We start from the raw sequence: 138,324 nt of genomic DNA on the forward strand, positions 1-138,324 counted from the left end.
CTCCTCAGTTTAAACCTGCAGAATACAAACAAAACAAAAGAAAAGACCATAAAAGGGAGCCGGCACCAGAGGCTCAAGTTTATAATCCTAGCTACTCAGGAGGTAGAGATTAGAATGATCCCGGTATGAAGCCAGTCCAGGTGAATAGTTTGTGAGACCCTATCTCAAAAATATCCAACACAAAAAAGGGCTGATGGAGTGGCTCCAGGTTCAAACCCCAGTACCACAACACACACACACACACACACACACACACACACACACACACGAGGATTTAGATGGAGGGTGATTACTGACTAAGTTTACACTTCCAGTGAGGTCTATAAGACAAAATTTTTAGAGAAGCATACAGAATAGAACTGAAATGGACAACTTCCCCAAAATAGAGTAAAATAGAGAAGGAAAACATACAAAAGTTAGAAAAAGGAAAGGAAAAGAGAAATCAAAACTGCAGAAGTACTAAATTTGCAAGTTAAAAGGCAGAATTGATCAGATTAGATCTTTTTAAAGGCATCCAGGTGGGTTTTTTTGTTTTGTTGTGTGGTGGTTTTTTTTGGGTTTTTTTGGTGGGACTGGTGTTTAAAAACAGGACTTCACGCTTGCAAAATAGGCTCTCTGCTGCTTGAGCCACTCCTCCAGTCTGGTTATTTTGGAGATGGGACCTTGTGAACTATTTGTTCAGGCTGCTCTCTAACTACGATCCTTTTGACCTCAGTCTCCCAAATAGCTAGGATTATAGGTGTGAGCCACAGTGCCTGGCATCTCTCATAAACAGCATAAAGGCACAAAAAGGAAGAGAAAAAAAAGTGTACACTCATGAATGTACCAAACACCAAACTTAGATGCTAAACAGATTTGTTCACTGGATCTATGTGTGCTTACTTCATCAAGCACACATGAAATGTCTACCAAAATTGACCATGAGCTAGACCAGAAGCAAACCTCAACAAAACCCCAAACTCTACCCCCATACTTGTCCTCTCGCCAAAGTGCAATTAAATTACATGACTAGAGTTAACAAGAAAGTCACATGTGAGCATCTAAGAATTAATGAAAGCTAGATATGATGACTTGCTCCCATAATCCCTCTTTCAGAGGTGGAAATCGGAGAGACTGTAGTTCGAGGCCAGCCCAGGCAAAAAGTTAGAGAGACCCCATCTCAACAAACAAGCTGGGTATGGTGGTTCACATCTGTACAGAATCTCAGCTATGGGGAAGGTGTAAGTAGGAGGACCACGCCAGCAAACATGAGGCCCTAGGTTCAATCCCCAGTACCACGGGGATATTAGTCAAGAAAAAAGAAAGAGAAAAAGGAACACACACACCCACACTCACACACACACCAAATTCTAGAAATGAAAAGTAGACGTAATTGAAATAAAGCAGAAATTAAAACTATGAACTACTATAGATATTTAGATGAAATGTAAAATATACTTGAAAACTCAAGTTAAATTCAGTGTCTATTAAAAATAACTCACACACAGAAGAAATACAGACCTTGAGAAGATGTCAAAGTATTGAATAAATGCACATTTTAAATATATCTACAAAAGGCAAATAAATAAAACCAGGAGTTTTGCTCAAGTATCAGAGCACCTGCCTAGCAAGTGTAAGGTCCTGAGTTCAAGCCCCAGTACCACCAAAAGTGAATAAATAAGTAAGACTATCCACCAAGTCCAGGAAAAAAACCATCCAACAGAAAAGACTCTTTTCCTTAGAGAAACAATAAAGAAGGAAAGTCCAGGGGGGAGATAAAGGATTGAGAGAAAAATCTCACCAGGAAGGGCTGATGGAGTGGCTCAAGTGGCAGAGCGCCTGCCTAGCAAGCATGAGGTCCTGGGTTCAAACCCCAGTACCACCAAAAATTAATTAATTAAGAAAATTAGTTAAAAAGAATCTCACCAGGAAGCTCTAGAGTGAATAACTTGTGAAGCCCAAAAAGCCATTATAGACTTTGCCTCTGAGTCTGGGAGGGGACCATGGAGCCCTCGGAATGTCCTGCCTGACACAAGTGTCTTTATTGTCTTGGGGGTCTTGGGTCACGGTGTGCCTCTAATAACGTGGTTTAGGATGGGGCTCTCTAGAGACCGAGAGCAACCACACAGGCAATCGATCAATCTATCCGTCAACTGAGTCCACCGGTAGAAAGTCAGGACCCTGTAACTCAGGTGAGCTCATGTGGCTGGTGATCCTCAGTGACTGCTCTCACACGTGGACCTGAGGGTCTAGGACCACAGAGGCTGCACACTGGTGTTTCCCAGGACTCCATCCTGGCATCTCTCCCAGACGTGATGATAAGAGCTGATGGAGTGGACAAGCCAAGGGCAGTTTGGGGAACCTACCTGGGCTCATCTCCGAAAGGTCCCATCACAAATCCCACACACCAGGCAGCAGCTTCAACAGCAATTTATTCTCTCTCAGTTTTGGAGGTGGAAGTCCAAAGTCAAGGTGTAAACAGGCTGCCTGCATCTCTACCCCATCTACACAGGGCACTCTCCTGGCATGCAAGCCTCTGTCTAATTTCCTTTGTCATAAAGACACTAGTCACATTGGATTGGAGGCCACACTGATGACCTCATTTTAATTGATTCCATCTGCAAAAAACCTGCTTCCAAACAAGGTCACTGTCGAAGGTACTGGAAGTTAACTTTAGCATAAGAATTTTGGAAAGGAGGCGCTCTAGTTTAGATGTTGAATGTCCCTTCAAGGCCCATATGTTACAGGCTTTAGTACAATAGCTACCCCCCATGGGGCTATTGGGAGCTGGTGGATCCTTTAAGAGGCGGGGCTTAGTGAGAGGTCTTTAGACCATTGGGGGTGTGCCCTCCAACACCTTTTCCTCTTTTCTGCTTCCTGGTTCAGATATAAGATGCTTGCTGTACCAAGTGCTCCTACCACGGTGTGCTGTCCTTCCCAAAGTCCTGACACTGCTGGATCTTTGTGAGCCAGACACAGAAGGCCACACTCTGCAGGATGCCACTCATAGGAGGTCCCTAGAGTCGCAGAGCCACAGAGCCAGGAAGCAGGATGGTTGTGCTGGACACTGGGAAGAGAGGGAGTTAGTGTTGATGGGGACAGAGCTTCATCTTGGGGAGATGAAAGGTTCTGGAGATGGACAGTGGGGATGGCAGTGCAGCCATGAGGGTGTGTTCAATGCTACTGAACCATGCACTTAAAAATGACCAAGATAGCTGGGTGCTGATGGCTCACGCCTATAATCCTAGCTACTCAGGAGACTATGATCAGGAGGATTGAGGTTCAAAGCCAGCCCAGGCAAACAGTTTGCAAGACACTATCTCTGGAAAACCCTTCACAAAAAGTGCTGGTGGAGTGGCTCAAGGTGTAGGCCCTGAGTTCAAACCCCAGTCCCACAAAAAAAAAAAAGTGGCTAAGATAAATTTTATGTTCTGTGTATATTACTACAATGAAAAAGAATTAGGACATACAGAGAGAGGGACTGACATGTGCCAGAGACTGAAATGTGAGGAGAGAGAGCTGGCAGGAGGTCACTCTGAAGCCGAAAAGCCACACAGCCGACAGCTAGCTGTGGGGACACTCTTGGATTGCTTCCATCCAGAAATATCTAGAACATGGGACGCCAGCAGCAGGTATCTATAACCAAGCAAGGAGGGTCGGTAGAAGCCAGCTGAGGTGCCTGCTGTCCACCCCAGGCGACCCTGCTCCTCCTGGCCAGACACACGCCAGTGCCTTGCTGCCCCCACATGACCCAGCCTGGCCCCAAGGAGGGCAGGGAAATCCCATCCTGGCTGGCAGGCCTGGCTGATAGGAGACACAAATCAGGTTGAAAATCTTCCTTTGAACCAAGCAAAGCTCAGAGAGAGCCAAGTTCATCTGCTAGCCTCCCTCCTGGGTCCTTCCCTGGAAGTGGCTTTGTGCTGGCCCCCAAGGATGTCCATTCCAAATTCCCCAGAACCTGTGAATATGTCACTTCACATGGCAAGAACTCTGCAGATGAGATCAAGCGAAGGACCCTGAGCTGGGATCATCCTGGAGCATCCCAGGCCCAGGGAGGCAGGTCAGAGGCAGAGGCTGGGAGACGCTGTGCTGCTCTGAGGAGGGAGGAAGGGGCTACGAGCCGAGGGATGGGGGGCCTCTAAGAGCCGGGACAGAGGGCCACGGATCCTCCTTGGATTGGCTGATAGTCCAGCGGGGCCCACCGTCTTACAGCAGCGACAAGGAGCTGATGCGTTCTTTGTGGGCATCGCTACTCCACGTCCAGCTAGGAGGCAGAGTGGAGCGGTAGATCCCGGCACTTGCAAATGCCCAGCAAATGGCATCTGCCCTTTCCCTACCGAAATATCTGGGCAAGTGGAAGGGCTGTAGACGGTCACATCCTCATGCAAAGTGCCGAGCAAGGAATTTAACCTCTCCAGGCCTGTTTTTCCAGATTGGTGATCAGCTTGGTCCCTCTAGTTTTAATTTTTTATGGGATGTGGAGTGATAAAGTCAGTTTTTGTCTGTCTGGCATCCCTTTCTTTTGAGGAAGGTCCTCGCCACTCCCAGCTATATTGATGGGATGGCCAATCATCTGCCACACCCACCTGGCCACCAGGCCTATCAATCACAGGCTTCACCTCCCTTCCCATCAGTGATTGGCTCACACTAGAAACCGGCCTGCCAATCACAGTAACTTCCCTCTTTCCCCATCAATGATTGGTTCACACTAAATACAGATCTGCCAATCACAATAATCATTCCTCCCTCCCCATCAGTGATTGGTTCACACTAGACACAGACCTGTCAATCACAATACCCTTCTTCCCTCTCCTTAAGAGATCAATCCACGCTGCATACAGGCCTGCCAATCACAGTAGCCGCTCCTCTCTCCCCATCAGGGATTGGCCCACCAGAGAACAAATACTGTGACTCCCCCGATAGAAACGGCCACAACCGGCAAATCCAGAGAGACAGGAAGCGGGTTGTGGGTGTAGGGCTGGGGAGAGGCTGTGGCGACTGCTCATGGGGACAAGGCTTCGCTTTGGGAAGATGAGAAAGTTCTGGAGAGGGACGAGGGGGACACCTGTACAATGATGTGCATGTGCTCCATGTCCCTTAGAAATGGCTAAAGTGCTATAAAAAAAAATAAGCGAAATCAGCAAGGAATGGATAGGGAAGAATTTGTGCCGCTCCTCGTCACCATGAACAAGGATTCTGTCACCAATGCGGTAACTTGAGTAGAAGACAGAAAGGCCACGGAGACAACAGAGTGGTCTGGTTTGGGAAACAAACCAGTAATGCATAGATGTGTCCCGCTTAGAGATCTTCTAGACTCAAGAACAGACTGGGAAGCAAAAACCCTTGCTCCTTCCTATTATTGCTTATCTCTCTCTACAACAAAATTAGAGATAAGGGCAAAATAGTTTCTGCCGGGTATTGAGGGGGTGGGGGGAGAGGGGGAGAAATGACCCAAACCCTGTATGCACATATGAATAAAAAATTAATAATAATAATAAAAGAACAGACTGGGAGCCTTCTTCACCAAGCACTTTGCAAACGGTTGAGTGAAAACCTAACAATTTTTCCAAAGAATAAATATTCAGTGTGCTTGTCAAAAAGAGTCAAAGTGAAAAAAGAAAAAAACAAGTAGCAACCTGCCTGGTGATATTTGGTGGAACAAAAATTAAAAGGCAAAGGCTATGTCCGGCCTGGGTTAGTTCCTAGTTGTGATGCAAACTCAGTGCAAAACCTGACTGTGCCAAGACAGCCATAGTTCTAAACTGAAATAAAACTTCTGACCTAAATGTAGGGTTAAAAAAAAAAAGTCAGCTAACCTGAGTGATGGTTCCCTTCACTCAGATTGGATGGAGACAGCCTGTCTTGGGCAAGCTGGCCTTTTGCTTAAGAGAGGCACACAGAGAAAATGCTAGAAGATCCTTTGTGCTGATAATCTCAGACTACAAAATATCTTCTAGAGTTTGTTTTATTCTTATTGTTTCCCCCACATTGGGGGTGGGAGAGACTGAAACACAGAAGCTGAGTAGGTGGAGGGGAGATAGGTGATTAAGAGGAATGAGAGGACACAGAAAATGATTGCTGTTCACAGGGTGACCTTCAGCTGTCCTTGATCAAAGGAGGCATGGTTTATGGGTTTTTGCTTTGAAAGGCACATAGCAGGATAGGTTATCACCTCCGTTGGGAGACCCATGAGAATACCCCACACAAATGTGAGAGGTGAAGGAGCCGCTGGAAAACAAGAGAACTGAGTAGGAGGGAGAAATGAGCTGTTCCACATTACGGGAGTGATCATTAAAAGCTTCCAGAAGGATCAAAGAGCCCGACTGTGCACAGAGATGCAGGGAAGAAGAGCAGAACATAGAGCTTAATCTCAAATGATCAGTACTGACGTCCCAACCCTAAGCCACACCCTGCACTGTCCCAGCACCCTCCGCACAGGGTGGGGGAGGCAGAAGGCTGGATTTTGCTGCCCACCAGCAGCAATGGGATGACACAGAGGAAATCAATCTTTCTGGGGGTGACCAAGCATTCCAGTTAAGGCACAAGTATGTCAGCTTCTACCTGGCAACTGGGACATCTGGTCAACCTCCTCCTCATGCGTTTTTAAGTGTCATAAATGGTCAGGAGTGATTTGGGAGTTTCCAAGCAGGTGCTAAGCTAGAGGACTTTGTGCACAGAGCCATGACTGAGAATGAGGCAGGAACGATGTCCGTTTCGAGTCTCCTGGTCATGCCAGGAGAGTCTCAGTTTCTGGCCAACGTGTCCTTATGGCACCCTGACACTTGGCAGGTCAGCTCTCAAAACAGACAGAGAGAGCCTCAGGCATGGGACCTCACAGAGGACAGCAAAACCAAGGATAGAGGGAGGCACCAGCCTGGAGTCAAAATCAAAGGGAAAGTCTGTTATTAAGACACATGATACTGCTGGGCACGGTGGTAGTGCATGCCTGTAATCTCAGCACTCTGGAGGGTAAGGCTGGAGAATGGTGAGTTCCAGGCTAGTCTGGGTGCATAGAGAAACCGTCTGTCTCAAACAAACAAAATAAAAAAAAAAAATAAGCATTTTCTCTGTGACATGCGCCACACAAAACAATATTCACATTTGTTACCTCTCATGACCACAACTGGCCTGGGAGACCCTGTATTTTCACCGAGGGGAAATGGCCTGGAGGAGCTAGGTATCTTCCCCAGGCATTCTGGTGTTTGTTTTTTGCGGTACTGGAGTTTGAACTCAGGGGCTACACCTTGAGCCACTCCACCAGCCCTTTCTTATGATGGGTTTTTTCGAGATAGGGCCTTTTGAACTATTTTGCCTGGGGCTGGTTTCAAACCTCAGTTCTCCTGATCTCTGCCTCCTGAGTAGCTGGGATTATAGGCGTGAGCCACCAGCACTGGTTTTTAAATATGCCCACAAATTCTTTGCTTCTTTAGGTCGCTTCAACTGGTGACTCACTTCTAGTGCACAGAATGTACCAGAAACAATAGAGCAAGACTTCCGAGGTTGGGTCATAAAAGCACTGGGCTTCCTCCCTGGGACCTCTGGCCCTGGACCTGCCGGCAGCTCTTGTGTGAGGCAGCTCAGGTAGTACGTGGAGCTCCCGGGTGGGAAGAACTGTGACCTCAGCCCATAGCCATGGGGGACACAACTCTGATGTCTTCATAGAAACTTCAGGAGCCAGACCTCACCCCCATGGCCTCAACCCACAGATACTGGGAGATTGGGATGTTGCTTGCTTCACCCTGTTAAATGTGGGGTAATTAGCAAATTAGGATTTGGAACCTCAAAACTTTCTATCTGGTTTCTACTTTCCCTCCCAGAAGCACACATGTTCTGTTCTTTTGTTTGTTTTGTTTTGGAGACGGGGTCTCTCTATGTGGCCCAGGCTGCCTGGCTCCCAAATAGCGGGATTATAGGAATGGGTCACCATGGCCGGCTTTCTGTTGTTGGTGGTTCACTTTGTCATATCGCTTTGTCCTCTCACCCTCTCTCCAGCCTGCCGAGTATCCCTTTTCCATCTTTAATGGCTGATGTTCCAGAGTTGGTTAAAACCGTGCTTTGAGCTGGGTGCCGGTGGCTCACACCTGTAATCTTAGTTACTCAGGAGACAGAGATCAGGAGGATCGCAGTTCAAAGCCAGCCCAGGGAAATAGTTTGTGAGACCCTATCTTGAAAAATCCATCACAAAAAAGGGCTAGTGGAGTGCCTCAAGGTGAAGGCCCCGAGTTCAAGCCCCAGTACCAGAAAAAAACAAAAACAAAAAAACATGGTTTGAACCAGGCACAGTGGCCTGTGCCTGTCATCCCAGCTAGAGAAAGTGTAAATAGAAGGATCTTGGTCCAGGTGTGCTGGACATTAAAGTGAGACCCTACTTGAAAAATAACTAAAGTAAAAAGTGCTTACCTAGCATATGTGAGACCCTGAGTTCAAGCCTCAGTACCACCAAATTAAAAAAAAAAAAAAGTTCAATTTTGCAAAGTAGAAATGCAACCTTTGGGTTCACTTTTCCCCAAGTAAGGTCAACCTCTACTTTTAGAAAAACCAAGGTTTACTTGAGCCTCTAAATTATTGCTTCTCCTTCTTGCTCTACTCTTCTTCTTCTTTTTTTTTTTTTTAACGCATCTTGGGGTTTGAACTCAGGGCTTCAGGCTTGTAAAGCAGGCACTCCACAGCTTGAGCCTCTCCTCCAGTCCATTTTGCTCTGGTTATTTCAGGCTGGCTTTGAACAGCAACCATCCTATCTCAGCCGCCCGAGCAGCTTGGATGACAGGCATAAGTCACTGGTACCAGGCTCTGGCTGTGTTCTTTAACCACTTTGCCACCCATTTGTGTTGGGTTTTTCTTTTACCCAATTCAAAATGATTACAGTTTCCAGAAACTTCCATCCTGTTTGTTCCCCCTTCTTGGGTCCCACGACGGCCAAAGCATAGCCATGAAATGGGCATCTCTTGTCTGCAGTATGACTGTTCTTGTTTCTTCCTGTCCCCTGTCCCCAGCCCAAATCCAGCCAGGAGTCTCTCCCCCTCTCCATTTGCTCCATGTTAGTGAAATAAATCACTCAACAAGGCTAAAGGAAATCTAATAAGCTTGCTTTTTTTCCCCTGATCTTTTTGTCTGTGGACGTTTTGTTAGGTTTGCATGGGAAGAGATGTTTGTGAGAAAAGTATCTGCAGCAATGGTATCTTGTGTCCTTTCAGGATTATGTGTCCAGAGGAAAAAGAAGTTATGATTTTCTGGAGGGAAGGGAAAAAAAACAGCCCTGACCAACACCAGTGATAATGAGGGAAACAATAAAAACTCATAGATCAAAGAAACAACTTTCCAATTACCCACCACTTGTAGAATTTAAAATTCACACAGGTCCTAAATGCAGCGTGGGATTCTGGATTTGGAACACAGGACAGAAATGTAAAGTGGCAGAAGCCCTGGGGACATTTGAGCAAAGATTGTTGATTCCTTACCTCCAGCGTTTGTCCTACACTTACGTAAGATGTTAACACATAGAAGGCATCCAGGGACCCTCTCAGACTGTCTTTGCATCTAAAATTATTCTATAATCGGAAAAAGTATTTTGTCGGTACTGGAGTTTGAATTCAGGGTCTTAAACTTGGTAGGCAGATGCCTGCCCCCCCCCCACCCCCGCCACCCAGTTCCTTTAAGCTTTTGTTATTTTCCTAATAGAGTTTCACTTTATGCTCAGGTCCACCTAGATCTTGATTTTGCTATTTATTCTGCCCATGTAGCTGGGATGACAGGCATGTACCACTATGCCCAGCTTATTGGTTGAGATGGGGGTCTCTAAACTTTTTGTATGGACTGGCCTCCCAATGCCATTCTCCAGAGTTCTGCCGCCTGAGTAGCTGAGGTTACAGGCTTGAAGCACCATGTCCAGCTTGTAATCATTTTGTGTTTTAATTAATAAGTAAAGGCAAAAAATAAAAATCAGCAAAGGGAATCATATGCAGACACCAGCTGGTCACCCAGAATTTACTGTCTTCTGTGGTCACGTTCAGGCCACATAAGACAAGATGTATCAGAACAGCATGCAGGGCAGAGGTGCCTGCTGGCAGGGACACTGTGTGTGGATGCCAGGGGGATGCAGGAATTAACAGACACAGGTGGTTCCTGTGTGCAGGACTCACAGACATAAGGTGGTTCCTTATGTCCTCCCCCGCAGTCTGCCCCACAGCCCATGGGATGGGAGGTCTGGCACAATTATCCATTTTACAGACGAGGCTATTGAGGCCCAGTCTTTGTCCTGGCTCCCTCTCCATTCTGTCTCTGTCTGTCCCTCTCTCCCTCCCTCCCTTCCTGGCGATTTCTTTCTTTTGTCTTCATGAACAGAAGCCCAGAGCTAGAAATTCTTCAGTTTCTCTTCAATTTTCCTTGGCCAGAATTAGCTGACTCACTTAGTCACAGCAGAAAGAGATCCGGTACCCCTTGCTCTGCACCAGCCCTGCACCCAGTTCCTTTCACCCCACCTTGCCTCAGTACCCTCGACCCACAGCCATGTGACAAGTAGAGTCCTGAGAGCCCAGCCACCCATGGGACCAGCATGGCCTCGAAGTGCTCTGTGTCTCACACTGTTGGTGTTCAGAACCTGCAACGTGGACTGACTCTACACAAGTGCTTCTTCAGAGCCCTGAGTTCAAGCCCCAGTCCCACCAAAAAAAAGTGAAAAAGACAAATGCTTCCTTGGCCCCGCAGAGCCCCCTCCCAGGTGGGCTGCCCGGCCACTGACTGAATTCCCACGGTGAGGTCAGAGGGACACAGAGGTGTTCCTGTCTGGGTAGGGGTTCCATGCTGAGCTCAACTCATGGTCAGATCAGCCTGAGCAGTGGGGACACTGGTCCTGCTCCTCATTGTCCAGAAGGGAGGACTAGGAAGAGGAGCATTCAAACATCCAGCCATACTCTCAGCTTAACACAGCCATCCCCAAAATCACCCCCACTCTCATGGTACAACCACACAACACAGTGTCACATCACAGCTGCACGAATCTCACGTACAGTCTTACACATGGGGTCACACACTCTTAGACACACACCACAACCACATTCGACCATCCACAGTCACAGACATAATCACACACATTGCCACACACAGCTACACACAGTCACACACAAACATGACCACACATAACCAGACACAATTACACAACCACAATCACATGTGTGTCCACACACGCAGTCTTCCACACAACCACACACACAGTGAAACTCACAACCACACATCCACAGCAGGTCAGGGCTTCTGGCTGGCAGAGTTGGGGTCAGGTCTGTAACCCCAGGGCCTGCCTGGCCCCCGCAGATCTGCCAGGTGCTTGTCATTATCACACATGACATCTGTGCCCCAGTCTCATGGCCTCCTGTGCTAGGAGTCTCAGAAAAGTGATTCTGACAGAGGCTGGGACATGATGCTTGCTTTCCATGTGACAAGTCCCCAAACCTTGAGCAAACCCTGGAGCCCTCACCCTCCTCTGTGAGGTCTGGGAACCTCGGTTTGTCCCTGTACAATGGCCCAGGCCTGCAGCGCCCTGCCCAGGTTGATCCTCAGCTAACTCCTCAGCAACGTGAATAATTCTGATGAGACCTGGGCCTGGAACTGCCATCCTCCTGCCTCAGGTTCCTCTGGGATCTCAGGCGTGGTCACCATGTCCACCTCCTGCCTCCAACTGTCGCCCCCAAATCCTGTCATATATGGACTGTCCAGGCCTGGGGCTTAGCTGGGTGCTGGGAGGTGAATGAGCACCTGCTCACAAAGCCTCCCTGTCTCCACAATGCCTCCACCCCCAGGAAGGCTCCAGACCACTCAGGTCTTGGTTTTCGCCCAGTTCATGGGTAGAAAGATCAGAAAACGGCTGGTGGGATGAGAAGACCTTTAGGGGTCCTTTGTCCTCCTTCCAGCCACATCTTCACAACCTTGACTGGGACCAGACAACCCAGCCCCTGCATCCACACCTGGCTGCCTCTACGCAACCCTGATGGTGTCTACACACTTGGTAGCGTCTACACAAGCAAGCTACGTCTACATATTGTACATTCACAGCCTTTCACTGTCCACACAACCTGACCCCAGCTACATAACCTGACCACATCTACCTGCCAGGCTCTTGTCTACACAACCCTGACCATGTCTACACATCCTTGGCCCCATCTACACAAGCCTGACAGCCTCTGCACGCCCGGCCACGTCCACACGGACCTCTTCTGGAGAGGAAGCCGAGCCCCGCGGCGACCCCGACTCACCGCGCTCCCGCCGCTGACTACGCTGTACCGCGGCGGCCGGGATGCCGAGCGGGAGCCGGAGCAGCTGTGGAGAGAGGGGCGGGACGGGGGCGGGGCCTTGGTGGGGGCGTGGTCTTGGGTGGGCGTGGTCTGGGCGGGCGCCGCCCTCCCACTTCACCGCGCTGGGGCAGGTAGGTGCGGCCGGCCCTGGAACCTGGCAGGAGCCCTGGCAGCATCCAGCTCTGAAGGGGCGGATCCAGGACTGAGGGTCCGCCACAACCAAGGGGTCGGTCCTGATCTGTCCAGCTGCGTAGGATCCAGGAGAGGGCGGTGCTGCGGGCAGGTGACATGGGACAGAAGGCAGGAAAGGACTCCTGACTTTCTCTAGGAAGCAGGGAACAGTGCTGGGCAAGAAGTGTGAGTGAATAACTGTCATTTATTATTAATTATAAGTTTTGGGGCAGTACTGGGGTTTGAACTCAGGGCTTCACACTTGCTAGGCAGGCACTCACTCTAACCTTTTGAGCCACTCCACCAGCCCTATTTAATGAGCGTTTTATTTAAAGGCAGCTGAAGACTGACATGGAAGTTGTTGGAAACAGCAAACAATTCCCTGTACACACCTGAGTGTTTACATTTGCAGTTGCTATAATTGCCATGCAAATGTGCATACCTTATTACCAACTAACCTCCATCCTTCATTCTGACTCCCTCAGTTTCCCCTAATGTCTACCTTAGTCTCAGGACCCCATCAGGCTTCCTCATGACACCAGTCATCCCATCCCTCTGGCTCCTCTGGGCTGGGATTGTTTCTGAGACATTATTTCTTGCTTCTGTGCCCTGGACAGTTTGAAGGACAGCGTTTGGGATTTGCCCTGGCATTTTCCTCATGGCTAGACTGGAGCTCCCGGGTTTTGATGCTCCGTCTGCAGCCACCGGCCACCCCCAGCCTAGCGTCCTGCCTTGGGTGTGGGGTTGCTTGCTTCTTTGTTATCTAGGGGAGTGTGAGCACATCATCAAGACTACCAGCCTATCCCAGATACTTGGGTCTTCTTTTTTTTTTTTTGGCGCTGCCTTCAGAAACCTACCCCCCCTTTTTTAAATCAAAACTGGGGGCAATACATTTGTGCATTAAACAGTGGCTTATTTTTTGGGAAGCACTTGCAAGCTGTAAAGAACCCAGTATTGGGGGAGGAGGAGCAATCCAGCAGGATCACCTGGTAGGACAACTGCCTTTCTTTTCTCCTCATCTGACCCCCAGATGAACCTATTCCTAAGCACTGTACCCTGGCTCTGGCCCCACTCCTGGGTCCAGGTCCTTCCAGCTGCCTGCAGCATAGTCCAGCTGATGGAATACGTGCTGTGTGCTTAGCACTGAGCAGGGTCTCCACCTGTTTATGTAGCTGTCACTGCTTTGCAGAAGAGGCAGCTCCATCCCAGGAACCAGAGGTCCCAGGGACCCAGCTGAGGTCTCCCCAGTGCTGCCTCCAATCCACCCTTCTATCAGGAGGTAGCTGGTTTCCAGGAAGGCATGCTGAGTGGGGGCAACAGTGTGCAGAGAGCCTGCCGCCCCTGGGGCCACTCTCTTTGCTTCAGATTTCCAGCCCCTCATCTTCTGATGGCACCCACTGCACCCTTCCCTCCAGGCCTCAAGACTCTGAGTCCTGATGCCCCTGGAGGCTGGGGATGCCCACACCTCTCTGGTTGGCACCAGCCATTCTCCCCTCCGCACTCAGGTCACAGAATGAGTCCTCATGTGTCCCTGAAGTTCACCAGGTGGTTACCTCCTCCAGGAAGCCATCCCTGATACCTGTTCCCCACACCCAAGTTGGGGGACTCACCTGTATGGATCCAAAGTGCCCTGCACTGACATGTATCCTGTCACTCCTCACCAGATGGAACCATCTGGAGCAGTCAGATCTGGGACTCACACGGGATGCGTTCCATCCCTCGCAGAGCCTGGCACACAGCAGGTGTTCAGTGAAGACATGTTGTGAGTGCACTGGTGGATGGATGGAAGGGTTGGTGGGAGGACTGGTGGATGCGTGGGTGGGTAGATGAGTGGGTGGACTGGTGGATGATGGGTGGATGGGTAGGTTGGTACATGGAAGATGGTGGAAGGCTGAGAACTATGCCAGCTCTGGTTGGTTTAGTGAAAGGCCCCTACAGTTGCCTTGTTGTTCCACTTTGTAAGGTAAACCACAAGACACAGAGAACTGCAGCATGCTGACCTCCCTTCCTGTGCTCCTATCGAGCCCTGCCACCCTTAGCAAAGGCAAAGTCCACCACCTGCTGTGGCGTAGGGTCGCCAAGTGAGCAAAGTTGAGCACAGATCTTGGGCCCCAAGTGCTTGCCTCACTGGCAGAGACACCTTTCCCCATGAACCCTGAGCATCAACTCAACAGGGACTGCCATTTCTTGGCAATGCAACAGGAGGCACCTGATCTCTGGCGCCTGAGCTGCTTTGCCCTGTGGTAGGCCTGATGTTGATCCCACCTTACAGAAGACACAGGGACAGATTGACAGACCTGCCTGAGGCTGCTGGGGCCAGGGGATCTGAGTTTTTCTTCCGCAGCAGGGCCCGTGACCCCTAGAGGCAACATGCAGGAGGGACACTTGGAGCTGAAAGCCATGCTGTTTCTGGGCAGTAAGTCCCAAAAATAAAGGCCCCCGACGGCACCCTTCTTGAGCAGATGGATGGATTGAAATCAACTTCAAATAACCGTTTTAGCATGTCTCTCACAGCTTCAACCTCAGGCTGCATCCCTGTGTGTTATGGATGGGGCTTTCATCCTGGAAGTAGGTGTGGACTGAGGCACAAGGAGCCAAGTCTGGCCCCTTACATGGCTCACCTCCCTCAACAGCAAGCAAGGATTTGTGGGAACTGAGCTTCTGCAGATGGTCCCTGCACCCCGAAGCCACCTGAGGGACCAGTGCTGCACAGGTAGTCAGCACACTGCTTCTGGATTTGCCTGCCTCCTGCCCACACCACACATGGGCAGCCCACCCAGGACAATGCAGGCACTGAGTATCAAAAGCTATGTTTAATCATCTGAGTTGACAGGAGCAAGGTAAAACATACAAATGGAGACTGCAGAAAGTCACCCCCACCTGCAACTCCTGGACATTGGTCAGATTCCCAATATGGAGACAGATGTGCCCACCCAACACCCATGTACAAAACAGCTTAAGTTAAGGCGCAGTCCGAGTGGCGGAAGCAAGGTTGCCAGCCCTCTGGCCCATTGTCAGCGAGCACAGGGAGAGGTCCAGTTGTTCTTGTCTGCACTGACCCTGCTTTTTTACGTTTTTTTGGGAAGACAGTGTTTTCCCCTGCAGCTGGGGCCCCCAACACAGGCTGTCTGCAGTGGGGTTGGTGCACTGAGGCGGGAGCACGGCTCCTCCTGCGTCCTGCCTGGTGAGAGCCAAATGGCTGCCCTGAGCTCCTAACGGGACAGCGCAGTGGAAGGGCTCTGCCTCCTTTCTGGACTCAAGCTGAAGGCTGTGAAACTGGGGGGCAGCAGGGCAGATGCCTGTGTGGAGTGCCAGACTCTTGCTTCCCAGTGACAACATGCAGCACACGTATGGGAACCCCCACCCCTGGTTTGCTTGGCTGCAGGCATATCCAGTGTGGGGCCAAGGACCCCATCAGTGAGGTATAGGGCAGACAGCCAGTTCCAGAATATACTCCTTGTTCCAAAAGTTGCCTCCCCTGGCTGAACGGCCACACCCGTACTATGCTGCTGGCACTTCTACACCAAGGCTGCCCTCAACCAGTCCTGCCTGCCCTCACTGCCTCACGGGGCAGTTGAGACCTGCAGGCCACAGGTGATCCTGTGACACAGGATGTCAGGGCGCAGTGAGCCTTTGTTAACAAGTGGGAAGAGTACAGGGCTCTCTGCCCATCTGCTTGCTGTCACCTGCATGGTGGCCCCATCTCCAGGAGCCCTGCCCCATACTGCCTCCACCCTGTCCTCAGGTCCCAGCCTGGACCTAACTCAGCTGATGTCACACTGAGAACCGGCACCACCAGCCACTTCTGCATTTTCTTCCTGCCTAGTGCAGGCTCTTCTAGGGAAGAGCCCAAGGGAAGCAACGGGGGAAAGCACCAAATGTGGGGGACTCACTGCGCTGGCCTTGCTGGGCAGGGACAGTACAGTGAGCCTCGCGGGGCCAGGAGGACTGCAGAGCTGGGGGGTCATGGCAGCCAAGTGCAGAGCAGAGCTGGGGGACAGGGTACAGCTGTGGCAAGGAGAGGAGCAGGTATGGGGCCCTCTGAGGACTGAGCACCATGTTGGGGACCACACCACACAGGTCTCCTGCCTGGGTGGTGGCCACCATCTCCTCCGGCAGGCACCGGGCATCCCACATCATTTTGGCATGGTATGGATGACTGCTGGGGACCCAGGCAGGACCTGGTCCTGGCCCTTGGGCTCGGTGGTACAGCCCGATGGACTCCCAGCCTCCTGGGCAGAGGCTGTAGCCCTGGCCTCCTCAGATGTGGAACTGGCTGGTTCTGGGGGCTGTGCAGCAGGCAGGGGGGCCTTGACCAGCTCTTCACCTGGAGGCTGCTGTGAGCGGGGGGTGTCTGAGTCCTTTGGAGGCTGTGGCCCCTTGGCTGGAGACCATGGGAGCTGGGGCTGGTCCTTCTGCAGGAAGAGAGGCCTTCAGTGAGAGGGAGCAAGAGCCCAGAGCAGGACACCTGATACATGGGTCAGAGGGAAGAGCAGGAGAGTGCCTGTCCCCTAAAGTGTGGGAGCCAGGCTCAGGAGCAGGAGGTCCCAAGGGCAGGGGCCAGCAGCACAGGTGCCACAGGTCACAGCATACCCAGCAGGTCAGCATACCCACCAAGGGCAGGAGCAAGTGCCCCACAACCCTTTGTGGGAAATGGTAGAGAGCCCCTCCTTTGCCTGCTCGCCCCTCCTCCCTCTGCGAGCCTGCCTCTCCTGCGCTCCCCCAGCAAACCCATTCACTCTTGTGGCCAAGTCAACTCCCCTGGGGATACAGCCCTTCTCCTGGGCTCCAAGAGGGGTGGGGAGCACCAAGGGTGAGCATTCAGTCCATGAGCCCCAGCTTTACCTCAGCACCCTAACGGCATGGGCGGCCAGCTTCTATCTTATCTTCCAGGAGAGCAGAGCTCATGACACCCCTTGGAAGTGGTATCCTCAATAAGCAAGGCATTTCCCAGCTGGCAGGACAGGGGACACAGAGGCCACACATGGGCTGACCTTGCCCCCACCCTGCCCCTAAGTACTGTGTGCTCTGGTGGGAGCAGCAGGCATCTTGGTGACCACTCCAAGGGGACATCACTGCGTTTTTGAGAGGACCAACTTTGGTAAAGAAGTGTCCACATCCAGGCCAGAGTGTGATAGTCTCAGATCCTGCCCAAGGGATCCCCCAAGGGACCACGCAGATACAACACCCAAAGAACCACCTTCTGTAAGCAGGACCCGAGCCGGGGCGGGCGACCAGGGGCATAGTGGGAACACGAGGAGGTCTTATTCAACTTGAACCCTAGTTAGGCCTCACTGGGCTATTACTCTGCAGACAGTCAGAGCAAACTGGTATTCACCACAAAGCCGCTGCCCGTCCAGAACATGCCCAGCTCCCGGCGCCACAGCACCACCGCGCAGCTCGTCACCAACATGCAGGGCACCAGGTAGAGGAGGGCGGGCTGGCCACGCTGCATGAGCACCAGTGCCAGGAACGTCACCAGGAGGCCAATGCCGTAGGCTGGAGGGACAGAGGAGGAGGGTCATTTGGGCTGGGCTAAGCCCTCACCTACTTCTCTGAGGGGACCCTGGGCAGAGGCAGAACCATGGGATGGCGGGGCATCACGGATGTAATGCGTGGGGCCCAGGGAGCAGGGTGCCCAGGCTAGGGCGTGCGCTTTTGCAGAAAGGCAGCTGGCTGTGCACACATGGGGACCCATCAAGCTGCCTTGGAAATTCCTTTTTTTTTGGTGGTGCTGAGGACAGAACCCAGGGACTGTGTGTGCCGGACAAGTGCTCTATCCCTGAGCAGCACCCTGGCCCTGGCTCAGAAATGTTTTAAAACAATCTGGGCTCAAATTAAAATGGCACTTTGTGAGATAGAGGCTAGCCTGGGCTACACAGTGAGAACATGCCTCAAAAAAAGCAAAATAGAGTATGCACATTGTATAGATGGCTCTGGTAACAAAACATATGGAAGGTGAAGCAAACAGAAGAAAAGGGAAGAAAGCAGAACGGACAGCAGCAGAAACTGGGGAGAGACTAGAAGGGTCTACCCCCAACTCCCTTTACAACCATGGTTCCCATGAGGGCCATCGGGGAGCCACCACCTTGGAGCATGCAGCACCTACCGATGGTGCAGGCCACAAAGTAGACCCTGGAAGACTGCACCTGGATGTCAAATCTGTGGCAGTAGGCCACCAGCAGCCCTGGGGAGAGAGACGGGGCAGCACTTACAGGCCTGTCTGGCCGAGTCCCAGGAGTGCCAACTCCCAGGAAGGGGCCTGCACCTCACCCAAGGTGAGGCAAGGACTGATCCAACCAGGAGGCTTTCCAGACCCCAGGTCCCTTCCAGTCCCCAACCTGGGCACCACACTCTGCAATGCACCCCACTCCCAAAGATGAACCTCTACCGGGGGTTTGGCTTGACAGTTCCTAATCTCTTGCCCCACCAGCATCATACCTGGCACCAAGATGTCTCCAAAACCCAGGAGTGAAAAGGGCCGGTCACACAGTGCTAGTGGTGAGGCATTCAGCCTGGGCACCTTCAGCACCATGGGAAGCTATAGAGAGACCAAGGTCTGCCTCAGGCAAGACCCCCTCTCCCACTTGGGATTCCCACATCCCCCACTCTCTGGTAAGGCCCGCACCGTCAGGTGCTGTACCTTCTCATGGGTAGCAGAATCTGAGGGTCCAGTGGCCACTTCTACCATGATGCTGTTTCCACTCTGCAGACAACAAAGGCATGCCAGAGTGGGGCAGGGGAGCAAAGAGGGGGGAGGTGCAGAGGGCTGCAGACCCTACCTACCTTGGTCAGGAAGGGCGTGATAAAGACGAAGAAGACGTCATAGATGAAGAGCACCAGCAGCAGCAGTGTGCAGGCCTACAGAGCAACAGCACAGGGCCTTAAGGGAACGCACCAGGACAGGGACTGTCCAAGATTACAAAGTCCCACTGGGAATGCAGACCTCTCCCCAGGACGTGGTCAAAACTGGGCATGGGCAGTCCCTAGACACAGCCCCACTGGGCACAAGGGACCACCCATGACACAGCCAACATCCTCCCCATTTCCTGTTCCCTTCCTGAAGAGCTCAGTTTCCCTGTTTGGACACAGACTTTATTGGGACACCCAAGCCAAACCAACTCAGTCTGCTGGGGAGCAAAGGATAGGGAGAGGGCCGTGCAAGTTTCAGGTCAGGCCAGGCCTCAAGGAGAGGGGCAAGGTCAGGATTAAGGTGAAGTTTCTGGCAGGTGGAAGAGAGGATGTGCTCCTGGGAGGCCAGTACTGCTTTCCACCTGTACCTACAAGCCTGAGACCCGCTGCTTATACGTAAGGGCTCTGACCCAGGCCTTGGAGTGGCTCTGTAGCAGAACCTTTGGCCAGGCCCTGCAAGCTCCCCAGCGAGACCTGTGCAATGTGGTCCTGCAACCACGTGCCTGCTGGCCCCTCACCTTGAAGGTCGGGAGGCGGATGGTCTTTAGCATGTAGAGACAGAAGGCGATGCCCAGAGCATCCTGCAGAATCCAGGCCCACCTGGAAGACAAGGCACCCTGTGACTTGGGACCTGTGTCCTAGAAGCCACTACCTGCCAGCCACCAAGCTTCTGAGCTGCCCAGAGGGTGTCACATGTAGGACCCCCAAACCTCAGAAGTAGCCCCTCCCACAGCTGGGCTAGGCTGCACTCAGGGTCACCAAGCAGCCCTGCAGGCCAGAGCCAGACAGGACACGCACAAGGGCCTCTCACACACTTTCAGCTGAGCACTGCTGAGGACCCAGCTCTTTACACAACAGGGCAGGAACTGCATTTGGGCAGGGCTGTGCTGCAGGGATGAAGTCTATGGCATCTGGCTATTCGTTCCAAACACACGCTACTTAGGAAAAAGTGAAACTTGTGCCCAGCCAGGTTCCACACAGAATCTCTGAGTCCCCAGGAGACTGGAGACAGTCTTTGAGGAACAGGCTTTGGGGATGGGCCATGCAGCCAGGGGCTGAGGGCAAAACAAGGAGGGGCCTCTGTCTCAGGACCTTGACTCTTCTGTCCTTGACTGTTGTTCTCCTGTGGCTCACAGCTCAACCAAGGGCTGTGCTGGTCACCTGCTGCACAAGTCGCCATAGACACTGTGTCCAGCTCTGGACAGGCACATGATGTGTTTGGACATGGGATGGAGTGTCACTTTAGCCCATGCACAGGAAAGCTGCCCGCCCACAGCCTGCAGATGCTGCTGGGAGATCAAGGACAGCGTGGCATAGCACTGGGCATTTTCCTGATTCAGATGTCGCGGTCAGAGTCCCTGTTCTACTTGCATACAATCAGTATTTTCAGAGTTTCCTCCTCCCACTGAACTCTTGGAGCTTCAAGCCCCAACGACCATGGAAGCCAAGAGCACTCAGCTGCCTGCAGAGGTTTGGGATGCACCAGATGGTATCAGCAATGACCAGGAGAGGGTGGGGATAGGCTGGCTGTCCTCAGCCATGGTGCAGGGTGCTCTGCCTTGCAGGGGAGACTGGGCTGTTGTATGGCGTCCACATGTCAGAACCTCATGAGAAGCAAGCATGTGGAGAAGCAGCCCCTCTACCTCCATCACCACAGGGGCCAGGAACAGGTGGGACCCAGAGCATCAGGTGAGCCCAGACCCCGGGGTACAGAGCCTGTGGTGTGTAGCGCCACACGGTGGTCCTGCCTGGGAGTCCCGCGGAGGCCATGCTGGAGGGCATAGTACCCAGGGCCAGGAGGGTTTGTGGCATCCCTATCCAGATTCCAATCAGTGCTCACGAGGCAACAGGCCAGGCCAAGTGAAACTGGATGCAGGGTGGCAGGGAGCCAGTACATGGCCTGGCAAGGTGGGGAAACGGGCGTCTCGGCAGGGGCACCTGAGGACCTGGGGGTAGGGAGAACTTACTGGTCCTCGTTGCGGAAAACACCCCACACCACACTCACAGCCACACAGAGGGTCGCCAGGAGCAGCATGCGGGCCTGTGGGCGCTTATGGAAGTAGGGTAGACTGTTGTCCGGGACCCTGGGGGAGGGGTGCCCATTAGCACCAAGAACCCACCACCATGCACCCCTCAGCCACCTGTCATGGTCACTGCCCAGACCCCACCTGACCCTCACATAGGGCTCCTGCAAACTGTTCCTGTCCAGGGCCCCAGGGCCCTACTGAGGTGCTCCACAGCCCTGAGAGCAGAGTGGCTGCACCTGCGGAAACCCTGGAAGCCACCTGTGCACGGTCTACTCTCCAGGCCCCCCATCCCTGCCCACAGTGTTAGCTCCCCTTGCACCCCAGCACCAGACCAGCGCTGGTCTGGGGAAATTTCCAAGTACTCCACTAGGTGCCTGGGTGAGGCCCCTACTGCCCCAGCAGGGGTGCTCTACTGAGAGCTTCGTGGGACAGGATATGGGGGAGAAGCAGGACAGTTGGGCACATGGGGACAGTAGGGGACCCGAGATCCAGAGCCCACCTCCCAACCTTACCCTGTTCATGGGCTATGAATCCCTGGCCAGCATTGAATGAGCACCTGCTGTTTGCACTGAACCGTGCCAAGCAGGCTAGGGGCTGTGGGAGAGGAAGGGGGATACTGGCTATCATCAGGCAAAGCTTGGAGCTCCAGGGCCTGGACACAGGAAACAGCCAGCCACAGGACAGAGCCCCACCCGTGCTGCTGGCAAGTTTGGCAGACTCACCTGCACTTGCAGAAAGGCAGCCTGCGCACACAGGGCGCCAGGCAGCTGTAGAGTCCCGTGGAGGAGGCCAGACAGAAGATGGCGATGATCACGTACACTGCGGGGGACAGCGGGTGAAACCCAGCCAGGACCTGCATGGCCACCAGCCCACCCCGGCACAGCTCTGTGGGCAGTGTAATGTGCTAATGGGGGAGGGGCGCACCGAGTTGGTCGTAGAAATAGTACAGCAGCACGAGCATCAGGCAGCACGTGAGCACAAACACACAGATCATGACCGGCGTCACGTCCACTGCCTCGTCCTCCTGTTTCTCAGGCCCGTCGTCACGCTTGTGTTTCATGTACCTTCTTGGAAGACACCACGGGGACAAAAGGTACATGACCCTTCCCTGGCAGACACGTGGCCAGCAGCTCAGTGTTTCCTGGGGCCTGGGCTGAAGCTTGGGAGGCACTGACACCCACCACTGTCCAGGGGAGCATGAGGGTGCAATGACAGACCTATCCTGGACCACTGGGGCTGGCTGGAGCACTGATGTGGCCAAGTGCATCTGATTTCTGCATAAAACTCTCTGGCCACAAGAGCAGCTTGTGGGAAAATGCAGGAGGCAGGGCCAGCCTTCTGTCACTAGCACTGCCCAATCCCTCCAGACCTTGGCCCTAGAGCCCATCATGGGTGGGTGGCCAGACTGCCCCAGGGACAGCTTGAGGATGAACCAGCTGAGGAGCTGAAGCCCTTAGATGAGGGAAGGACTCTCATCTAAGCCACCTAGCAGGCCAGCTTCAGCCACTGCCCTGATAAAGGGCAGTGGACACCCTCCACCCACTAGCCTTTGTGCAGCGTCCATCACACCTTTCCTGCATCTTCAGCATGACCCTCGAGACAGCTCTTCTGGGAACTCTGGCCAGGCCTCCTGGGGCGGGGGGTGGAGGGGATGAAGGTCACATTCCACAAGGTTCTGTGGGGGAGTGGACGCCTCTCCTTGAGGCAGCCCTGTCACTATGGACCTTCTGCTTCCTGGGGTCCTAAGCCATCCTCCCCTTGACCCACGCTCATGCACGCGGACCACAGCACTCACTTCTTCACGTCCCCACTCCCAGCCCAGTAGCCACCGATGGCGACTGTGCCCACAGCCATGACGAAGATGATGACCATGTTGTAGTCCAGCACCGGCTCGTTGGGTGCGTACAGTGCCACCTGCACCGCACGACCGAAGCGCTGCCTCGGAGAACATGCCAGAGGTGAGCGTGAGCCGGCACCTCCTGCCCGCCCTCCCGCAGAGCCAGGCGGGGGTCCATGTGCAGCTGGGCCCCTGACACCCTCACTACCACTCCTGATCCCACAGGCTCCTGCCCACTGCCCTCTCTGGACACACCGGGCTAGCACAGTGTGGCGGGAGCCTACCCTGAAGATGGCCAGCATGTCCTTGTGACTGAGCAGGGCCACGGGGATGCCAATCTCCTCATACTGCGTCTTGTTGCCTCCTGGGGGTACCTGGGAGGAGAGGAGGGAGTGCAGAAGTCACCTCTCAGGCCTCAGGCAGCATCTTCTGAGCTGAGCCAGACCATAGCAATGGAGGGTAGGCAGGACTGCGTGAAACTCCTGGGTGCTCCTGAATGGGACAGCAGACCAGGCCCTGCCAGGTTCATGATCCCTCCGGCACCACTGGCCTCTAACTCTCAACCACAGACTCAGTTTGCAAAAGCAAGGTTGGGCATCAGTCCCCATCAGGGGACTGGGGCTGGGTGTGGGGTGTGGTCGTACCAGTTTCTCCGTGCTGACGATGAGTAGCCCTCGCGCCCCACTGCCCTGCGCCAGTCGCGCTTTCTCGTAGAAGGTGCACTTCCCACGGGCCACCAGTGGGATCTGGTCACTGAAACCACTGGCAGGGAGGTCACCAGGGGAGCAGAGCAGTGAGGACGTCCAGTCGCTCAGCTGCAGAAGAGACTGAGGGAAAGCAGTGTTACAGGAGGTTCCTCAACTACCAAGTCACCAGGGGAGATCGCCTGTGGACATGCTGACCATTTCAGTACCCAAACCACAACAAGGAGCTTTGTCCTGGGACCACGTGCCTACCATGAGGTCTCAGTCCTGCCTGTGATGAAAGGGCCAAGCAGAGGCCCTGTCAGTGCACACATGGCCCAAAGCCCTGGCAGCTCTAACATCAGGCTGTGTCCACAGCAAGAGTTCTCCTGGTCTGCTGAAGGCTTCTGCAGCAGGGAGTGGGGCACAAGCAGTCAGGCAGAGCCCAGGCCCCACTGGGCACTACAACCTGCCGTGCCCCAAATCTGCCTCAAAGGCCAGTTGTTGCCAAGTGCACACTGGCTGTAATAGGGCCTCTCCTCCCCTGCCATCAGGAGACTAAGCCAGGGCTCAGAGGGGGCAAGGGCTGTGAATGGGTCCCCCACAGGCTTTCTTGTGTCACACAACACCCACAGATGGAGCTAGGCACTGGGAGCTCACACCTGTAGTCCTAGCTACTTGGGAGGCTGAGATTAGAAAGATCACTGTTCGAGGCCAGCCTGGATGAACAGTTCGAGAGACCTGTTCCAAAATAACCAGAGCCAAATGGACTGAGGGTGTGTGGCCAGCACCTGCTTTGCAAGCATGAAGCTCTGAATTCAAACCCTGATCCTCCAGAAAAAACAAAACAAAACAAAAAAAACAACCCGCAGATGGCAGCACATGTGGTGGCCCAGGTTCTACGAAGCCCTGGCTGGCACTCAGTGCTGTCCTCCATAGAGCTGCTCCAACAGCCTCCCAGTTCCATCACAACTGAGCATCTGCCACCACAGGCTGAGCTTTACCTCAGGCTAAGGAGGGCCCTGAGCAGAGGAAGTGAGGCCTGACTCGATGAGACCTCCCAGCATCTGTGCAGACACAAACACCTGCTCGTACGTGCACATGTGCGCTCACGCAAGCTTCAACACCAACACACACATGCCTAACACGTCCTCACACTGGTGCATGCACTCACTTGCACACGTGGGTGCACATGACACACATGCCAGCTCACATGTGTGTTGAAAAGCAAACAGAAGTGGCCCACTTGGAGCATGGGCCCCAGTATTCCTGGGTCTGCTGTAAACATGGGTGGGAGGGACAGGAGGACATGGGCAGAGAAGGACGCATGAGTCTCAGAGGTGCGAGATGGACAGTCAGCCGTGGGCCTAGAGTGGAGGCCACATGGGGAGGGAGGACAGTACAGGAAAAGGCTGAGCAGGGCCTCACCGCTATCACTCCCCAAGACCCCTCTCTGTCCTGACCCTCCACAGACGCTGGAGTGGAGCAGTAGCAATGGTACTCCACCAACTGCAGTGCAGCCACATCTCCCGCAGGGCAGTCTGTCAACACCCCCTTGGCAGCTGTCATTTATGACCACAGAGCCTGAGGTATGAGGGGCGTGGAGCTCATCCAAGGATGCCCTAGGCAAGTGGCAGGTGGCTGCCCAGCCAGGACCATTTCTTGCCTCTGTGTGGCTCCCTACCATCCTGACTCAAGTCTTTTCCTGCAGGCTGCTCCTGCACAGGCCAGATGGGAACAGCAGACGGCACAGCAGGTGAGATGGCTGGTCAGAGCGGTGCAGAGGGCACAGTCAGAGCGGCAGGTACTCACCGCCTTGCTGAGGTCCTGTGGCAGGTGTGCCCACTGTGGGTTGTACAGGATGCAGTAATCCTTGCCTTTGGGGCCTCCGCTCTGGGAGACCACGTGCACCATGCCATACTCACAGGTGACCTGCAGCAGTGATAAGGAGGCAATCAGAGACCCCATGAGATACAGGGTCCAAAGAACCCCAGCATATCTCAGGAAGGGGCACCTGCACTCCCATGGTGGCCGGGGATATCATCCTGCAGGACAAATAGGGAGACCCAGGCTGTGACCACAATCGTGTCTGGTCACCTCTGTTAGTACCAGGTCTCTGCATTAAAAGAAACAGATAGCACCCCTTTGTGGGGCCTCCCAGATCAGTGGGGACAGCACCCTGGGAGAAGCTCCTGGAGTGGCGGAGAGCAGGGCTGGGGCTAGGTGAAGTTCTGAGCAAGCTTCTGACACCCCAGTAGGTGGGGTCAGCTCTTAATCCACAGGCCCAGGTCACAGCCTGTCACATAATCAGTTGAGAGCATAGGCCAGAGGGACCACCGTCCAATATCCCATCAGGAAGTAGATGGACCAAAAGAGCCAAAGGACACTGGGTCACAGTGGGCAGCTGAGAATGGCAGAACCAGGGCCACCCTGTGCGCTCAGGTCTCACAGCATCTGGGAAGGAGGGTAACCAGCACATAAAAGGCAGCTGTTCTCCCTTTGCTCCTTTCCAGACTTCTAGTGAACAGGCCCACCCCTAGGGCAGCATGGGGCTACCAGCACATGCTACCAGGGGCAAGAGACATTAGCCAGGGCCTCATGTCTTGTGTCGTCCCCCCTGCCACACACACCCCGTCCCAGCTCTGTGGGCAGCAGCAGCAGATGGAAGGATCCCAAGGAGCCCAAACATCCAGCAAGAACATGGAAGTCACTAGGTGTGTTGGCCATGCCTGTAACCCTATGCCTGGGAGGCTGAGGCAGGGAGATCATGATTTCCAGGCCAGCCTGGGCTACACAGTGAGACCCTATCTCAAAAATGAGAAGGAAAAACAAAACAAAACAGGAGACAGAATGAGACTGAGCAGATCAAGTGTGCCACAAGGTGCCAGGCGACTGTCCCGCTTCTTTGGGGGGCAGAGAGGGGCTGTTAAAAGTCCTCAATACAGCTGCAGGCCCTGTGAGTCTGAGTTCAAACTGAGGCAGAGGGCAGGACCTCAAAGGCAGGAGACCCCAGGAGGTGGGACAGCAGGGCAACACCCCCTCTCCTGTTCAGTGCCAGAGCAGCTAGAGCCCTGTGACAAGCAGCATGCTCCGGGCAAAAGCGTCCTTCTTCCTCCCCAGCCTGCCAGCTCTGTCGGCCTTGGGCAGAGCTGTGGCTGGAGGCCTGTTGCTGAGCACCTACTGACCCTTCCAGCTTCCCGCAGCCCCTCTGCCGCATCCAGCACCACAAGAACAACCTTCACCTTTCTTATGGTGGCAGGTCAGCAGAGGGCCTCAGAGTTGGAGCCAGGGGTTGGGTGCTCCATGGTGCAGGACTCTGGTGGCAGAGGGAATAGAGGTCCCAGGAGAGAAAGGGGTGGTAGGACCCCTCAGCCTGCTCAGACTACCTTGGCTGCTCACAGCCCTGGGCCCCTGGTCATATCCTAGGATTGGAAAGGGCATGTGCACACTCTGGGTTCCTCAGGAGCCCTTCTCAGCTCACTTCTTCTGCAGGGCTCTAAACTCCGCAGCAGAGACCCTCAGGTGCCCCCTGAGGACCTGCCATGGAAACAAGCAGGCAGCAGTGCTGGCCTGATGGCACATGGATGGACGCCAACCTGCAGCCAGTTGGCAAGACTGGCACCACAGGGCCCACACCATGCTCTGGTCCCATAAGCAAATGCTGGGAAAGGGGCCTCTGACTGGGCCTGCAAGCTTCTCACCCGAGCCCCTGGCCACTCTGAGGTAAGCAGCATGGTGAAAACCCACAGTGTTCCAGTTCCCACAGCAGGGAGCTGACACAGGAGGCCTGAGCTGCATGTCCAGGCTGTCGCTGAGAGCAAGGCCCAGCCTGCTGCTGCTCTGGCTGCTCTGCACTGTGCTGATTCTGTCGTCTCCAAGAAAGGCTGGGCCCTGGCGCCATGGTCAACAAGATAATGGTGCGTCTGCCTCCTGGGGCTGCTGGGTGTGGCCCAGGAAGTCAACAGGCTGGGCTGGGTGAATGGGCCCTGTCCCAGTCACTTGGGAGGGAAGGACAGGAGGGCAGCTGAGGCCTCGAGGGTCTCAGAGCACTTGGCTAAAGTGGCTTCCTTCCCCTACCATCACCCCACGTCCCTCCCTCCCATTCTCCCTCCACCTGGAGCAGAATTAGAAGTCCCTCCCTCAGGTTCTCCCCAGCAAACTGATGGCGCCTCAGTGTAGCCCTTTCCAACAGGTACACCTGACATCCAGAGTCTGTGACACGGCTCCAAGAAGGAATTTATTGGCACAGAGGGTCAGAACTACACCCACCCTGTAAAGACAGCTTTACTGGAACACAGCCAAGTCCATCCTGTAGGTTGTGTCTCCAGTTCTCCCACCACACAAGCAGAGGTGAGTAGCTGCAATACAGACCTGCGCCCATGTGACTCAGAGCCCAAGTCACTCACACGGCCAACCCCATTCTACAGGGTCACAGCTTTCAGTGAGAAGTGTCTTTTGTGTCAAACAGAAGTGGATAGAACCGCTTCTCCTCAGAACAGCCATTTAAGAGCACAAAAGCACATTCATGAGTTTCCTTGCCTGTGCCCCCAAGCTGCTTTTCCATTCAAAATAAGCCTGGAGGCCTGCACTTTCCCAGCCATGAGAGAAAGCCTGCACTCTGAGTGGTTCCCTGCCTACTGGATTAAAGGAACTGGGACAGGGGACCAAAGGTACCCACCTTCCTAGTCAGGTCACAGAAACCAGGAGGCCCGTCGAGGTAGGACCGAGGACAGGCTTGAAGTCGCAGCTACCTAAGTACTTCACAAAGCACACTGAGATGCTAGAGGGGCACGTGCTTTAGAATCACGAAATGTCAATCTCGGTGGGGTTGGGGGTCTTAGAACTAAGGCAGTAGGAGCAGCCTCCCTGCTAGGTGTGCCCAGACCCTAGGAGAGGCCCCAGGTGCCCGAGGAGGAAGGTGGAGATATTCAGGCATGCACACTGGCGCCATGCAGAGTGGTACCACCTCTGGTGGTTAACAGGGTGTGCATGATAGATAACTAGGGAAGTCAGAGCTCCCACTCAGGGTCACAAGTGTTTCCGAGTTTAGGGCTGTTGAATGCAGCCTCTGGCCCAGAGGCACAATGGTCTCATATTCCCACCACCACCAGAACACCAGCCCCTGCCTGGGTTCAGGAGCAGCTTCTAGAAGAGCTAGGGGACCTGCTCTCCTGCTCTAGGGATAAAGTTCAGAGCCCTCGGCCTGCCCAGGATAAAGTCCAAAGGCCCTGGCACACAAACCTGCTATCACCTGCTTTCATCTGGCCAGCCTGGAGACCGAATACTCTGACACCATCCTTGCCCTCTGCCTGGAGCCACTTCTAGGGTGCCTCTCCTCTGGGCCCCTGCCCTGCCCTCCCCTCAAGACCCACTGGAAGAATGTCCTTTGTGGGGACATCTTTCTCAGGGACAAGCTCTCCCTGCAAGTGTTAAATCTCCCTATGTGCCAGCTCCTCACTGTCTCCAAGTAAAGCCACCAGCTCTCACCAGCTGCCCCCCCTTCCTGGTTCCCCTGGCACTCTCTCCTACCCCTCCCTGTCCCCAGAGAACTACTCATCCTTCAGACACCCTTTAGTGGCCCTTCTCTGAAAAGCCTTCCCAGGCAAACCGTACAGCCATCTCTTCTTTTGTTCAAACTATCTGGAGAATGCAAAGTCTCTCCCTCTGATGAAGCTGACCAGTGGTCTGGAGGCACAGGCCACCCATGGGGGAAGTCCAGGCAGCTGGACAAGCAGCTGGGGAAGTGGGGGTGGGGGTCCTAAGGGGCCTCTCAGGGAAGGCAGGGCAGCCAAGACTGGGAGGGTGACCAGGAACATTCTGGGTCATTTCTTTGCTCTCAGAAAAGACCAGAGAGCAAAGAGCCTTACTGAACCTCATTTGTCCAAGAGGGCAGCTTCTCAAGTGGCCAGGTCACAGAAGCATGTCACTGGACAGCTTGCAAGATGCGACAAGATCTGGCATGCATTGAAACAGATCGCTCCTGCCTGGTAGAGAATGGGCTAGGGATGTGGGGGACAAAAGCAGCCATAGGAAGAATGGCGGGCCACCGGGAGCTGCACAGTGGGGACTGAGAAGCAGCCAGATGGGAAAGACATCTTAAGAGTTAGATGCTAAGAGTGGGTCACGGTTAATGGCTGCGTTTGTAGGGCGGCCAGGGGCCCCATTCCCTGAGCTGCAAAACCAAGGAGGGACAGGGTTGCCTTAGCTGACTTGGGCACTGTTCCCGTTAGAACCTGGCAGACTTCTTGTTAAATGACCCGTTCCACGCACTGATCACAACACCTGTGCATGCTACCCACATACCAGATACTTGTCTCCCTCTTGTAGAGGGGCAACTGCGGCTCAGAACCAGAACGCCCCTGGCCAAGGTCACGGAGCAAAATATGGGGCGGGCGGTCCTATGTGCCAGTCTGTGGGGAACACGCTAGACGCGCCCCCCCGCCCCGGGCCTTTCCCGCATCCCGGGAAGGAGGGCTACCTAGGACATGCCCGTTTGGCATAAGGGGAGACTGAGGTTAAGGGGCAGGCAGCAGCTACCTGCCACGGCCATCGGCTGGGGGAACCCAGGGAGGCGGGGCTGGGGGACGCAAACTTCAGCCGCGTGAGTAGTGCGCCCGTGCAGCGAGAGAAGGGTCCTATCGCGGGAGGAGCAGGGAGAGGAGCCGCGAACCAGCGGCAGGTCACGGCCGGGCTCCAGGCGCGCGGATGCCAGACGCTGCCGCTGCCCCTCCCAGGTCTGATCGGGCGGGGGTCCAGCATGAACTCCGGGCCGAGGGCTCAGCAGCCGAGGCCGAAAATGCGGGGCTGTGGGGTCGGCGCAGCCCTCACCTGGGCGGCGAGGAGCAGAAAGGCCGTCACCAGCCGCACTAGCGCCGCCGCCATGTCTGCTGTTCCCTCCGCAGCAGCTGCCAGTTGTTTCCCAGCAACGCCCGGGGCGCCTCGCCGCGCATGCGCTGCGCCTCTGCGCGGGGTCAGCGTCAAAGGGCGCGGGGCGGGGCCTGTGCCGAGCAGCGCGGGGCGGCGAGATGGCGGTGAGCGCTCCTGGAGAGTTGGGTGGGGGACATGAGGGCTGGAGGGACAGGAGAAGTAGAAGGTAGGGCCTGGGGAACTCAGGCCCGAAGACAGAGGGATGGAGGAGCAGGGGAACATGGGACGGGGACCCGAAGGCCGGGGAGACATGGGAAAGGGGAGCTGTGGACCCGGACACATGGGGCAGGGACTTGGCGGACTCAGGAGACAAGGAGACGGGGACCGATGGACAGGAGGGACATGGGGACAGGAACTTGCAGACCAAGGAGATATGGAGACAGGACCTGCGGATGGGGGGGGGGCATAAGAATGGAGGAGAGGTTGCAGCCCTGGGGGACCTGACAACAGGGGGCTACTGCTCCCGATGGAGGGCTGCGGCCCTCGGGGATATGGAGACCGGGATCTGCCGGGGGAGGAGGGGTCATGGGGACGGGAGTTGCTGAGAAGAGCAGCAGCAGGTGCTTGTGGGGACACAGTGTCTTCGGAACAGGGGAGCCCGCATAAGGCTACTCTCCTCACCTCAGGCGCTATGCTTTCCCCCAGGACAAAGAGAAGAAGAAGAAAGAGAGCATTTTGGACTTGTCCAAGTACATTGACAAGACAATCAGGGTGAAGTTCCAGGGAGGCCGGGAAGGTGAGGCCTCTCCCTTAACTAATGAAAAGGAGATAGTTAAGGGCAGCACTGAGGAAGGGATTAACCTGGGGGTTAGCGCCTTGTTTGTTTGGTTGTTTTTTTTTTTGGTGGATCTGGGGTTTGGACTCAGGGCTTCACACATGCAAAGAAGGTGTTGTACCGCTTGAGCCACACCTCCAGTCCATTTTGCTCTGTGTATTTTGGAGTTGGCGGGGTTTCATAAACTCAAATTGCAAGCCTCCTAATCTCAGCCCCCCAAGTAGCTAGGATTACAGGTATGAGCCACCAGCACCTGCTGGGGCACCTTGTTTGAAGTGCTGAACGAGGACCACCTCTGCTGTCCTACTGAGGCTGAGAAACTTGAACTGGTGGCCCCATATTGCTGGTGGGGAAACTGAGCCAAGGAGAGGAGGACCAACAACCCAAAGTAACGCAGCTGGATTCAGATTCACAACTTTGCCTCCCATGCAGTCCTGTCTCTATAGCTCCCACCCAGGGTCTCCCCTCAGCACTGTGGATACTGGGACAAGATCTTACTATGAGGTAGCCATCCTAGGTACTGCAGGGTATTGAGCAACATACACACTCCATGCCAGGAACACCCCCCCAACACGTGACAACCATGACGTCCCCAGACATCACCCCGTGTCTCCTGAGGCAGGATCACCTCTGGCTGGGAAAAACAACTCTTGCCAGTATCTACTTGGTGTCCCAAGAAACCAGTTAGGAATGGAATGTCCTCACTCCCTGCTTAACCATCTGTGGCTCCCCATTGTTCCAGAGTAAAGTCCAGACCTGAACAATGGTCTCTGAGTGAGGCCTCTGGACTGCTGTGTGCATCCAGGCACATGACCCCACTGCCTAAATGTTCTTACCAGGTGAACTCTCAGAGTCACTTTCCCACCCTACCCAGTCTCCAGGGTCTTGCTGTGAGAAGCCTTTGTGATCTTCCTTCCCAGGTCACAAGCTTCCAGTAGCACCTGTCACCCTTTGCATGCTCATGCTTAACTCTGCGTCTACTCTGCATGGAACCTATGGAGAAGGGTCTCTCAGGGCAGGGACCACCAGGTGCTGGGCTAAGCAGTCTGGCAGGGAGAGCATAGTCCACAGTGGGCCCTGGGTTCTGGTTCCACATAGCTTGAGTTAGGACACAGCGTTTCCACATGCTGGCTGTGGGACTTGGGCATATAGCTGCTCTGTCTGAGCCTCAGTTTTCTTAATTTGTCATATGGGCCTAATTCCACCTACATCACCAGGTGGCAACAACAATGAAAGATCTAAAAGCTTGTCCAGTCATTGAGGCAGCTCTTGGCACAGAGTAAGCGTTGCATCAACATTTGCTGGCCGGGGGCACCCTCACCCCACCCTGCTGCTTCCAGGCTCTCTGCATTTGACAGCTGGTTCCTGCCATAATTTCCTTGAGCAAACATTTGTCCTGCAAAACAAGCCAGAGAGGCCCTGTCTGTCCTTGAGGGTCTTAACCTGATTCAGCCAGGCCCACCCACGATCATCTCTCTATGGATTGACCCAAACCCTGAATCATAGCTGCAGAGTTCCTTTGGCATCCTAATGTTGGGACACATGACCTGATGTTGGCAGTGACAACCACACCAGAGTCACAGGTTCCAACCCACAACTGAGCCAGGCTCACACAGGTGTGTCGCTCAGACAGTGGATGTGACTATTTTGGAGACCTGCCTGCTGCCTGCTTAGGCTGGACAGAGGCCAACTAGCACATGCAGGCTGATGGGGGCAGGGTAGAGACAGGTGCCCAGCGCACATCCAATGCTGTCTGTGACACCATTGGGCTAGTGCTATGAAAATCTTCATTGTGTGGGAGGGGGGCCACAGGGCCTGGGGTGAAGGGCCAAGCAGCAGGTTATATGGCTGTGCAGCCCAGGTGGGCTCTGACTCAGTAGCTCTGCCTTTGCAGCCACAGATCACAGGTGTGCCAATAAAATTTTTAACAGGTGATGGACCTGGTCTAGTTTGAGAGCTGTCAGGGGCATACCCCTGCCCTGTAGCACTGCAGGGTGGTGCTGGGTAGAGTCCAGCCTTGCCCTAGTGTAGGCTGCACAGCTGAGACCTTGCGCCAAGCCCCTGTCTTCCAACAGACACAGGAAAGGCAGGATACCCATGCATGTAAGGAAGAAGGTAGCTTAGCTGGAGGGTGGCCCCCAGAGGGGTGCATACCTTCACCTTATGCCACCACCACCACCCTCCATCTCTGGAACTTTCCATCATCAAGAATTGAAGCTCTGGCCCATGAAACACTAACTTCCATTTCCTCCCCAGCCCCTGGCCCACGTGAGTCCACTTCTTGACTCTAGCTTCCCCTGTTCTGGACATTTCCTATGGATACAGTCACATGCCATGGGGCCTTTTGTGTCTGTTTCTCTGAGTGCATGGTGTCCACAAAGTCCCTCCACATTGTGTGTGTAGGTTTTAGTTCTTTTTTTTTTTTTCATTTTTCTTTTATTATTCATATGTGCATACAAGGCTTGGTTCATTTCTCCCCCCTGCCCCCACCCCCTCCCTTACCACCCACTCCACCCCCTCCCGCTCCCCCCCTCAATACCCAGCAGAAACTATTTTGCCCTTATCTCTAATTTTGTTGTAGAGAGAGTATAAGCAATAATAGGAAGGAACAAGGGGTTTTGCTGGTTGAGATAAGGATAGCTATACAGGGCATTGACTCACATTGATTTCCTGTGCGTGGGTGTTACCTTCTAGGTTAATTCTTTTTGATCTAACCTTTTCTCTAGTTCCTGGTCCCCTTTTCCTATTGGCCTCAGTTGCTTTAAGGTATCTGCTTTAGTTTCTCTGCGTTAAGGGCAACAAATGCTAGCTAGTTTTTTAGGTGTCTTACCTATCCTCACCCCTCCCTTGTGTGCTCTCGCTTTTATCATGTGCTCATAGTCCAATCCCCTTGTTGTGTTTGCCCTTGATCTAATGTCCACATATGAGGGAGAACATACGATTTTTGGTCTTTTGAGCCAGGCTAACCTCACTCAGAATGATGTTCTCCAATTCCATCCATTTACCAGCGAATGATAACATTTCGTTCTTCTTCATGGCTGCATAAAATTCCATTGTGTATAGATACCACATTTTCTTAATCCATTCGTCAGTGCTGGGACATCTTGGCTGTTTCCATAACTTGGCTATTGTGAATGTTTAGAATGTTTTTGTTTAGAATTCTGTTTAGAATGTTTTTGTTTATTTCTATTGTTTTTTGCAATATAGGGTCTCATGAACTATTTGCCTGGGTCTGGCTTTGACCCCTGATCTCTGCTTCCTGAGTAGATAGGATTATAGGTGTGAGCCTCTGGTGCCTAGCTAGAATGTATTTTTTAATTGATGCATAATAATTGTGCATATTGATGGATCGATGTGATGCTTTGATGACGTGCACAGTGCATGGTGAGCGCGCCAGGGTAATTAGCATATACTCATGCTTTGTCTGTGATAAGAACATTCACAATCTTTCTGCTGTCTCTGCATACCATAGGTTATTACCAACTACGGTTGTCCTGCTGTGCTGTAGAACTTGAGCTGGTAGCTAACTTTGTACTGACTGTCCCTCTCCATCCTCTGTCCCCTTTTGTCCTGGTTGTTCACTGTGTGGATACACTGCTGCCTGCTTTCACAGGACTCACAAGCTAAGAATCATTGACATGTGTGGCTCAGATGATGGAGCACTTGGGCCCTGAGTTCAAATCCCAGTTCTGTCCCCCCACCCTCCCTCCCAAAATAAATTATACATCATTGGAAAAAGACCCAGAAGATATTTGGTGATGTGGAAATTGTGGGGAATTCACATTTCAGTATCCACAAATAGTTTTATGGTCACACAGCTCACCGTGAATTGATGTGCCCTTTGTGGCTACTTCCACACCAGGAATGTGGAGCTAAGTAGTGGCCTGCACAGTGGGGAGTGTTTGTCCGGTGACTTTAACAGTTGGGAGGTGGCTGGGTTCCCCACACTCATGTTGCTACCAGAGCCCTGACCTGTCCCCAGGACCAGTGCTGACCACACGCCTTTCTTTTTCCTCCTCTCCTGGTGGTTTCTCCAAGCCAGTGGAATCCTGAAGGGGTTCGACCCACTGCTCAACCTTGTGCTGGACGGGACCATTGAGTACATGCGAGGTGAGCCAGCATGGGGCTGTTCTGTTTCTCGGGCCACTCCACTGCCGACTGAGGGACAGACACATGGCACTCTGTGGTTAGACACAGCAGGCTGTGTTGGGTCACCCAGGCCTGGACAGGGAAGGCATATTTGTTGCATCCCTTAGAGGCTGTGAAGTGCTGGCACTGTCAGAAACAGGGCAGCCTGCCGTGATAGGATGCTCCTCAGCAAGGCCCCAGCCCCAGCCCCTGCCTGGCCTGCCACCTCCACCCATCTGCACCATGTCCTGAGGTCAGGGATGCCCAAAGCCAGCAAGGAGAGTTTGCCCCCTGGGCCCAGAGCCCATCCATACAGTGAGACAAGACTCTGGAAACATCACAGCCCAACTTAACCAGAAGTGGCTAGAGCTACACAGATGGCCCTAGGCAGGGACCAGGCCAGCTCAGTACGGACCCATTGGTCTGCCGGCTGACACTTGCTTTGCCTCTGCCCAACTGGTGGGCATCAGGCTGTGGCGGGGGGGGGGTGCTGCCCCCTGGGTAGCTAACCTTCCTGTCTGTGAAGGGCCATTAGGACAGTGCAAGAAGCCTTCATGGTCCTTGGGAGTGGTAGACACTGCCCCTCCTTGTCCTGCAGAGCCTGCACACATCATTTGGCCAGGCGCTTGCGCTCCTTGTTATCCCCAAAACAACCCGGTCTAGAGCCCTCTGCCCAGAGCATGCATTGTCCCCAAAGGCCTCAACATGGCGGAGCTGGATCCTGAAGTGGGCTGCAGTTCTCAATCGTTGGCCACCTGGTTCTCCCTCCTCCAGACTCCCCATAATGAGGAACTGTACTTGCCTGGGACCTCACGGGCAGCCTGAGTTTGCGGTCTTCCCTGGGCTCCTCCCCCACAGTCCCCAGGACTTGAGGATCTCACAGAATTCTGGGTCCCCATAGCTTTCATTTCAACTACTGGTCTGATGGCGCTGCCCTGGGCCACTGCTGGCTTGCTCAAGTGCCTGGGCCTCCCCATTCTCGTTTGCAGAACGAGGGCAGCTGTGCCATTGTTTCCAGAGCCAGTGGCCCTGTTGTCTGGAGACATCTCCAGAGAAGGCTGCTTGTCCAGATTCTGGGCAGGACGAGTTCCTCTGAGGTCCTGATCACTCACAGTATTGGAGGGGAGGCCACTGCCAGGCCTTTGGCATGAAACTTTGCCTTCTCTGGGCTTTGGAAGCCACCATCCTCAGCCCCTCTGTCCCTCCCCAGATCCTGATGACCAGTACAAGCTCACAGAGGACACGCGCCAGCTGGGTCTTGTGGTGTGCCGCGGCACGTCGGTGGTGCTCATCTGCCCGCAGGACGGCATGGAGGCCATTCCCAACCCCTTCATCCAGCAGCAGGACGCCTAGCCACCTCAGGGACCCCATGGGACTGGGCAGGGCCAAGCAGCCAGTTCCCTTGGACTCAGAGTCACTCCTCCCTTGTGAGGAGCTGCCACTAGCATGGAGGGGACTTCTTTTTGTGTAGGTTGGATTTTTGTTTGTTTTCTTAATAAAATTGCAAACCTCAAGTGTCCAGGCCCCAGAATCTTGCCTTTTTTAGCCTTGGTCTTGGGAAAAGTGGGATCCTGCCTAACCCTAGCTTTTTTTTGTTTTGTTTTGTTTTGTTTTTGCGGTACTGGGGTTTGAACTCGGGGCCTACACCTTAAGCCACTCCACCAGCCCTTTTTTTTGTTATGGGTTTTTTTCAAGATTCAGTCTCACGGAGCTCTGGGCTAGCACAGTGCTCCTCATACTGTTTCCTTCAGACCCCTGACCTGCCTTGCCCAGGTCAACCTCAGAGGCCAAGGCCAGGGACAATCCAGGGGTCCCCATGTCTGGTGGGAGACAGCAGTGAGCCCTAAGGGCAGCCAGACCTTGTCAGAGCTCCAGAGGGAGCAGGGAGACAACAGCAGAAGGAAGTCTGGCTGCCGACCCCTAGCTCCTGCTGCTATGTGAATGAGATTTGTCCCTGGCACCCCTCAGGACAGCACCCCCCGACACTCCACCCAAATCCCAGCACTGGATGGGGACAAATGGTGACCTGTGCAGCCACTGACTCCTGGCCTCAGCTTTCTTCACACCACTGGCTGTGTAGCTCAGGGTAAGTATCTCTCTCCTGAGATCCACTCTGTGACAGGGCAATAGGGAGGCCGCTAAGAGCACAGAGCTTTGCAGTCAAGCCCACAGACAAAACGAGAGCCATGAGGCCCAGAAGACAACACTGACTTGCTGGGGACTCAGACTGCTCAGAAAAGGGCATAAAACGAGCTTGTTCCACTTAGCCACTGGCCTTTGTGCATCGCTCTGACCTAGTTTGTGAAATACTGGAAGTAACCTAGCTGCCTGTTGTCAGGAATCCACTACATAAAGCAGGCACCTCCAGTCAATTTCAGAGCTCCTTTTTGCTACATAGATGTTGGGTAGTGGTAGATGAAATATGGCCACAGATTCTTTTCTGTTCTTCCCAGCAAGGAGGGGAGTCCAACCCTCCCCTCACCACCCCCCCCAACCCTGCAATACACATGTCCTGGGCAGGCCTTTTTACTTGCTTTGACCACAAGAACATGGTGGAAGCTGGTGCTGGTGGCTCACGCCTGTAATCTTAGCTACTCATAAGGCAGAGATCAGGAGGATAGCAGTTTGAACCCAGCCTGACAAATACTTTGTAAGATCCTATCTCGAAAAACCCATCACAAAAAGGCTGGTGGAGTGGCTCAAGTGCTAGCAAGTGCAAGGCCCTGAGTTCAAGCCCCAGTTCGACCAAAATGAAACAAAACAAAACAAAAAAACATTATGGAACAATGTTGTGAGAATTAAGAGGCTAATTGCAAAAGGAGCTCAGTGATATCTACCTTGTCCTGATGGAAGAACCTGAAGCTTCCAGGATACCAAAAAGCAGAGATGCCTGTACAGGAGACCCAAGGCCTCCCTCAGCCGGCACCTGTTGCCCATAGGCATCCCAGGTCCTCCAGCCTTGACCGTGCAGGTGTCTGAGGCCTCAAGAGGTAGCGTGTTGGCTACAACCTGTGATCCCAGCCCTCAGGAGGCTAAGACAGGAGGATTCTGGAGTCCTAAGCCAGCATGGACTGCATAGCAAGGCTTGTCACAAATACCTTTAAAGAACAGAGGTAGCCTACATGAGAATAGTAAAGGGACTTCTCAGCTGACTCACAGAATCATGAACATTAAATTGTCTTCTGACACTACATTTGGGGATGTTTGTTACTTGGCAACGGCTCGCAGAAACCTGCTGACAGAGGCCTGCAACAAATGGCAGAGTGAAAACATTTCTAGCACAATTATGTATACAGAATACTGCCATTTGTTTAAGAATTTTTAAAAGGCTGCACATTTATGTGCATTTAAGTATGTTAGAGATCTAGAAGGATCCGTGCCCACATGAAAGAAAGAGGTAGCCAAGGTGGAATGTTTCAATATTTTAAAAAAGAGAAATTTAATATTTAATGTTTTCTTTAATATTACATTGAACATTTAATATTTTATAAGGAGTCAGAGTGAAAGAGAAACAGAAAAGGAGATGCAGAAAGATCTAGAGAGAGACGAGAAAAGCAGAAACAGGAGGAAGCTTAGAAAAGGGACGGGGGCAGAAATGAGGACACCTCGGCTGGCTGTGACACTGGATCCCCAGGCCTCCCTCCCTCCTGGCCCCACTGTAAATCCCCAGCCCCAGGAAGCTCACCAGCCGCCATGCCAGAAGGAGGTGGGCCATTGACCCCGGCCCAGATCCCACCGTTCTGGCTCCCCGCCAGGACCCAGAGCTCGGTCCAGGGACTGCAGCCACCTGAGCAAGGCTCAGGCTTGCTGCACATGCCCTGGGTCACCACGGCCCACAGCTTCCAGGTACTAACAGAAGCCTCAGGTTTTGTCTGAGGAGGCCCCGTTGTGGAAGACATCACCAGGGGTCCCCACAGATGGGGAAAGACGGGCAGACCCCAGCTCAACTTCAGACCAGCTGCACACCCCTAGGACACCGCTGCACAGCAGGTTCCAGAAGCTTCCAAAGGTGGACAAGATCTTAACCGTGCTGATGGTCAGCCTTGCCCCTCCCCATCCCAACTGCCTTGTCTCAGAATAGCTTGTGTTCACTTAACCACCCCCCCAAACTTCCAGTCCTTTTCATTGTTTTGATTTTTTGGAGGGGACAGGGTCTCTCTATGTAGCCTTGAACTCAAGATCCTCCTGCCTCAGCCTCCCAAGTGCTAGGATTACAAGCCTGCACCACCAGGCCTGGCTGGTGGGTCCTTTCGTTACTCCCCATTCACAAATGACACAGCTGAGGCCCAGAGAGGATAAGTAACTTGCACAAGGTCACACAGCCTGGTTTAATAACAGGGGGTTGGCTGCTAGTTCACCCTTTCCTCACTACACCCTCCCTCTGCTCCAGAGCCACCCCAAGACTCCTCGCTGCCCCACCTCATGGGTACAGAAAGTGAGGCCCAAAATGGGCCTCCCTGGGAGGGAGGTTCTCAGAGGACATTCACAAAGCCAAAGGGACTGAAATAGATTGCCTGGTGCTGGGAGCTGGGAGGGACACAACCTGCTGCCTTACACAACAGGTCCCTTCCTGCCTGAGACAGCGAAAGGGAGACCTTGGCCCAGCCCTGGAGCATCCTCGGGAGAACCCGGACAAAGCTGTGTAGTCTGCACAAGGGAGCCCAGCACCTGCCTCCCCTGTTGGTCTAGGAGCTTCCCGAGCGAAGGGTGGGGGCCTGGGTCTGTCACTCAATAAATGTTTGCTGGTGAGTAAGTGACTCAGGCCCTTCCAACTCTGTTCTCATACTTTCTACTTTCATTCAGGACCCGCTCTCTACCCCCACTGCCACCTTGTCCCTGATGGGGCTGACCCAAGCCAGCAGGGCTCAGGACTCCCCAGGAGTAAAGGCTCTATGGCCACCAGGTTTCCCATTCCAGGCAGAAGACAAGGCAACTGTGAGCCCAGGAGGTAAAGGTACGAAGACAGAGCCATTCAAGACAGTCTAAGGATGAAACTTGAAGCAGCCATGACCTTGGGTTCCACCCTTTTTGCTGAAAATGCTTCTGAGGTCAATTTCTTTCCCGGTCTCTCCCCAGCACCAGATTCACACACATTTGGGTACGTCAGAGGCACCCCCAAATTAACAGACTCCAAACCCACACTTCCCCTCCCACCTGGTACCACCCCTGTTCTCCTATTGGAGGAAACAGCCCTATGACCCAGGCCCATAACCTTGGGGTCACCTTGAGCCCTCTCATCTGGCCACATTCCATCCTTCGGCAGACACTGAATCTCCACCTTCAGAATCCATCCCATGCCTGGGCGCGGCTCAGTGAGGAGCACTTGCCTGCAATGTGGGAGTCCCTGGGTGTATCCCCACACCTCACACCACAGAAATAAATGAAATCTAAATGCTCCAGTGAAGAAAACACCTTCCTTCCTCCCTTCCTCCTCCTTCCTTTCTTCCTCCTCCTTCCTTCCTTCCTTCTTTCCTTCCTTTCTTCCTCCTTCCTTCCTTCTTTCCTTCCTTCCTTTCTTCCTTCTTTCCTTCCTTCTTTCCTTCCTTCCTTTCTTCCTCCTCCTTCCTTCCTTCTTTCTTCCTTCCTTTCTTCCTCTTCCTTCCTTCCTTCCTTCTTTCCTTCCTTTCTTCCTCCTCCTTCCTTCTTCCTCCTCCTTCCTTCCTTCTTTCCTTCCTTCCTTCCTTCCTTCCTTTCTTCCTCCTCCTTCCTTCCTTCCTTTCTTCCTCTTCCTTCCTTCCTTCCTTCTTTCCTTCCTTTCTTCCTCCTCCTTCCTTCTTCCTCCTTCCTTCCTTCCTTCTTTCCTTTCTTCCTCCTCCTTCCTTCCTTCTTCCTTCCTTCCTTTCTTCCTCCTCCTTCCTTCCTTCCTTCTTTCCTTCCTTCCTTCCTCCTCCTTCCTTCTTTCCTTCCTTTCTTCCTCCTCCTTCCTTCCTTCCTTTCTTCCTCCTTCCTTCCTTCCTTCTTTCCTTCCTTCCTTCCTTTCTTCCTCCTCCTTCCTTCTTTCCTTCCTTTCTTCCTCCTCCTTCCTTCCTTCCTTCCTTCCTTCCTTCCATCCTTCCTTCCTTCCTTCCTCCTTCCCTCCCTCCCTCCCTTCCTCTCGTTTTTTTAGACAGGGGCTCACTATGGCCCAGTCTGTCCTTGAACTTGAGATCCTTCTGCTTCTGCCTCTCACTTGGGGTTGCAGGTGTATAGCACTATTTGGCCCCAAATTGTTCTCTTTTCTTTTTTGTGGTACTGGGGTTTCAACTCATGGCTTTGCCCTTGAGATGCACTTGCGCCATGCCCCCAGCCCTTTTTGGTTTGCTTATTTCTGAGATAGGGTCTTGCTTTTTTCCCAGGTCAGTCTAGACCTCAACCGTCCTGTTTTCGTATCTTACACTTCCCACCATCGCTGGAGTAATAGGCATGTCCATCGTGCTCAGGTTTTTCTGTTGAGATGGGATCTCGTGAACTTTTTTTGCCTGGCTAAGCTGGGAAACGTGATCCTCCCGATCTCAGCCCCCTGTGTAGCTGTGGGTGGCAGGCACTCGCCACTGTGCCCAGCTACCAGCTTGTTTTCTGAGGCCAGTGTACCCCACTTGACCCGGAGTGGAGGAGAAAGAAGCTGTGTCTTTCTGAACATGGCAATGATAGCCAAATAGTAATAATCGGATCTGGCCACGCATATAGAGGGTGATACACACGAGTGCCTGTGGTCCCTGCTATTGCCAGAGGCTGAGGCAGAAGGATGCTGCAGCCCAAGAGTTCGAGGCCAGCCTGAGTGACAAAGCCTGACCCTGTCTGGAAAACAAACAAACAGCTGAGCACAACAGTCCACACCTGTAATCCCAGCATTGGGGAGTTGGAAACAGGAGGACTGTGAATTTAAGGTCAGCCTGGGCTACACAGCAAGACCCTGTCTCAAAACAAACAAAAAACCTGAGAGGCTAGAGGCCTGTTATGAACCTGCTGCGCTATTACTTTTTGTGTGTGTCAGAGGAGAGAGATTTTGTGTGTGCAGTACTGGGGTTTGAACTCAGGTCTTCACACTTGCTAGACAGGTGCTCTACCACTTGAGCCACGCCTCCAGCCCTTTTTATACTTCTGTTATTTTTTAGGTAGCGTCTCTTGCTGTGTGCCTGGGCCACCTCAGATCCTGATTCTCCTATCTATGCCTCCCACATAACTGGGATTACAGGCATATGCCTTTACTTGTTGAGATGGGGGTCTTGCTAACATTTTGCCGAGGCTGGCCTCAAACTTTGATCCCCTCCTGATCTCTGCTTCCTGAGTAGCTAGGATTACAGGCTTGAGTCACTGGTACCTGGTTCAGCTTCCCTTTACATAAAGTCTGAGTAACTCCTCCAATATCACCTTTCCTTGCTGTACATAACTCTCCAAATACCCAGTTGTTATCATATGCCATTTAACTCCTCTCCCCAAAGCATAAGAAGTCGTTTTACAGCTGAGGATATTGGGCTCAGAGAAGTTAGTCACTAGCCTAAGGTTACACAGCTTGTAGCTAGCTAAGCTGGGGCTTGGCCTGAGTCATCTGGAACCCAGAGTTCAAATAACTCTATGTGTTTCTTTCTTTTTGATGGCACTGGGGTTTGAAGTCAGGGCCTCACTCTTGCAAGGCAGGTGCTCTTACTACTTGAGGCTCTCTGCCAACCACAGCACTTCCCGACTACAGAGGGGGAGACACTTGTCAGAGGCCACACCACTGCTCCCACGTCACCTGCCCTACAGCCTCCCTCTGCTCACTGTACATCACACTGGAGAGAGAGGGTGGGGGGTTTTAATTCTAGATATAATCACTCCCACATCAAAGCCCTGCTGGAGGACTCGGAACCGGGAGCCCCTAACCACACACCCTCCTCCACTCCCCACATAGGAGCAGTCAGTGACCTTGCTCCCCACGGCTTGACTTGCTGATCTGCAGAGGGCCCCTTCTTCCCAGGTGGTCCATCTCCTGGCAACAGCCCCTGACTGGTGATTGTTACCTTGGCAACCAGCTACTCCCACCCCATTGCCTGGGAGGCTGTAACCCTGTTCCAGTTCTTCCCACGCTGCACTCCACCAAGACAACTCTGAGAAGCCTGAGAGACCCACTGGGTATACGGGTCCCAGAGAGGGTGAGGGACTCCCCAAGGTCACCCAGTGATCCAGCTGGGCCACTGGACTTCACACCCACCTCCCTGGTTCTGCTGGCAGTCACAGAATTCCCACCATCTATTCACCCGAGCATCTACTAAGGTCCAGGTGTATCTCTGTCCCCAGCCACTGCCACTGGAGACAGGAAGTGACAGACTAGCCAAGGGAAGAAGGGAAAGGAGGCCATGGTCTCAGGGAACCAGAAACTCCTGAGTGAGGGAAACCAGGCTTGTGGGGGCCACTTCCCTAATCAGACCCCCTACTCCCAGAGCAAACTGCCTCCCTCAACACCACAGCATCATTTATTCATTCATTGAACAGGCATTTATTGAATGCCAACTGTGTGCTGGGTGCTGGAGACACAGCAATAAAGAAGGGGGGTGGGCAGAGTACAAACAGGATAAAGGGGTAAATTACAGAGTATCTTAGGAAATTGTTGGGAGGCTGGGAATAAGGACAGAAGGAGGCCCTGGTGGAGCTGTGACTCAAAGGGAAGCAAGGGGTGGGTGGGAAGTGGGGACAGGCATTCTCAGCAGATGAAGCAGCCCATGCAAAGGCCCTGTGGTAGGAGACTGGAGCCCAACCTCAAGGTCTTCTCTTCCCTCCAGTCACATTTCTGGAGCAATAACCACAAGCTGGACTGAGCCACGAAGCACCCTGTTGTCCTCTCTGTCATTGAAGGGACAGCCTGGTACCTGGGGGCTCTTCTAATCACCCTTTCACGGACATGGATGAGGAGGCTGGAGGGGATGGAGCACTCCAGGATCACAGAGCCAGGGTGGGGCAGGAACTAGATGTGAAACCAGGTGACCAGCTAATGTCCCTGGTTCTCCTTGGGGATGTCCCTCTTCCTCCCAGCTTCAGTGTCTGTTGTCTTGTGCCTACATCATGGGTCTGCCCCCACAGCCTACTGCAAGCCTCTGTCCCTTGCAGTATTTCCTGTCTCCATTGCTGAGCCTGGTACACAGCAGACAATGAATACCTTCCCCCAAGGGCCCTGAGCAGCATGTATGAGTCCCAGAGACTCAGAGAGGGGAGGTGACCTGCCTGAGGTCACACAGCACAGCGGTAGCAGTCAACCCTTTCTCGTGTTGGCCAGGGTTGGGCATGAGGGACCCTGGAGAAAGGGTCCTTATGTCCTTTTTCTAGACCTTTCTGCAGCCAGGAAGGGAATCGCCCATCTCCTGCCTGGTTCCATGGGGGAGCCTGGCCTGGGGCCCTCCAGGATGCAGTTTCTGAGCCTCAGGGACAACAGAACAGCCTGAGACTGAGCCTGTCTGAGTCACAGGTGGCAGAGCTAATGCCAAGCCACCATCGAAGCTCCTGCTGGAGGCTGCAGAGGGCGGGGAGGATGGGGGGACAGTGCAAGATAACCTGTGCAAGCTCCTGGCCACCAGAGCTGGGTCCCACCAATCCCTCAGGACAAACTGAGCCTGCACATCTGTTTGCTCATCTGTGAAATGGGAGAGAAGTGCCCATCTCCTGACAGTCAGATGTAGCAAGGAGCAAAGTCCAGTTTAGAACTGAGTCCCTGCAGTGACTCTGGGCCTATGTTACTGTGTGATCTGGGGGAGCCCTACCATCTACTCTGCTCCCACCTCCCATGCTGGGCTCTGGGCTGTTGCTGGGCAGGCTCTATCCTGGGGAGTCTGTACACCCCACTTGTGGTCCCACTTTTTTTGTGTGTGTGGTACTGGGGTTTGAACTCAGAACCTTCACCTTAAGCCACTCCACCAGCCTTTTTGTGAAGGGTTTTTTTTTGCAATAGGGTCCTCAAGCTGGGATCCTCCTGATCTCTGCCTCCCTAGGATCACAGGCCCTGATCCCACTTCTGCCCTGGCTTAGCCCACAAGGGAACCTGTTTCCCAGCCCAGGGATGAAGATGGGGGGCGGGAGGGACAGTCTGTATGAGGAAGAGCAAAGGGAGGTAGCCCTGGGATGGAAACTGAGGGGCAGGGGGAAAGTGGGGGGCAGACAGATCTCACAGGATGTCTCACAGGGTAACAGGAAGCCCCAGGAGGTTCCAAGCACCAGTGGTTCAGCTGGGCCACCAGGGGACTGGACCTGGAGGGTTGGATTGGGCATTTGTCCAGGAGCAGATGATGGCCTGGGCACCTGAGGGGTAGGCACAGGAGGTGACAGTTTCCATAAGGTTCTATATGGGGCAATTTGCAGCACTTGGGGAGCAGTCACAACAGCGTTCCCAAGACAAAGGGGATGGAGGGTCCTAGGAAGATGTTCACAGGGTGTCAGGACCTGGGCCCACTCATCCTGACACAGCTGCCATGCACGCGCCCCACGCAGCCAGAGAGCACCTGCTGTGTGCACGGGAAGGCCAGTGGCAGGAGTGCACACTGCAGGGTGGCTGCTCCTGTTCAGGTGAGTGACCGTGAGCAGCCCTGGGGATCCCTGCCCTGCCCCTCACTCCTGCCAGGCCCCAATGCCCCCTGGAAACTTTGGGGCAACTCCCCACACTGGAATCCCCTGGCCCTGGAGTACAGAGGAACAGGAGCTGGATGGGCCTCTCTGGGACAATGGGGCTGCCTGGGAGAATGCGCCCCCTCCATAGGGGATTTAAAGGGGCGCTGACCAGGTCTTGGGGTCTGAGGGATGCTGAAGGTTGCACTACAGCCCTGCACCTTCCTATCTCCACTCTGGGGTTGCCAACCAGGAAGGCAAAAAGGATGTCGCAAGTCATCCTGGAGCTGGGGACAGCCCAGCCTACCCGGGAGGAAATGGGGTACGGGGCTGAGCCCCTGCTCTGCAGTCTGTGTGTGAACAGAACCCCAGGGTGACGGGGACTTCTGTCCATCCAGAGACCAGGCAGGAGGACAATCTGGGGCTTGAAGCCTGGACACTTTTGGGACAACAGAGCTATGAGGCCCACAGCAACCCAGGAGGGCTCCCTGGAAAGTGATCAGGCTGGGAAGGGTGTTGCTTGTGAGCTACAGAAAACAGGTTCCAGAAGTGGGAGGGTCTGGAGCAAGGTTGGGCTGTGGGTGAAGTTGCCCTACCCTGGTCCCTTTCTGAGCCAAAGCCAGTCATGTGGCTGCTCCCGAGTCTCTGAGGAGCTGCCTCCCATGGGACTGAGATAACAGATGTCTCACCCCAGCTTGGTCTAGCTATAAAAGAGGTATTCGTGAGACCTGTTTCTCCACGGGATTCTGGAAAAGGAAGGTTGTGGACAGCTGTGAGGGGTCAGGGCTGCAGGATTGACTCCCCAAAGCCTCCAGGGCCTTGGAGATCTGTAATGAAGACGCACTGAAGAATATGAAATCTGAGGCCTGGTTATGCTGCAGGTAAGAGCTTGAAGTCAGCTGGGCATGGTGGTACACTCCTGTAATCCCAGCACTCGGGAGGCTGAGGCAGGAGAATGGCGGTGCCAGACCAGCCTGGGCTACACAGCAAGACCATGTCTTAAAAAAAAAAAAAAAAGGAAAAACAACCTTGGGATCCACCTTCCAGCTTCCTTTAATCAAGGCTTTTTACCATTCTGAATATCAATTGTCTTGTCTGTGGTCTTTGATTCCACAGCCTCAACTACCATCACCCCAATTTTGTGGCCTCTGCACCCGTGTTTTTTGTTTCTGTGGCCTCGGGCTCTGGGGACACTGCTGCTACAGTCCTGGCTTCTCTGGTGTCAACTTCTCCATCCTTCTCATCTCAACTCCGTTAACTTTGGTTTCCAGAGCCACGCTGTCGTTCAGCTCTGCACTGCACGGTCCGTTTTGGGTGGTCTTGGCGCCCTCGGGCAGACCACTCCCCTCCATCTGCACCTCGTCCTTCTCCAACTCCTCCAGGATCTGGGGGAGGGAGGCAGGCAGAGGGGGATGAAGTGGCTTTGGGGGCACAGGGCACTCACGCCACCTTCCCTGCCCATCCTGACCCTGAGAACAAGCCCCCAGGTCCTCATATCTGTCTGGGGCCTCGGTTTACCCACCTGGACTTTCTCCATCAGCTCCTGAGCTGATGATGGACAGAACCACAGTATGAGGAGGATGACAGGAAGATTAGGGTCACAGGTGTGAGGCCGCACTAGCTGGCAAGTGTACCCGGACGGTAACATTCTTTGCGAACAGGTCCTTCCAGGCAACCATGGGGCAGAACTTGGGGACAGGGGAAGCGAGTGTGCACATGGGGAGCGCAACTCCATCACTCCTTAGGATCCATACCTGGGATGAGGCCTCGCCAGAGTCGTCCTCTAGGAGGGAGGGGAAAGGAAAGCAGTGTCAGGCACTAGAGTCGAAGGACTCCATTCCCAGCTCCTAGAGGGGCACTAGTGAGCCCAGGGGACTTGCAGCGGGGCTCCCGATGCCCCCAAGAATCAGGGACTCTTTTGATTGTTTTTTGGAGACAGAGTCTCACTATGTAATCCAGTCTGACCTGGAATTCGAGATCTTCCTGCCTCAGCCTCCTGGGGACTGGGATTACAGCTGTATACTACCATGCCCGGCCCTAGCAGCAGGGCTTTTAAGATAGGAACCCACCACTGGAAGAATGCTGATAGGAAGGGCCTTGACCCTCAGAGAGAAAAAGAGAGAGAGACAGAGGGCGCTTCCAAGGTGGGGTGGACTGGGGGCTGCCACTTTCCAGGAAAGGCAAAGCCCTAAGACAAAGGATACCTAGGAAATCAGAATGGACCCCCAGGCTAGTCTACATGCTCTGGGGCTCCCTGAAACTGCCCTGCTCAGGGGAGCCATGAAACCTCCCACAAAACAGCAGACAGAGGTACCCTGAGACTACCCGCAATGGAGAAAAAGAGGGGTGACCAGAGACTGCCCAGAAAGAGACGGGGGAGAGGGGCTCGCATACCGCTGGGAGGTGAGGGGCGCTGGGCTGCCTCCTGCAGGAGGTGCAAGATGAGTTTGTCCCCCGCTAGGGCTCCGTAGTGAGCTGCGTCCTGGCCCAGTGCGTCCGTGATGCCTGGCTGGGCCCCGCCCTGCAGCAGCACCTCCACGGTTTCGGGGCTGGCCCCCTCACAGGCCAGCATCAGGGCTGTCCTGCGGGGAAGGGGGGTGCTGAAGAGGTGAGGACGTCCCCAAGCCCCCACGCTCGGGCTGGGAGGAGGAGGCGACTAGGTTCCCCACTCAGAGAGGTTAAGAAGTTGCCCAGGGTCACACAGGACGTGATGGACGGGTTGAGACGGAGGTGCTCACCTGCCCTGCAGGTCCTGGTCATTTGCAGCAGCCCCCTGTTGTAGGAGGAGGCGGCACAGATCTGTGTGACACATCTGAGCTGCTATGATGAGGGGCGTGGCGCCCGACTGGTAGGGAGGAGGAAGTGGGGGGTGAGGTGGCATGAGAAGATGACCCCGGGAGGTAGGGAAGCCTAGATGACCACCCTTGATCTTCACCCCAGACCTCATCTTTGTAATGGATGCCTGGGAGGCCGCCGTTTGGTGGCAGCGCACCTCAAAGGTGGCATCTTTCCCCAAAGATCCCAGAAGCTCACCCGATCCCGGGGGTTCAGATGGGCTTTGAAGGAACAGAGCATCTCCGAGCAGGACAGGCAGCCGCCTCCCGGCTGGTGGGGCAGCAGCTCTCGTAGGGCCCGTCGGGGGAGCAGCCGCCCGGCACCCGCGGCCGTCCGGGCTGCTCCTGGATGAGGTTCTCCACGATGCTGGTGTGGCCCGTGACGCTGGCGGCCAGCAGCGGGGTCATGCCGTAGCCGTCGCGCTCCATGCGCGCGTTGCAGCCCAGCAACAGCTGCAGCTTGCCGTCGTGAGCGGCACTGTCCACGGCGGTGTGGCGGTCCATGGTCCGCACCTCCGTCAGGCCATGGGCTGGTCACGTGGGGGAAAGAGAGACGGAGATCAGAGTTCCGACAGGCCACCGGCAATCTTCACCATCTCCTCCGCCGCCATCTTAAGGACTCTCCGGGAGGGACAAAATGGCTGTCGTGACAGATGGAAGCGAGCCTGCTGGGATATGGAGTCCTGGCTCAGTACCTCTCCATGGCGCACGGAGGGAACGGCGTGGGTGGCAGACTACATTCCCCATAAGGTAGAGGGGCAGCCGCTGCGAACTGCATGATGGGAATCGGAGTTCCAATCTCAGCAAAAAGAGACAGGAAGTACTACAACTCCCACCATGCCACGCTAACGCTATACCTTGTGCGACCTGGAGAAGTTTGGTGACGTACTTTCTGTTGCTGTCACTATGCTGGAGCCGACAGGAAGCTCTCGCGATGGCCCCAAAGGATTACATTTCTCAGAGGGCACTCGACCAATCAGGAGCTAAGTCGACCGAGCGAGCCTGATACCGGCTTGAGGTGGCGGAGTCGCCAGCCGGCAGGGGGCGCGCGAGAAGCGCAAAAGTCGGTGGGGCGAGGACCTGGGAGGTCTGGAAGGACAGGTGGCGATGAGTCAGTGTTCCATCCGTCCCGTTTATGTCCTAACATAAGGAGAGACAGATCAGAGGGACCCAGTTCTCCCTGAGGCATTTGTCTAGGGGTTAAGCACGCTGAAGTACTGTTGAGAATGAAACTTTCCTGTTAGGTCTTTACCGTGAGCTCCTTTTGACGTTTTTAGCGAAGCTGGCCGCAGGGCGCTTGATTGACAGCTGGCCGCAGGGCGCTTGATTGACAGCTGGCCGCAGGGCGCTTGATTGACAGCTGGCCGCAGGGCGCTTGATTGACAGCTGGCGGACCCTCCTCTTGTGCCGGGCACCTGGAGCAGGGCGCGGTCAACCCGGCAGCCCCTTCTTTGACTGACATCATCATGGCAGGCACCCTGCGCCAGCTGCGCTCCAGCTGTGAGGATCATGTGGCAGCCATGGCTCCTGCTCAGGGTCCTCCGGTCACAGGGACCCAGAGTGTCGGGACGAGCCGGTGACCCCTGGGTGACCCCGCTGCTCCCAGGTACCACTCAGGACCGGAGAGGGAGCGCCTCTAGTGACTCAGCAAAAAGCGTGATTGGCGTGTATGCGCCACCTGTTTGTGATTGGTGCACATACGAGGCCTGTGATTGGTGGACCTTGAAGGCATGCACAAGCGAGGCTGTGATTGGTGCACATACGAGGCCTGTGATTGGTGAGCCTTGAAGGCATGCACAAGCAAGGCTGTGATTGGTGCACATATGAGGCCTGTGATTGGTGGACCTTGAAGGCATGCACAAGCGAGGCTGTGATTGGTGCACATACGAGGCCTGTGATTGGTGGACCTTGAAGGCATGCACAAGCAAGGCTGTGACTGGTGGATATAGAGGGCACGCCATGCCACGCCCCTCCCTGGCTATATAAGCAGGCTGGTTTTCATCCTTGCAGGGTCAGTGTCTCCCTCCTCTCACTTGGTGCACTGCGGTGGGCTATTCTCTACAGGGCGTCCTGGGCCCTGAGCGGCATCCCTGGCCTACAGCCACTCCATGCCAGGAGCTCCTCAGTTGTCCCAGATGTCCCCAGACCTCACCGAGTGCCCCAGGGAGACTGAGTCGTCCATTTGAGACCCGTGGCCTGGGCCCCGAGAGCCCGCGGGCGGAGCACACTCTGGGCCCTTCCCGCGCCCCGGGTGACCTGGGCCACCAAGGCTCGTCAGGGACGAGGAACTTCGGGTAAAAGCAGAATTACCTTTTAATTTACGCGGTGATCTGGACCCCATTGCTGCCTCTTCTGCAGCTGGCAGCCAGCTGTGTCCATGGGGCTCGGGCGATGATGACGGGACCTTGGCCCGATGCTGGCCAGGGACCAGGGCAGGTGGCTGGTGATGACCAGCTGTAGCGTGCTCGGGTCCTGCAGGTCGCAGCAGGACAGCAGGACAGCAGGACAGCAGGTCCGTGGTGGTGAGGCTCTTGTGTAAGGTTTAAGGAGATCTGTTGTGATTTGCATAAGAATAAAAGGCCATGAGCTTAGCTTGTTGCTGGCCTGAGGAAAATTCTAACTTACATCTGCGGTTTAGGTTTTTTGAGAGTCCACTCTAATTTTTTTTTTTTTTTTCATTTTCATCATCATTCTTTTTTTTTTTTTCATTTTTCTTTTATTATTCATATGTGCATACAAGGCTTGGTTTATTTTTTTTTTTTTTAATGTGTCATTTTGTTTGTCTGTTGGTCTTGTGTTTGTGATTGGTTTAATGGAGGCTAAAATTCCAAAGGCTGCCACAAAAGTCTTGTTAAGAGATTCACTTTTGCTTCAGTCACCAAGGTAACCACTAACAAAATAAATTCCAAAACAGCACTGGGCAAAATTTACATTGCTCCTGGAATTCCAGCTCATCCTATGCATGCTTAAAGTGACATTTTTTTGGGGGCATGCTTAATTTATTTAAAAAAGTGTGTGTGTGTGTGTATAAACTTCAAAAATGTTCTTAAACTTCTGTTATAAGGTTAATGTGATATTCAAGGTTAACAAAAAAACAGATATTCAAGAGGTAACTTTTAAGGTTAGGTTTAAAGTAAACTTGTCTTTTAAATGAAGCTATTTAAACTGCTTAAATGTATGTGGACAAATGACCTTAATGTGTTTCATTTTATGGGAATTTAATTCAGATCCTACTCTTAAAATATTTGGGTTACCTAGCAAATGTGTTTTCATAAATTGTCATTAAAAAAATAAAATTGTTTGTCTTCATAAAATAAGATTAAAAATACTTTATTCTATTGGAAAACAAACAATTTTATTTAAATTCTTAAACATTTCATCAGCCAGACACTGATGGCTCACGCCTGTAATCCTAGCTACTCAAGAGGCAGAGATCAGGAGGATCTTGGTTCAGAGCCAGCCTGGGCAAATAGTTTGCAAGACCCTGTGACAAAAAAACAAAAACAAAACACAAAAAAAGGGCTGGCAGAATGGCTCAAGGTGAAGGCCCTGAATTCAAGCCTCAGTGCAACACACACACATACACAAAATTAATAAACATTAAAAGATTTCAGCAAGTAAAAAAAATATAAAGTGGTATTGGGTGTTCTTGGGGAAAAAAAAGAGGTTAATGGTAAAAGTGTATGACTTTTAGATATAGGGTAAGATTTGTCTTAAAGGCTTGTTCCAAAATAAAAAGAGACAAACCTCAATGTTCAACAGGTAACAAAATTGGTGAGTAGTCTTAAGTATATAAAAGATGAAGCTCATAAAAAGTTCATGTATGTAACTAACATGTCTATAATTTAAAAGGTTATCTAAATGATTTCCTAAAGTCAAAGTTTAATAAAGTAATATAAAGCCAGCACCTCATTTTATCTGAAAATATTCTGCTCTTAATAATATTGGCTAAACTGGCTTATAGGAGAGATTTTGTTTTATCAAGATAATTGCTTGTGAAATCAATCAGGATTTTGACTTTAGGAAACCGAGTCGTAACTAAATCAGTTTATTTAAGTATGTGTCTTTTCAATGATATTAATATATTTAACACCCTTAAAATGTGTGGGCTATATGTCTAAACTTGATTTAAATGCTGTACAAAAGTCTACAGGGTTGAAGTTATGTAAGGTTAATGCAAAGTGACCAGCACTCGGTCAATAGCAAACAAGGCTATTTGGGGCACTGGCACTGTCTTTCCTAAGCTTGTAAGAGGTCTAAAAGCTTTGATATTTTTGTTAGTGCTACACAGTATCATACTTAGCCAATGAGTTTAAATTCTACTCAAAAAGTAAAATCTAAATTTATATATGACATTGGTGCAGCTGTGATGCTAATTGTTGCCATCTCTAAATGTTAAATGGCACTGTTTTCTAAAATCAAAAACAGTGCCATTTAACTAAGAATTGGACATAAAGTATTAGAGATGCACTCACAAAGTACATGTGTAATAAAAAGCATGTTATACCTTATTTGAAATTCATTTATTCTGAAGGTAAATTTTAAAGGGGACTTACTCTATTAATAAGATGTATATTATGTCATTTTAACACTAAAATATGAGCTTTAAATATATACTTGAGAGATAAGGAGAACTTAATGGTACTAATTAATGCTGTCTGTCAGAATTATTATCTTAAAATGCTTTATGCAATAAAAATTGGTTTGTCAGTTGCTAAACATTTAAAAACATTCTAAGAATAACTGGCCTAAATACTTTGTCATCTACAGCTTAGATTCTTCTCTAAGGCATTTACAATCAAACTCCCCAAAAACGTCTATCTACGACCACATCCTGATGGGCAATTTCGCTGGCTGCAGGTCCATGCTCCTGCACCTCCCACTGTCACTGGCTGCCCATGCAGAGCAAGGGCCAGAGACTCCTGACTTATAACTCTGTTCCATGTAAACAGGAAGCAGCTAGTGGTGAAATACTGCTCCCCCTTTCCCTAAAAGATTTCAGAGTCTCTAGTCCTTGAGTGGGGAATGATAGGTAGCAGTTAGATATAAATGGTGGGCACAAAAGAAAAACAAGTTATACAAAATGGGAGCAACTAAAATAGGAGATAAAAACTGGGTGCTCCCTGATGGAAGAAGGAGATAAGCAAGCCCATAATGGGAGCTGATGTCCACACTGCACAGGGGGAGTCTTTGGGGTCCCCAATCTATGTGTGATGCAATACTCAGGAATTATGGGTGTGTGGGTGTTTATGCCAATGCTAAACAGGTGGGTGGGGAAGTGTGTGACTCACCAAAGAATAAACAAAAAAGGTGGTAAGGAGACAGATGAAAGGGGGAAGACCACCGGGTTAAGACCATTTCAGAGCATTCACATAGACTTCACAGAGAAACCTAGGGTGGGATGACAAAGATGCCTACTGGTAATATGGACCATTTTACTGGCCAGTTGGAGGCCTTCCTCCTCTGGACTGCCACAGCAGGGAGCGTCATCAAAATAGTCTTAGACCAGATTGTACCTAGGTTTAGTCTGGTGGAAAATAATTGACTCAGACAGCTGGGGTCACTTTCCCTCAAAGGTGTTGAGGGGAATCATGGAGAGTTTGGACTGTCACACTCCCTGGCATATCCCTCTTCCTTAGGAAAGTTGGAGAGAATGAATCAGACCCTTAAAAACAACAAACTGATCCTTGAAACCAAACTGCCCTGGACAAATGACTCCCAACAACTTTCCTTAGGATTAGGACAGCCCCAAGGAAAGATGTGGGACTGTCCCCTTATGAAATGTTCTATGGGCTCCCATACCTAGGCAGGACTGCTGATCTTCCTATCATGGAGAACAAAGATCAGTTTTTAAGGAAGTATATATTGGCATATTTTATACCCTGTCATTCCTCAGGCTAAAAGGATTCCTTGCGCAGACCCCGCCTCTTGAATTCACAGTTCATCACTTCCAGCCTGGTGACCTGCTGCTGATCAAGACTTGGAAGGAGGACATGCTCCAGCTCAGCTAGAAGGCCCCTATCAAATGCTCCTGACCACTGAGATAGCTGTATGAACTGCTGTAAAACGGTGGACTCATTATACTTGAGCTAAAAGACTGGTAAAAGAGGCCCAGGAAAAAGGGACTACAGACAAGTGGGGAGTATATGGGTCATTATAGGAGCCCCTAAAGGTTATTTATTGTAAAGAAAAAGACAGACCCACCCCTTAACTCCAACTGTTACGGGAGGTTGCTAGCTGAGATATGGGACTCTTGAGGCAATTAGCAGGAAGCAACGTTTATTGTGCCAGCACAGACTCAGTGGACTCATGTCCAAAGGCTGAGCCCCGAGAACAAAGTTTTCTCACCTTATATACCCTTGCAAGCAGGTCACAGAAGCAAAAAGCAAGGTCTAATCCATGTATGGTTATATTTAATTTTATTGGCTACTTTACCCTAGTGCTACATGACTTTCTGCTACCTGGTCCTGTGTGACCTTCCTCATGTTCAGATTCTCAGATTTTATCTCTCTGCTATGCCATCTCTACCTCCCTGCTACTTTCTCAGGACTCAGGCCTAGTCTGTTTTCTTCTGATCCTCCTCCCTGCTACATTATTCGTCCTTTTGATGCTTGGACCCACTTAGGGGCAAAGAGCATCATCTTGATTTAGGGGTGTGTATTTTTATAGCATTATTACACGTGTGGCCTTTTTTTTTTTTCTTATAATGGCCTTTATAATAGTTTTGATAAACCACAGCACCAGGGGAACCAGGCAGGGCAGTATTAAGCATGCTCCTAGGATCAGGCCCATTGCCCCTATCAGGGTTTTGAATCCACCTACAGCAGAAAACCATCTTTTAAACAGGTCATTGGGATCCCATCCTCTCCAGTCTGGACAGGGACATGGGCAAGTTTTTAAAATTTTGTCCATGATCCCTTTTATAACCTTTTTTAAAAATCATTAATTTGTAAGTAGCAGTTGTTTACATTAAATTTTTTATAAACTTTTTTTGTCTTAGAAACAAGCAAATAGTCTAAAGCCAAGCGGTTTTGAAAGCTGCCATTGCACATCTTAGTGCTTTCTTTTGTCAGCAAATTGAGAGGTCTTGCAGTTTTATTAGTTATAATTTCAACAACAGCCTGCAGCCTGATGATGTGGTTGAGCATATATTTTGGGGTGTGATAGCTCTAGGACTGTCTTTTGCCCAGGTGGCAGGACCATAGTACTGGATGGTCCAGTACTATGAGTACTGAGTAATGGACTCAGGAGGTCACTTGTCTTCTTTTTAATTGCCAATTTGTAAGGCACCCCATTTTTGTCTATTTAATCTTTTTTTTTTAATATATGGGGACTCGCATGTTGGTCCCCCCACAAATGTGACATGAAGTGACATTTAGTGTCTGGGTTATAGACTTAGCCAGTGAGAGGAACAAGTTTTTAGCTTTGGCAGAGATGGAAAATTCACTCTTCATCTCCTTATAAAAGGAGTGAAAAACTTGGTATGAGGCCCTCTCAAGGATAACAGTTACTAATTTGAAGTGTATTAATCTCAGGGTTAAGAACCTTTTAATCTATTTTTATAGTAATTATTTTTCCCCGTGTCCAATTAGATGGCTTAAGTATGTGAAATTTACAGGGTTACAGGTGCCACAGGTGCAGTCAGGGGCAGCTTTCCCCTTGTGAAGGAGCGCTGCGTATTTAGCCCTCTGTTAAACCAGGTCAGTAGTAATAAATAGTAATTATGCATCCTGCCCAAAAGAGATAGAAGAGAGCTAATGAAAACCTCTCTCCATAAGACCAATCAGCAGGGGCAGTTTCTGCCAAGCCCATGGCGAAGACTAGGGTGAGAACTACAGCAGCAGATACAGACAAGGGGTGACAATGTATTACAGTGAGATAACTGGTATGGAAAAACAGCCCTTTTGTCCCATTGGAGAGTTGACTCCTCAAGCTTCTGCTGTGCGTAGACTAGTCAGCTTTCTGAAGGTGACTAGAGCAGGGTTGTCATCCCTTCATTCGTGGTCTCTTGTTGTTTCCTGGGAAGTGGAGTCCTGCTGAGGGAGGGCACTTAGGTTCTGGAGGGTGATCCTGCATGGTGAAGCCTACCACAGATGCACTCCCACTTCAGAGAAGCTGGCTTGGCTGGACTGTGGTGGATCCAAGGAGCAATCACTGCTACTTTAACTGCAGTGGGAGTAGTTGACAAGATAACAACAAAAGAGCCCCCAAAATGGGGTTTTAATGGTTGGATATTTTATTTTTTTTAACCCAGACAATGTCTTTTTTTTTTAAGAGTAGAATTACCATGGCAACAATGTATTATCAGTATATATGTCTAAGAAAATGCATTGTTTAAAAAAGTTAAAACCATCATCTTTAAGTACCAAAGGACATGTTTAGAATCAGTAAAAATAGTTATTTTGTCTCTATTTAAGTAGAAGACCCTGTCTAAAAGTATGAGTTTGTGTCTGGAAGGACTTTAATGCCAGATAGCCATACATGCATAAGAACCATTTCTTCAGTCCTCTTGGCTTTGGTTATTTTTGAGAGATCTGGAATGAGTGACTCCATTTGAACTTTGATAGCATTCCCCCTTGTCCAAACTGTCTCTGAGGAGTCTCTTCTGAAGATCTGTCTCCCATCCAAGTACTAACCAGGCCCGTCCTTACTTAGCTTCCAAGATCATAGGAGATCAGGCACGTTCAGGGTAGTATGGCTATAGACTGAAGATATTTCTTGATTGGTCATCGTCAGGATTTGCTCTTTCCTGGATTTTGTTTGTTTGGTTGGTTTTGGTTCCACATCGGGAGGGAATAACAAGCAGATCAGGTGGGAGTCAGTGCCAGCTAGACCCTTTTGGCCAAATATAAGCAACAAAGAGGCTTAGAAGGAATGGCTCTTAGGCAGCAGGCTTCTAGAACAAGGACAATACAAAACAAAATCTAACAAAAGCAGATGTCTAAAAAGCTAACCTGGTTGACACATAAGTAGTTATTCGAGTCATTTTTTATGGACTTGATTGTAAATGTCCCAGAAGGATCAGAACTGTAATGACAAAAACTTAAGAGTCATGGTTAAAATTCTGATGGACAATTTAGCAACTAACAAAACAGTATATCAGTACCATTAACTTTTTGTTACCATGTTTATGTAAATTTTGTATTTTAGAAGGCTTGATATACTTGAAAAACATAAATGTATTTAATATGCAGGAACCAGCAATAGTATCACAGCTCTATAGAGGTTATATATACATATTAGTTTAGTTGTTCTTGAAGTAAAACCTTAGATTTTTATCAGCTGTAGGAGGAAAGAACAGTTTTAGTAAACCTAAATAGCCCAGTCACAGACACATACAGGGTACCAACTGTATTAGAATCACCCAAGACAACAGTTGTTTAACCATGAGCTCATCTGGAAAGTTTTATATAAACTGTTAGAAAATAAGAGGCATGGAAGAGGCAGAGAGATGGCTCAAACACCAGTAATAGGCTTTATTCTTTAGGCAGGAGCTCTGTGGAGGGAGACCCCAGCAAGAGAGCTAGAGCCCATTGCCATACACAGGCTTGGACTAGATATAGGGGGCTAGTGGAAAATTACCAGGAAGGTCATTAAAGAATACTGTTGCTAGGCAATCAAGAAAGATAAGTTGTAGTTAGGTCACTGCCTGCCCAACTGTCCTTGGCATCTATCTAGGGAGATAAAGGTAAGCCATCTGCAAGGGGAAGGGGGTCTAGTCCTAACATGGCTGTCCTTATTGTTAATCCCAACATAAACCAACTCTTAAATGAACATGACTCAGTCACCTTAGTCGTTAAAACCTCGACAAAAATCACCAGAGAACACAGGTAAATATGGGGACTAAGTGTGGAGTTAGGAAACCTAGTGGCCAAGAATCATGGCTCAGATGTTGATAAGGGACCACACCCCAGATTGGTGATATTAACACATGGCTCATGACATACAGCAAGATCCCACCAACCTGTACTCAGTGGAGCCTCCCCTCCCAAAAAAATAAATAAATAATAGGCCCAATCTGGACATCCCAGGCCAAAAATTCCCTCCATCCAACATGTGGAAAGAATAGGACTAACACCTCCACTCTGTTGAGTCCAATAAGAACTGGAGGTCTTGACTTTTAGTGTAGTGTTCCTTTTTGAGTTTTTAAAAAAATTTATTTATCTATTTTTTTTATCCTATCTGGAGGGTGCACTTTGGCTTTGTTTTACATAAGTAAATTTGCCTTAACCCTTATGTCAGTGCAGCAGTACTCCCTGTGCTCAGCTGCCTCTTGTTTCTCTGTGTTTTAATAAACTCCTATTGTCTTGACAAATTTGTGGATTAAGCTGTTGCACCAAAATTCCCTGGCAGTTATCTTGATAAAACAAAAACCATTTTAAGGCGAATTTTTGGTAAATATTATTAAGAACAATACAATATTTTAAAGATAGCCTTGTTGTTACGAGCTTAGAGAATTAAGTTTTAGTTTAACATCAGTACATTAAGTTTTGATCTTACAAAACCTTTAATGTAACTCTTAGCTTTTAGTTAATCACTTACATAAGCATCTATAAGCTCCATCTTTTATGACAATTTACTCTGTACCTTTATGACAACCTATTTTGTATCCCCTGGGGGAGCTTGTTTTTATCTTTTTTTTAATCCAAAAGTTTTTTTTTACCTTTTATTTTTTTAAAAATCATATCCTTAATACCTCTTATATATTTTTGTTACTTGTTGAAACTAACTCATAAAATCTTTTAACTTAGAGCCTCACATTTGTATGAAAAAACAAGAAAGAAAGCAACCTTGTAATTATTTTTGTAAAAATGCAATTTATAGAAAGCCCATTTGTTAATAGACCCACATATTATAAGAGAGAATTTAATTCCAGATTCTATTTATGACAGAATGAAACACACGAAGGTCATTTCTTTACCCAAATTCCAAGATTCCTGCTGCAGGCTGTGGCTCCCCTTTTCTTCTTCTTTTTTTCCCCCTCTGGTCTGAGCTGGAGTGTTAACCCCTGAATGCCTGCATCCTAGTGAGACCTGATTGAAATGAGTTTGAAAACCTGTTTTTCTTAAAAGTAGCAATAGAACAGAGTAATACGTTTCACATTGACTCTATAATAAGAACTGTTCTCAAAATGTTTACATGTTTATGTGTAAAAAGCCTAAGCAGTTTATAACAGAGATGTTTAAAACAAATATCCTGGGTGTTTTTTTGTTTGTTTGTTTCCTTGAGTGTCATATTAACCTTATAGCAGCATTGTAAGAACCATTTTGAAGATGTTTATACACACACACACACACACACACACACTGTGAGTACACCATTAGATGGATGCTTAATCTGACCAGCCATTAGCAGGGGAAACATAAGCATCTCATGGCTGTCTCAATATCAGACCAAGCTTACTGCACCAACCTTTTGGAACAGTTTTTGGTTTTTTTTACCAGCAACAGTCAAAGTTGCTTTTTCTCACTCTTTTAGGTAGGTTCTCCCTGTTTATGCTCTATAGAAGTAAAGGTGCCAGTGAGTTTAGTATTATGGCGTATTTTAACAATCTTAAATTGTTTTTTATTTACTTTTAATTTTAAGACATAAAAAATTCAACTGAATGAGTGTATTAAACCTTTTATCCTTTTCTGTCTCCAAACATTTTATGACATTTTACTTTTTCTCTCTCTTCCCTCTCTTGCTCTCCCCTCTCTCTTACTCTCTCCTCTTTCTCCTCATTTCATCCATGAAGACCTCATCCAAATTTTGTTTTCATTCCTCCACTTCCCTCTCTCTACATTCACAACCCTTCTGCAACATTCCTTTTCTTTCAAGTCAGACCAGCTCTTAAGTCCATCCTTCATGTGTTAATTTTTGTAAGAGCTCAGTTAGTGCTGAGCCTTAATCCTCCTTCAGGATGCCCATTTTGGGTGAAGATGTACAAAATGGGGCACATCTTTCAAGACTGAAAGACTGATTTTTCCTTAGTTTGGCCAATAAATTGCTACCTGAATTTAAATAAACAACAGAGTCTGGTTTCTGAAGACCAATTTTAGCCTCTTGGCTTTTCCCATTCTCTTGGATGTTAGGGTTTTTTGGTTTTGTTTTGTATTTTTTACAATTACTTTGTAAACTTCATTAACCACAGTTTTATCTACATTCTACACCATTCTATACCAAAAGCAGGCCAATCTATTTTACAAAGTACCTTAAGCTTGTTAGGAGTTAACTTAACTCCATAGTCTCCATTAAATTCCTTTTTAAAGTTATTCATACACTCCAAGAGAGTGTTTTTACTCTGATTCCCACCATCGCCTCCTGTTAACAGACTGCCAGACAGACATAGAGTGTGAGGGAACTCCTCACTCACTTTGCAGCTGGACTGTGTCTCAGCTCACATTTTCATATGCTCTCACATAGCACAGTACTTCCACCCCGCTCCCTGAACCTGAGAGACACGGTTCACGTCAAAAAAGGCGGTTACTAGGGTGTCTCGTTGGGAGGTGATCAGTCTCCCTTCTGCCTCCTGGGGCAGGCCTGAATTTGAACCTGGGTTCTTACCAGTGTAATGAGCAGTGCTCCCCTCCCCTTGATGGTTCCTGCACCTCACTGGGTTCCATTGTGCATCCGAGGTCCTCACCCCGACTTGCTGGGAGGATGAATTCCCCTCCGGATCAAGCTGTCAATTGGCGCCAGGTGGGATCTCCTGGCAGTCCAGGGGGATGCACCCTGGTGACAAGGGAGGTGATAACTCACCATCTCCACAATCCCAGGTGAGCCCCCAAGAAATGTTGAGGAGTTTGCTAGCTGAAATATGAGACTCTGAGGCAAATAGCAGGAAGTAACGTTTTATTGTGCCAGCACAGATTCGGCGGACTCATGTCCAAAGGCTGAGCCCCAAGAACAAAGGGGTCTCACCTTATATACCCTTGCAAGCAGGTTACAGAAGCAAAAAGTAAGGTCTAATCCATATATGGTTATATTTAATTTAATTGGCCACTTTACCCTAGTGCTATGTGTCTTTTCCCATCCTCAGTGCTATGTGACCTTCCTCATGTTTAGATTTCTCAGGTTTTATCTCTCTGTTATGCCATCCCTACCTCTCTGCTACTTTCTTAGGACTCAGGCCTAGTCTGTTTTTTTCTGATCCTCCTCCCTGCTACACAACCATGGGCGCTCTCTCTCTCTCTCTCTCTCTCTCTCTCAAGTTGCTCTGGCTTAGATGGGTTATTATAGAAAATGTAAGCTCTGAACACCCAATTAAGCTAGTAACTAATGTAACCAAGACCCCCCATTCCCCAAACTATCAAGTTTGATTCTTGGCAAGTCTTACCTTGTGGAAATTTAAAAAACCAAAGGCAACTCTCAGGGGATAATAAATACCTCTGTTCAGAACCTATGTAGGGAAGGAGTTGGGGGCATAGACAGCCTCCCCTGCACCAGTTGGAGTGAGATCTGGAGACAACCCAGTGTCAGGGTTGGACTGCCTCTGCCCAAAGAGTTAATTCCAAACTGGCCCCCTTACAAGCTAAACTGCACTTATCTAAAAGCAGTCCACTAAATAATTGCCAGGATTTACTATGTAATCCCATACATTTGGCCATAGACAACCCAGCCATCCTAGACCAGGAACCTAAAGTAGCACCACAGGTATATGGATTAGGAGCATATGTCTCAGTAAGGGACCCTCTAGGATGACTAACCCTCCAGCTGGTCATAAATACAACCTCACACTCATTTGAAGGTAGTCCAACCCTTAGAGCCTGACAAGGATTTTGGTGTGCCAAATAGTGACTCCAAGAGAGTAGAGACAGTTGACATAAAACGGACTAGAGACTGGATACGTGATAAGAATGTCTGGGTCAAATGGGTTAAATTTTCTGTACAGGCTCTTAACAAGAGCAATGATTGTTATGCAAATGCTGCTGGAAGTGCAGGTGGTTCCATTTCTTCTTAGATGAGATACTGATCCTTGAGGAAAAGGTTGCATGCTGGCCCTAAACCAAGACAAGGATGCATGGGGAAACAGACCTGTAGATTTCTGTCTTTGCTATTTCTCACTTTGCGAAGATCAGACTTCAGGGCTATCCCCTCTTTCTCTAGGGAGCAGGAACGATTCCTCTTGCCTCTCCAGGCAGGGGGCAAAATTCACTAGACCTGTGGGAGAGCTGACAACTTGTACCAATGTCTTAAATGTCACCTGGTCAAGTGATGGCAATTACTCAGCTCTCCACATACCCTGGGCTGACATTTGGTGGTATTGTGAGAAAAGGGACCTCTGTGACATATTACTGTCCAACTCCACTGGGACTTGTGCCCTCGTTCAATTGGCAATTCTATTCTCCCTGGCATTCCACCAGCTCCTGATGGCACAATCACAAAGGCACTCCAAGAACTGATGAACTGTGGCTAATGAACTGGTCAAAAATGCCTGCATTGAGATACCTTCACTGGATGCTTAGAAGGTTGGTTTGGAAAATGGAGAGTCTTGGTAACCTTGATTCTAACATCTTTCATCATTGTAGCTGGGGTCTTGACAGTGACAGGGTGTTGTATTATGCCCTGTGTAAGAGGATTAGTGCAGAGACTAATTGAGGCAGCAGTTAACAAACAGATGGTCATGACCTGTCAGCAGGAAAATTTGCTATTATTAGAAACCCAATTAGATTCACTCTCCTATGATGAGAAAGTTAACAAATTCTAGAGCAAATTAAAAAACAGAAAACACAAATGTGAAAATAAGAGCAGTATAATAAAAAGAAGAGAGGAGGGAATTTGTTAGAAATAAAGTCAGTGTTGGTCCATTTTCAAGGCAAGGCATTGAACCCTGGCCATGTGCTTATATGTCAGCTTGCAGATGTTGGGAGAGGGCCAAATGATAAGGGAACTTAACCTGGGAGGGGTAAATCATGGTAGAGTGCAGAAACAGGTAAAAACTGTGTCAGAAAGCATGTATCACAGGGAGACCTTCCCACCACAAAGAGAGGCAGAGACCACTTCAAGCCTGCTTCTAAAATTTGATCCCAAGAGAGGCATATTTTAAAATAATCCAATAGGAAATAATGTATACCTCATAGTACTCAGCAAATGAGGAACCAGGGGAGGGACTCGTATACTAGATAATATAATGCTCTGGGGGGGGTCTCTGCTCTCCAGACACCTGGTCTTGCAAGATCACCACAAAAGTCTCTCTTTCACTGTACTCCATGTGTCTCTGAGTCTGTTCTTTGAGTTTGGATAGGTGAGCGTATTCCTCACAGGAGTAGCTGGAGAAATACTTGGTTGTGATCCCAAGAAGATAAGCCCTGGACCCACACCTTCTTTTCTGGCCGTGCCAGAACCTTGTAGACAGGGCGGGCCTTCAGCATTTTATTTCAAGGGTCATACGTGGCACAGTGCCTGCTTTGCAAGTGTGAAGCCCTGAGTTCAAATCCTAGTCCTGTGAAAGTCAAGGCCCATGGGGACTGATGGACATTTGGAGTCCCATGTCAGGTGGCCCGGCTCATACTGAGAGGCTTCCACTTGCTCTGGGAATAGGATGGCGACCTGAAATGTAGGACAGCCAGTTAAACTTGAACTTCAGACAAACAAATGGTTCCCAGAGCCAGGCATGGTGCTGCATACCTGTGATCCAAGCACCCAGGAGGCAAAGGCAGGAGGATCATAAGTTCAAGGCCAGTCTGGCCTCCGAGAGAAACCCTGTCTCAATTTTTTTTATTAAAAAAAAACAATAACCAACAAATCGTTCTTCAAAGCATAAGTATATGCCAGATGTGGCACAAGATATACTTATAAAAATTTATTGTTGCTCTGAATTTCAGATTTCATGGGACATCCTGCACATTTGTGCAGGACAAGAACTTCAGGGACAGGGCGAGGACAGAGAGCTTGGTCGGAGGGGACTGTGTTGGTGGAGGTCAGTGAGGGTGGGGATGGAGGGGTAGGAGGACGACTCTGGGTAGGTTTTGGAGGAAGCACCCTGGGCTCCTCACTGTGGATACAGTGTAGATGGGTGAGCATCTCCCCAGGAGGACTCCCAGTATGACTTAATGTGAGTGATCCTGATTGTTCGTTGCTGCCCCCTTCTTCAGCTGGTAGCTGGCAGCCAGCTGCATCCATGGGGGCTCCAGCGATGATGATGGGGACCTTGGCCCGGATGCTGGCCAGGGACCAGGGGAGGTGGACGGTGATGACCAGCTCATAGCGTGTTTGCATGATCTTGGAGTCCTGTGGGTTGCTGCTCACGGACAGCAGGAGTGGCAGCATCAAGGTGCTGACCACCTTGGTGGTGTCGAAGGCAGCCATGCGCGTGTTGACCTCTTGGTGTAACAGCTCGCTGCTGTCCAAGTGCTGGCGGAGCTGGCCGAAGGGCGTGAAGCCCTCGTACTCCACGTGTGTGTAGAGGGAGAAGATGACCTTCTTGAGACACTTGCTAGTCTCATTGTGTATTTCACAGGTGAAGGTGACCTTCTCTCCAGGCACGAATGTGTTCTTCTCCATGTGTACCTGTACGCAGACTATGCCCTGGCTGCAGCAGGTGTAGGAGACCTGTTTCTCCACTTCCACGAACACAGGACTCTGGAAAAGGAAGATTTGTGGACAGCTGTGAGGAGTCGTGGCTGCAGGATCAACTCCCCAAAGCCTCCAGGGCCTTGGAGATCTGTAACGCAGATGCCCTGACACGGATCCGAATCTGAGGCCTGGATATGTTGCAGGTAAAAGCTTGGAGTCAGCCAGGCATGGTGGCATATCCAGTCAATGAAACATCCAGCACTGTATCTAAGCCAGAGCCTGTGTTCTGCCCCAATGCCTCTATTGTGTCCCCCTTAGTTCTCATGGGGGCTCAGAGGGGACATGGCCTGCCAAGGTCACCCGGGGAGCAGTGGCCAGACTGTGAACCCAGATCAGCTGATCTCAGGGCTGGTCCATCCCTTCAAACATCTGCCCCTCCTGGTGCTGTCTGTGTGGTTGGCCAGGCTTTGAAGCCGCACACTTACAGAAGGCCAGTCATTGTCCCTCTCCTGCCTCCTCCCTTTCTCTCTGCGGTGCTGGGGTGGAACCCAGAGCCTCCTCCCAGGCAAGCGCTCTACTGCTGAGCTGTACTCCAGCCCCAGTCTGGCTCCTGGGACCTCCTCCCCAGCAGCTCTGTCCAAATGAGGAAACAGGCAGGCTGGAGAGGCTTCCCTTGAGAAGGCCATGCCACAGGCAGGTGGGGTAGCTGGGATTTGAACCTGTATACCAAGAACCAAAATGGTAGCCAGGCCTCTGTCTTTGTCATTCTAATGCCCTGGTGACAAGTGACACCCCCCCCAAGGTAAGCAACCTTGGCCAATGTCATCCACCCTGCCCCCCACTTCTACCTCTGCAGCTGGCCTCAGGAAGGGGCACTGAATAGCTCCTCAGGTGACCAGAGCCACTCCGGGAACTGCAGGGACTGAGGCCACCCCTCTTCCCCTCCCCAGTCTCCAGTCTCCACAGTCTGAGGGTTCAAAGTCCCCAGGGAGCCACTGAGTGTCCAGGCCTTTGGCCATCCAGAGTGTTATCCTGTGGCCTTGACTTACTGAGGGGTGTCCTGTGTCACACACCCTCTGACTGTTCTCTGTGGGGACATCCTAGTCCTGCAGGGTGGTAGGCAGCCTCCCTGGCCTCCACTCACTCCACGCCAGGAGCTTCCCAGTCACAACAGCCATATTTGTCCCCAGACGCCACTCAGAGTCCTCTAGCAGACCAACCGCTTTTCCTTAAAAAAGCCTTTTCTTTTCCTTAAAAGGCCCCTATTGACTTTTGGGGTTGTGGGGGGGCATCCAGGGCCATCCCTGGCCTCTCTTGACTGGATTGACATCCAGGGGCTAGTAACATCCCCTCTGATGACAAGGTATCTCCAGACATTGTCAGGTGTCCCCTGGGGGTAAAACTGCCTGTAAAGAACCACTGACTTGGGTCCTGTCCTGGTGTCTGTGAGCCCGGGGCGCTTCCAAGCCCTCTTTGTCCCTATCCCCTGACCACCTCCCCTTGCTCCTGGGCCTCCAAGAATTCTCCCTCCTCTGTCCCGCCCCTGGCCTCGACTGCCCTCACCTGGGCTGCATTTTCTCGGTGGACATAAGAAGTCCCTTGAATCAATACATCCACCCTCTTCTTGGCTAAGATGCGCTCCCAGGTCGCACAGGAGGCTTGCAGGAAGTAGAAGATGTGGCAAATTTTGCTGGTGAAGGTGGAGGGGAGCTCAGGAGGCAAGTCGAAATGGAAGTCAAAGGTGTGGCTACCGGCCCTTAACCAATTGTCTGTAAGCGAAACACTTGGAGGTCAGCAGAAGTTTCTAGAATCGCTGTCTTTTTCCCCCTTTATTTTTCTCCCTTTATTCATTATCCAGACAGAGACCCAGAGATGGTTCCTGAGTTTGGCTTGTGTCTCCCTGAGCTGAACTGAGCTGGGTTGGCCACCCCAGAATGCTGATGTGGGCTTCAATGTACCAGGTGCTCTGGCCTAAGAAAGTGGAGGTTGGGCGTCAGGATTCAACACACACACGTTGGGCACCGTTAGAAGTATCTTTAAGATATTGGGGTGTCACGAGAGACAACACAACTCAAGGCAAAATTTACTTCTGCGGAAGGATGTGCACCTGACAAATAGTCTGGGAAGCAAGCATATGGGGCAGGAGGTCTGCTCGAGGTTTATCTCTAATGCAGTGCTGCCCCTCTGCTGGATTGTGCAGGTTTCGGGTCACAGTCTACACGGTTGGCTAATTGGAAAGGGACACTAGGAGGGAAGCGATAAGTGTTTTAGGTTATCAGCTCCAGAACCAGGACATTTTAACAATCCTTTGTTCTTTTTTTTTTTAAACCCTTTGTTCTTAATAGAAACTTTTATCAGATTAAACAGGGTCCCTGAAGCAAGAGTGTGGGAAACAAGTCAGTGACAAGTTAGTAACATTTGTAGCAGTGGTGATTACTAATTAAATCTTTTGACAGAAAAGACCCAACCTAAACTGATTATTTCAGGCACCTCTGTATGCCAGACATAGTTTTAGTCTGTGTGTCGAGCAGCAAGCAAGGCACACAATGCTCCCAGATTCAAGGAGCTTGACCATTAGTGAGTGGCATACAGTAGGTGCTTAATATTGTTTATTTCTTTGTTTTGTTTTTGGTGCTGGGATTGAACTCAGGCCTGACAGATGCTAAGCATGTGCTCTAACCACTAGGCTACTCACCCAGCTCCAGTGTTTGTTGATTGACCAAGTGCAGGGCTGGAGGTCAAGAGTGCTCCCTGTCCCACCACCCCCATTTCCATGACCTTCTTGTTTTTCTTTCTTGTGTTTCTCCAAAACCCTTTTCTTATTGTCTAACTTCCCCAGCAAAGGCAATCCTGAAGACATCAGAAACCGTTTTATTCACTGCTGTGAACCCAGCTCCTAGCATGTGTGTGGACACAGTAGGTGCTCAATAAATGTCTGAGTGAGTGAATGAGCCCATCAGAGGCTTCCGGCTGGTTCTTTCTGGGGCGGGAGCCCTCTGCTGTTGGGAGACTTGGGAAGACTATACCTCATGCTGGGAGTTGTCAGGATGGGATTGTTTTTGTCGAGCTGAAGGAGCTGACACTTACAGAGCACTTACTGTGTGCACAGCACCCTTCTGCGCCCTCGTATGCCACAGAGAGGGAATGCAATCGTTTGTCACCTGCACACCTGTGTGCCTGGGTCCCTCATGTCACCCAGACCTGTGTGTAAACTAAGACCTTTCTCGATCATTCTATCTAAAATTCAAGGTCTAAAATTAAACTTTGTTCAGCCACATGTCTTGTTTGGCTGTGAAAACCCGGGAAACATTTCTAGCGACACAGTTTGGGGACGACATGGTCCTTCCTGGCAGCCCAGCTCAGCATCCTGACATTGGTTGGGACATCGGACCTGAGCCAGCAGAACTGGGAATTCGTCAGCCGTTCCCTGCAAGGTCTCCCTCACTCTTGTTCGTTTGTTTTGGTGGGATTGGGGTTTGACCTCAGGGCTTCGTGCTTGCAAAGCAGGCGCTCACCCTCCTGAGCCACCTCTCCAGTCCGTTTTGCTCTGGTTATTTGGAGATGGAGTCTCAAGAACTGTTTGCCCAGGCTGGCCTCCAACCTCGATCCTCCCGATCTCAGCCTCTCAAGTAGCTAGGATGGATTACAGGCGTGAGCCACCGACACCTGGCTTCTCTTTTGCCTCCCCTCTTTCCCTGTGACCAGGACTTCTATTTTGTCTCCTTGGCTTTCAGATTTCTCTTTAAAAGAAGAAGATTTCTTTGGACCTCTCAAAGGCAGTTGGTGGAGCTCTGATGGGCTCCTGTATCTTGTTATTGTCTTGTTGCGTGCATCTGCTAGTCACCACGATATACGGCTTCCTTCCTGGGGAGGAACCAGGCCTCTGCCTGTTTCCGACATCCCTGGCAGTAGTTGATTGACTATCAGATGTGTCTCCTTTCCAGATCCAGGTTGCTATGGTGGCTACTGTCCGCTGCCCGCCTGCCCTTACCGTCCACGCGGAATGTCTTCATCTGATGCACGTAGACAGCCTTGTTGCTGCAAGTCACATCTCTGCTGTAATCACGGGATGGGTCGATTTCCTCGCTCCACTCCACGTAACCCCTCCCCATGAGCTCCACATTCACCGTGGGGTTCACCAGCGTGCTGTTCAGTGTTAAGATCACTTGCCCGATGATGGTGGAGCCGGCCAGGTGCACTGCGTCCTTGGGCAGCACTAACTCGATGGACTTTACCACAGACATGGCAGCTTGGGGTGGTGGAAAAACATCCTCCCCCCTCTCCGGAGGCACTGAGATTCCGGGTTCCTTGGCCACAGTGTCATCTCTCTGTGACGTCATCTGCCCACAGTGCCCGGAAGGGAGACCCCAATGCTTGGGAGGGAAGGCGAGGCTGTTGTCTGGGGCAGGGAGAGTCGCGGGCTGCTTGAGCGTCATATGAACCTCACTCGTTCTTTTCAAAAAACTTTTTGGTGGGACTGGGGTTTGAACTCAGGGCCTCATGCTTGCTAGGTAGGTGCTCTTCTGCTTGAGCCACTCCACCAGCTCTTTTTGCTCTTGTTGGAGACAGTGTCTCGCTTTTTGCTCAGAAAAACTACACTAATTCAAAAGATAATGAAACTATTAAAAAAGAAAAACAGCTGGGCCAGACGGTCTCCATGGCAACTCAACTCTCCAGTAGTGTGGAAGCAGCCATAGACGATATGCAAATAAGTGAATATGGTTGTGTACTGATAAAACTTTATTTATAAATTGTTTTTATTATATTCCTTGATCATTTTTATTACTATAAAAATAAGGGTGATACCACTGTTTTTTGAACAGAATTAATAGGGTATATGTGTGTGTGTATATGTATGTATGTATGTAAGTGAAGGCATTCAGTTTTAAGGAATTGGCTCAGGCAACGTGGGAACATGGGAAGTCCAAAATCTTTAGGACAGACCAGCAAGCTAGAAGTTAGAATGGGATTTCTGTGTTCCAATCTTGAGGCAGAATTCCTTCTTCTCTGGAAAACCTGTTTTTTCCCTAAGGCCTTCAAATGATCAGCTGGGACCCACCTCTGTTATGAAGGGTTAGTTACTTTATTTACAGACAACTACAGATGAAATGCACATCTACAAAATACCTTCACAGCAACACTCAGGCCAGTGTCTGGCCAAAGAACTGGCCACCATGGCCTCACCAAATGAGTACATGAGCCCAGCTTCGCTGGCTGATTCCCAGGCCGTAGCTTCACAACTCAGATGGATTTGTCCTCTGGGACCTCTGAAATAAAATGCAGGGCAAGGACCCCTTCTCTAAAATGCTTGTAGCCAGAAGTATTTCAGATTTGGGGGGTTTTTGGATTTGGGGATCATTGCATACATTTCACTAAAAACTTAAAATCCAAAACATTTTTTTTGGTGATACTGGACTTAGGGCCTTGTGCTTGCCAGGCAGGTGTACTGTACCACTTGAGCCACTCCACCAGCCCTTTTTGTTATAGGTTTTTTCAAGATAGGGTCTCCCAAACTACTTGCCTTAGGCTGGCTTCGAACCAGGATCCTCCGGATCTCTACCTCCTGAGTAGCAGATTATAGGTGTGAGCCACCAGCACCTGTCTGCTTCAGTTATTTTTCAGGTAGGGTCTTAGTTTTTTCCTGGGGCCAGCATGGACCTCGATCTAACTGTACCTCCTCTGGACTTAACTCTGTGTCTGCTGGGATGGCAGGCATGCACTACCTCAACTGGCTTATTTGCTGGTGCTGGCCTTCAACCTAGATCCTCCTAATCTGTGCCTCCTGAGTAGCTGAGATTACAGCTGTGTACCAGTGTGCCTGGGCTAAAATCCAAAGCTTTTTGAGTGTGATGTTGGACTTTGGAATATTTTGGATTTGAGGTTTGGGGGTTAGGAAAGTTTGATCATCCCTATCCCCTTTAATGGTGGCAGCTACTCTACTGGGCATGTGTGACATAAGCTATTGTCCCTCTGGCCGTCGTTTAGATGGCATTTATGTTTCAGCCTGAACCCTTTCATAATGATGACTTAAAGGTGCCACACTCTGCTTTTTCAGTTTTTGTTGGAGACAGACCCAGACCCGCCTCAGACCTTGATCTTCCTACCTCGGCCTCCCGAGTAGCTGGGATTAGAGGTGTAAACAAACACATCCAGCTTGTCTTTGCAACTTTTATGAAAACCACCTCTGGCTGGTTTCCAATAGCGATGCCTGTGTTTTTTTCTTGTTTATTTATTTTTGTGGGGCTGGGGATGGAACCCAGGGCCTTGTGCATGCTAGGTAAGTGCTCGCCATTGAGCCACACCCCCGGCCCTACTGCTTCTAGGGACCACAGAGCAGAGTCACCCCTGGCAGGGAGCAGAAGAGCCTCGGGGAGAGGGGAGGGTCAGACAAGCCACAGGGGTCAGGGCAGCCATCCTTACCGGGAGCTGCCGGGGCAGCTGCTCCGCGATCCTCTGCAGCAGGGCATGCGTGGGCTTCTGGGAGCAGAGCAGGGCCAGCTGCACGCGCCAGTCTCCCTGAAGGACCAGGCCTTTCGCCAGGATGCCCACCCACATGACAACTTTCAGGACCTGAGGGGAGGGTGCTGCAGCCCTGGCAAGACAGAGCCAAGAATATTCCATCATGGAAGGGGTGCAGGGACCCCAGCTGCTCCACTCAGGACCTCTGGGGACCCTGGCAACGTGCCTCAGTTTCCTGCCCTGGCAGGTTGAGATGAAACGTTACGACGCCAGTGTCTTCTAGAGCCTGGGCAGGTTCAGTGCAAACACATCACTGTGTAGAAGAACCCTGATACTTGCGGGATGGCTGCCAGGCCCCATGGACATCAAAACACGTTCCTTCTATAACCCAGCACAGCGTTTGCATAGAACCTGTGCATGTCCTCCCCGGGACTTAAATCATCTGCAGATGACTCAGTACCCAGTACAAGGTCAAGCCTGGGTTCACCACGTCACACTGCACAGTTTGGGGGATGATGAGAAGAAAAGCCTGTACCTGCTCAGTACAGACGCAGCTTTTTACAAAGTAGTTTCAACCCTCGGTTGGTTGAATCCACAGATACGGGATTCGTGGATATTGACTAAGAGGCATGGTAGGGACAGGGCCACAAAGCCTGGCCTCTCAGATCGGAGTGGAAAGGCCACCTCGGGATGATGCCCTCAGAGGTAAGGGGCTGTGGCACAACATACCTCTCCTATTCAAAGACTGTCCTCGTGAGCCCTTGTGTTCGATTTTAGCTTCTCAGTGGCTCCCGGGCAGGACAAAAAGAAAGATTCTCACTGTTCTTGGCCTGCTTGGGTGAAAGATACTTGGTGGCTTGGGAGACATGTGGACAAGGAGAGGCTGGTGACTGAGCAGAGGCCCAATGCACGAGCACACATTGTAACTCACGCACGCCAGCTCAATGAGATCAGCTGTCCCACAAGGCCACATGGTGTGGGGCTACCCTGGTGCAAGATGCCCAGAACAGGCAAATTCCTGTTGGGAAGTGGACTCCTGGTCCAGAAACACCTGGGGAGCTGGTGTTAGTGGGGACAGAGATCATGCGGGAGACAAGAAAGTTCTGGAGGTGGATGAAGGGACAGCTGCACAGCCATAGGGATGTGCTAAGTGCTACCAAACAGTACACCTAAAAACAGTTAAAATGGTAACTTTCATGTTGTATATATTTTACCATGATAGAAAAACACTGAATAAAGAAAATGAAAAAGACACTACCCAGAGAGGAAGAACGTGGAAAAGCCCACTCTCCATGAGAGGATGAAATTGTGTGGCAGTTACGACACAGAGGGACCTTGCCACATCCGCAGTGGCTCCTATGGACGCTGGCAGATACGTCCTCTGACCACGGAATGGCTCTGTGAGGTGGAGCCGGGGCTCAGTCACACGTGACTTCCTTCTGTGCGTGAGGGCGCAGGTTCGCGGACACGCGAGGCTTCTGTGAACTGCATTTAATTGAGGTTTTGAGATGGGGTCTCCCTGTCCTGCTGGGTGGTCTCCAACTCCTGGGCTCACGTAACGCTCCTGCCTCAGCCTTCTGAGCTGTGGGGACCAGTCTGTGCCACCATGCCCAGCTCTGTGAACCACAGGCTGAGCTGCGCCTTCCATAACAAAGGGCTCGTGACATTGGGCCGACAGTGCTTGTCCTCTGAGATTGGGGGACTTTGCACTCGGGGGCTGGGAAGCCTGATGGCCACACACACCTCCAGCCTCTCAGCCCTGGGTGAACGCCCCTCGAGCAGTGATGGTGGGTGACCTGTAAGGGCCAGGGTTAGAAGCCAGGTGGAGAGGGGGTCACGGGGAACCCGAGTTCCGTGTGCCAGCGCTGCCGCGTGTCCTCCAGCTGCCTCTGCGCCAGCTGCCTCTGCCTGCGCAGCCTCTCCACCAACTCCCTTTGCACCCTGCTGCTGGACCCCATGGCCAGGGGGAGACGGGGGTCCACTTTCCTCTGCAAGGCAAGCGACATGGGGTCAGGCTTCACAGTGCATGTGGGTACCCTGGGGACGCTGGACACCCCATGTGCTTCCCGCTGCAGCTCAGGATGCTGGGTTCACATTCTCTGCAGGCTTGAAACCCTGCATCCCAAAGGCAATGTGGGGAACGGGGTGCTGAGGGGAGCAGCGTTACGGTGTTCCTGATGAGGGGAGTCAGGAAGAAGGGGCTGGGGCAGGACGGTCAGGCAGTGCAGGAGGACACAGGCACATTCTGGACAGTTCAGGTTTTGAAGACATCAGAGTGTGTGCACAGCCTAAGATGGCCACCCCGTCCCTTAGTGATGTGACCTTACGGGACCTCATGTATTCTGCACTATTCAGCCTGCTGACTGGAAGTCACTGAGTTGCGTGTGACTGTGTTGGTGAATACGCTGTGGTTAAGGTATGTGGTGGGAAATTCAACCAAGAGCACTCACTGACGGACTAAAAACACTCACTCCCTCCAGACAACGGGAACAAGACCACAGACACAATTCTGGGCTTTTCTATGGTCTGTCCCCACCTTCCTCCCCCCACCCCAAAACTGCCTTGTTTTACAAATGGATCAAGTGTCCAGAGGGAACAGAACTAAAGACGTTTTCCAAAATAATACATAGATATCATTGATTTGTATCAATCTATGCACCCATCTACCCACCCACCCATCAATCTATCCATTCACCCTTCACCTACCCATCTATCCACCCACCTGCCCAGCCGCCCATCCACTCACCCACCCACCCCTCCTCCTTCCATCTGCCACCCATCCCCTAGTTCCTGATTCCTCTGGGCAGGCAGTGGGTGAGAGGCTGTTCCAGAACATGGACTATGGGTTGAGGTGGGAGACCCACCCTTGCTTCTGAGGAGGTGCAGGGGCACCTGAGAGGGGGTACCCAGGGCTATGGGAGCTGAGGAGTGACGGAGCCACCCCTGAGCTATGGCTCAGCCTGCTGGTCAGGCAGCACCTTGGCAAAGGGCAGGCATGCCTGGGGTGGCATCAGCTGCATGTGCCTGGGGCCTGTGGATCCTCAGCAGAGGAGGCCCCAGGGTGGCACCGACCTCACAGTGTCCAAGGACCCAGGGGACCTGGAGGATTACCCAGGGCTCAGTTTCACAGAGGAAAAGGTGTGCTTTGAGATGCGGATCAAGAGGTAGAAAACAGAAGCCACTACTCCCCCACCCCAGCCCTAAGCTAACCAGAGGCTAGGCAGAAGGGACTTAACCACAGAGGCCCTCAGACAGCATCGGGCCCCCCCACCCCCATGGACGCACCCTGTACTGCAGCCGGTGCCGCCGCCCTGTCACATGCATGTCCTTGGCATTGAGGTCATTGAAGTTGCATTCGCACAGCTTGCAGTGGAACCGAATCACCTCCCCTTTATCGTCGCACACCTGGGACACAAAGTTATGGTTGTGCATGTGCCAGGCTTGAGGCCCAGGAGGAGTACAAGGGATGCCACCGATGTCCTGGGCACTAAGCCGTCCCTTGTGGCCAGGCAGAGTCGTGCCTGCTGAGGAGGGAGCCGTATAAACACCAGCCTCAGCGTGGGCTCGATGGTGGGGATGGGCTTTCCCAGTCTGGTGTGCAACTTCAGGACCTGGAATGGAGCCCATGCCCTGTCAGATCAGTCCTCAGGCACCAGGCGAAGGATCCCTGGGCTGTGGGTGCGCTGTGGAAGGGGGTGCAGTGGACCTGCCCCTGGGGACCCCACCTTTCTCTGGCTGCCCTGAAATGCCTCCTGCTTTCTGGAGCACCACTCTCTGCAGAACAGCCTTCACAAGCCAGGGCCCTCTCTCCTGCTTCTAGGCCCATTGCTTGGGCAACTGTGGCATCTCTAGTTCTCCACATCGCACTGGCTCCCGATGACACTCTCCCTCCAGTTCTACTATGTCAGCAGCCATCTGTCTCTGTCTCCCAAGTCCCAACCCAGTGCTCCAGCCCAGAGAGGGACTGTGTGTGTGTGTGTGTGTGTGTGTGTGTGTGTGTGTGTGTGTGAGGTGGATATGTGGTTGGGGTCACCAGCTAAAATGGATATGTGCACAGGCTCCTGGGCACACAGCCATGTTCTGTGTAAGACATGCATGTAGCTAGGCATCATGGTACCTACCTGTAATCTCGGCACGTGGGAGGCAGAGGCAGGAAGATCAAGAGGTAGAGGTCAGTCTGAGCTGCATAGGGAGTTCCAGGCCACTGTGTGTGCACACTGTGTGTCCACTATGAGATACAGAGTGACACCCTGTCTCAAAAAGAATTTAAAAAAAGTGTAGGCCTTTCTCTGTTGACACCGACTTCACTGCCAGCCCCTCTCTGGCCGTGGCATTTATGTTCTTGGCCTTTGGTTCCATGCTGTAACTGCTGCTTACCACTGTGTTCGTCTTCTTAGCCACCCGGCCATCATAGCATTTGATGGGCTGAAGATTGATTACAGGAACCCTTTAGAGCCAGGCACCAGTGGATCACGCCTGTAATCCTAGCTACTCAGGAGGCAGAGATCAGGAGGATCACAGTTCAAAGCCAGCCTGGGCAAGTAGTTCTTGAGATCCTATCTTGAAAAACCCATCACAAAAAAAGGGTTAGTGGAGTGGCTCAAGTGGTAGAGTGCCTGCCTAGCAAGCATGAGGCCCTGAGTTTAAGCCCCAGTACTCCAAAAGTAAAAAATAGAAAAATATTTTTAAAAAAAGAATTTGTAAGAGCCAGGCGTTGGTGGCTCATGCCTGTAATCCTAGCTACTAAGGAGGCAGAGATCAGGAGGATTGAGGTTCAAAGCCAGTCCAGACAAATAGTTTGCGAGACCCTATCTCAAAAAAACCCATCACAAAAATATGCTGGTGGAGTGGCTCAAGGTGTAGACCCAGTACTACAAAAAAAAAAAAAAAAAAAAAAAAGCTAGTAGCAGACTCAGAACCTGGGCTGAAAGCTTTAAATCAGGTTTCCTTCTCTAAAAGTAAACAGTTTCTTAAGAAAGCATCCTGCAAGCATCAGGCATTTAGCTGCCGTGAAAGAAAGCTTGCTTTTCCATTTCAGACCTCAGATCCCAGCTGCCTGAATGACCTCACTGCTAGGACATGGAGGAGCTCCACGTGAGAGTTGCCATCCAGGGTTGCTGTGCTCATAGTATCTGATGCTCTGACCTGGCGCAAAATCCGGGAGTCTGTCCTTGCAACCCTAAAAGTGAGGCAAACCTCAGCTCCCCGCATCTCCTGTGCCCCCTAACCCAACGTGCTTTGATAATGCCAATGGAGGGAGAGTAAGCCCCAAACACCCAAGAAACTTGCGCCATCTGTTGGTTCTGGGGAGAAAAAAAGAGGCAGAGATTGGGGCAGGGCAGGGAATGAGGCAGAAGACAGACAGCTAGCTCACTGTGTAATCTTGGAACTTTGGAAGCATTTTATTTTATTTTTTTCAGACAGAGTCTCATTATGCAGCCCAGGCTGGACTATAACTGGAGATCCTCCTGCCTCCACCTCCCTTGTGCTGGGATCACACGCGTGCATTGCCACGCCCAGGTGGCTTTTTTTTTTTTTAACAGAATAAAAAGCCTGTCCCACCTGATTACTGTTATTCAGGAGGTCTGTCAGCCCCGGACTGAAGTCTCAGTGAGGACAGCGGCGTTAGCTGAGCCCGTGGGGAGGCACCAGCCAGGGCTTTGTCTGAATTGCCTCGCTCACCCTGACCCAGAGAGAAGGAGCAGGTGCTGACTGCCCCACTGTCCACACCAGGAGCCTTCCCAGGAGGACCAGGGACTCACGTCCCTTGGAAGAGCTGACTCAGACCCAGATCTGACCCCAGCATCCCTTGCTCTGCTGTCAGCCACCCTGAAGACAGTCCTGGGATTGAAAAGCCACTTGCTAGGGAAAAGTATGAGAAAGATTACAGCCCAGTGCCCAAGGGAGGCGGTCATGTGAGACAGTGGACCCCATGCCCCATGGGGGGGTGTGATTTGGGGGCCAACAGACTGGAATGGTCCATGTGACGATACCAGAATCCGATGCTCAGGTCCCTCACAGACAGCAGATGTGGTTTGACGTCAGTGCCGCACGCACAGCTGTCACACCGCATCATTTGGGGATGATAATGAGAAAAATGCCCGTCCATACACGCTCAGTACAGAGGTAATTCTTTAAATACAGTTTCTGCCCACAGTTGATTGAATCCACTGATGGGCCCTGTGCTGTGCAGGCTGACTGTATACAGTGGTGGTGGCCTGGATGGGTGTGCACACTCATCCTCTGGCATTTCACACTTGTCCTGAGCACACACTGGACACCTGGGGACTTTAGTGACCACAAGGCTGTTCCTGTCACCCTCAACCCCTGTGGAAGACTCACTGCCTAGTCAGAAAACAGTGGAAAAACCCAGGGCCACATGGTGTATCCCAGGCAGTGCTGAGGGACGCACAGAGCAGGGGGAGCATGGAAGTTTCCATGCAGGAGCCGGGGAGCAGACCGCCCGAGGGAAAATGGACTCTCCTCCCTCCTTTCCATACTTCTGTCCTCCTGGCAGCAGGGGCTCCTCTTGAAGCCTGATCAACCGTGTCACCCTGCTGCTCAAAGCTCTCCCAGAGCTCCACACCGAGGACCTGCTTCCCCTCCAGAGTCTGCTCGGTCCATTCCTCACCCCAGCAGGTGGCTGCTCACATGTCACCTGCTGCACCAAGCCTTCCTGGTGCTCCCACAGTCCCCCTGGCACAAATCCCAGGGTTCCTGAGTCTCAGAACTGAGGTGCACAAGGCCCGCCATGCTGCAACCTCACTAAGACTGCAGTAGCATCTGACAGGTGGCGGATGCTGGGTGAGTATTCATGGATCACGGGGCACAGGGTATGGGCACAGAGGGAATGACGTCACATCAGCCTCACAGCCTCCTCCCCAGTCCCAGTACTGCAGGTGCTGTGATGACCCCATGAGGATTCTAACCCTGCACACGGAGCAGAGTGGCTACCCAGGGGAACAACAGGTACAGGAGGCCACCCGCCCTCTGCGTATAGCCCTGGGGAGGTTTGTGTCTCTCCAGGGAAAACAGGTGTGCCCTGCCTGCTACCAAGGGGCAAGTTCTCAGGGATTGATGCTTTGCTTCTTAAGGAGAGTTTATTAGTCAAAAAGTGGATTAAGGCATGTACGCTGGTGGCTCACACCTGTAATTCTAGCTACTTGGGAGGCTGAGATCAGGAGGATTACAGTTTGAGGTCAGACTGAGTAAATAGTTCAAGAGACTCCATCTCAAAAGGAATAAAAAAACAGAGCAAAATGGACTGGAGGTGTGAGATGTGGCTCAAGTGGTAGAGTGCCTGCTTTGTCAGTGAAAAACCCTTGAGTTCAAACCCCAGTCCTACCAAAAACAACAAAAAAAAAAGTAGATGAAGAATGTGATGGCTGGGTGATGTGGTGCTTGCTTGTAATCCCAGTATTAGGAGGTGGAGGCAGGAGGATCTCAAGTTTGAGGTCATCCTGAGCAAAGTTAATGAGACTCTGATTCAAAAACAAAATACAGGGGAGGGGTGGGGGTGGGGGGAGGTAGCCCAAACAATGTATACACATCAGTGAGTAAAACTGATAAAATAAAAAAAAAAAACCCAAAATACAAACAAAAGGACTGGGGCCTGGTTCACGTGATAGTGTTTGCCTTACATGTTCCAGCCCTGGGTTTAAACCCCAGTCCAAAAAAAAAAAGATGCAAGAAAGGGTATACTCAAAAAAAAAAAAAAAGATGCAAGAGAAGGGGAGGAGGGCAGGGCGTGAGGTGGGGAACAGATGCTGGGGGCTCAGGCAGGAGTTCAGGCAGGACAGGTGCAGCTCGTGGCCGCCAGGTGGTGCTCGGAGCTGCTGAGGTTATGATGTGACTGATCCTGAAGGAGACAGAAAGCATGGTGGAGTGTGTCAGCCTTGGTGACACAGGCTTGGACGAGGACTTGCTCAAGGCCTCTGATTGGCTACGGAGTTGTGATGTGGGCAAGGAGCTGACTGGACTTGTACCAAGGGAACTGGGGGGCACAGCCTGCAGACATCCATGCCCTGATCCCTGGAACCCACGAAGATGTCACCTTATTGGGAAGGAGCTTTGTGGATATGACGGTGTTTGGGATCTTGAGGTGGGGTGACCCTGGGTTATCTGGGAGGCGGGAGGCCACAGGTTGGTGGTAATGGAGTGAAGGGGCCACAGGTAAGGCAAGCCCTGTGCTGGAAGGACAAGAGGAACAAGGATGCATCCCAGAACCACAGGGGGAACCAGCCCTGCTCGCGCCTGGAGCTTCCTACAGGGACACTCATTCTGGATTTCTGACATCAGAACTCAGAGATGGTAAACTGGTGTGGTTTCGAGCCATGAAGTGTGTGGTCAGCTGTCACAGTGACAGGAGACACACACAGATGCAGGAAGCCTGAGGGACACAGGAGGCTCCTGAGGGTGGAGGACTGGGCTGGAGGGAGGGATCACAGGTACAAAGCAGGGCTGGACGGCTGTTCTGTAAGGACCAGAGAGAAAATGCAGAGTCTGGAACTTTCTAGACGATTCGGACCTGTACAAAGCCAGGCTTCAGAGTGCAGGTCGGAGGCCAGTGGAGGGAGCGAGTGGCTGACATTCAGGATGCTTGAAGCCCAGGTTCTGGAGGGCACAGCTGTGCACACCTGGGAAGAACTGAGGATGGCAACAGGCACATGGCTGGGGAGTCCCTCTCCTTGTCCCTCCTAGCAGTCTCCAAGGACTCAGTGGGGAAGATGGGGATGCGGCAGAGTCAGATACCCTGGGAGACAAACTGGGGCTGAGGGGGTTGTGGCAGAAGGAAGGATGGGGAGACACCCCCCCCCATTCCCTGCTGTGTGGCAGGAGAGTGGAGAGTAAGGCCAGGAGGCTGGAATTGTGGGGAGTTGGGGTTTCCCATACCAACTTCAGTTTTTCCTGTATTTGACAGTGGCTGCTTGGCTGGTGGGGGAAATCTCCACAGGCCAGGGGAGCACAGCTTTCTCTGCAAACCAGGCACTTGACACCCCCCAGCCAAACCCCCTGCTCAGACATCCCAGTGCCGGTGTCCCCATCTGTTCCCATCTGGTCTGCATAACTCTTACAGAACACTAATTACTGCACAGAGCACTAATGATGAGGAACAGATATTTGTTTCTCCCGGTTTGGTTCAGAGGCGGAAGTGCAAGGTAAAGGCACTGGACCTGGGTGTCTGGGGAGGGTCTTCTCACCGTGTCCTCATGTTGGGGGAGAGCAGCGTGGCAGTGAGCTGGGAGCCAGTGCTGCAGAAGCCTCTTCACTAAGTCCCATTCCTGGGGTCCTCCTGGCCTGGTCCCTCATCCAATTTCAGCACAACACTTGACTTCTGAGGAGCGCAGCCAAACCACAGTAGCTGGGCCCATCAGCCAGGGCCACCCTGCAGGACAAAGGCTCCAGGATTATGCAGGCGGGACCCTGGGGTGGCTCACTCTGGCTTTCCTGGGGAAACCAACCCCATACAGGCCATGACTGTTTCCCCCTCATGCCCTCTGCTGCTTCCTGAGCTCCCAATGTCCCCCTATGGCCCCGAGGGGTGAGGCAACTCCTCCTCTCTGGAAGTGTCAGGAACAGGGTGCTGCCTCGTCCTTGGTACATCACTTGGTCACCCCATAAACCACAATCCTGTAGGTACAAAGGACACCTCAGAGCAGGCAGGGGTGAAAAGAGGCTGAGGATGTGAGTGACACTGGTGGGGACAGAGTTTCAGGGTTAGGAGCTGGCACAGGGCTGGTGTGGGATATGGGCCAGGACCGCTTGGCTTCCAGGCCCAGCTCTGCCCACTCCCAGGTGGCAGGTTTTTCTCAGCCTCAGTTTACACACTTGTACAAGAGGGACAGCTGGTAAGGTGTTGGGATGGCATGACCACTGGGTGAGAGCTCATGACATGAGGCCTGTAGGAATTGGGACTCCTTTTAAATGCTCCCCATTTTTTAATGTCAGTAATGAATTCAATGAAAGCAAATGTGTGGCTCAGTAGGCTGGGTGGGAATAAGAAGTCCCAGTTTGCTCTCAGTGAAGCCTGCCCTTAACCAATGGGTGGTCCTTCTCTGCAGCTGTGGTTGGTGGTCACCTGTTGCTAAGGGCAGGGCACCGCCACACTGTAGCTACTGTCTCCATAACAGCAAGCACCAGGCTGGCGACCAGCTTGGAAGGGAAGCTGGTCTGGCTTGGGTCACTCCTGGTCCAGGACAAACAGTACTTCAGCAGGTGCCAACGTCCGTCCACACATCTTATCTACCGTTCTCATCTTCGGGCTCCAGGCTCTGAGTGGCTTGGATGGCTTTTTGCTCTGTTTGTCTGGGAGGAAGCCCAGCTTTTCTGGGCACATCTTTCTTCTAGATTAGATCCTAGAGTGCAACCATGGAGACCATGTTTGTCACACAGTTGTTAGCAGAAGGTCAGGACAGCTACAGTTATCTCAATTCTTGCATTTGATGAAAGATTTCAGGCAAGACAAGAGGCAGAGGAGTAAAAGTGTAATTTATTAAAATAGAAAGGCACTTTCAGAGGCGAAAGTGGGTTCTCTCAGAAAGAGAGGTAGAAGACAACAATTGCTTCTACTCCAGCACAGGTCTGGTTGGAGTTTAAGGGGCTTGGACATCAAGGGCCTCCATGGGACAGCCTGTAGCATTACTGGGAGGATGGTGGCTTGAAAGAGCCAGGCAAAAAGGTAGCAAGGCCCCATTTCAACAAATAAGCTAAGTGTGGTGGCACACGCCTGTGATCCCAGCTATGTGGGAGATATAAATAGGAGGATAAGTGCCCAGACTTCTCACGGCCAGCGTGAGTAGTTCCGTTGACCTGACTGGCGGCAACTGGGGATTAAGAAAAAGACACGAAGACAGACAGAGAGAAAACTGGGATCGGGTGGGTCTGACACTTCTGATGAGAGATGCCGGCAACCCCCTCCACCTCCAAGTGCATTTATTTATACAGCATGTATGAGAAAACGGAGTGAAGTGCAGGTCGAGTTCTCATGGGTCCAATTGTGTAGGTGGCAGGAACAGAGCAGCTGTGGTATGTTGTTATTTGGTACAGACTATCCTGACTATGTCAGCATGTCCTGTTTTCCCTGCAAGGCAGCCTCGCTAAACCTTGCCTCCCCTTGGCTGAGTCCATGCCTATCAGCTAAGAGGCCCTTGACAGGGCTGTGCTCATATCAAGGCTGCCTTCCACTGCCTCAGTCTCCCACATCTCCTCCCTTTTTATTTCTTAAATGTTCTCAGTGCAGACTGCTGTTCAGTCCAAGGAACTGATTCTGGATTGCTCAGCATCCGACTAAAAAGGTACAAAAGCAGATTAGTGGCAAGACTCCTATTCCTATAAGGTACCAGAAGGAATGTTTAAGGATGTTGAATGGATCAAAACCTTGCAGCTCACATAATACAGTTTTTGCCATGTCGGCAGGAGGAATGACCTGGTCATATGCATTGCCAATATCTGTAGTCTGAGGTGTTGCAAATTTAAGGTATCACTGCTGTGTTCCCAGGCTCCCATTACGTGAGATTTGATGCTATGCCAAGGATACTCCAACTCATTGTAGAGAGCAGCAATGATACAGATAGCTGGAAGCCTGCATGACATGGGAGGTCCTGTCTGAATTTTATAGTTTGTAGCTCATCCCCCAAAGCGAGGTGAGCCACCTCCAAGGTATTTAAATGGACATCAGTACTTTTGTCTATAGACACTTGTTGTTGGAGGGCGTAGGTGACATTCTGGGTGAGTGTGTTAACATAATGGGCATTTTGTATATGTTTAGACAAAGCCACAGATGCTGTGGTCATAGTGGTGACAGCAGTTATGGCGGCCACTATGCCTGCCATAAGACCTGTAACTCTCTTCTCTCTCACTAATAGGCTTTTTACTTCTTTTGTAACCTGTAGGCCTTTGTCATGGTACCAAGGACCTATAAAATTAGTGGGTACCAGAAAATATGGTATATTCCTTACTACTAAGACTGCCTTTGTTGCAGGTGCTGGTGCAGGCTATTAGATTGCAAGTTAGGCAATTTATCTCATATATGGAGCCATTTTTTATAATGTTTAGATCCCCCACGACTAGAGCAAAAGGATGTTGTACACAGGCTTGGAGGTCTTTCTCGTCTGCTCCACCAACTCTAAGGTCATCCAAAGACCAACTAGTAAAGTTGAGTAACTCCATAGCAGCAGTCAGTTTCCATGTATCTGTTTGGATGTTCCCGCCATCAGGGCCCAAAGGGGTGGTCCAGTATCTAGTCACACTGGTTTCTTAGCTAGCATTTCTGGACCAATAGACAACAGTGGCTACACTGAGATTAAAGAATGTACTACGAGGGAACAGGTGTTGCTCCCATGCAGCCCCTTTGCCAGGATGATACTGGGTCTGTTTGGAGTGACACTTGGGAAAGTGCAGTCAATGTGTGGCATTGAACTGCTCAGTGGCATTGAAGCCCAGGAATTCTAATTTTTAATCTACATAATGGGTGCCATTCCACAAAAGGGCGCTCCTCCAGGTGGGCGCTGTAGGAAAACACCATTGTAGTGAGCCTAAGCATAACGGCACCAAAGTGAATTGTCCTGTGAAACTGTAGGAACTGAGTGTGGGAGTCATGCGCCCATTAGACTGGCCTCCCACCAACTCTGAATCATTGCTGTAAACCGGTACATTTGGTCCTTTCCATGTTGTTGTTTGAAGCAGCAGTGGGTGAGGTGTAAATGTCCATGTTGCTGGGTTTGGGCCACTGAGCCACTTACCTGTAGGGTGATTGCTAGCATGGCCAAGAAAAAGGCCACGGGGCTGCCTGCCAGCCCTGCACCTCTGATCACATCACCTGCCATCCTTGTCAGGCACTTGATTTGTCCCCAACTGGGTGGGCCCACTGTCAGTGTTTGTCTCACCAGCAGCAAGACATTTGACTCCTGGGCTCAGCTGCAGGGGCGGGGTGAGCAGGATAGTGCTCCTGCAGTGGCGGGGGGCAGGAATGGGGCCGGGCCTGGCTAGGTCTGAGCTCTTTCAGGAGGTGGTGGGTCCAACACTGCAGCTCTGCCAATACCCACCTTGACTTGGTCACTCTTAGCCTGTTGGTTCCCAGCAGTGGAGCCACGCTCCACAAATCCCATTCCTCCCCTCCGACACTGAGGGCTTATCTCGGGGAGTCAAGTTGGATACCAAAGAGGAGAATCTTTGTTTATGTGATGTAGTAGGAACCAAACAATCTCTAATCATAGACCACAAACCAAAAGTAAAAATGGGCATGCATTCCAGCCCCTCAGCCATATATCGTGCCGTCAGCCTGTCTCCTAACTTGTTCAATGTTTCTAAATTTACAGTGCCCTCCTCAGGAAACACAGGCAGGTATCCTGTGCAAAATCTAATAACTGCATAAGCTGAAGCAACCTAACTTTATTTCCTCTAGTCTTAAGCATTGCCTTCAGCATTTGTACATAGATATCTCTTTCCTTTAAGCTGTTTCATCCCATTGTTTTACACCTGACTCTATCTTTTTGTGCTCTCCCCCTTACCTTAGTCTACGATGTGTGTCACTCAGAGAACGTCCCCTCATCTCAACTGTGAGTTCCCCAGTAGTCAGGTTCCTGTTCAGGCGCCACCTCTCACAGCCAGCATGAGTAGGTCCGTTGACCTGACTGGAGGCAACTGGGGATTAAGAAAAAGACTCAAAAACAGATATAGAGAAAGCCAGGATTGGGTGGGTCTGACACTTCTGATGAGAGATGCCAGTGACCCCCCTCTACCTCCAAGCACATTTATTTATAAAGCATGTATGAGAAAGCAGGGTGTGCAGGTCCAGTTCTCATGGGTCCAGTTGCGTAGATGGCAGGAACAGAAAAGCTGTGGTGTGTTGTTATTTGGTACAGACTATCCTGACCAGGTCAGCGTGTCCTGTTTTTCCTGCAAGGCAGTCTCGCTGAACCTTGCCTCCCCTTGGCTGGGTCCATGCCTATCACCAAGAGGCCCTTGACAGGGCCGTGCTCCACCTGACAAGGCTTTCTTCCACTGCCTCAGTCTCCCACATAGATTGGCCTGGGCAAAAACAGAAGACCCTATTTGAAAAATAACTAAAGTGGCCAGGCGCCAGTGGCTCACCCTGTAATCCTAACTACTCAGGAGGCAAAGATCAGGAGGTTCGAGGTTCAAAGCCAGCCTGGGCAAATAGTTCACAAGACCCTATCTTGAAAAAAACCCATCACAAAAAAAAGGCTGGTGGAGTTGTAAAGGTGAAGGCCCTGAGTTCAAACCCCAGTACTGGAAAGAGAGAGAGAGAGACGGAGAGAGAGAGAGAGAGGGAGAGAAAATAACTAAAGTGGGACTGGAGATATGGCTCTAGTGGTAGAGCACATGCCTAGCAAGTGCAAGGCCCTGAGTTCAAAGCCTAGTATTGCTAAAAAAAAAAATAAAGTCCAACAGCCTACAAATGTTGGGATTCTCTGATGCTCAGAAAGTACTTTCCAAGGGGCTGACTGATTGCTCATGCCTGTAATCCCAGCTACTCTGGAGGTTCACTGTTTGAAGCCAGCCCAGGCAAAAAACAAGATCCTATCTCAAAAAAAACCCAACACACATAAGGGCTGGCAGAGTAGCTCAAGTGGTAGAGTGCTTGTCTAGCAAGCATGAGGCCCTGAGTTCAAACCTCAGTGCAGCCAAAAAAAAAGAATGTAGCCCTAAGCCACAATGTGACTGGGTCCTAAATCACCAGGGCAGGAGCAGGTGGCAGTAAGAATGGCCATCACCTGGGCTCCAGTGGCAGATGTGACCTCAGGCTGATGAGGTCAAGGCTGGGTCAGCCATCTCAACCCTCCCGAGGCTCCGGCACAACCTACGGCAGGCAGAACACTCAGTCCTTCCACCCGCTACCACAGGGACCCACACCAGTTATTGCCCGAGCCTCGCTGTCCTCATCAGCAGATGGGCGTCACCTGTCCTTGGGCCTGTCTGGGAGTGTGACTTCGGGACTGGACAGACACCAGGGCCAGTGTTACCTGGGGAGAATGATCCCTGCTGGGGTTACTGGTGCCAGTCAAACTCAGAGGGCCTCCAGCCACCTGCCCTTCTCTGGAGAAGGGACACTGCTCATGAATGTTGAGTGCTGAGGAAACAGCTCAAGGACCCTGTCACCCAGCCCGCCTGGATGGTACCAGGGGAATTTAACTTTTTTTTTTTTTTTTTTTTTTTTGCATTGCTGGGGTTTGAACTCAGGGCCTTCATCTTGAGCCACTCCACCAGCCCTTTTTTGTGACGGGTATTTCGAGACAGGGTCTCATGAACCATTTGCCAGGGCTGGCTTCGAACCGCGATCTTCCTGCCTCCTGAGTAGCTGGGATTACAGGTATGCACTCGCGCCCACCTCAGCCTAGAGTTCGGATTTACAGAAAAACAAGCGAATGCGGACAGACACTGCCCCCGGGCCGCTACTCACCGCGCGGCTTTCCTGGTCGGGCCGGTGCGCGAGGCGAGAGAGGGGCCGCCGTTACCTGGACAGCGGGCCGGGGCCCTGCGTGAGGCGAGAAGAGCTGCTGGCCGCCATATCCGCGTCCTCTCTGAGCCGGCGGACAGTGACGTCACCGGCCCCGCCCCCGAGCGTGCGTCCCGCCCGGCGCTCAGGCCCCGCCCCTACTCGGAGCCCCGCCTTTCCTTTAACCACCCAGATGCGAAGGTCTCTTGCTCAAGCCCCGCCCCTCCATAAACCCCGCCTCTTACTAGAGTCCTATCATTCTTCTCACACCTGAGATAGGCAGGTCTGTGCTCAAGCCCCGCCCCACAGTACAAGCTCCGCCCCTTACCCAGAGCCCCCTCCTTTCCTTTCACCACTCAGATATGGGAATCTCTAATCGAGCCCCTCCCCCGACTCAAGCAAAACCCTTACTAGAGTCCTACTTTTTCTTTACTCAGATGTGAGCTCTCTACTCATGGTCCCCACTCCATACTAAAAGCCTGGTTGTCCCTTATTGGAGTCCCCCCCTTAACTTTAGCTACTCTGATGTGAGGATCTCTGTTCAAGCCCCTCCTCTTGTCATAACCCCGCCCCTTGCTCGTAGCCCCATCCAGATGTCAAACATTTGCTTTTTTAATTATGGAATATTACAGAATATTACAGTACCTTCGCCAACCATGGCCGGGTGGTGTCCCTCTGTCCCCTTACATTAAGCAGGCACAAGGCTACTTAATTCTTGGACAGACACCGTAGGATCCCCTGTGCCAAGGGGAGCCCCACCGGTGACTTAGTGGATGGCATGCTTCCATCCGTGCCTTCTGACCATGTGTGGCCACTGGGAATGGTCCGGCCGGTCTGGCGAACGCAGCTCCCCGCCATGCCCTGGCTGAAGTCCAGCGTGGTAATCACAGTGGCCTCCCCCAAGGCCTTGCAGTCTAATTAGTAGCGAAAGCAGCTCTGTAGAAGGCAGGTCTGCTTCAGTGCTTTCTCTGGACTACACAGTATCTTTTCTCCTATTATTTATTGCAAGCAGTGCTAAATGATTTCTATGTCCCATCTTAGCTAGTCCTCACAACAGCCCTCAGAAGTCGATTCTCATTGTTTTGTTGTATAAAGTTGCCACGAACATTGAATTAGTGAAAACTGACCATCGCTCCTGGGGGAAACACAGGGCTAGGTTCCTGCCAGCCTAGGGTCACAACATTTTCATCAACTAACCAATCAATACATAACCCTGTTTTATGTGTATTTCTATTTAAAGACACCTATTTAACATACACGATCAATTTGTTCACATTGATTTCACAGCTAACAGCATTATAGCTCATGCCTGAATGAAAATTTTCTAACACACGTGATTTTCTGTGTGAGGCACATCACAGCCTTCTTGCATTTAACAACACTAGACAGCACTTCACCACCATAGTTGGGTCTATTTGAAAACAGTCAGATCACTATCCAGCACTGGTGGCTCACGCCTGTAATCCTAGCTATTCAGGAGGCAGAGATCAGGAGGATTGTGGTTCAAAGCCAGACTGGGCAAATAGTTTGCAAGACCCTATCTCTCAAAAACCCATCACAAAAATAGGGGCTGGTGGAGTGGCTTAAGGCTTAGGCTCTGAGTTCAAACCCCAGTACCACAAAAAAGCAAAAACAAACAAACAAAACAAAAAAACAGATCACTAACAAAATGCAGAAAAAATAGCAGTACTCAAAAGATCCCCAAGACCCTTGTTTACAGTATGAGAACTGAAACAAGAAAGCAGAGCCCCACCCCATTCAACCTCAGCTGGGAACATGCAGGCGGCTACTAAAAATTTTTCTGCTCTAATAAGCAAAACAACTTCTGGCATAAACATATAATGGAATATCACTCAGCCTTAAAAGGAAGGAAATCCTGACACCTGCTACAACATGAAGGGACCTTGAGGACATGACGCTCAGTGAAATGAGCAGACACTGAAGGACAAATGCTTCAGGACTCCACTTACAGGAGACCCCCAGAGTCGTCAAATCCACAGAGACAGGAGGTAGGATGGTGGTACCAGGGGCTGGGGGAGGGTTTGATGTTTAGTGCAGTAGGGACAGAGCTTCAGTTTGGCTAGATGGAAAGTTCTGGAGGTATGGATGTGCTCAATGCCGGTGAGCTGTGTTAAATGTACATTTTATATTATGTATATGTTGCCACAATGAAAAGCAAAACAAAAAGGAAAGTGACAGGGAGCCCAGCTTGAGTAGCACGCGGGGCTCGCGGGCGGTGCTTCAGCACCCGGGACAGCTCCCAGGGCGCTCCGCAAATGCAGGACCTTCCCGCAGGACCGAATGACTTTCTCCTTCCCCACCTGACTCCTACTCATTCCTCAGAGCCCAGCTCACATCGTCACCACCCGTCCCACCCTAGGAAAGATCCCAAGGGCCCCGCACACTGCACGGCTTGAAGACGTCTGAGATTAAGTGCGGAGCCATATGGCTCCTGGACGCAGTGTCTTCCTAGGGCTCCACTCTCTGGCCGGGCGGAGGGCGTCCAGACCCTCTGCCTGAGCTCTGGTGTCTTTCCTCCTCCATCTGGGCTTCCTGCCTGTTCTGGGGGGCAGGTCGCCTTGCTGCTCTGGTTCAGAAGGGCGCAGAGCCCGAGGCAGTGGCGGAGGCAGCCAGCTGAGTAGCGCCTTGTCTAACGTCCAGGAAGAGAGCCTGCTCCAGCGATCTACTGTGGTTTGAAGATGACTGTGACCCCAAGGGCCATCGTGATTAAAGCTTGGTCCCCAGAGTCGTGCTGTTGGGAGGCGCTGGGACCTTTGGCAGGTGGAGCCTATTTGGAGGTCCTCAGATAATGGAGGCGTGTCTTAGGTCATGGGCGCTACCCCTGGCAGGTAGTTCTCATAGGTGTCCTTGGGGTTCTCTCCAGAGGGATGTTTTAAAGCCTGAGCTTGGGCCGGAGTGCAGCTTAGCGGTGGAGCTCTTGATAAACATGCTCAGTGGAAGAAACCAGACACAAAAGGCCACAGCTGAGGAACTCAGTTTTTAGGAAATGTCCAGAACAGGAGTTGCCAGGGGTTTGGGAAATGGAAAGTCACTGTTAATGGGACAAGGTTTCCACTGAGAGTGATGAGAAAGTTCTGGAATAAGATCGTGGTGATGGTTACACCATGTAAAATTTACATTACATGTATTTTTACCATGATTTTGAAAAAGTCTATTATACTAAAAAATCATGGTGAGGAATGGGATAGAGGGGTGAGTGAGTGGCAGGGTGGGTAATCAGCTATCTGAGGAGAAAACTTCTGAACTGGCACATGAATAATCCAAAAGTCAGGAGAAGAGCATATCTAACAGGAAATACAGCCTGTGCAAAGGCCCTGTGGTGGGAGTGAGTTTGATGTGTTCATGGAGCAGGTGGGAAACCACCACAATAACTTGGGGGGAGAAGAGACAACAGAACTCAGTTCCCACTTGGGGTCATGTACTTGATTATTGAAAAAGTACCCCAGACTGGAAGAATTAAAACAAGCATGTATTCTTCTTGGTCTTGGAGACCAAAAGTCTGAAATCAAGGTGTCACTAGGGTTGGTTCTTGAGGTCGGAAGGAGAATCTCTTCCCTGCCTCTCTCCTCTACCTTCTGGAGGCTGATGCTGGGAACCCTTGGTTTCCTTGGCTTGTAGGCCCGTCACCCCATCTCTGCCTACATCTCCTACACGGCTCTCCTGTCTCCTGTGCCTCTCCCTTCTTCTAAGGATGGCTGCCATCAGATTTCGTGCCCACCCTAAACCAGCATCCTTAACCTGACTCCATGCACAAAGACCCATTTTCCAAACAAGGTCACATGCTGGAACATGACTGTGTCTTTGGGGGCTCCATTCAGCCCTCTATAGGATCTCAAAATTAAAAATAAAAACAGCAGCGGCAAGAAACATTTACACAGCCTTTCCCATGCTCCAGCTTTCTTGGCACCATCTCATTAAATTCCAAAAAGCCGGTGCCAGAATTTCCGCACTTCACACAGGGGGAAACTGAGGCCTGGCGGCAAGGTGACTGCTCCCTCGGGTTCCCCATGTGGAGGGTGGCTCTGGACCAGGGTCCAAACTCTCTTTGTGTCCCTCTGAGCGTCTGAGTTCTTGGCCCTGTCTGGGTCCACCAGCCTCTGCAGTTCCTCCAGGCGACTGCAGGGGCGCTGTTTCCCGGCGGCCCCAAGACACCGCATCTGGGGAGCGGCTGCGTCCCCAGCGCCCCGCGTCGTTCAGGGCACCGAGCCCCAGCGTGGCGAGGGCCTGCCGCACCCACGAATCCGAGGACGGTCTTTCCCTGCCCGCAAAGACGGCGTGGGCCCCCGCCAATAACACCTTCCCCGGCCGCAGCCGGCTCGGTATGGATCCCGGCCGCGCCGCACTTCTTTATTTGCCCCGCTTTTGGTTTTGCACCTGCGATGCGCCATCGGAAATCTGCACCTCCCCGCGCGCCTGTGGGCGGGGCTTTCCCTGCAGCCAATGGAGAGCGCGGATGCCGATGGGGCGTGGCTTCCGCAGCAGGCCTGGCCCCGCCCCGCCCCGCCCCGCCCCCCGCACACAAAAGCAAGGCTTTAAGCAGCAGGGCGGCTGACAGCTGTGAGCGGGAGGAAGCGGGGACCTCGCAGGCGGCCCGCAGGCGGCAATGACAGTGGACAGGGCGACTGCGGGGACCCGGGGAGCCCCCCGCTGACCAGCGCCGCCCTCCCCGCCCCCGCCCTCGCGGCCCCGGTGACCTTCGGGTGCGGAGCCCGCCCCGCAGCGCCCGGCGATGCTCTGAGGCCTGGGGACCGCGCGGGACGCCCGCTGCGCGGCGGGGCTCGGCTTTGTCTGCCGCGGAGGTGAGTGGAGCCGCGCGGGGCGGGGGAGCGGGGAACCGCGGTCTCGTGACTCGGCGCTGCTCCCACGCGGGAGCCGAGGCCCCGCAAGCCCGCGCCCGCCCGGTCCCGCCGCCCACCCGCAGGCCGAGGGTCGCCCCATTTTCAGCGCCGTGCCTCGGCCGGCTCGCGAGCTCCCGCCGCCTCCGCTCGGCTCCTATTTATGTCACCGAGGGAAGAAGGCCAGCCGCACGGGAAAAGTCTCAGGACCGCGACGACCAGGGTTTGCGGGCGGGGAGGAGAGGGGCGGCTGGAGACCAGAGTCCCCTTCTGTTTCCGAGTTTGTGTGCGATTGCTCCCAATTCAGCACCATGGCTAAATGAACGTCTCAGCCTTTCCTCGTCCCTCCCTGTCATTTGCCGTCCCCAAGTGGGAAGCCGGGATCTGACATCGGGAGGGTCCAGGGCCGCAGGCGACCCGGCACACCCCACAGTTAGAGGATGTGGTTTCAGCCTCAGCCTGAGGGTCCCCCTGGAGCTGAGGTCGCGCCCAGCTCAGGATGAGGAAAACAGACGCAAGACCCCCCCCCCGTAGGAAATGGCTTCCACCTGAACTTTCCCTCGCAGGAGCGGCTGGCGATTGCTACTGCCTGTGGCATCCAGAAGGAATTTTTTTCCTCCCATTCTACGTCTTACTGTCCCTCCTCCATGAGTGAATGACGACATTCAGGACCGCAGAGAGAACTGAGTGAGAAGCCCCCCACCTGCAGCCAGAGCGGGTCTGATCTCAGCCATTGCCCCTTCCCGCAGGTGCTCACCTGGCTCAGGTGCCCTCTGGGTTCTCCCTGACCCCAGCCACAATCTCAAATTCAGACTCGCTAATTAAGCACTTTCAGTGACACACCCAAACTGCCGCTGCCATCCTAGCTCTGCAGGGGGCAGTGGGGTGTCACTGAAGTGGTGCAGGTTAAAAAGGGAACCTTCAATGCTGGGCAGTGCACAACCAGAGAATAGGAGGAATAATGGGATAACAGCGTGTATGCTGTTCCGTGATGGCTTCTGAACTTGGCCCTGAAATCGCAAATATGCAAATGTGGAGAGAAAGTGCTATTTCCTTTAAAATAGGAACACTTGGGACCAGGTTGTTCTTGGTCATGGAATGTTGTCCTAGGTATTTAGAGTATTAAGCAGCATCCCTGGCCTCCACCCAGGAGCACTTCCTCCTGTCACTCATGACATCCCAAAATGCCTCCAAATGCCAAAGGAGAATTGCTGGATGTTCCTGGTGTGTGTATGGTGGTAGTGGGTGTGTGTGTGTGTGTGTAAGAATCATCCCCAGCTGTAAACCACTGGGTAAAAGTATGAAAAAGTGGTGTTCATTGGGTCAGAAGATATCACAGAGGTCATCCCTAATTCATCTCATTTACAGACAGGGAAACTGAGGCCCAGAGAAGTGAAGGTCTGGATGTTTCCATCTGCCTGGGCATTTCTGAGCCTGACTCCAGCAGCCTAGCTCTTATGCCACCACCCAGAGCCTCAGAACAAAAGCAAAACTGATAATGATTACAATGTGACTTACATCTCGGCTTCCTTTCATGCTACCCTCTCAGCTCTCAGGTCAGCAGGTGGCCAAAACTTGCTTCTTCCTTGGAGGACAGAGGGGCAGGGCAGGTGGTCTGAAGCAGCTAGAGGTGGGTAGGAGTGGACCAGATCCTCTTTGAAAGTGTCAGTCTGTCCAGGGAAAGTTAAGTATGTCAGTCATTCACACTTCAGTATGAATGTAAAAATTCACTGCTTCCCAGTTGAGGTCCAGTGAAAGAGAGGGGTCATGGCCAGCTCTGGGGAAGGTGTACTCCGGAGCTCCCAAGAAAGGGGATCTTGCAGTTGGAGGCTTAGTCTCTCACTTGGGTTCAAACTCTCCACTGACCCAGGTGTCCTTGGCTCTCGACGCCTGTTTTCTCATCTCAACTGATCCCAGGACTGGGTGATGATTCAGTAAGACAACGGGCCCCAGAGCTCTTTGCAGATCCGTTGCTAACATGCCGGAGGGTTATCTTGCTGATTAGTCTATAAAGCTCATTCCTCCACCTTCTGTCCTCCTCCAGGCTCATCCCACTTCAAGCCAGCCCCTGTTTTTGGCTCCCATGGGGACCACCGAAGCCACACTCCGGATGGAAAATGTGGATGTGAAGGAAGAGTGGCAGGATGAAGATCTTCCCAGGTAGGACCTCAGGTTCTGGGTCACTATGGTCCTGGCATCTCTCCCAAGTGGGGTGCAGTGCACGCAGTCCATTGCCATCAATGTTGGAGTTGGGCGCCAGGGGCTCATGCCTGTAATCCTAGCTGCTTGGGAAATCAGGAGAATTGTGGTTCAAGGCCAGCCCAGGAAAAACGTTCATGAGAACCCCATCTCCAAAGTAACCAGAGCAAAAAGGACTGGAGGCATGGCTCAAGTGTTAGAGTGCCTGCTTTGCAAGTGCAAAGCCCTGAGTTCAAATCCCAGTCTCCCCCTCCCCCCCTCCCCCAAAAAGGCTGTTGGAACCACTTCCAGTCAGTGCTTCTAAGTGGGGACTTTTGGGGGCTGACCCAGTTCTGATCCACTCAGTCTCTTCTCCCATGCTCTCCTTGAGGTCTGAGACATCTCTGCGTCCTCTCTGTAGCCTCACAGCAACCAGTAAGGACGAGGAGCACAATGAATATTTGCTAAATTATCTAAGAAGCATATCCTGTCCCTGAAAGCTCCCAGAAAAGCCCCCATGTGCACATTTAAAAGATTCGAGTGCCTTATTGAACCATCTCACAAACATTCCACTGTTGCAGTATTCTCACCTGAATTTTACCTGCAGAGGCCAAAAGGCCTGTGTTCCACCTCCACCTAAACACCCTCGGGTAAACATCCATCCCCATTGCTCTGGCCTCTCTATATCCTAGTGACAGCAGCTTCCTTTTCACACCTTCTCCTTGGCTGGCTTACTCTTACCTTTAGGCTTTTTCATTGGCTGTTCCCTGTGCCTAGAATGTTGTTCCCAGATGTGAAAGAGGTGATGGAGGCAGGACATCTGTGCCTACCACACAGGTCGCCTTCTCAGAAACCCCTGACCCCTTCATGACCCCCACCCCTGTTTCTTGAATTGTCTCTGTCCTGAATGACAGGTAAATAAATTTCTTTACCCCAAGAGATACCCATCTCCTAATCCCTGGAACCTGTGAACATTGTCTTCGTATATAACTCTGGTTAAAGATTTTGAGATTGGGATAACGTGATGTTGTAAAGCGCCAAGTTCATGGTGGTTTGTTACAGCAGCTGTAGAACCATCTAATATGCACCATCTAATATGCTGTACTAGTCTATTTTGCATTGCTACAATGAAGTTCCAGAGGCAGCAAACTTTATAAAGCAAAGAGGTTCATTCAGCTCACAAATTTGAGGCTAGAATTCTTTTTAAAAAATGGAGTAGTTTCAGTCAAAGGCCCCTCTTGGTCATGTCACCTCATGGTGTATGGCAGTGGCAGAATCACATGTGAAAAGAAGATATAAAGCAAAACAGGAAGCAAAAAGGTGGTGTCTGCCTGTAATCCCAGCACTCACGAAGCAGAGGTAGGACTACTGAGAGTTGCAGGCCAGCCTGGGCTAATTATCCATACCCTGTCTCAGAAAACCAAGGGGGAGGGTGTGGTTCAGTGGTAGGGCACTTGCCTGGCACATGCAAAGCCCTGGGTTGCAGTCCCAGGACTGAAGAAAAATTAATCAAAACAAAAAACAGTAAGTCAGAAAGACTGGGTATGGTTGGGCTTTATAACAGGTTTTATAACAACCCTCTTTGAAGAGCTAACTGACTCCCAGGATAGCTCCCTTAATTCCTCCCAAGGACATACCCCCAGTGACCTAAGGACTTCCCTCAAGCCCTGCCTCTTAAAGGTCTCACCACCTCCCCACACTGAGGACCAAGATTCCAACACAAGAACCCTGGGGGACATGCTTGACCCACAGCATATACTGAACACTTCACTTGGGTATTTTGTCCACACCTTGTGCCCACACAAAATGGAACACCAAAAAGCAGGAATCTTTGTTTTGATTGCCCTGTACCCTAGCCTGAGGACAATGCCTGGCATGCAACCAGTGCTACTAGATATTGGATGAGTGGGTGATGCTCCTGGTAGGAATAAGAAGTTGTGTTGGAGGAAGCTGTGCATGCATTCACTGCTACTGTGTCATCTGTTTCATTGGCTGGACATGGCTGGTCATCTCTGTCCCCTGCTGGGCAGGGAGGTTACTGGCTAAGAGACAACACCCCAAGCCCAAGCAAATAGTTTGTGAGACCCTATCTTGAAAACACCCCTCACAAAAAAAGGGCTAGTGGAGTGGCTCAAGGTATAGGCCCTGAGTTCAAATGTTTGAACCCCAGTACCATAAAAATAAAAAAACAAAAAAGAACAAAATAGAGTGGATGTAAAAAGGAAAACAAAACAAAAAAACCACCCAAGAGTTTGTCTATAAACTATTAGGTGAGGAACAGTTCAGAGGTAAAGAGAATTTGAAACCAAATCTGGGCATGGTGGTGTACGCCTATAATCCCAGCATTCACCAGGTGAGTTCAAGGCTAGCTTGAGCTCAAAAAAACAGACAGACAGACAGACAGACAGAGAGAGACAGAGGCAGAGACACAGAAAGAGAGAGGGAAATGCAGAGACAGGGAGAATGTGAAAAGAATCTCCCTTCCAGAAAAATCTGGAAGAAGCCTGAAAGAGGAGCAGTGTCCCGCTTGGAGGGAAGCGGGCTGACTCAGGAGGTCTCGCACTTCCTGTGCATTCATGACCAGGCAGAGGTGGACACTGATGGAGCTGCCCCACATCTGAGGACTTCAGCCCTGAACCTAGGCATTTCCAGACTTTGAATCCCACGCATCTATGTGTGCTTATGGCAGGAGGTGCCATGTCTCAGAATGGCCAAGAATCTCTTGTCTGTGGGGGGTGGGGGGGTGGAAGAACCACTATCTACAGGAATTTCTACAGGGGTCCCTCGGTATCCATGGGCATTGGTTCCAGGACCCCTGGGGATGCTCAAGTCTCTTGTATCACTTGGCACTGAATTTGCATAGAACCTGTGCATCCTCCAATAGATTTAATCAGCTCTAGATGACTTAGAATACCTGACAAAGTAAATGCTGTGTATATAATTGTTATACTGTATCATCATCAGTAGAGAAGCATTTTTGGGGGGATGGGACTTGGGTTTGAACCCAGGGCTTCACACTTGCCAAGCAGGTGCTCTCCCACTTGAGCCACATCTCCAGGCCATTTTGCTCTGGTTATTTTGAAGATGGGGTCTCAAGAACTGTTTGCCTGGGCTGGCCTTGAACCATAATCGTCCTGATCTCAGCCTCCCAAGTGGCTAGGATTACAGGCATGAGCCACCAGGAGCCTGGCTGAGAAGCATTTTTGTTTAAACTATATCTATTTCTAATCCTTGGTTGGTTGAATCTGTGGAGTGGAACCCATGGATTCAGAGGCCAGCTGCCAAGGGCCTGACTTTTTAAGTCCGACAGCCACATTTCACATTCCAATCACTCAGCCACCCATGCCAGCCTTTTGGACATCTTTGTTCTTCCATTCTTTAGTCTGCAAAATGGGTACAACAGTCCTTCACTCAGGAAGTTGTCCTCAGGTTTCAATGAGACACTGAGATGGGCCGTCCATGTGACAAAAGCTGCCTGCACACCTGTAGCTTGTTCATTTTGTTCCCTTTCCCTGCTGCTGCTTATATTGTAAACTACCCATGGCTGGGTGTGGTGGTGCCCACCTGTAATCCCAGTACTTGGAAGGCTGAAATAGGAGGATCACAAGCTCAAGGCCAGCTTGGGCTACATAGCAAAGCCCTGCCAGAAAGAGAGAGAAAGAGAGAGAGAGAGAGAGAGAGAGAGAGAGAGAAAGGAGGAAGAAGGAGGAGGAGGAGGAAAGAAAAAGCCACACCCCCTCACAAGACTTCCGGGGGCAGAAATGGGGCCAAAGGCAGCTGCAGACAAGACAGGAGAGCAGGCAATTGGACAGGGGACAAGGGTGTCTCTCCAGTGAACTTTCCAGCTGCAGGCATCCCCCCTCCCTCCCCCTGAGCACCCCCCCAACTCTCAGCAGCTCAGTGTTGGTAGGACAGTGGCCTTACTGTGTGTCCCAGGCTACCATCTGCCCCCTTGCCAACTGGCACTGTGCCCCCAGGGCTGCTATCTTCCTGGGCTCTGGGGGGCTCATGTGTAGTGCCCTGAAGCAACTCCAGCTGTGGCCACACAGAGGCACCTCTGTGTACCACAGGCAACTGAGGCTCTGTCCTTCCAGCTGTGACCCCTCCACGGGGTCTTTGTGCTTCCCCCATGAAAGTCACAGTCCCAAGCCCACTATGCTTCCTGTGTCTTTCCTAATCCCCTGCCCTTTTGCAAATTCCAGTGGAGCCAGAGGTAAGGGCAGCTGCAATTGCCTGGCTTACTGCCTTGACTTCCCCATTTGCTCATTTTGTAAGAACCACAGTGGCTGGATTTAGGGCATACCCTCCCCAGACCTCATCTTAATGTAATTACGAAGCAAAGACCCTACAGTCATCTTCCCTCATCTTTGAGGGGCACGTCAGGAACCCCAGTGGATCCCTGAAAGTGAGGACAGTCCTAAACCCTATGTACATAGTAATATGATTTTTTTCTATACCTGCTTGCCTATGATAAACTCACCTCTCCACTTAAATGAATCAGTTTACAGCTTCTTTTTGGCATATCTAAATTTCTAGCCTCACTACTCTTGGGTATTAGGGTCATTATTAAGTAAAACAAGGGTTATTTGAACATACTCTGAGTGACTAATGGGCAGGTAGCATATACAGGGTGGATACGCTGACAAAAGGACACTTTGTGCACTGGAGCAGGATGACGCAAGATTTCATCATTCTACTTAGAACAGTGTGCTTAAGACTTATACATGATTTCTAAAATTTTCCATCTACTATTTTCAGGCTGGTAACCAACTACAGAAAGTAAAACTGAGAAGGGAGGTCTTATTCCCAAAATGCCAGAAATTAGGACTTGAACATATCTTTTTTTTTTTTTTTTGGTGCGGGGGACAGTTCTTCTCACTACAAGAGACTGAAGTCAAATTGCATATTGAGGAAACCCCACTTTTAACCTGGGCTGCCCATCATGGCCTTTGACAGTAAGAAGGCCATCTGGGTGTCCCCTTGGGGCCACAGGGGGACTCCTCAGGCATGCACAGTCTTGAGGTTCTCCTTAAGGTCTCACTTGGCCTTGAAAAATGCAGTGTGTGCATTTGCTCCACCAGGGTCAGGAGGCAGCAACCCCTACTTCTGGGAGCCTGGACCCAGGCCAAGACTACTTCTCAGGTTCAAGGGGCTGCTTTGAGGGATAAATCAGCAAATAAATAACATCATGCTGTGAACACTCTACCGTGATGCCTAGTATACACAGTGGACACACTGTACCTGGCATAAATGATGATTCTAGAATAAGAGGAAATTTAATAAGATCAAATTTAATAAGATGAATGAAAGGAACTAGAAGGAAATTCTGACCATCAGATTTGTACTGGACACGAACTGCTGCCAGTTTGAAAGGAAAGGTTTTCTACAACACGAAATGGGTATCGAGACTTTTGATGTCATAGTTCTGATCTGACAGCAAATTTCAAATGTTTTATTTTGGTTTTGGTGAGACTGGGAGAGTTTTAACTCAGGGCTTGGCATTTGCAAAGCAGGTGCTCTACTGCTTGAGTCACACCTCCAGTCCATTTTCCTCTGGTTATTTTGGAGATGGGGGGGTCTCATGAACTATTTACCCAAACTGGCCTCAAACCTTGATCTTCCCAATCTCAGCCTCCTATGTAGCTAGGATTGCAGGCATGAGCCACTGGCGCTTGGCTTCAAATGTTTTTAAGTGCTGTGTGGGCAGAATAAAGCTAGGTTTGGTGCTTCTGTTGTCGGTATGTGATTTTTTTTTTTCTTTTGCAGTGCTGGGGTTTGAACTGAGGGCCTGCACCTTGAGCCCTCTACCAGCCCTTTTTTGTGAAGTACTTTTTTGAGACAGGGTCTCTCAAATTATTTGCCCAGGCTGGCTTCGAACCATCATCCTCCTGATCTCTGCTTTCTGAGTAGTTAGGATTACAGGTGTGAGCCACTGACACCCAGCTCAGTCTGTGATTTTGTAGCATAATTTTAAAACTTTGCAAACCCTGGGATTCTGGGAGTTGTTGAATCGATTCCTCAGCCCTCATCTGCCTCTTTAAAATCTTCTCATGATTTTACTTGAATATTACTTTTTTTAGGAAATTGGGGTGAAATTCATATGACATGTATGAATCATTTTAAAGTACACAGTTCAGTGGGCTTTAGTACATCACAAGTTTGTGTAACCATCACTACTGTCTAATTCTGGAACATTCTCACCACCCCAACAGGAAGCCCTGTCCCCATAAGCAGTCACCCATCCCCTCCCCAGCCCCTAGCCCCCACAAGTCCACTTCCTGTCTCTGGATTCTCCTGTTCTGGATGTTTCCTGTCAATGGAGTCACTTGTTGTGGGGTCTTGTGTGTCTGCTTCTCTCGCTGAGCACTAGGTCTGCAAGGTCCCTCCATGATGTAGCGAGGGTCAGAACCTTGCCCCTGTTCGTGGTTGAATAATATTCCAGTGTGTGAATGGAATTCCACTTCTGGGCTTTGATGGCTCCTGCTGCTGTGAGCATTTAGTAAGACTTGTTTTTTGTTTCTGTTTTGTTTTGTTTTGCAGTAGTGGGGTTTGAACTCAGGCCCTTGCTCTTGCTAGCAGGCACTGCTGTACACTTGAGTTTTTGTGTGGGCAGCCATTTTCCTTTCCTTTGAGCATCTGCTCTCTTTTGACCTTGAGCATCCATGAAATTGGGCCAGCTTTTGCTTCACCCCACACCTCCAGGACCCACCCATGTACCAAGGACCCAGTGGTTAGTCCAAAAACATTGTGAATGAGAAGAGAGGGAGGGAGGGGCACCATAGACTCCACCCGGAACAGGAGAGGGAAGAGCTGTCCACCTCTTTCCCATCTAAACAGTCCCGGGCCAGCCCCTCCACTCTGGCCAGCTGGGATGAATTTATCCCTGCAGTTCCAGGATTGCGGGAGACCCAGGGGCCTCCCTGCAGCTCCGTGTTCAGCCCTGCAGCCTTCACCCGGGAGCTCAAGGCTGCACTAAAGGGACCCAGATGCTGAGCTGGCCACATTTCTTTTTCCCTAATGTCCCTTTCACTCTGAAGATGCCATCCAGGATCCCACGTGACATGCTCTTAGATATTAACTGTGGTCGGTGACAGTTCTCCGACCCTCCTTAGTATTCATGACATTGAAGTTCTGAGAGGGACTGGTCAGCCATTCTGTGGAAGTTCCATCGATGGGGATTTAGCTAATGTTTTTGTTCTGATTCGACTGATGGATGGGCTCAGGAAGGAAGACCACAGTGGTGAAGGGTGCTCTTATTTGTTACATCATATCAAAGGGACCTGCCAGCTGAGTGTGGAGTCACCTGCCTGTGATCCCAGCTACTCGGGAGACAGAGGTAGGAAGATCTCAGTCCAGGCCCGGCCTGGGAAAAGTTAGCATGCAAAATAACCAGAGCAGGACTGGTGGAGTGGCTCAAGTGGTAGAGCACCTGCCTAGCAAACATGAGGCCCTGAGTTCAAATCCCAGTACCACAAAAAAAAAAAAAAAGAAAGAAAAAGAAGAACATACTTGAGCACAGTGATTGCTAGGAAGTCAATGCATTTTGTCTCTCTTGTTTTTGCCTCATTCCTGTTGGCTGAACCTGTCCATGTCATACCTTGTTCCCTTGGCTGGATTTTGGATGTCCTCTCGGCTGGGTTGGCAGGCCGCTTCCAGAAGAGACTGGGATGGAATTGCTGGGTAGTCCAGCAGAAGACACATCCTGTAAGTTTCCTCATGCACAGAAACAAGAACGTGTTTTACAGGCTTCGGCTGTGCCCCAGCTGTCACTGCAGCAATGTCAAGAGGCCACACGCACACTTGGGGTAGAAAGTTGGGGGAGGGGTTGTTCTGTGCCAAGAATGGCAGAGGAAGCAGGGTGCCAGGGAGAACAATCATGACAACCACACCAGGTCTTGCTGTGTGTCCTCAAGCTGGTTACTTGGCCTCTTGGTGCTTCCAATGCTGTATCTACTAAATGCAGGCAGTGAGCTTTTTAGAGAGGGAGGATGCAAGGATGAAGTGAGGGACACATGCATAGGACCCAGTGATGCCACAAGTGAGGTCAACTCAGCCAAGGGCAGCCAGACTGCTCTGAGGGGCTTACAGGCCGAAGATCTAAAGCCACAGCCACTAGAATTGGGGCTGGGAGTCCTGGAACTGTAGCAAACCTTGTATTCACCTTGTGGTATCTCCTTGCTGAGCTCTGCTGGACTGCTGCTCTCCTGTGTCACCCGTCACTGAGCCCACCCATAAGGAAGAGACTGATCGGAGAGGGACATGCATGCCCCTGAGGTCACACAGCAGGGAGAGCTGGAGCTGCCCAACCCCGTGCCTTTCCCTGCACCACATGGGCCCCAAGAGGCAGGCAGGGGCCTGGCTTGTGCCAGCTTTCTGGGAATGTTCAGGGTGGCTGGCCACAGAGAAGTCAGAGCAGCTGGAGGTCTTTACATCTGGGTTCTGCACTGAGCAGTTGGTCTCACAAGGTGCCTTCATGGTCACGTGAGACTACTCCTTCAATATTCTCGCTCTCTCTCCTTCCCTCCCTCTCTCCCTCCTTCCCTCCCTCCTTCCCTCCTTCCTTCCCTCCCTCCTTCCCTCTCTCCCTCTCCCTTTGGCCCTGTTTTGGAAAACTCCAATATAAAATTATCTTGGACCCTGGATCATCTGGGGCCCAGTGTCACCACAGGGTCCTCATAAGGAGACAGCTGGGCTCAGGCTTGGTGGCTCACACCTGTAATCCCAGCTACTTAGGAGGCTGAGATCAGGAGAACCAAGGTTCGAGGCTAGCCTGGGCAAATAAATCTTGAAACACCTTCACCCATCTCCAAAATAACCAGAGCAAAATGGACTGGAGATGTGGTTCAAGCAATAGAGCACCTGCTTTGCAAGTGTGAAGCCCTGAGTTCAAACCCCAGTGCCACCAAAAATATATTTTTTTAAATGAGGGGAGATGGGGCATGAGGTCAGAAGCAGAGAGAGACTGGGAGAAGCTGTGTTGCTTCTCTGAAAAGGGGAGCCAGGGGTTGCCTTCCTCCTCTCACGAAATCCTGGGAGCCACACTTAGGCTGTGGCCCAGTGCTGAGGGCTTGCCTAGCATGTGCAAGGCCCTGGTTCCCATCCTCAACACTGGGAAAAAAGAATTCTGGGAAGGTCAGGGATAATCAGGCTCCAGGGGCAGCGTAGCCTTTGTGGATACCCTAGAGCAGTGGTCTCAGGGTTCTCCAGCATGGCCCCCAATGACTAAGCCCAGCTTCCCAACCCTTCTGCCAGGCAGCCTTGACCGGGTCCCAGCTCCTGGTCCCACCCTCTCCAGGACCCCAGGCCCCAGCAACTATAAAGAGAGGTCCAATTCACGATCCTTGAGTCCTTGATCCTTGATTGGACCCACGGTGGCTTCCATAAAGAGAACGCCCTAGTTGGATAATGGGCAAAGGGAGGGAGGAGGCCCACATGGCAAAGCAGCCTGGGAGGGGAAAGAAAAAGGGTGTTTGCCAGGTCCCCAAAATGTGTTCAGCCCTAGCAGTCACCTCCCAGCCCCAGGCATGTCATTTTCACAAAAGGCTCTGTGGCCTTCCCAGGGCTGCATAAGTCTCACGGACCCCACAACTGAGGCCAAAGTCCAAGGTGCTGGTCCTTCTGAGGCCCTGAGGGAAAACATGCCCCAGGCCTGTCCCCAGCATCTGATGGTGGCCTGTGAGCCTCAGTGTCCTGTAGAAGTGTCACCCATCTCTGCCTCCGTCGCCACACAGCGTTCTCCCTGTTTGCATGTTGTAACTGACTGGGGCGAGACCCACCAAGGCTGCCCTCACCTTGACTTTTCCATCTGCAAAGACCCCGTTTCCAAAGAAACGCTCATCCTGAGGTCCCAGGGAGAGGATTTGAATACAGATTTGAAGGGGACACAGTTAGACCTGCCACTCTCCACCCTCGGGCCTCTCCACACACCATCCTTCCCCTGCACAAACATCGCCTTTGCAACATCCCATATCCACAGAGTCTTTGCTCTTCTAGCACCAACGTCAGCCCCAGTGTCATTAAAACTTAGACACAGGCAAAACTCAGGGATGGCGGTCTTGGGGGATTCTTTTCCTGCCACCAGCCAGGAAGCCAGCACCAGCTGTCTGCAGAAGGCCATGGGGACAGGACAGAAGGAACAGGGATGGGCAGGATGGGTGGGACAGGTGTCTCATTCCCCAGGGAGGGTGGCTCCCAGGTCCTCACAAGCCCGAGCCCTGGCAGGGTAAATTCCGGTTAAGGTTTTCCTTTTTTTTTTAAAGAAGAAACTCCATTAGATTTTTGTCGTTGCTTTTGTTTGACTCTTTTTTTTTAGTGGCAAATGCCATTCCATTTTTTTTTTCTAGTTCTTTTTCTTTTTTAGGTCAAATTGCTCAATTTTTTTCTTTTCTTTTTGTTTCTTTCATTGGAAAATTCTATTTAATTCTTTCTTTGTCTTTTTAAAGGAAACTGTATTCAGTCTTTTTTCTTTCTTTCCCTTTTTCTTTTTTGCCATATGGGGTTTGAATTCAGGGCCTCACGCTTGCTAGACAGCTGCTCTGCCACCTGAGCCACATCCCCAGCCCTTTTGCTTTGGTTATTTTTTGAGATACGGTCTCGCTTTATGCCCGCTCTGGCCTGAACCACGATCCTCCTATTTGTGCTTCCTGAGTAGCTGGAATGACAGGTGTGGGCCACTGCACCCAGCCATTGACTGAGATGGGGGTCTCTTGAGCTTTTTGCCTGGTCTGGCCTAGAACTGCGATCCTTCTGATCTCTGCCTCTGGAATAGTGAGGATTACAGGCGTGAGTCATTCAGCCTGACCTTTTTTTTTTTTTTTCATTTAGAGCAAATATCATTCCATATTTTTTTTTCTTTTTTAGGGGCAAATTCCACTCAATTTAAAGGCTTGAGAATAATCCTCTTTGGCTCAAATCTCTGTCCTCCCAGCCCACATGGTGGGGGTTACTGCCTCCCGACTTCCCTACTGGTGACAAGTGTCACGTCCACACCTCAATTTTGCTGTCTCTGGGTGCTGTGACCTTCAGCTGTACCCCATCAGGAAGAGAGAGCCAAGTTTGTATTAAATTCATGGAATATAACACCCTCCTCCACTTCTGGTGAAGAAGGGGTGAGCGGAGAGGCCCGGGGTCAAGCCTGAAGCTACCTCTCACCAGCAAGGTGGCCCTGGGCCAGTCATAGCCTCACTGTTCCCTTCTGTAAAATGGCTCACACTTCCTGCTGCGCAGTCATGTGGGATCTTCAGGCACAGGCGTTTGGTGAAGTCTGACCACTGCTTTGGTTTCATTTTCTGCCATAGTGCATGTTTATATCCATCTCCAAAAGCAGTTCTGACCTGCTGTCTAGGGACCAAGAAATTCAATGGGAAAATGAGAAGAGTCGACTGAGTTAATGGCAGATAAACAAGGTCCAAGGTGCTCCTTTGGGTCTTTCACTGAATCTGCACTGGCCACAGAGTGACACTGAGGTCACCTCCCCTGGTCTCTGGACTCTTTTTCTTGGACATCATTTTAGGGACAGGTGACCACTTCTCTCCCAGACTCACCCCAAGGAGCCAGCCCTGCTCTTTCAATCAGATTAGCTTTAGCCTCTGCTGGTGGTGGGGGGAGGTCTGGGGGACAGAGATCTCCAGAAAAGGAGACCAGGGGACGTCCACCCTCCCAACTCCAGAAAGGACCTTGTCCTGTGCCTCTGTGCTGAGTTTGCTTGTCTATTAAAGGAGACAGTAGGGATGTTGGGAGGTTGAGGGATGTATGTGCCCAAAAAGAGTTTAGCTGAGACCCTGGCCATCCAATGTCTGGAAAAATCTGACAAAAATCTAGCAAGATCACTGTGTGTTAGTTTGCTGGGCACAGTGGCACAGCCTGTAATCCCATCTGTGAGGGAGGTGAAGGTAGGAAGATTAAAATATAAGATCAGCCTGGGCAAAAAGTTAGCAAGATCCTGTCTCAGTTAACAAGCCAGGCATGATGATCCACATCTGTGACCCCGGCTATGCAGGAGGTGTGGTAGGAAGTTCGAGGCCTGAAGCTGGCTCCAAGCAAAATGGGAGACCCAACCTGAAAAATAACTAAAGCAAAAAAGTGCTGGTTGGGGCTCAAGTGGTAGAGCACCTGCCTGGCAACCATGAGGCTCTGAGTTCAATCCCAGTACTGCCAAAAAAATACACATTAGTCATTGAAAAGTGGAACAGGACATTCCCAGCGAGCCATATAAGGTAATTGCTGTGCGATTTCACAGTGGCCAAGAGCACTCTACCTGGGACTGGGTGGGCTGCCCACGGTCTAGGTACCACATTATCCATGGGAACTTGACCGACTCACCCTCCTTAAAAGGCCCATTTTTCAGATGGCAAAACCGAGGCAGGCTCAGAGAAGGGTTTTCTAGGATCTTGAAGCTAGTAAGCAGCAGTCAGGCTTTGAACCCGGCACTGCCCAACATCTGAGCGTATGCACTTGACCTTTGAGGCAGGCCAGAGGTGGTTACAGTACTCAGCACTGTAACTGAACACTACAAAACGGTGTCCTGTGAGTTCTACCCACCATACGGTAGGATCCATGCAAGAGGTGTGTAGCCCCACACCTTCCACCAGGTCAGAAACAGGAAGGGGATGTTACGTGCAGGTTTGAAGTGTGAGCAGGTGTTGAGGGTTCTTGCCTTCACAGGCCAGAGAACCGGCTCATGAGGCAGTCGACTTGTAAGCCAAAGCTGGTATACAAAGTAGGATCTATTAGAGAGAAAGGAAAGGCTACAGCTAGAGCAGTTCAGGGAGGCCCAGAAACCTGTAGCTCCCTGCTCAGGTGAAGGCTGGGGCTTTTATGGACGTAGTAACTCTGGGTTAGATGAGTTCTTTTCATTGGCTGTGGATTCATGGGCTTTCTTAAACAAACTGGTCAGTGTGCCTCTTATTGGGGGAGGGGAAACAATCTTGAGGGCATTTTGCTCATCAGCCCAGTGGCAGATCTATCAGGCCCTGCATCTCCTGTTCAGAATGCAGAAATGCAGCTTTACAATTCCTTCTCAGGGTACAGGAATCCAGATTTACAACTCCTTCTCAGGACGCAGGAATTCAGGTTTATAATTCCTTCTCAGCATGCAAGAATCATAGTGCTCTCCATGGGGGGATGGAGTACTCACTCATCTGCCTTAGGTCTCCAGACCCAACAGGGAGAGAGAGGGTGCCAGCCACTGGGATTTTGCATTTCTGGTTTCCTGCAGCACCTCCCAACACACTGAACTTCAGTGGAGCCCACCGGAAGAGGAAAACGCTGGTGGCCCCGGAGATCAACATCTCCCTGGACCAGAGTGAGGGCTCTCTACTGTCCGATGACTTCTTAGATACCCCTGACGACCTGGACATCAACGTGGACGACATCGAGACACCTGATGAGACCGACTCACTGGAGTTCTTGGGAAACGGCAATGAACTTGAATGGGAAGGTAAAGACCAGGGGTCCCTGACAGGGGCCCGGCCCAAATCTGGGTCCACATAACTTCTGATTTTGTAAACCATGTCCTGGAGGGTTCTGTGGCCATGGCTGTATCCCCACAGACCAGAGAGCGGCCTGTGGTGCAGACCTCTAACCTGGGGACACAGGACAGCCCATGGAGGGAGCATCAGTCCTGCCACTGGCTGTACATTTTTCTTGTAGACTTGTAGTTTTTCTGGGGATTGTGGCTTTCACCAGAGGTTCACAGGTAACTGTGTGGACTCCATCTGATTGCATTACCCTGGGGCTGGTCCTAACTGAAGGGCTGTGGATATGGCAGGAACCAGACAGAAATAGATGGTCCCCAACCATGTATGGGTCGTCAGAAAGACAGACACTAAATAACAAAACAGATACGCGCGAAGACCTTGGTCCTTGGTGCTTACAGGAAAATAAGGTGATAGAATGGGATGGGGTCCCTGCCCATGGGACCCTGGCCATGTCTGGGGACATGTGTGGCTGTCATGACTAGGGAGCTCCTGGCATAGAGTAGGTGGAGCCAGCGATGCTGCTCAGTGCCCTGCAGGGTCAAGGACACCAATTCAGAATGACCCAGTCCAGTGTCCCCTGTGCCCAGGGGCAGAGACCTTGAGCTACGTAATGAGGTATGGGGTCCCTTTTAAAGGATGGTGGGACAGGCCTCACTGGGAAATGTTACCTGAGCTGAGATCCTGTGTGACTGGGGTGGGGTGAGAAGGGAGGCAGCTCCTGAAGGACTTAGGAGGCCTTGAGAGAAGTCCAGCTTTTATTCCCAGGATGGTTAAAACCTGTAGCAGAATCAGCCAGATCTGATTTCCTGCAAATGTCCAGAACAACAACTCTTGCACTGGGGGGCAGGGAGGCTGGAGAGGAAGCAGGGGACCTCCTAGGTGGTGGCGATAGCCATGCAGGTGTACCCTACTGAGCAGTCCTGGTCAGGTGACCATGAATTACAAAGTGGAGGAGGGCTCTTGGCCTGAGCACTGGGCACAAGGTCACACCATGTCTTGAGGCAGAGGGAGCAGGTAGGATGGTGGTGGTCACTTCAAGAGTGGTTAAGAAGCCCAGAGACGGAAATACTGTGTGCAAGCTCACACAGCAAATCATTTGTAGAGTTGAGTCCAGGTCTGGCAGAGTGGCTCAAGTCATAGAGTGCTTGCCTAACAAGTGTGGGGCCCTGAGTTCAAACCCTAGTGCTGCCAAAAAAAAAAAAAAACCAAAAAAACCTGGGTCTAGGTTGCCTGGCTCCTACCCCTGATCACTTTCCCATGTTCTGTGACTTAAGTCACATTTAGCAGTGTAGGATAAGTTGTTTTGCCTGAGATTCAGGAGAGACAGGGACAGCGAAATGCCCAAAGGACATTTCAACCCTACCTGGTTGAACACAGGTAGGGAAGGGGGTGACAGGGCTGCTCCTTGTAGTCCTTGGCTCCAGTTGCTCACATCTGTTAGAGGATGACAGAAATACAAAGTGACCATTAAGCATGGAAGGGACAGGGTGGGGCTGGTGGGAGAGGTGCAAGGGGCCCAGGGCAGCTGCTGGCTGGGGGTGCAGTCATGGATGGCTTCTTAGAGGAGGTGGCATTTGTGACAGAGGAAGATAGGTGAACAGGGCAGCCAGGAGGAAGAAAGTGAAGGATATGTGGCCGCTGGCAACAATGACAGACACAAGAGGGAGGCTAGGGGGAGTCTGGAATGAAATGTCTGGACTTAGGGGTCTGTTCTGCTTGCCCCCTGGCCTGCTTCTAGACGATACTCCGGTGGCCACTGCCAAGAACATGCCTGGGGACAGTGCAGATCTGTTTGGGGATGGTACAGCAGAGGATGGCAGTGCTGCCAACGGGCGCTTGTGGCGGACAGTAATCATCGGGGAGCAAGAACACCGCATTGACCTGCATATGATCCGGCCTTACATGAAGGTGGTCACCCACGGAGGTGAGCGCACCTCATGCTCCTCCTCCCACTCCGCTCAGGGAACACTGGGAAACTGGGGATCTGTCAGTGCTCCTCTCTGGACCTCAGTCTCTTCATCTGACCCGCACGGATGTTAACCCTGAGGAGGGTGGGCAGGCCGTGGACGAGACATGGGGGTGCCTGTGAGGGTGGCCGTCATCCCCCACCAAAGCAGAGACTGCTCAGGAGGCACTGGCTCCCGTGCCAGGTGCTGGGCTCAGAGCTGTACTCTCCTGAGTGTGTGGGTGGTGGGACACGATGGCCAGCCATAGGGTAGACATGGGACAGATGTCATGCATGCGGCAGCTCAGAGCTAAGAGACCAACCGCCCCGTTGTTGCCTGGAGTTATTGTGCTGCTCACAGGCTGCCTGTCCCCAGGGTACTACGGCGAAGGGCTCAACGCCATCATTGTGTTTGCTGCCTGCTTTCTCCCGGACAGCAGCTCCCCAGACTACCACTACATCATGGAGAACCTCTTCCTGTGAGTCGTTGCCTGCGGGGCAGCCTTGGGGCTCTGAGAGGCGCGGGCTGGCCCTGGGGAAGGGCGTTGTGTCAGCAGACCTGGATCTAAGCCTCTGTTGTCCACTGCCTATGACCTTCCTTTGGGGTCTCCCTGTCCTCATCATTGTCATCTTCACCATCACCACCACCATCATCACCTCCACCACAACTATCACCACTATCACCACTACCACCATTAATTATCATCTCCACCACCACCATCATTACCACCATCACCATCACCACCATCACTGCCATCACCACCACCACCATCATTGCCATCACCACCATCACCACCCCCATCACCACCATCAACATCACTACCATCACCACCACCATCACCACCACAACCATCTCCACCACCACCACCACCACCACCATCATTGCCATCACTATCACCACCATCACCATCATCACTGCCATTACCACCATCACCACCTCCACCATCACCACCCCCATCACCACCATCAACATCACTACCATCACCACCACAACCATCTCCACCACCACCACCACCACCACCCTCATAGCCACCGTCACCATCATCACCATCACCATGATTTACTGAGGAATTACTAAGTGACAGCCAGGAGGCCAGGTGTTCCGTGTGTAACCATACCCCACCTTTACCACAACCCTCTTGCCTCCCACTTTTCAAGCCAGGGATCTGGACACAGCACAGTTAAATCCCATGCCCAAGAACACCCAGGTGCAGTTTGTTATGACGGATACAGAGAAAACATGGAGCCGGGCGTGGTGGCTGCACTCAGGGGGCTGAGGCAGGAGTTCACAGTTTGATACCAGCCTAGACTACATAGTGAGACACTGTCAGAAAGAGACAGAAATGGAAAATAAGAAAGAATAATGTAAAGTCCCTGGTAGATAGTATTAGGAGTTCAGTAAAACTTAATTACTCTTTTCTTTTGGGGTGCTGGGGGTAGACCCCAGGCCTTGGGCATGCCAGGCAAGCATTCACCCTTGAGATCCCCCCAGCCTTGTTACCTCTCCTGTCATTGTTACTGCTAAGATTTCTGTCTCATGCAGTGGGACTCAGCTGCCAGGTTGGACCCCAAAGGACAGAAGGGACAAAGAAAGAAGTGGTCTGGGCAGTTGGAGGGTGCTCCACGCATGGAGTGGTAGAGGCCAGGGATGCTGCCCAGCGCCTGGCACGGCCCAGGACATGCCCCCAGGAACGAGCCAGCCCAGTGTGCACAGGGAGCAGGGGACCCTGTTCTCACTACTGTCATGGAATCAATCACCGCCATTCCTCCATCCCTAACTCTCCACCCATTCGCCAAGCAGCTCTTGACACCCAGCTGGGCCTCCGTGGATGGGGTGCAGTTACCCCTAAAGGTCTCACGGCTGGGGGAACAGCCCACTCCTGAGCCTCACCTCCCCACCCAAACAGCTGCCACGCTGTGTTGGTTGGCTCTCCATGGAGGGCAGACACATGGGCCTCAGGCGACAGAAGGTATACATGGACAGTGAGAGCAGAAAGTGACCAGAGACACCACGGAGCCCAGTCTCTCCCGATGGGGAGGCAGCAGCCTGGAGGGGAACATTTACCTGAAACCATGCAGGGAGAGGCGGACCCCAGGGGACGCGTCTGCTGTACCTCCAGCCCTTTGCGGGCACCTGTTCCCTGCTATAGTGAGGGCTGACATGCAGCTGTCAGCATTGGTCTCAGGAGATGTCAAGTGAGATAACGCATAACAGACTTTGAGTCTGTTCCCGATAAAACTATGGCCACAGATACAGATTAGGGTGTGTGAGGGGTTCCACGTCTACTTCCCTTCCACAGTGCACCAGACACACACCTGCACAGGGGTGCCATACCAGCCCAGGAGTTTCCATCCTGTACACACCTGTTCAGGTGTGACTGGCCCAGTGAGAGCATGGGTGGGCCTAGACAGGGCAGGTGCCGCAGGCATCCTGACACTGAGTGCCTGTGTGTTGGGTCCCCAGCTTTGGTCTCTCCACCCAGGTACGTCATCAGCAGCCTGGAGCTGCTGGTGGCCGAGGACTACATGATCGTGTATCTGAATGGAGCCACCCCCCGGCGGAGGATGCCGGGCATCGGCTGGCTGAAGAAGTGTTATCAGATGATCGACAGGAGGTGAGGGTGGGAGGGGCGGGGAATAGCCACTGGCGTGAAGATTTCATCCCATGATTTATATATCTTCTCCAGAACCTTCCATCCTCCCAAACTGAAGTTGTGTCCCCATTCAACACTAACTCCCCTCCCCAACCCAGTCCCTAGCGCCCACCATCCTACGTCCTGTCTGTGTGGATCTGTCCACTCTAAGGACCTCCTATGAGTGGCGTCCTGCAGTGTGTTTTCTTCTGCATCTGCTCATTTTACCTAGCAGTGTCCTCAGGGTCCATCCACACTGAAGCAAGTGTCAGAATTTCCTTCTTTTTCATGGCTGAGTAATATTCTGTCACGTGGATGGTCCGCGTTGTGTTCATCCATTCATCTGTCACTGGGCACTTGGGCTGTTTCCACCTTTTGGTTGGTATGAATGGCTTCAGAATCCTTGTACCCAGGCCAGTGGAGAGGGGTTCAGAAGCCCACTGGCCCCTGGTCTGGCACCAGATGGTGACAATAGACTCAGCTGCTAAACTCACATAGTCCAACTGCTCTGAAGTGGGGGTCTCTCCCTTACTCCCTCCCCAGGGTGGGACCTCTGGAATTCAGAGGCTGTGTGCCTACCCATCCCCATGGAGCCATGACTCCTGGTTGGGGGCAGGGTTTGGACCGGCACCTGGAGCCCATGGTTGGAATGAATGAATGCAGAATGCTTGCACAAGGCCCTCCCTCCCTGCCCCTGTCCCTCCCCAGGCACCCTTCCCCAGGGCTTGCCGATGAGACTGTGCCCCCCTCCCCATATAGGTTGCGGAAGAATTTGAAGTCCTTGATCATCGTCCATCCCTCCTGGTTCATCCGGACCGTGTTGGCCATCTCTCGCCCCTTCATCAGGTGAGACCAAGGGATGGTCACCTGAGACCTAGTGGGGTGTGTGTGTGTGTGTGTGTGTGTGTGTGTGTGTGTGTGTGTGTTTAAAATGCATTTCCAAAACTCAGAAGGATCTTGAGTTCTAGATCAACCTGGGCTACATAGTGAGACCCTGTCTGAAAAAAAAAATGCAAGCCAAGTGCAGTGACTCACACAGGATAATCCTAGCTACTCTAGAGGCAGAGGTCAGGAGGATCATGATTCGAGGCTGGCTCAGACAAAAAGACCCTGTCTCCAATATAACCAGAGCCAAGAGGGTTGGAGCTGAAGCTGAAGACATAGAGTACCTACCTAGCAAGCACAAAGCCCTGGGTTCAAATCCAGTACCACCCCAAAAAAAATGCATCCCATTTTTCTCTACAATGAATATGCGTTACTGCCTTAAACACCAATTTTATATATATATATGCTGAGCACCCCAATCCAAAAATCTAATACCCAAAATTCTCCAAGATCTGAAACGTCGACCACCAAGCATTGACAGCACAAGTGGAAAATTCCATACCTGACCTCAGGGGACAAACCACAGGCAAACACAGGTGCACTAAAAATATACACTCAATGCCAGGCACTGGTGGCTTCTGCCTGTCATCCCAGCTATGAGGGGAGTGTAATTAGAGAATAGTGGTCCAGGCCAGCTGGGCATAAATGCCAGACCCGATCCAGAAACAACTGAGGACTGGTAGAGTGGCTCAAGTGGTAGAGTATCTGCCTAGCAAGTGTGTGAGGTCCTGAGTTCAAATTCCAGTACCACCAGAACAAATTTTTTAAAATAAAGAAGGGAGGGAGAGGGAGAAAGAGAGAGTGAGAAAAGGAGAAGAAGGAGGAGGAGGAGGAGGAGGAAAAGAAGAAGCCAGGTGCCAGTGGCTCACGCCTGTAATCCTAGCTACTCAGGAGGCAGAGATCAGGAGGATTGCGGTTCAAAGCCAGCCTGGGCAAATAGTCCTCAAGACCCTATCTTGAAAAAACCCATCACTAAAAAGGACTGGTGGAGTGGCTCAGGTGGTTAAGCACCTGACAAACAAGTGTGAGGCCCTGAGTTCAAACCCCAGTACCTCAGAATCTGTGTTGAGTTAGACGGTACATAATTTGCAATTTGTGTGTGTGTGTGTGTGTGTGTGTGTGTGTGTGGCAGCACTGGGGTTTGAACTCAGGACCTCCCACTTGCTAGGCAGATGCTCTGCTACTTGAGCCACACCTTCTCAGCCCTTCTGCTTCAGTGTGTTTTCAGATAAGTTCACATGCTTTGCCCAGCCAGTCTTGGATCATAATCCTCCTACCTCTGCTTCCCAAGTAGCTGAGATTACAGGTGTGTGTCATCATCCCCAAACCCCTTTTTTTAAGGTAGGGTCTTGCTATGTACCCAGACTGGCTTCCAACTCATAATCCTTCAGTCTCAGCCTCCCAAGGGCTGGGATGACAGGTGTGCACCTCATGTCCAGCACAATACTTTATTCTCTAGGAACTGTTAAGTGCCCTACTGGGGCTTATTTCCTCATCATGCAAATAGTTCATGCTTATTTGCATGATGTGGTGATGCTATTGATTGCATATTGTGCAAATGCAGTGCTTATTTTCATGTTGAGCAAATTGTGCCAATGATGGATCGCCCAACAAAGCGTTGAACATACACATGGCTCTAAGAGAGCTGTGTTTTGTTCTCTAGTTCTGTAATTGGGTAGAGTAAATTTGCCTTTGCAAATTTGTCCTCAGATTTCTTTGCCCGTGGAGAATTGGAGCGTGGCATTTGGGGCTCTAGAATAAGGAGTAGGGGAGCGAGGTTTTCCATTTAAAATTGAAGGCCAGGCGCTGGTAGCTCACTTCTGTAATCCCAGCTACTCAGGAGACAGAGATCAGAAGGATCATGGTTTGAAGCCAACCCAGGCAAATAGTTTGGGAGACCCTATCTCAAAAAACCCATCACAAAAAAGGGGCTCAAGTGGTAGAGTACCTGCCTAGCAAGTTCATGAGGCCCTGAGTTCAAACCCCAATGAAGGAGGCTTCAGACAATGTATGAGCTGTTACGTCATCCTGAGTGCCTGTGGCTGTAGCTAAAGGGAAGCTGCTATGATCTGTGACCCTATAAACATAGTTACAGACCCTTGGCTAGAACTCCGCTCCTGAGAGCTCCCATTGAGACTCACATCTCCATCTACAAACACAGTGGGACGAGACGCTTAGAAAGCTTTCCAGCAGTGACTGTGGTAGGTGTCACCACATTGTATCATTTTGTCACTTGTGCCTGTGTTTAGAGACCAGTGCTCTGATTCACAGGTGTTGGCTCTGTACGTGAGTTTAAAACTTTCTAACCAGAGTGGCCATTGTTCAAGTCCTCTGGACCCGATGCATTCAGGGACATCCTGCGCAATGCCAGCAAGATGGTTGGAGCAGGATTGTCCTTTCTGTCTGAGATTTACTCCTGCTCGTCCTTTTACCCTCCCTCATGCCAACTGCAGGGAGACCTCCACTCCAAGGATAATTGGTGCTTTGTCACTGTTTGTTTGTTTTCTTGCAGTACTGGGGCTTGAACTCAGGGCCTACACCTTGAGCCACTCCACCAACCCTTTTTTACAATGGGTTTTTCCGAGATAGGGTCTCGCAAATCGTTTGCCCAAGCTGGCTTTGAACCCCAAGCCTCCTGATCTCTGCCTCCTGAGTAGTTAGCATTACAGGCGTGAGCCACTGGCGCCAGCCCTGTACCTGTTGTTTTAAGACTGTCTCCAGGCTGGCCTCACACTTGCAATCCTCCTACCTTTGCCTCCCAAGTTCTGGGATGACAGGCATGGGTCACCAGGCCAGATAATCAAGTAGGTTTTTCTAATTCTAAAAGTACATTCAAGGACTGGAAGTGGGTTCAGGCGGTAGCAAGTGTTAAGACCTGAGTTCAAACCAGTACCACCAAAAAATAATACATTCGAGCTGGGCACAGTGACATGGGAGATGTAGATCAGAAGTATTGCCATTCGAGGCCAGCCCAGGCGAAAGGAGTTTGAGATCCCGTCTCAGCCAACGGCTGCAGGTGCAGTGACCCATGCCTGTCAGCCTAGCTGCAAAGGGAGGAACAAACAGGGTTCATGGTCCAGGCCAGCCCAGGCACAGTGAGACCCTATCCAAAAAACAACCCATCAAAAGAGCTGGAGGCCCTCAGTTCAAGCCCCAGTCCCACTGCAAAAAAAAAAACAAAAAAAAAGGAATAGGGCGGTTGCCACACGGTCCTCTCCTTGTACCCCACTGACCATTGGTGTACCCCTGAATAGTGACCTGGAGGACAAGCGACCTTGGGAAAAATTGCCAGGGCGATTGTTAGCGAGATCACCATCCGGTAGCATGTCCTTGTCTCCTTCCTTACACCAGACCCCCACCCCTCAGCATAGCCAGTGCTGGGCACACAGCCCTTGCCAGGGCTGATTTTCACCCTAGGAGCACCAGGGCACCCAGGGTGGCATTGGGCAGGTCGGCAGGTTGGAACTAAGGTGTGGGGATGCTGGAGTGGGGCTGTGTCACCATTGCTCTGGACCCCTGGTGGCCACCCCATGGCTGCCCTCAGACCCTCCCTTGTTCTCCTGGCAGCGTCAAGTTCATCAGTAAGGTCCAGTACGTGCACAGCCTGGAGGAGCTGGAGCAGCTCATCCCCATGGAGCACGTGCAGATCCCAGACTGTGTCCTGCAGTAAGTGACACCCTCACCTGCCCCACCCCCGCCCCCAGTTCTCATGGCCCAGTCCTGTGAGCCCATGTAATTTATTCCATGGACCCCTCGGGCTCCACCCAGAGCTGGGCATGACGGGAGCTGTGTGTTCTGTGCTTTCCTCATGAAGCATTTGTCATCCACATCCCCCATCTCTCCACGCCATAGAAATCTCCTTTGCATCACTGTTTCAAATTGTGGCAAAATATGCATCACATAAAATTGACCATTTTAATCAGGCACCTGTGGCTCACACCTGTAATCCCAGCTGCTCAGGAGGCAGAGTTAGGAGGATTGCAGTTGGAGGCCAGTCCCAGGCAAGTAGTTCACACCACGAGATCCTATCTCGAAAAAACCCATCACAAAAAAGGGCTGGTGGAGTGGCTTAAGTGGTAGAGTGCCTGCCTAGCAAGTTGAGGCCCTGAGTTCAATCCCCAGTGTCACCAAAAAGAAAAACTAGATCATTTTAACCATATTGAAGTGCATGTTGTAACAACATGGCACATTAGCATGGTTGAAGCTGCCCACACTGACCATATCAAGAACGTTCTATCTTCCCTCTGTCCCCTCAACACCAACCCCGCCCCTCCCCAGCACCCACCATCCTGCTTCCTGTCTCTGGCTCTGACGACTCCAGGGACCTCCTGTGAGTGGCGTCCTGCAGTGTGTCCTTCTGCGTCTGCTCATTTCTCTGAGTGTCCTTAAATTTCATCCATGTTGTAGGAAGTGTCATAAAATCCTTCCTGGATTGATTCATTTGTTTGTTGCAGTACTTGAGATTGAACCTAGACCTCATGCATGCTAGGCAAGTGCTCTACCACTCAAGTCACAGCCCCAGTGTATTTTATTTTATTTTGTTTTTAAGATAGGGTCTCACTAACTTCTCGAGGGTGGTCCTGGAACTCAACATCCTCCTGCCTCTGCCTCCCATGTGGCTGGAATTATAGGCAGCCCTCCTTCCTTTTAAAGGCTGAGTAATATTCCATTGTGTGGCTGGATCACATTGTGGATATCATTCATCTGTTGATGGATGCTTGGGGTGGATATCTTTTGGCTTATTGTGAATAGTTCTGCTATGAACATGAGTGTGCAAATACCTCTTTGAGACCCCACTTCCAATTCTAGTGGAAATAGACCTGGAAGTAGAAATGGTAATAACTCTAGGTTTATTTTTTTTCTTTTGCATTCTGAGGCTCAAGCCCTGGGCCTTGCACATGCCAAGCAGTCTCTGACCACTGAGCCACACCCCCAGCCCTTGTTTTTGCTAGACAGGGTCTCTCTACGTAGCCCAGGCTGGCCTGAAACTCGTGATCCTCCTGCCTCCACATCCCAAGTGCTGAGACTATAGGTGTGTGCCACACCTATCATGTTTGATGACTGCCTAATAGTTGACTACCTAGCAGGTATAATTCTCATAAGACCAGCTCCCAAAGAAGCAGAGATCTTAAGTGCAAAGCAGCGGTTTGCAAGCCATGAACCTTTGCTTGTTTTAATAAAGTTTTACTGGCACACAGCCATCCCCCTTCACTTACACAAACATCGGTGACTGCGTTGTACTATAGTGGCAGAGTTGAGTGGTTGTCACAAAGACTGATCTTCAAGGGTGAAAATATTTACTCCTGCCCCTTTACAGAGAAAATCTTCCAGCCCCCACTTGGAACAGCAAACGGTCTCTGCTATTATTGAGTATGCGTTTGTGAGCAGGAGCTGTCCAGTTGCCAGTGCTGAATTAGACAACTGTCTGCAGAGTGCGTGTCTGCAAATGCTGGGGGACATTGGCTCAGATCTGCCCTGCCCTGGGTGCGCTTGCAAAGTAAACTCAGGGCAAGGCACCTGCCCCAGCTGTCATCTCACGCTGTTCCTTACTGCTCTGTGGCCTGCTGTGTGCACAGACATGTCTACAAAGGTCTTTATTGGCTCAGAAAGGGTAGGAAACTCCCCCAGAAAGTGTGTCTACAGGGGAAAAGCAGGAATATGCTGACGTCTTTTTCCTTCTTTCAGGTATGAAGAGGAGAGACTGAGAGCCAGGAGAGAGAGGTGTGTGTGGCAGTGGCTTCAGTGAGGGCTACTGGGGATGGGGGCTGAGCCAGGCTCTCCTATGATGGCTGGTCTGGTGGCCTGCACTCAGCAGAGACCAATGAATGCCCACTCATGGCTCAAGACCCTGCTCTATGGAGAGAGCTTTGGAGTCAGTCCCAGGTTTGAATCCTAGCTCCCCCATTTAGAGCCAGAGTGATACAAAGCAAGTAAAATATTAACAACTGCTTGGAAGTTATGGTGAAAAATCAGGGACCCACTTGACTAAAAGAGTGGCACAGACTTCACGTTCAATGACAATAATGGTCGTCACCCCAACAGTATCAAATTCTCCCTTGCAGAGTGAACACAACCTGAATCCACCCAGCAGACACGTTAATGTACCTTCGCTAACTGAGAATGATTTTGTTTTAGTGGTACTGGGATTTGAACTCAGGGCCCCATACTTGCTAGGCAGGCACTTCACTACTTGAGCCACTCCACCAGCCCTTCTTTTGTGATGGGTTTTTTTCAAGATAGAGTCTGGAGAACTATTTGCCCAGGCTGCCCTTGAACTGAAATCCTCCTGATCTCTGCCCCCTGAGTAGCTAGGATTACAGGCATGAGACACCAGTGCTCACCTAATTGAGTCTGTTTACTACTGATGTAATCATTAAGGTGCTCAGAATTTTGGTACTATTTTGGCCTTTCCCACTTATGGAATTTTATTGGGGTTTATTTTTGTTGTTGTTTGTTCTGTTTTTGTTTTATTTTGTTGGATAAGGGTCTCACTGTGGAGCCCAGTCTGGCCTGGAACTCATGATCTTCCTGCCTCAGCCTCCTAAGTTCTGGGATTACAGGCATGAACCACCACACCTGTCTGATAAGGGTTCCAATTTCTCCACATTCTTGTCAATAGTTATTTTCTGTTTTTATGATAGCAGCCATCTGAATGGGTGTGAGATCATAATATCTTCCTCTGTCTCTCCCTTTCCATCTGAGATGTACTCCCTACCTTCTAAGTCTCAGCTTAGACATGAACAAGATAGGTAAGCCACCCCGCTTCCAGAATTACAGTCATGGAATAGGAGCCCAAAATGTGTCAGGTGCAGTGTTGTACACCTGTCACCTCAGCACTAGGCAGGCTGAGGCAGCCTGGGTCATATAATGAGGCCTGTCTCAGAAAGGAAAAGAAGTGCCTGCCTAGCAAGCACAGGGCCCTGAGTTCAAACCCCAGTCCCAGAAAAAACATGCAGCTGAGGATAGCTTAGGGTCTTTCCTTCCCCACAATCCATTTCCTCCCCACACAGCCGCCCCATCTTTATTAACTCTAATGGCCATGTCTTTCCCAGCCTGGACAGCAGCAAATCATCTCTGCCCCCCTGGACGCAGCACTTCCCAGAGGCAGCAAACCCATCTCCAAACTGTCCCCAGGCCACATCTGCACAGGTTACAAAAGCCCCTGGGCACAGGGCAGTTAGCCACTCCTTGTCACCTGGCTCTCTCTGTCCACAGCGCAAGGCCCCAACCAGAATTCCTTCTGCCCAGGTCTGAAGAGAAGCCAGAGGCGGTGCCAGAGGAAGATAGGTGAGTGTGTAGGGGACCATGGGGCAGGAGGGGCACCATCTGCTGCTGGATCCCCTGAGGGATGCTGGGGGATAAGACAGGACCCATTTGAAGGGCAGAAAATAAACTAGATAATCTGGAAACCCATGAACAGATGGACATGCAGCTGTGCAGTTTCCATGTTGATGGGCTCAGTTCCAACCAAATCCCACCAACCACATGCCCGGGCCTCTGAGGGCTGTGATGCTGGGGCCCCTCCCAAATTATGCCACGCATGACCACAGGAGCCCAAACCACAGTGAATGGGGCACCGGGGGAACCAAGAATCCCCAGGGAATCCCCCAGTGAAGTTGGGGACAGGCCCTCCCTGGCCTGTCACATCCCTCAGCCAGAAGTTTAAACACATCAGCTTCCAGGTAGGCATCGTGTCCATCTCTGCCTGCCCATTCCCAAGTGTGGCCGTGGGTATGTGTGTCGTGGCCCTGGCCCCAAGGGTGGTCTTCTGTCAAGGTCAGGCAGACATTTGAGTGTAAAACCCACTCGATTTTAAAATGGACATGAAATTCATGCATTGCAAAATTAACCACTTTATAGGGACTGATTCAGTACATTCACCATCTGGTTCCAGAACATTCTGTCACCTCAGGTGGAGATGCTATCCACACCAGCTCTCCATTCCCTTTCTCCCTGGTCTGGTCAGTTGTTGGTGTTTTGTTTTGTTTGAGACAGGACCTCACTGTGTCCTCAGACTCGTGAACCTCCTGCCTCAGTGCTGGGATGAAAGGCATGCCACCACACCTGGCCAGTTTTGTTTTTCAAGTGGAGGAGGCATTACTGAAAGTCCTTTAGCCTTGCTTTGGCATGTGTTGACAAGCCCACCGTGGCCCTCACTCTTTATCTCTTTAGTGAGGTCATCCTCCTGCATTTGATCCCTGTCACGCACAGCCTGGGCCTGTCATGCCTCTCCTGCCCTTGTTTCCTGAAGGCAGGCACTCTAGCTAGTGACATCCCCTCCTCCTCCTCCTCCAGCACACACTGAGAAACCAGGTCCTGCTCTGCAGTGAAGGTTCTGGAAGGTGACCTTTGTCCCAAGTTCCAGTGCATAGGCTCAGCCCTGTCAGAGGCATGGTGAACCCCAAGCTACATCATGGTTTCATTTTGTGGCAGTGAAGGCCTTGGCTGGTTTCCTTGCACCCACTTGTTCTGGCTCATCTGTTACACAGCAAGGGCATGCTGACATCTGCTTTGTACCAAACTAAGACAAGGCAATGTCAGCCCTCACGGGTGCCACAACCTCAACCAACAGGTGGACAATGTCCAGGCTCCCTAAAATAGGCAAATAACGCCAAGCCTTCTGTCTCCCACAGGTCTGGTGAAGTTGCAGAAGACCAGGAAACCAGGTGTGTGTGACACAGGGCAAGTGTGGGAGCCGTTCTTGAAAAGTCCTATGATTTACTGGGAGTGAGGGAGGCGGTGGCTACCAAGTAGTCAGCCTCCTGTGCACAACTCCAGGGGGCGCTGTTATACAGACCATGGTGCCAGTTCCACCCTATGCTGTGCAGTAAGGCAGCCCTGATTGTGATACCCAAATACAGCCAGGTCCCCCTAACCCAGGTACAACTCAGTGAGAAGATGCAGTCTGCCCAAGGCTGTCTCAGGTCCCTCCTGATTCTGGATGTCAAAAGAAAGTCTCCTTCTGTGTTACTGGTCCCCAGGGCCAATGGTTTGCTAGAAGGACTGGCAGAATTCAGTAGAGCTCTTACATTCATGGTTATGGTACAACTAAGAACCAGGGAAGGGAAGAGGTGCATGGGGTGGGGTCCAGGTGAAGACAGGTAGAGGCCTCCAAGTGTCTTCTCCAAGTGAAGATGGGACTACACACAGTGCTGCGAAGCAGGGAAGCTCACACGAGTTCTGGTAGATTCTTGAGTGACAGCCATGTTTACCTGGCTGACCTCACCCCCCCATCACTGACCTTAGTCTCCAGCCCTCCCCGGAGGTCCAGCTGATACCAAGAGAACTGGGCTTCACCCTAACTCACGTTGTCGTAGACTGTCGGTCATGAGCCAAGGCCCTAGGTAGTCTTATCAGGCAGGAGGCTCCCGGGGATTAGTCACAGGGACTGAGGTAGGGGCAAAGCTTCCTTTCTTTTCTTTAGTGAAGGTGATAGTAATGTTTATGAGGAAAAGAATGCACTGCCAAGAGACTAAAGTGGTCAGCTCTAGTGTGAGGATGACCCCAAAGCTTTCTTTAGAATGTGCAGTGTTAATCCATCAGAAATGGCCTCAATGCCTCCCCAAGGCACAGAGCAGAAATAAGCACTGAAAAATGCATAGCTGCAAAGACAACCTGGACCCACACTCTCTGGGTAGGTCACGTGCACAAACCCAAAACACACAAGGAAGTCATCCACCATAAGCCAAAGCAGATACAAAAGATAGCAGAATTAGGCCTTCTCCTAGGGAATCCCTAGGTAGATCCTATTTCCCTGGGATGATAGAAATAAGCAAGCTTACAGGATTAAAAATGCAAAATGAGAAATCATGGCAGGGGCGTGGACAGAAGGATTTATGGATGCATGAGTGGATGGATGAATGGATGGATGTTGGATGGGTGAATTGTTGATGGGTAAGTGGGTGGATGGATAAATGTACTGATGAATGGATGGATGGGTGGATGGATGGACTGATGTATAGTTGATGGATGTCTAGGTGGATGGGTGGGTGGGTAGGTGGATGGACTGATGTATGGACAGTGGATGGATGGATGGGTGGATGGATGGACTGATGTATAGTTGATGGATGTGTGGGTGGGTAGGTGGATGGACTGATGTATGGACAGTGGATGGACGGATGGATGGATGGATGGCTAGATGGAGTGATGCGTATATGGTTGGGTAGGGTAATGGATGGATGAGTGGGTTGGTTGAAGCCTCCCTCCACTCTGACTGAGACCAGGAGACTCCAGGACCCACGCTGTCTGGATAGGTCACGTGCACATCCCCACCAGGAGAGATGCCCATCAGAACCACACTGGGCACGTAGGTGGCAGGTGGCCAGCCCTCCTGTTAGGAGCTGGTGAGATCACTCTTTTGGATTCCACACATGTGGAAGAGCATCTTCCTCTTACGGAAAGTAAATGAGTGCTTGCTTCGGCAGCACATATGCTAAAAGCAAACAACACAGAAAAGATTAGCATGGACCTGTGCAAGGGTGACGTGTAAATTCATAAAGCATTCCATATTTAAAAGAAGGAAGGAGGGAGGGAGGGAGAGAGGGAAAAGAGAGAAGGGTGAGGAGGGGGAGGAAAGGAGGGAGGGAGGAGAGGGAGAGAGGAGAGGGAGGGAAAATAAATGACCCTCTTGGCCTGTGTTTCTCCCTCTCTAGCATGTCCTGAGGTGGCGCCAGCATAGAAGAGGACACAAAAGAAGACTGCAGACACCAAGAAACCTCCATCAGACGTCCTCTGGTCCCAGGTCTCATCCCACCTTATCCTGCGTCCCAGTTTTCTGAGGGTGCCACTCTCCACCCACCTCTGGAACCTTGTGTCCATTTTAGCTGCTTGAAAACATGTTCATTTAAAAAAAAAAACAAACAAAAAACCACAATGCAGTATTAGCACGTTTGGGAAAGGAGCAGGTTCTCAGCCCTCCATCCTTCCACACTCCTGAGCTCCCGGCCAGGAAGGTAAGACGTGCAGGATGTGACCCATGCTCCCAGCCCCCCATGGCCACAGGACACCTCTTGCTTTCCCAGCTGGCCCCTGGCTAGTGCTGACGCAGGGTTCCAGATCCTTCTCTCACCTGTCTCCTGTCCCAGGTGGGAGCCATAGACACCTGTCAGCACTGGTCGGGCCTGGGTGTTCCTGTGCCTTTCCTCTCAGAACATGGTCCCTGCAGTGTGGCCCACTGGCCTGGACATTCAGCCCCTCCCAGCAGGGCAATGCCTCGGGACGCCTCCTGGCCTTGATCTCATGTTCCAAATCCTCACCCTGGCTTGTCATTGGATAGCCCTTCACCTCTAAGGACATCACTTTCCTTGGGAGCCTTCGAGCCCATTGCACAAGTGAAAACTGATAATGGTCAGCCGTGTCACGTGGTTACAAAGACACCCTGTCCCAATCCAGAACATTCTCAAGCCCCTTTACCTCGGATGCCACAGCACAAGGCAATCACAACCGATACCTCTTCCCAAAGGAATGAATTGTGCCCACCTCCCTGTCCCCCCACAGGGCTGGAACACACACTGTGGGCTCCCACCAAGAGGGGAGGCTGAGAAGCCTGCTCTGAAATACGCAAACTGAGAAAAAGGAAGATACAGGGTACTTACTGAATGCTGTGGTGTTTCAAAGGTCACTTGAGAAAATAAATCCCAGTGAACTAGACGTTGTGGTCCCCTGATTTCCAAGCAAGAACCCGTGGATTCTCACCCAAGAGCACATTTCCCTAGGATGAAAGTCAGACTGTGCTCCTGGGCCCTGAGCAGCACTGGGGAACTCCCACACAGTGAGCCCCCACCCCCCGACTCTGGGGACATTTAAGAAGAAGGAGGACGGGGTTTGCAGAGAGTGGTCTCCTGTGCCAAGTGTGTCTGTGTGGTTGAGTCTGAGCAGGCACATTCTCCCTGCCCCGGTACTGGGCTCTTGGTGAGTGCTGCGTGGTCAACCAACTCTGCAAGAAGATCGTTGGCCTCCATGAAATGTTCGATGCTCCCAGACCTGGGACGGCTGGAGCATGCCTTTTGAGTTATCTGAACAGCAAGAGGGTGCTGGTGGCATTAGCAGCAAAGAAAAAAAAAAAAAGCAGAGATGCAAAACAGTTTGCCACAAGGGACAGGGTCCTCTGTGTCCTGTGCCAATGTGCCAGCAGCTTCTGCGCTGAGAAGGATGGGGTATCCCAGCGAGTCTGGACCTGCAGACTCCACCATGGAGCTACAGATTAGGGCTGGGGACATCTCTGAGTCCTGGTGAGGCTGGAACATTAAGGGGTCTGGTGTTTTGTTTTTTTATTTAGGTTTCTCAAATGGTAAATAAAGGATAGGAGAGAGATGGTGTCCCGGCTCCCCATGGGTCCCCTGGAGCCTGAGGGAGCTGTGGCTGGTGGACAGGCCTCTCTGGGCTGCCCTCAAAGACCTCCACGCCCCAGGCCCAGCCCTTTCCTGCTCCTTCTCTTCTGACAGGAGGTTCTGTGGTTCTGGCCTTGTGAGATGATACCACATGGCCCAGAAGTCTCCAGGCTGTCCCTTCAGTGAATGGTGACTCCACCAAAGACACACAGGATACTGGAAACTGTCAGGCCACCCTGAGGAGGGCACCTGTGGCAGATGCCAGGTCTGGCTACCACAGTTTGTCCTCATTGACCAAAGGTACATGGTCTACCATGAACCTTTTCTTCCTGTCAGTGATGGTGAGCCTTCAATGAAGACCAGGGACCCCCCCCCAAGTCAAAAAAAGGAGCCAACGATAGAAATAAATTCATTCTACCCAGTCTGACAATTAAAACCGAGTGCCTACAGTGGCAGGTGACAGAGTGGCAAGACCCCATCCACCCTCAAGGAGCCAGCAGGCTGAAGATCCAGGCCACCAGGAAACTCTGGTGGGGACCACCTGCTCCACAGCTATGGTCTGCCGACCACCCCTTCTGGATCACCAGCTGCCACAGGGGACAGGCAAGCGGCCCCAATTTGGCTGCAGCAGACCTCCAGAGAGAAGAGGCCCCAGCAGGCACCCCTGAGACAGAGGCCACCTGTCTGCAGGTGTGATGTTACACAGCTCTGGTCAAATGGGGGCACTGTTCCTCGGCCAGTGGATCGTCCAAAAACTGGCTTTGTGATAGATTTGTTCTGGGGGCCAAAAGGCAATGGAGCCCGAGCCTTCTTTGAAAAGGGATGCTGGGTTTCTCTCTTGGGACACCTGGGATGCGTCCTAAAACCTCCTCAGAGGGGCCGTTTGTACCCCACCCTTCCCACGGCAAGACCTGCAGGTTTTGAATGCAGAAATGACTGTAGTAACTGCTGTCGTGATGTGAAGATACCATAACCGTGAGCTTTGGGGATTTTTATGTGAAATAAATAAAGTGTAACTAAGAGAGGAGACTTGAACCCTTTTACTGTTTTCTTGGCACCGGTGTGGGCACAGAGTGGAGAGAAAGCCTCAGACAGTGAATCTGGGTTTGAGGCCTGAATCTAAGACCCATAGCTAGTGACCACTCCCTCCATAACTGGGGACACAAGCCACCAGCCAACTGCTGGAGAATTGTGGGTGCCATGCCTCCCAGACAGTCAGAGTCAATCTGCCAAGGTCAAGGACGGTAGGACTCCATGATGAGGACTTTGGGACTCAGTGGGGTAGTAAGGATACCAAGGCAAGTGCCACAGGTCTCTGCAATGTTCTCACTGGGGGTGGTGGTTGGGAATAGGCAGGTGTGAGCTCACCTGGCTGTACCATGCGCCTCGAGGGACCTCTGACAAGTAGCCCCTCCCAGAGAGGTGGCCTCATGGGGCTAGGAGAAGGTGCCCAGGCCAGCAGAGAAGAGAAGGACTCAGAGCTGTGCTGGAATCACAGAAGCTCCTCGGTTTGGGGGGAATAGGGTGGTCACCCCCATTCCTACCTCACTGAGGCTCTGATTATCCTGCGGGGGTGCCTGAAGACCTCACAAACTCATCCATTTACTTGTGCACTCATTCACTCATTTAAGGGCTCTCAGGGGACCAGCTCCTCACATGGCTCCCGTTCCAATTGAGGAGTGCAACCTGGAGACCCAGGGTCTCCGTGAGGACCAGCACAGGCCAGGAAGCCTCCCTTCCTGATCCAAGATTCAATGGTGAAGTAGCAGGGGCCAGGCCAGGCCAAAGGAAGGAAAGGTCCCCCTGTGGCAGCAGAGGTAGGTTGGAGCTGGGAGTAGTGCAGGACATAAGGTGAGCGGGAGAAGCCAGAGGAGGGCCTGGGACCGGCCAGCTTTCATGAGTGAACAGAAGCCAGAGCTCAATGGAGAGACTGTTCTTTTTGGTTTTGATTTTGATAAAATGAGTCACTTCACATAAAGTCAGCCATTTTTAAAAGTGCATTCAGCATGGGCAACCAAACTTTGTCTAGTTCCAGAACATTCTATCACTACAAAAGGAAGCACTCCCCCCCATCCCCATGAGCAATTTCCCTGTTTCCTCCCCAGCCTCTGGCACCTTCAGCCCACCTCCTGTCTCTGGATTCACTTGTTCTAGACATTTCTTATTAATGGAGTCACACATACTGTGTGACATTAGGGTCACTGGTTAATGTCATCGGCCCCCAGGCTGTTTAAGGCCCTGAGCGTCTTCCTTCTCCCCTGGCCTGTGGGGAGGCAGGCATTGACCCTCAGGTCTCCCAGGTCTTCATCCAGACCCATCACAGTCATCTGGGGCCTCCATGGAGGCTCCCAGAAAATCCTTGCCTCCCAAACTGGGCCAGAGATCCAACCCAGGAACTAGGCTTTCCTGGCGGGAACCTCAAGCTCATAGACTCAGCCACCCACCCAGCTGCCCAACCAGGCAGCCCAGAGAGGGACAGAGTGGACCCTCAGCCTGGGTGGCTTGGCTGGAGGCAGGAGGGAAAGTGAAGGTCCAGCTGGGAAAGACCACAATGGCAGGCGCTTAGCACGTGGCCCCAAGGCCACCTTCCTCCCCTGACCTCTGCGCTAGGTCCATCCCACCTGGGGCCACTTAGGGATGCCAGACAGAAGTCTTGATTGACATTTATCAATGATTACAGCATTCCAGGGGTGATCCAGAGCAACTGAGGGGTGTACAGGCCCTCTAGGTCACAGGAGGGCAGAGGGTAGGTTGAGGCAGTTGAACTTCTTTTAATGCATATGGAACGGAAAGAGTGTTTGTTTATTTCATGGTTTTCTGTTTGTCGTGGTAGTGGCCAGGCAGGTGCTCTACAACTGAGCCACACCCTGGGTTTTACAAAAGAAGAGAAGAAATACAAAGGAGGACTGGGCTGACCTGTAAGCCCCCAGCAGCCAGGAAGTTGGTATGTATTTCCTGGGGTCCCCACAAACTGGCAGACCAGAAATGTACTTGCTCACAGTTTTGGGGGCCAGAGTCCAAAATCAAGGTGTCTGAAGACTCCAGGGAAGAGCCTTCCTGCCTCTCCCAGCTTCTGGAGCTGCTGGAGTTTGAGTTTGTAGTTGCATCACTAAAGTCTCTGCCTGCGTTGTCATCTGGCTGCCCCCTCTATCTATGTCAAATTCCCCTCTCAGGAGGACCCCAGGATGATTCATTCCTTCTGACAGCATTTCATATTTATTTGTTTATTTGTTGGGTTTTTTTTTTTTTCTTTTTTGAAACAGGGTCTCTCTATATAGCCCTGACTAGCCTGGAACTCGCAATCCCCCTGCCTCAGTCTCCCCAGTGCTGGTATTATAGGTGGGTACTACTGTGCCTGCCTTCTCAAGCATGTAAATGTCAGCCTAGCACTTTTGTGGGCTCCTAACCTCAGGGAACTCACTGTGTGTGGGGGAGAGGGGGAATCCAGAAAGGCTTCCTGGGAGAGGCGCTGTCCAAGATGACACTCAATGGCCTGGGCAAAAGGAGTCAGAGGGAGGAAGGAAAAAGGGTAAGAAGACACTATGCAAAGGCCCTGTGGCAATGGCTGGCTTCTGAGGGCCTAGTGGGCCAATGGCAGGACCAGGGTTCAGCCTAACATTCTTAATGTGTTTCTGTTAAGTGCCAGGGGACTTGACACTTGATAGAATGTCCCTAAGATCCTTTCAGGAGGTCCCCAAGGTCAGTCACACATGGACAAAGATTACTTAAAGTATGAGATACATCAATAGATTTATTTATTTATTTATTGGTGGTACTGGGGTTTGAACTCAGGGCCTCACACTTGCTAGGCAGATGCTCCACCACTTGAGCCTCTCCACCAGCAGATCAAGAGATTTTAGTAGAACAGAGTATGAAAGAGACCATAAACCTCCAGTGGTCCAGCAGGGCTATAGAACAAAAAACAGCCTTGATTATCTGGAAAGAAAAGAAACTAGTCAAGCCATCTTCTCCTTTCTTCCTGTGGGGAGCAGGATTTTCTTCCTACACATCATCCAAACAGCCTGTCAAGACAGGCTGAATGAAGAAGCAGATAGGAAACTCTTGCTGTCTTCTGCTAACAGACATTTAAGATACTTGTAAAGATGGAGAATCAGGGCTGAGGTGTGGCACGTGCCACCTGAGGCCCTGGGTTCATCCTCAGCACTGCAAACAACAACGTAAAAGTTATAGTTACTAAGTTGAGTGCTGGTGGCTCACTCCTGTAATCCCAGCTACTCAGGAGGATGAGATCAGGAGGATCGCAGTTTGAAGCCAGACCAGGGAAACAGTTCATGAGACCCTATCTTGAAAAAACCCTTCACAAAAAAGGGCTGGAGGAGTGGCTCAAGGTGTAGGCCCTGAGTTCAAACCCCAGCACCACAAAAAAAAAAAAGATAGTTAAAAATAATGGATACTTATTTATTTTATATTGCCTTATGTTATTTATTTAAATAGCTTTAAAAACAGTTTCATGAAAAATAGTTATTTTTCATTTTAAAGGTCAGGTTAGGCTAACTACTACATATTATATTTAAATGTTAATGAATGCTTTAATTTTTTCTGTTTTAATTGGTAGTGTGGTAAATATAATCAATGACTATAATCCACTTCCTCAAAAGCTCCTTGGAGCCCTGAGACTTTGTTTTTTTATTGTCGTGCTGGATGTCGTGTGGCATTTACACAGGTTCTTACAATGCATCAAATATGTCACACTTGAGCTCCCCCTCCCAACCCCGAGTCTTCTTAGAGTACCCAGATGCGTGTGTGAGTCAGCTGTCCATTATGGTGACAAGCACCTGAGGCGATCAGCTCACAGAGGAAAGGTTAATCTGGGCTCATGGTGGCTGAGGCTCCAGTCCATGGTCAGGTGGCCCCGTGACACGTCAGTGCATCATGGCCGAAGCATGTGGCAGAGTGAAAGTGAAACCGGACTTTTGCACCCAAGACCCAAACTCCTGAGATCCCACATGCCAGGTCCGGCCACCCACCCCTTAAACATCAAATAAAAAGGCATGGTGAAGACAGAGAAAGGAGTTTATACCCAGCTCGGAACACGCTGTGGGAAGAGACAGAGTAAGCACTCAGTCCATCCTCAGCCATCTTCGGGGGACAGACATGAGTTATGGGTTTAAATAGACAACTGGGGACAGGGACAAGGTATAAATAAACAGTCCCAGTCCCAGGTGTGTTCTGGCTGACCAGTATCTCAGTCCTTGCTCCACGAGCAGAGCCCCGCAGGTGGTCCATCCTGAGGAAGGTCTACAGTTGGGTGTAGTTTTTCTCCCTTGCCATGAAGCTGTTACCTGTCTTTCTGGAATCCAAGGTGATTGCAAAGTGACTGCAAAGAGACTGGCTTAGGGCATAGACAGACACAAAATGGAGGCAGGGAAGCCAAGCTTCTCCTGTTTTTAGTTAACTCCTGGGCCTAAGTAAGGAGTCAGTGCCTTTCAGCAAAAGCAGTTTGAGCTCCTGTTACAAATCACTCACTGCTGGCCAGAAAGCGAAGAAGAGAGGAAGGGTTGCCAGAGTCTCCCTGACCCAGGCAAGGCCACGCCCCCAAGGAGCTAAGCCCCGCCTCTTAAAGTCTCCACCACGTCCCCCCAATAGCACCATGATGGAGACCAACCTTGAACACACAGACTTCTGGGGGTACCTCCTGACCTGAACCACAGCAACACGTCATGTCATGAGCTCTCGCCGGGCATGGGGTGTGACTCCTAACCCAAAATCAACAGCAGTTTGAACCCGGATGAGCAGCTGATGGTTGCATGGTTCTCAACCACAGGCTCCTTGTGGGTCCCAAGAGCCCTTTGGGCTCAACCTCCCCCCACTTCAGTATCTGATCACCCTTCCTATCTAACCAAATTCCTCCCCTCTTCCTCCACCCCAGGTAACATCTGGTCACCTGATTCTTTAGCAAGAATGTCATTAGACTAAAGGTGGAAATGTGGCAAGGTGACACCCACCTGAGACAGGAGGATCAAGAGTTCCAGGCCAGCCTGGCCTCCTTAGTGAGACCCTGTCTAGAAACAAAAACAAAATAAAACAAAGAAGAATCCCATTGTCCCCTTGGCCGCTCCTGGACTCTAAGGTATTCTGGGAGCTTGCGTCCCCTCTCCCTGTCCTGTGGCCAAACCCCACTGAGGCAGTGGCCTCTTGTTTCTGTTTTGAAATGTTTTCACAGTATTGCCCAGCTGGCCTTGAACTCGTGATGCTCTGTGAGAACCAGTGTGCCCCCTCTTCTGCCTGTTCAATTTAAGAAGTTGTAGAACTTTCTTTTCCTTTATCAATGACAGAGTATGAACAGGGTACCCCTCCCCCAAGTAGGGGTCTGATCCAAGTGGCTCAGGCCATGCCATCGGCAGGCAATAAATGACCTTGGTGTCACGCTAGGATTTTTCATCCAGGCTGGGTGACCAGCACAAAGCTGTCTTGTGACTCACCACTTGGGATTCTAAATCCACTTTAGCTGTTGTGTGTCTGGAAAGGAAGTTCCCTGCTGCGCTGGGCAGGGCAGGGTGGGGCTGGGGACAGAGATCTGGCAGTTGGTGTGTGTGGTGGGGACAAGGGGGGAGTGAGCTCCCCTTTCTTGGCCTCATAACAACCAGTCTTAATGTCAGGGTCAGATCAGGGGACACACGCAGGCAGGCGAGATATTTTTAGGGAGGGGGGAAAAAATGAGTGACCCGAGTTCTCTGGCCAAGAGAGGGGAGGAGGGAGAGCGACCCAGTGAGGAGGGGAGGGAGGAGGCAATGCTGATGGACCTGAAAGAGGAAGGAGGTTGGCCTGTGACTAATTTAGGCAAAAGGCATTCTGGAGCTATTTCCATTATGTATCCAACAGGTGCATCCCTATCTCCCTCAGGCCTCCTCCCCCGGGACGGCCTCCGGGCTGCCCAGGGCCTATAAATGCCCTGGTTTTGTCAATGGAGCTGGGACACCCAGGAGTGATTGCACAGCAGGGTTTCACCAGCTGGGCTGCCCGGGAGGCAGAGCAGCCTTGGAGGGAGCTGCCCCAACCCCCCTGTCCACCTCCCTGCAGACATGAAAGTGATCGTGGGCATCGGAGGGTGAGCAAGGAGGGCCTGGGGGGTGCAAAGGAGCAGAGGGGATGAGGGCCGTGGGTGCACAGAGGGGATCAGGGAATGAATGGAGGGCTGTCGGGGCCTGAGGTTGGTGGCCCACTGCCCAAGGTCTGAGTGCCTAGAGATTTCTCTGCGTTGGACATGAGGGGCTTCCACACCCCAGCGGAGGCAGGGGGCTGGAAGTGGGACCCAATAGTTCATTTTCCAAATGGAAATCATTTTCCTCCGATTTTACCCAGAGCCACGTATGGTGGCCAGGTGTGGTAGAACACACCTGTAATCTCAGTCCTTGGTAAGCTAAAGCAGGAAGATCGGGAGGTCAAGGCCAGACTGGGCTACATAGGGGGACCCTGAGTCCCAAAACATCAGTAATTAATTTAAAAACCATAGGAAAAGTATATCAAGGGTAGGCAGCCCCTGATAAAGTCATAAGGATACATGGGGTGGGGTCCCCAAAACATCATTCTGCCTGACAAGGTAAACCCTTCTGTAACAACCTAAATCAATCCCAGGCATTCTTGCAATATACTAGGTCCCTTTAGAAGGCTGCTGTCTGATACCCTGTCCCCATACCTAGTGTATGTCAGATCCCTGGCCAGCTACAAACTGGGGCAAAGGTCACTGGCTTCCAGAAAGTCTCTGATTTGTCTGTGGTCCTTGGTTGATCACCTAAGACCCAAGGTGACCCAGCCTCTTTGTCATAGGGTGACCCATTGTCCTGGTTTCCTCAAGACCTTCCTGGGGATGTGGGAGTTCCAGAAACTCCCAGGCAACCTAGGACAAGCTGGTTAACCTATCTTTCATTTGAATTTTCTTCTTTTGGTTTGAACTAGGGTGTGCATTGTTTTGTAAGTTGGGGGCACTTTTTCCCCTCTTTGCAGGGCTGAGCATGGAGCCTAGGGTCTCGTGCTTACCCAGGTGCTCTGCATCTGAGCCACACTTCAGCCTGTGTCATATTGCTCCCACTTTCAGGATTTGGTTCAAACTGCTAGTTTTTTCCATTATGAGGTTTTTGGGTTTTTGTTTTGTTTTGGTGGGATGGGGTTTGAACTCAGGGTTTTGCATTTACAAAGCTCTGTGCTTGAGCCACACCTCCAGTCCATTTTGCTCTGGTTATTTTGGAGATGGTGGAGGGGTAGGTCTTGTGAACTATTTGCCCCGGCTGGCCTCGAACCTTTATCTTCCCAATCTCGGCCTCCCAGGTTGCTAGGATTACAGATGTGAGCCACCACACCTGGCTCAGACTCATTTTCTCTATTTAAAAGAATAAAATAAAGGCTCTTTAGGGGCTGAGGTGTGGCTCAGTGGTGAGTGCTTGCCTAGCATGCATGAGGCCCTAGGTTCCATTCCCAACCCAATCCCCCCCAAAAAATGGTGTCAGCTCAGGGCCAGCATTCTCACTCCTCCTCTCTCTGCAGAGTGACCAACAGTGGCAAGACCACATTGACCAACAGCCTGCACAAGGCATTGCCCAATTGCTGTGTGATCCATCAAGATGAGTTTTTCAAGGTGGCACCCTCAACTGAGGTGGACGGGGCTGGAGCGGGGGAGGGGTAGACTGCCCTGTCATAGTCCCTACTCCTGGTCTGACCCTCCCGGGTTGCCCTGGGCTAGTTGGGACCAGGAGGGGACAGTGTTCTCATTGATAGCATGCATGTAGCCCATTCCCATGGGACACCCCTACAGTGGGGAACACCTTTAGGCCAACAGAAAGAGGGGGTCAGCATTACTGTGGCCTTCTGGGGGGTTCTCCATAACCCCTGTGCTCCTTCACGTTTCCATCTGCGAAACGGTCTCTCACTTGCTGCTTCACGGAGGGTGAGCGAGAGTCTCCCAGGGGCAGCCTGGACCCCGCCCTCCTGGGACCTCAGAGCCCGTATGTAGGGGCACCCAGCAGCCCCCAAGAGGGTGAGGTTGGCTAGGCAGGACCAAGAGCTGATCCCAGGGCTTGGGTTCCTCTGTTTCAGCCCCAAGACCAAATAGCGGTTGGGGAGGACGGTTTCAAACAGTGGGACGGTAAGGACAATGATCACCTCCCTGTCCCCTGCTGTCCCTCTACAGTCCCCTGGGTCCCTGGCCTTCCCTTGACGTTTGTTCTCCCTGTTCCCAGTGCTGGAGTCTCTGGACATGGAGGCCATGCTGAGCACAGTGCAGGCCTGGGTAAAAAGCCCCCAGAAATTCGCCCGTGCCCATGGTGTCAGCGTCCAGTCAGATGCTTCAGACACCCACATCCTGCTTCTAGAAGGTTTCCTGATCTACAGTTACAAGTGAGCGTCTGCCCGCGCTCCTGCCCTCCCTGAGCATGGCCACATCTCTGCTGTGACAGACAGAAGACCAAGGGCTGGGGGTGGGGGTTCAGCCATAGACCCAGAAAGCCTTCTAGAACCTCAGCCTTGTCAGGTAGAGTAGCAATCTGGGCTGGACACCCTGTGTTCCTGTGTGACCTTGGGTACCACAGCATCCGTCTCTGTGCCTGTCCAAACTGGGGGAGCAGGAAGATTCCATTCCCAGGGGTTGACGAAGGAATGCTGGCCAATCCCCGTTCCGTCCAACACTGACTGTGTCCCCCACCCCTTGCCCAGGCCCCTGTTGGACGTCTACAGCCGCCGGTACTTCCTGACTGTCCCATATGAAGAAAGCAGACAGAGAAGAAGGTGGGCGGCAGGTGGGGGCGGGCTGGGCTGCAGACCCTGTCCCGGTTTCCCAAGTGGCTTTGTGGTGAGTCCAGAAATGCCCACTGGACGCAGGGCCTCCCCAAGCCAGCAGACTGCAGACAGCGTGAACTTGGCTGGTTCATGGTCTGTCACAGAGCCCTGAACCCACATCCACCCGTTCCTGGCATCTCCTGAGCCCGCAGGGAAAAAAGTTAGAAGTCGGGGCCCCCAGCCAGGGGCCTTGATTTAGAGACCATCCCCCTCCCCAGGGGTAATTGGTGGTACTGGGACCTGCTTTGGGGTATCCCCAGGATCTGCTCTTGACACCACCCTTGCGTGACCAGCCTGTTGCTCCTTCTTGCCTGGCTCCCTCTGCAGGACCCGCAAGTACGTGGTTGCTGATCCCCCAGGCGTCTTCGAGGGCCATGTGTGGCCCATGTACCTGAAGTATAAACAGGAGATGGAGGCAGATGGTGTGGAAGTGGGTGAGTCCTGGAGCCAGACGAGGCTTTGCACTGGAAGGCTCAGATCCCAGCCTCTGCCCATGCTCTAGCCTCCGATCCTCGCTGCTTCCATTTGGGAAACCTGGAAGTCCTTCCTTGAGTCTCATCCCTAGTCTTTCTTGCTGTCAGTTCCCCAGACCGTTTTATCCCAGCAGCCTGACTTGGCAGATCAGCTGCTTCCTGACCCAGCAGACCATCTGTCCCCATGTACTGACTGCCTCCTTCCTGAGGCGACCCCGGTGACCTCTGGTCTCTTATTCCAGTGTATTTAGATGGCATGCAGCCCCGGGAGGAGCTGGTCCACCAAGTCCTGGAGGACATTCAGAACATGCTTCTAAACTGCTCCTAGGTGGTGTCCACCCTGCCGGGCTGCAGGGACTCTGGGCACAATTCTAGCCACAGAACAGCCAGGCCTGCAGTGATCAGGTTGGACACTGTGACCATTTCCCTTTGAGGAGTCTGTACATAGGACGGGGGATTGGGGAAAAGCATACTCCCACGCGGTGTCTCAGGGCCCTGGGACCCAGCCCTGGGATGCTTTGCCACTTCACCACATCTTCATATTAAACTTGGCCCAGTTTTTATAACTCTTGGGGTCTAGCGTATTCTGTACAAGGACCTTCTGCTCCTCCGCTGGTTCCTGGTGGCTCTAAGGATGCTACTGACAGAGAGCCCTGGCCACTCACAGTCTCCACCTGTTGAGAACTTTGCCAATGTGACCCTGGGGACTCAGTTTACCTAAACAGGAAATTTCCCGAGCTTTCAACCAACAGCTGGGGTGACACAGGAGGCCTGAGCTTTTCCCTTCTCTTGGTTGAGCCTCACCTTCTCCTGTCCAATCCTTGTCCTTTCTTTGTGACTAAAGCTGTACCTGCTTTGTAGGGTCATTCAGATTTTTCCATGACCTAAAATACCCATAAAGCACACACGTCCTGTCCAGGGACCAAGCCTGCTCCCTCTCCAAGAGAACTCATGCTTCCCTGAGCCCTCCTGGCAGCCTCAGCGTGACATGTTATTATTTTTGCCCATTCAGAGTAACTGGGATTTGAACCTGGGTCTCCCTTTCTGTGGACATTCTTTTTGCCTGCAGTGGCTGAAAGGTCTGTGGAGAGCCCAGGATTGGAGGGGTGGTGATGGGGCACCTGAGGGAGACACTCCATGGCCACCAGTCCCCACCGTCAGTCCAGAAAGACAAAAACAATTCCGCAGTCCAGAATGGCATGAATGGGGGAAATTATGAATGAAAAAAGGACAGAAAGAATGAATTGCCATATAATTGAGCAATTCTATTCCTTCAAATATACCCCAAATAATTGAAAACAGGTGATCAAATGAAAACAGGTACACAAATTTATCACAACAGGCAAAATGTGGACACAACCCAGGTGTCCATCAATGGACAGGCGGACACACAAAGCATGCTCCATCCACACACTGGAATAGGACGAGGTTCTGCCCCACACTACAACATGGAGGACCTCAGGACACGGTGCTCAGTGAGAGGAGCAGACACACAAGCACACAGCATGTGACTCCATTGATAGGACACGTCCAGAACAGGATCAAGGGACAGGAAGTGGACTCGTGGGGACCAGGGCTGGGGAGGGGTGGTGGGACTGCTCATGGGGCAATGGAAAGTTCTGTTCAAGAACTAGATAGAGGTGATGGCTGCACAGCATTGTGATGAGCTGGACTGTGCATTGCACCTTGAGAGGTAAAGCGCAAGAGCGGGAAGGAGGGAGGAGGAGGCACGGCCCAACGCAGGCACTGATATGATTTTAGGCAGGCAGGATAGATCTGCAGAGGCACAGGGGTCCCCAAGTGCAGGGAGAGTCCAGACAGCTTCCTTGCTGTGTTTGTAGTCAGCAGGATGAGGAGAGGCTGTAGGATGGGAAGCTTGGGTGTCCAGAGCCTTGTCCCCCACATGGCACATGGCCAGGTCTGTCACCTCACTGTCTGCCTCAGCCCCACTGCCCCTGCTTTCTACATTGGGGGTCTGTGCTATGGGGTCTCCATGAGCTTTGAAGCTCCCTGCCTTCTTTCAGGGATGGGTCAGGTGCTGGGTCAGTCTTATAAGGTCTGTCTCTGTGGGTGCCCCATCTTGCCTCTGTCCAGCCTTGGGTTAGGGGACCCCAACCTCTGGGAAATTGCTAGCTTCCTATGTCCAGTTGCCCAGCTGTGACCCCTTCTAAACACGCCCGTTCTGCAGCAGAAATAACCCTTATCAGCAGACAATGGCTACACTTCTTCACACGTTGGGC

General features: G+C 51.5%; 7 protein-coding genes, 2 long non-coding RNA genes and 1 other non-coding gene across 28 annotated transcripts in view; 4 read left to right on the forward strand and 6 right to left on the reverse strand.

Annotated features, from left to right (window-relative positions):
* Positions 1-15,232: 15,232 nt before the first annotated feature.
* On the reverse strand, positions 15,233-30,841 carry Sppl2b (signal peptide peptidase like 2B). Of its 5 annotated transcripts, XM_074054331.1 has the most exons (16): positions 30,431-30,684; positions 25,706-25,825; positions 23,855-24,037; positions 23,495-23,584; positions 23,169-23,308; positions 22,298-22,440; positions 22,096-22,192; positions 21,314-21,430; positions 19,865-19,946; positions 19,221-19,295; positions 19,078-19,140; positions 18,876-18,975; positions 18,544-18,621; positions 17,773-17,933; positions 17,280-17,388; positions 16,711-16,849 (listed from the first exon to the last, which is right to left on the reverse strand). In XM_074054331.1, exons 1-15 carry the CDS (start codon positions 30,650-30,652, stop codon positions 17,317-17,319), a joined length of 1,743 nt encoding a protein of 580 aa, XP_073910432.1. In that variant the 5' UTR covers positions 30,653-30,684; the 3' UTR covers positions 16,711-16,849; positions 17,280-17,316. The 5 variants fall into 5 exon arrangements, with proteins under 5 accessions (XP_073910431.1, XP_073910430.1, XP_073910429.1 ...); XM_074054330.1 differs by lacking the exons at positions 17,280-17,388; positions 30,431-30,684 and adding an exon at positions 30,722-30,841 and having other exon boundaries at positions 15,233-16,849; positions 22,298-22,437; XM_074054329.1 differs by lacking the exons at positions 17,280-17,388; positions 30,431-30,684 and adding an exon at positions 30,722-30,841 and having other exon boundaries at positions 15,233-16,849.
* Positions 30,804-37,237, forward strand: Lsm7 (LSM7 homolog, U6 small nuclear RNA and mRNA degradation associated). The gene is made up of 4 exons (XM_020165861.2): positions 30,804-30,924; positions 31,466-31,556; positions 35,634-35,705; positions 36,934-37,237. Exons 1-4 carry the CDS (start codon positions 30,919-30,921, stop codon positions 37,074-37,076), a joined length of 312 nt encoding a protein of 103 aa, XP_020021450.1. The 5' UTR covers positions 30,804-30,918; the 3' UTR covers positions 37,077-37,237.
* Positions 37,238-47,306: 10,069 nt separating this feature from the next.
* On the reverse strand, positions 47,307-50,387 carry LOC109687795 (uncharacterized). 4 transcript variants are annotated; one of them, XM_074054333.1, is made up of 5 exons: positions 49,305-50,387; positions 49,010-49,116; positions 48,666-48,853; positions 48,026-48,054; positions 47,307-47,656 (listed from the first exon to the last, which is right to left on the reverse strand). In XM_074054333.1, exons 1-5 carry the CDS (start codon positions 49,344-49,346, stop codon positions 47,471-47,473), a joined length of 552 nt encoding a protein of 183 aa, XP_073910434.1. In that variant the 5' UTR covers positions 49,347-50,387; the 3' UTR covers positions 47,307-47,470. The 4 variants fall into 4 exon arrangements, 2 of the variants coding, with proteins under 2 accessions (XP_073910434.1, XP_073910433.1); XM_074054332.1 differs by lacking the exon at positions 49,305-50,387 and having other exon boundaries at positions 49,010-49,298; XR_012441392.1 differs by having other exon boundaries at positions 47,521-47,656; positions 47,794-48,054; positions 48,666-49,116; positions 49,305-49,345.
* Positions 50,388-69,292: 18,905 nt separating this feature from the next.
* LOC141416818 (arrestin domain-containing protein 5-like) lies at positions 69,293-70,091 on the reverse strand. The gene has a single exon (XM_074054334.1). It carries the CDS (start codon positions 70,036-70,038, stop codon positions 69,526-69,528), a length of 513 nt encoding a protein of 170 aa, XP_073910435.1. The 5' UTR covers positions 70,039-70,091; the 3' UTR covers positions 69,293-69,525.
* A 3,012-nt stretch (positions 70,092-73,103) lies between these two features.
* On the reverse strand, positions 73,104-75,688 carry LOC141416257 (zinc finger RNA-binding protein 2-like). Its single transcript, XM_074053307.1, has 2 exons — positions 75,347-75,688; positions 73,104-74,049 (listed from the first exon to the last, which is right to left on the reverse strand). Exons 1-2 carry the CDS (start codon positions 75,686-75,688, stop codon positions 73,873-73,875), a joined length of 519 nt encoding a protein of 172 aa, XP_073909408.1. The 3' UTR covers positions 73,104-73,872.
* Positions 75,689-81,916: 6,228 nt separating this feature from the next.
* LOC141416819 (uncharacterized) lies at positions 81,917-88,051 on the reverse strand. Its single transcript, XR_012441393.1, has 3 exons — positions 87,483-88,051; positions 85,570-85,702; positions 81,917-82,416 (listed from the first exon to the last, which is right to left on the reverse strand). It is a non-coding gene; the product is annotated as an uncharacterized lncRNA (long non-coding RNA).
* A 3,993-nt stretch (positions 88,052-92,044) lies between these two features.
* Atcay (ATCAY kinesin light chain interacting caytaxin) lies at positions 92,045-125,142 on the forward strand. 7 transcript variants are annotated; one of them, XM_074054335.1, is made up of 14 exons: positions 92,045-92,338; positions 92,941-93,123; positions 94,419-94,534; positions 102,198-102,256; positions 107,769-107,990; positions 109,769-109,954; positions 110,352-110,454; positions 112,459-112,590; positions 113,368-113,454; positions 117,061-117,159; positions 119,179-119,214; positions 120,709-120,780; positions 122,127-122,159; positions 124,146-125,142. In XM_074054335.1, the coding sequence occupies exons 3-14, from the start codon at positions 94,458-94,460 to the stop codon at positions 124,153-124,155; spliced, it is 1,116 nt and encodes a 371-aa protein (XP_073910436.1). In that variant the 5' UTR covers positions 92,045-92,338; positions 92,941-93,123; positions 94,419-94,457; the 3' UTR covers positions 124,156-125,142. The 7 variants fall into 7 exon arrangements, with proteins under 7 accessions (XP_073910436.1, XP_073910437.1, XP_020021451.1 ...); XM_074054336.1 differs by having other exon boundaries at positions 92,941-93,061; XM_020165862.2 differs by lacking the exon at positions 92,941-93,123.
* Positions 123,902-124,006, forward strand: LOC141417049 (U6 spliceosomal RNA). The gene has a single exon (XR_012441679.1). It is a non-coding gene; the product is annotated as a U6 spliceosomal RNA (small nuclear RNA).
* A 4,451-nt stretch (positions 125,143-129,593) lies between the features above and the next one.
* The window catches only part of LOC109687803 (uncharacterized), a 14,941-nt gene continuing 6,210 nt past the window's right edge, over positions 129,594-138,324 (reverse strand). The window contains exons 2-5 of one of the 5 annotated variants that reach the window (XR_012441397.1): positions 135,852-136,002; positions 131,789-131,845; positions 131,449-131,539; positions 129,594-129,986 (exon numbers count right to left, since the gene is read on the reverse strand). This is a non-coding gene — a long non-coding RNA (uncharacterized lncRNA). Of the gene's footprint in view, positions 129,987-130,838; positions 131,846-135,851; positions 136,003-138,324 lie in introns of those variants that run through there. The other 4 variants (XR_012441398.1, XR_012441396.1, XR_012441394.1 and 1 more) reach the window with 4 other exon arrangements.
* Nmrk2 (nicotinamide riboside kinase 2) lies at positions 132,480-137,123 on the forward strand. Of its 2 annotated transcripts, XM_020165864.2 has the most exons (7): positions 132,486-132,891; positions 134,325-134,415; positions 134,874-134,922; positions 135,017-135,173; positions 135,489-135,560; positions 135,939-136,045; positions 136,327-136,759. In XM_020165864.2, the coding sequence occupies exons 1-7, from the start codon at positions 132,866-132,868 to the stop codon at positions 136,410-136,412; spliced, it is 588 nt and encodes a 195-aa protein (XP_020021453.2). In that variant the 5' UTR covers positions 132,486-132,865; the 3' UTR covers positions 136,413-136,759. The 2 variants fall into 2 exon arrangements, with proteins under 2 accessions (XP_073910443.1, XP_020021453.2); XM_074054342.1 differs by lacking the exon at positions 135,489-135,560 and having other exon boundaries at positions 132,480-132,891; positions 136,327-137,123.

This window comes from Castor canadensis, chromosome 14 (assembly GCF_047511655.1).
Source record: "Castor canadensis chromosome 14, mCasCan1.hap1v2, whole genome shotgun sequence".
Taxonomy (NCBI): Eukaryota; Metazoa; Chordata; class Mammalia; order Rodentia; family Castoridae; genus Castor; species Castor canadensis.

Coding starts and splice junctions, on each gene's coding strand:
- Sppl2b (XM_074054327.1), bottom strand. CDS start 30,652: ATGCTGGACCCCCGCCCGATCAGACCTGGGAGGGGCAGCGGCAGCGTC. Junction 24,038..25,705: donor CACAGGACCTCAGCAAGGCG/GTGAGTACCTGC, acceptor GCTTTCCCTCAG/TCTCTTCTGCAGCTGAGCGA. Junction 23,309..23,494: donor ACATGCTGGCCATCTTCAGG/GTAGGCTCCCGC, acceptor TCTCCGAGGCAG/CGCTTCGGTCGTGCGGTGCA.
- Lsm7 (XM_020165861.2), top strand. Junction 31,557..35,633: donor GTTCCAGGGAGGCCGGGAAG/GTGAGGCCTCTC, acceptor GGTTTCTCCAAG/CCAGTGGAATCCTGAAGGGG. Junction 35,706..36,933: donor GACCATTGAGTACATGCGAG/GTGAGCCAGCAT, acceptor GTCCCTCCCCAG/ATCCTGATGACCAGTACAAG.
- LOC109687795 (XM_074054332.1), bottom strand. CDS start 49,218: ATGAGGTCTGGGGTGAAGATCAAGGGTGGTCATCTAGGCTTCCCTACC. Junction 48,854..49,009: donor GACCAGGACCTGCAGGGCAG/GTGAGCACCTCC, acceptor CCTTCCCCGCAG/GACAGCCCTGATGCTGGCCT. Junction 48,055..48,665: donor GCGCCCCTCACCTCCCAGCG/GTATGCGAGCCC, acceptor CCTCCCTCCTAG/AGGACGACTCTGGCGAGGCC.
- LOC141416818 (XM_074054334.1), bottom strand. CDS start 70,038: ATGACGCTCAAGCAGCCCGCGACTCTCCCTGCCCCAGACAACAGCCTC.
- LOC141416257 (XM_074053307.1), bottom strand. CDS start 75,688: ATGGGCTCCATTCCAGGTCCTGAAGTTGCACACCAGACTGGGAAAGCC. Junction 74,050..75,346: donor GGCACCGGCTGCAGTACAGG/GTGCGTCCATGG, acceptor CTTGCCTTGCAG/AGGAAAGTGGACCCCCGTCT.
- Atcay (XM_074054335.1), top strand. CDS start 94,458: ATGGGGACCACCGAAGCCACACTCCGGATGGAAAATGTGGATGTGAAG. Junction 109,955..110,351: donor GAAGGTGGTCACCCACGGAG/GTGAGCGCACCT, acceptor GCCTGTCCCCAG/GGTACTACGGCGAAGGGCTC. Junction 117,160..119,178: donor ATCCCAGACTGTGTCCTGCA/GTAAGTGACACC, acceptor TCCTTCTTTCAG/GTATGAAGAGGAGAGACTGA.
- Nmrk2 (XM_020165864.2), top strand. CDS start 132,866: ATGAAAGTGATCGTGGGCATCGGAGG. Junction 132,892..134,324: donor GTGATCGTGGGCATCGGAGG/GTGAGCAAGGAG, acceptor CTCTCTCTGCAG/AGTGACCAACAGTGGCAAGA. Junction 134,923..135,016: donor CGGTTTCAAACAGTGGGACG/GTAAGGACAATG, acceptor CCCTGTTCCCAG/TGCTGGAGTCTCTGGACATG.